Here is a 144,179-nt window from a genome sequence, read left to right on the forward strand (position 1 = left end):
TTATGATGAAACCTTTGCACCAGTGGTTAAACATACCACAGTAAGGACTCTGTTAAGTATTGCTGCTAGCAAAGGAATGCATGTTGAGCACCTAGACGTGAAAACTGCATTCTTGCATGGTGAACTGGAAGAGGACATTTACATGCAACAACCACCAGGTTTCGTACAGGAAGGCAAAGAGGACTATGTATGCAAACTGCAAAAGAGCATTTATGGTTTAAAACAAGCTGCCAGAGCATGGAATATAAAACTGAATGATATGCTGCTTCAAGCAAACTTCAAAAGAAGTGAAGCTGATCCCTGCCTGTACACGAGATGCAGAGATGGGAAATGGACTTACATTTTGGCGTATGTTGATGATTTGATTTTTGCCTATGAAAATCCAGATGACAGCAAGGAAATAATGGATCATCTGAACAAAGAAGTGGAAGTCAAGCAACTTGGCAACATTGCACACTACTTGGGCATTCAAGTACAAAGAGAGAAAGATGGAAGTTTCCTGATCAACCAAGAACAGAAAATTAAAGACTTGATAAACTTGCTCAGACTGGAAAATGCAAATCCTACACCAACTCCAATGGAAGTGAACTACATAAAGCAAGAAGATCAAACTGAGCCACTATCTGACAACCATAGATATCGTGAAGCATTGGGTAAGCTTTTATACATTAGTACACTCACTAGGCCAGATATTAGTACAGCAGTTGGTTTACTTTGTAGAAAGACTGCATCACCAACAGTCAAGGACTGGAATGCAATGAAAAGACTTGTTAGGTACCTAAAGGGTACTGCACACTTTAAGCTCAAGCTGCCAGCTAATAGTGAACCAAAACTAGAAGCATACGTAGATGCAGACTGGGGTGGAGATATAACAGACAGGAAATCCACCAGTGGTCACATAATTTTCTATGGAGATGGAGCGATAAGCTGGTCAAGCAGAAAACAAGACATAGTAGCATCATCAACCACTGAAGCGGAATATGTATCAGCTGCACAGGGCTGTCACGAGATACAATGGCTGTGTCAACTACTGAAGGACCTAGGTACAGATGTACCACAGCCCATACCAGTGTATGAAGACAACCAAAGCTGCATTCAACTCTCCAAACAAGAAGATGTAAAGAGGAGTACCAGACATATTGATGTGAAGTACCATGTAGTGAGAAGTCTGCAGAAAGATGGACTAATCAAGTTGCTCTACTGCCCGACAAATGAAATGCTCGCAGACTTACTCACTAAGCCACTACCAAGACCCTGCTTTGAAAAGCTGAGAGAGAAAATGAATATTGTGAACTGAGTCACGAGACAACGAGAGGGGGTGTTGGAAGGAAAGGACTTTGCGCTGTCTCTTTGCCTCAGACAGTGGAGGACAGACTAGTAAGTCAGAGGGCTAGAAGGTCAAAGACATTTGGTCATCACTTCCTGCTGCTCTGATGCTATCCCTTTGAAATGTAGATTGCTAATCTTAGGGGATTCAACTTCCTTCCTCCTTCTCTCTCTTCCTACCTGGCTGTTGACCTTGCAACATGGCAAGTCTCTTGCCCTGCACCATATGTGCAGAGAAGATGGTGAATCCATCTGCATCCATTTAGATAGATAGATTAGAGATCCTAAATCCTCACTTTCCTATCTAGAATGGAGTTCCTTAATAAATACCTTTTATATTGATTTGAAACAAGCAATTGGCTCCAAGTTACTTTACTCTTAGCACACATGCATGCATAACTAAATCCGCTGTGTTTGTGCCTCTGTGCACTCTGCTATATTGAAAAAGGGATTCTCTCACCACAGAGAATTTCCAACATCTGTATCTATATTTCTCTTAAACGTACCCATCACTAATCCCACGTGTGGCAGCTCTTGTGAGAGTTTGTGAGCAGCTGCCGGATAGCAACATGGGCGGTCGGACAGTGGCCCGTTCGGACAGCGGGGAGGGAAAGAGGCAGCCAGGCTGGCCAGCGAGCAGTGAGGGGAAGCTGTGGCCAGGCCAGCTGGCTGGAGGGTTGTGAGGGAAAGCGGACTGGGGGGTGAGTGAGAGAAAGTGGACTGAGAGGGGGAGAATGGACTGTCCCCCATGAATGTATCTAAGCCCTTCTTAAAGCCATCCAGGCTGCTGACAGTCACAGCATCCTGTGACAGAGAATTCCACAAGCTGATTATACGTTGTGTGAAAAAGTACTTCCTTTTGCTGGTCCTAAGTTTCTTGGCAATCAGTTTCATTGGATGACCCCTGGTGCTAGTATTATGAGAGGGGGAGAAAAATTTCTCTCTCTCCACATAATTTAATAGATCTCTATTATGTCTCCCCTCAGTCGTCTTTTTTCTAAACTAAAAAGCCCCAGATGTTGTAGCCTTGCCTGGTAAAGAAGGTGCTCCATGCCCCTGATTATCTTGGTTGTCCTCTTCTGCACTTTTCCCAGCTCTATAATGTCATTTTTGAGGAATGGTGACCAGAACTCTACACAGTACTCCAAATGTGGCCACACCATAGATTTGTATAAAGGCATTATGATATTAGCAGTTTTATTTTCAGTCCCCTTCTTAATGATTCCAAGCATGGAATTGGCCTTTTCCACAGCTGCCATACATTAAGACATGCCGTGCATTGGGACATTCTTTAGATGACATCAGGGCAGGTGTGGTCATGTGCGTCACATGTTAGGAAGTTGTTCGTGAACTGGTCCAATGTAACCTATTTGGGTCATGTAACATTCAAGGGAATCAAGCACTTCTATACATTTCTAAATAGAACATACTCTTGGAGAGCTATTTCTCATGAATGTGAGATAGTAGTACCGTAGTAGTAACTTTTATTTGGGTCACTGACCAGCAAAATAAATAAAAGGAAAAAATAAAAATACATAAAATTCCTTAAAATTCCTAGAAACATTTAAATATATGGGGGTGGGGGACACCAACATTTGTAGGAAGGCAAGAAGAGAAAAACCAGCTCAGTTTATAACTATCCTCAGTAGATAGTGATACTTGGTTGTTCAGCTACATTGCATGGGCTTATGAATTCTGCTGGCAATTAGGCAGAACCTGGCATCTGCCTAAGAAATCTTGTCATGATCTGATAAAAGGTAGCATATGTAGAAATCATCAGAGCAGCCTAGAAAATTTAATAAATATGGAATAATGTGCATCTTATGAGTCACTTAATGGAGCAGTGGGGAAATGACTCGATTGTTAAGCCAGAGGTTGCCGGTTCGAATCCCCGCTTGTATGTCTCCCAGACTATAGGAAACACCTATATCGGGCAACAGCGATTTAAGAAGATGCTAAAAGGCATCATCTCATACCGCACGGGAGATGGCAATGGTAAACCCCTCCTGTATTCTATCAAAGACAACCACAGGGCTCTGTGGTCGCCAGGAGTAGAAACCGACTTGATGGCACACTTTACCTTTAATGTGAATATTACGAATGTCCCTATAAAAATTACAAAATATAGTAGAACATGTGCTGTTGATTCTATAGCTCCTGAATTGCAGGGACAAAAGCACTCTGCAAACGGGACTTTGTTAAATCTGCCTTCAAGCACTGCAGTGCGCAGAATATTGAACCGTGCTTGGGTAAACGCCCTGCAATACTTAGCCAATGTAATCTGGTTAGGATATCTAGCAGGGCATGTGTTCAGGATTTGATTTCCCAGCACTACACCCTTGGGATAAAACTTTAGTCTGTCTAACATTCAACATCTAAGATTCTTTGGGTAACCAACCTGGCCCGGTCATAGCCCATCATTGTTAGTATTTGCGATGACAGGCCATAAGTAAGCAGCTTCTATTCAAATAAGCATTCCCATTTGGAAGTGAATTTGCCCACCAGCATCAGCGGAGTCAGGCCCAGAGGATAGGGATTTAGCTTGAGCCAAAACTTAAAAACAGAAAGCCAGAGCTTGGACTCTACCTTGGGAAGACCAGCCTCCAGCCGAAAAACAGAAGTGGGGACACCATAATATGTTTGAAATAACATCCTGAGGAATCTGGATTGTAAATGTGAGATATTTCTGTCCTCATGAAGAAACTGGAGCACTATGGAAATTATAATATGGAGATGGAGAAGAAGATTTATCATGTAAATGCATTCTTTACATGCAAATTATTTCAGAAGTCCATTAACTGATTATGGAAAAGAGCATGAGGTAGGGACACAGACAAGATGGAAGCCCAGCTTGTCAGCAGACATGTCACAGTTGCACTTTGCTTTAGAGAGCAAACCCAACTAACGTGAGATGATGAACCACACAGTTGGCTTCTCTAGATTCTGCTCCCACTAATTGTGATTCTCTCTCTCTTTCTCTTTCCAACATGGAGAGCCCCAGAATAATCTGTGAGCCCCACTACCCAAGATCTTTGGAGGCTGTGCCCTCAATCCCATGCTGGAACCAGTTTATACTTAATAGAAGAAGGCTGAGAGCACCAATATAGGTATCCCCACCCCAATCCAGGTATATTCAGTCAGCATGGCTATGCCTATCCTTCCATCTTCTGACTATTGAGTGTGGACAATTATCACACTTTTGTTGCTGCCATGCAGGATTATCCCACAATGGATCAAATGTGGTTGCAGCATACTTCAATCATATGAAAAAGTCCTGAGTGAAACACCTTCCTGGCAGATATACCAAACTTGGATGTACAAACACAAGATTCATTGAATTTAATTGAACTAAAAGCCTTATTTTATTGTGTTGAAAAATAAGGGGGGGAATCCATATTTTAAAACCATAATGACTGGGAAATGAAGGAATTTCAATTTTGTATACTGATGCCTTAAATATGGTTTCAAATTATTGAATTGTTTATGAAACTGGAGGAGTGGGAGCTTCTTAAAAGGTCATAGAGCAAATACAAATCGTTTCCATACAGAAATTTCTTCAGTTTCACAATCATTATCAACCAACCATAATTCTGGAATCTTAAATGGAACATATCTTCCGATCTCTAGACACGTCCTTAATCAAACACCATATTATACTTGTGGTGACTTATTAGAGTCCCAAGAATAAACTACAAAATATCCATTATATTTTAAAAGAGAGTTAATTATCACCCTTGGTTTCAAAAATAACTGTAGACAAGGAAAAGTACTAAGGAATGTTGTATAGAAGCCAAATAAAGCTACCAGGGAAACCTTTATAATAAACTCTGTGGGGCTCCAAAGACGTGCTCAGCAAAATAATCCATTATCAATGACACTTTGTGAAAATAATATACTTTACTTTACAGAATTTTCTCTCTCTCCAGGAAAAAAATATTTAATTAACTTGGCTTCTTATAGCAGTTCAGATCGTCTAACTACAAGTCATAACAATCATACTACTACACAATAAATCAACCTGGTGGTAGTTCCCAAGGATCAGACACTGATAGCTGGACATTTTTAATGATCTCAGTATTTGAACCTTTACCGTGGGTCTCAAGGCAAGACATATATATATCTTTTTAGAAGGGACAAAAAGCCAAATGTTGACCAAATGCTCAACATAATTGTAATCCATTTTTTTCTCAGAAGCATATGGGTGGCCACTGGGTTAGGGAGACCTTTGGTCTGATCCCGCAGAGCTCTTAACTTGTGTTCATAGCAAACACTGTAGCAAAATAAGCAACCAATCTGTTGATTTCAGCTTTAACTCTGATTTGAGAGCTCTTGGTAGAAATGTAAAAAAACCTTCCCCCCCAAATCAGATCTGTACACATATACTTACAAATAAAATCTTTTTCAAATTGAGAAAGAAAGCTTTTGTACATCGTGTTATAATTTGGTATTGGCTTGTTTTATGAAATGATTTATTTTGCAGGTTTAGAGCAGCAAAATCAAAGTTTTGGACAAAACAGCAATTATAATATTAGGTCTAATTCTGATAACGAAAATAATCACTGATAAATCAGTATGTTGGAGAGCCATATCACTTGGAGTACATTCAAATTAGACATACTGAGTAATTGACCTTTAATCTTATGATTTGTCTCAGAGTGTTTATACAATGTTATTCTGGTAAGTACTGGAAGCCAAAATGCTGTGTAAACAGAGTACTATGACATGGCAAACTAACCTGGAACAAAGAGTGTCAAGATAAACTTCTCATCTAAACAGGCTCCATAGTGAGGAGAGCAGCAATAAGAGATTACTAGCTGGGCCAGGCACAGAGCATCTATGCCTCCATCGGCTTGCTTATCCGCCCCCCCGCCCCGCTTCTCCCTCCCCCCGCTTCTCCCCCCACCTCGGCCAGGCGCTTTCTGGCTGGCGGGCCAGCTGGGCCGCCACCACCTCCCGCCCACCAATTCCCAGAGGCCTCCTGCTCTCGGCGGCTGAGCCAGGCCAGCCCGCCGCCTCCTGTTCCTGGCAACACCCACCGCATCCTCCTGTTCCCAGCACGGCTGGCCTGGCCCACCACCACCACTGTCTCCTCGTCCCTGTCGCTATCCCACAGGCAGCTGCTCTTGTGAGAGCTGCCACACATGGGGTTAGTGACGGGTACACCTAGGAGAAATAAATATATAGATGGGCTCTGCAAACAGGATGCTTTCCAGATTAGACCCTGCAATGGGGTCACCAAGTATCTCTGCAGTGTGCTTCCACACTTCCTGTGTTGTGACACCACAGTCCCTATGCTGACAGCAGGGTGCCGTTCACATTTCTGACGCCTTGTTTGGGATTTAGTCGCTGTGATTTATTGCTATAATGTTGTATGTCTGGTGTAAAAAGGTTACTGTGTTTTCTGGTTGTTAGTTTTTGCGCGACTGCTCCCCCGCTGGGCACTTTGCTATTATGTTTTGAATGTGATTTGCCCAAACGGAAGCATTTTGCTGCTGTTGAGGAGGTAACATGGAAAGTGTCCAGGTTCATATGTTAGAATACATTTAAAGTGGATGAGGTAGACCTAGTTCTCACTGAGGTGATACACCTGTGTCAGGGCTTTAGAACTACAAACAGAAGGTGGGGCAAAATGCTCCTCCATTCAAACGATACACTCAACACAGAAACATGGTTGTCAGGGAGAATGTTTCTAGCTTAGTGCTCTCTCTAATGTGCTAGTTTTCTAATTAAGGAAATATTTCTGTGAATAGTTTCATAGTTTAGTTACAAAATCCAGGTATTATGAGTAAGAGTCAAACTAGATGAGAAGGCAACAGCCACATTTTAAATGCACTTGTCTGACTTGTTCATATATAAAGTGTGTGTGTAGGGGGTGTTAATTTGTTTTTACATCAAAAGGGGTACTTTAGTGAAAGGGGGTTTGACTCTTCTCTTCCCTCCTTACATCCCTATGCTTCATTGTCGCAGACACTTTTGTCTCAGCCTCGCTCTGAGGTGAGCTGAGCTAGTTTGGATTGGTGCCAAACCAGAGCACGCACCTCAGTTCCTGCACATCCCTCCTTCATCCCAGCCAATGTTTAGCCGTGCTGTGAAGGCATCACCTATTTGTTTTTTTAAAAGAAAATGACTAGGAAAAACAATTACCAAGTTAAGTCCTCAGTGCACAGCTTTTCCTGTCTGCAACAAGGTAGCTGCCCCCACAGCTGTCAGAGACATGAAACTGTACTGCTCACCTGCAGCAAATTTACACTGTTTTAGAGATATCATTAGTGGTGGCAATTTTTGTTGGGAGGGGGGAGTTCTCACTTGCCACCACTACTGTCAGTTTAGTCAGGCTCAGAGAAGTGCTTTATTAAAACCAAGTCAGATCTATTTTTCTGGAGCAACAGTGGCATCCTGTGGCCAGTTAGCATAAATCACAGCATCAATTCCCAAAGAAGTGAAGGGAAACCATGTCCTTATTATGTCATTATTTATAGGACTCTCCATCTCTCTCAGCCTCTGAACTTTAAAATGAGGGGAAACAAACTTTATGTATAGACTGAAATGAAGTTATATTTTATGGAAAGCAGTAGTGAGACAGGTTATCTTCAGAAGGAGTGAAAGTTTGTAGGAATCATGTGTGTCTAAATGCACCCTGGTCTCAGATCTGGGGGCACATGACCTTGCTGAAGCTAAGCAGGTTTCAGTCTAGTCAGGGACTGGATGAGAGACCACCTAGGACTCCCATGTATGCAATGCGTATGAAGGTAGGCAGGATATAAACAAGTAAGTAAGTAAGTAAGTAAGTAAGTAAATGAAATATTAGGAACCACTTAGTCTTAATTTGCAGGCTTTAAGTTAAAGAGTCTGTGTGGCTAATTTGTGTACCTTGGTCTCATTGACTCCTAGCAGTCCCTATGGAAGTAAGAAGAGGTTGCTGGCAGGCTGTTGATTAGCTTACGTTTAGAACTCTTTGACTTCCTGTGCTAAATTCACCTGTTGTGTGTGTTCTTGTTTCTCCTTGTTCTACACCATTATTTCTAATCCTGAATTACTTCTAATCCACTTCTTTCCTTCCTGTTTGCTTGCCCCCAGGGGTGTAGCTATAATTGATCAGAGGGGTTCAAAGAACACACACACCCCTAGCTTCTGAGGGTCCTCCAGGTCCACGCCTCCCTATTTTCTTCATTATTTCCCTGAGGGTCCGGCAAGGAGAGGGGCAAACACGGGCTCCCTCTCCCCTAGCTATACCCCTGTCTTCCCCCTATCTGCCTGCTTTCATTTTCCTAGACTTGATCCTGCCCAAATGTACATTTCAAGCCCTTGATTTAGCTGTGCTACCCACATCCTGGAAACTGGTCCAGTTCATCTATACTCTTTCACATGGTTGTTACTTCCATGTGGTTGGGATTCCATACTACAGCAGTAATGCTGGGAACTGTGTGAGGGTTGGACAGGTGCTGTAGCTACTTCTCGCATAATCACATTGTCCACATCTGGATCCCAGAACCAGACATTTTTTGGATTGGAATTCCAGCCACACGAAACCTTTCTTACGGAACAGAGATGTAATAAAATAACGCAAGACACATTCCCTGACATTCCCTAGAAAGGATCACATAGCTTGAGGTGTCTGAAAATGTCTAACTGTTTGATAGGCATGGGAGTGGTCTCTCTATGAGTCAACTGATGATCAATTGATCTGGGCCCAATTGCCAGTTGCATGTATATTAAAGTAGATCATGATGAAAAAATACATGAATGTGCTTGTCATACAGGTCACAGATGCATTTTCTATGTGTATCTGAGTGCAGAAAGTCAAGGGAGAATTTACTTATTAAATTGCCACAAAAATATATACCGCTAAAGCTTAATGCAATTATTGGGATAAACTAGTTCACACATGAATTATTATGAAAAATAATAAATACATGAGACCCATGTATAATCATCACAGATCGAACTAAAAGTTCATATCATCAAGAGTAATCAGTAGTGGAAAGAAGTCTCTCTCTCTCTCTCTCTCTCTCTCTCTCTCTCTCTCTCTCTCTCGCTATCTATCTATCTATCTATCTATCTATCTATCTATCTATCTATATATTTAAAAGCAGTAATAATGGATTGGATTAAGTGGTAAAGTCATGTTTTTAAAATAAAAGTGTTAGGGCTGAAACATTTAATGTTAGATTAATTTGACTGATCATTATTTTTAGCTAAAATGGGATCCCTAACAAATCAGACTATTTAGATATATATGTTGAGGCCTGCTACAACCCATGCATGCATTATCTGAAAACAAAGTTTATTTCTTGTTTCAGAACTATTGTTTTTATCCCGTATGTTTATTTATGCAAATTTAATTGAGCAATTAACTTAACAAAAACTAATAAATCAAGATTTATTTGATCAGACAATAGCCTTTAAAATATTATAGCCCCAAACATTTTCTCCATATAAAAAGGAGCAGCAAGCAAACCCATAAGAATTAACGTGTAACAGAATGAAACAAAGAACAATCTGATTAAGCCAGCTTGCCACTGGGCTCCTCTGCCTCAAAGCTTTGACACGATACAGATTCCTTGAAGTGTTTTGCACATTAGTACAAAGTTGATCCTCAAAGTTTTCATTAAGCACCTGTCATATCTACTGAAAGACTAAGCAGGCTGATCTGAATGCCTCTTCCCCTCCGCCTTTCCCCCATGCATGTTATCAGTTTATGCCAAAAGCTTCTTCTTTTCAATAGGAAAAGAGTTCTACCGATTGCTTCCAACATCTTCTTATTAGTCACTCTCACTGGACTGGAGCACAGATGAAAATGTCAGAAAAGCAAAATGGGGTATCCTTGCTTCTGGTGAGTCTGGAAAAAAAGCTGGATCATTTGCATCCATCCATCACAGTTAACATTTGTTAGACTCAACAAAAGCAGCAATCCAAATCTTAATTTGATACCGAGTAAAGCGGCAGACACAGCAATCTCATTTCTGCAGGGGGGAAAGGAAATTGATGCAGTTATACATCAGGATCAGGAAGACTAGACAATCCAATCATACTATATGATTTAGAGAATGAGAACGAAACCGTCGCACAAACATATAGATAATTGTACTAGTTATACTCTGTGCAAAAAACCCTCCATCCATATTTCCCTGAAGATGTGTAGTTGATTATTTTGAATGAAACTGACAATTATCCATTGCTCTTATTACATGAAGAATCAGAATTGATATTACTCTTCCTAGTCTGCAAGAGTGATCTGAATTCTAGAATGGAAATATTCCTTACTTCCTACCTAATCCCAATGGTAGGAAATAATCTCAACTGCATTGGAAAAGGTAAGACATCCAAATAAAGCAGCCAAAGATACAACTAGGGTTGCCAACTAGGGACTTCTATAGAGGACATGCAACTGTTTTGGGGACCAAGTAACTTTTTATTTATTTATTTGTTGTGATGTCTGAAGTTCAGGTGGGGGGGCAGCTGGAACACTTTGCTCTCATGAGCAGCTTCTCTTCCTCTGTTTCCTTCCCCTTCCTACTGACCACCCAATGGGGAAGCCAGAGGGGAGGTTCTGCTTCAGTGGCAGGTTGCAGAGTCACGTGGTACAGAGGCACGGATAGGTGAGCCCCGCAGCTTGCTTGCTTAATGTGGTGGCAGTAGTGGTGAGAAGTTAGCAGTTAGCTAACTAACTCTACTCAGGTAGCAGTTACCCCTGCTAACTGAGTAAAAAGGCACCTATTTAGCATGGGGTGAGCAACTGGCCCTATTGTCGTAAATCTGTTAGCTTGGCTAACCCAACAGGATTTACAATCCCCTTCAGCACTCCCCTTGTGAGATAACAGAAAGCAGCAGCGAAACTGCAAGAAGGAAAAATAAAAGGCTCACAAAGAAAATAGTAAATGAATTAAGTCCCCTGAACTGAACTAGGTACCCCCCTCTAACAATAACTGAGTAATAAGTGAAAAGAAAACACAAAGCAAGGAATGAAACAAGCAAAGGACACTAGAACAAGAAGTTAACGGAACAAAGCAGGAAAGCATAAACAAGACAAACTGGAACTCAGAAAAGTTTGGCATTCAAATAGCACACTGTCTGCGGCCAGCGAAAGTTGCAAACAGCATCTGAGCAATTGAGACACTGCTAAATATATATGGCTCAAGAGAACCAGCAGCCAATCAGGCTTCCCTGAGTCAGCACTTCAGCTTCCTCTCTTGTGATCTCCTGCGCCTGTGTGACTCCCACTGAGCTTGCCTCTTGAGACGTCTTCTCAAGACAGGTGAAATCCCAGGCTCCTCCCCATCAGAAATCATACCTGGCAGCTGTTGCGAATCCTCAGCTCCAGAGTCTGGTCTCCCTGCCAAATCCTGTTGCTATGCCTCTGAGCCCTCAGTAGCAGGCGGATCCTCCTGCTCTGACTCTTCTGAGTCAGACGTCTGAGCCATGACACCTATCCAACCCCATCACTGTATCCCTTCAATGGCTGATGCTGGTGTTACCTTGCATTTCCTTTTTTGTTCATGAGTCCTTAGCGACAGGGATGCATCTTATTATTTATCTTTCTATGAAAATCTCTTTGAAACCTTCCATTGAAAAGTGGTATATAACTGTTTGTAGTCATAGGGAATAGCAAGTGAGTGGGAGACTGGGCATGCACTGCTGCACCAGCATGCAAAGAGGCTGGCTCAGTAGCTAGCTAGCTGCCTTGCCTTGAGTCAAGAAGTGAAGTAGCTGGCCTGGTTGGGGAGAACAGGCTGGGTGACCCATGAGGCAGGAGGACAGAGGACTGTGTGTGTGTGGTAAACCTAACCAAGAGATGAATTTACAGTTAAGAAGTAGGGGCCTTGAGAACTCTGCACCTAGGCAGCAGTCTGAGCAGACATAGAGCTCACTTAGTCATCAGCGTAACAGTGGTGAATTGTGTTTATTCTCAAATTATCCAATTTTTATCAAAATATGCATATATAATACCAATAAACATATGCAAATTTTATTCAAAGTGGAGACCTTTTTTTGGCGAAAAGCATCTTCTATTCCCACTCATTTGGCAATGCATATCTTTCTCCCCTTATGAATCCTATGTAATTCTATAGAATTACACAGAAATCAAATTGATTACATTATTGGTGCAAGGAGGTGGAAGACCTCAGTTATAACAGCAAAAACGTGGCCAGGGCTGATTGTGAAACAGATAACAAACTGCTCATTTGCAAGTTCCAAGTCAAGCTAAAGAGGAAAAACAAAGCTATCCAGCTTCCACGATATGATCTTGAGAATGTTCCCACCATTTTCAAACAGAACATCAGGAACCGCTTTGAAGTTCTGAACCTCATTGATAGGGAACCATAGGAACTGTGGAGTGAAATCAAAGAAGTTGTTAAGGACGAATGTGAAAAGAGACTGCCAAAGACCAAGAAACAGAAGAAAGCAAAATGGATGTCAGAACAGACGGTGGGAATTGCCAAGAATAGGAAGGAAGCCAAAGTCAAGAAAGATAAAGACCTCAGGAAGGAACTTAATAGGGAATTTCAGAAAGCTGTTAGAAAAGACAAGGAGCAGTATTACAATGACATCTGTAAAGACCCTGAGGATGGAAATAGACATGGAAAAGGAAAGTTTTCCAAAAGGTCTCTGAACTCAGAAGGAGGTTCCAACCTCAAATTGGTATGTTAAGGGATGCCAAAGGACAGATAGTAACGGATTCAGAGAAGATCAAACAGAGATGGAAGGAGTATTCTGAAAATCTGTACAGCAGGGATGTCAACATCCAAGATACTCTAGAAGATATTTGCTACTTGAAAGAACCTCTAGTATGGGAAGATGAAGTTAGAGCAGCACTCTGGTCATTACCAAGCTGGAAGGCTTCAGGAATTGATGGAATAGCTACAGAAATATGGCAGGCAACAGAAAAAGAAACAGTCAAGGCTCTAACCAAGCTATGCCAGCAAATCTGGAGAACGACACAGTGGCCAACAGATTGGAGGAGGTCAGTCTATATACCCATACCAAAGAAAGGAGACTTAACAGATTGCTCAAACCATCACACAATATATTTAATTTCACATGCTACCAAAATAATGCTCGGGATCATCCAACGCAGATTAGAGCCCTATGTGGAAAGGGAAATGCTGGATGTTCAAGCTGGTTTCAGAAAGGGCCACGGAACAAGAGACATCATTGCTGATGCACGCTGGATAACTGAGAAAGCCAAAGAATACCAAAAAGAAGTCAATATGTGCTTCATTGACTACAGAGAAGCCTTTGATTGGATTGACCATGTCAAGTTGTGGAATATCCTTAGGACATCTCATTGTTCTCATAAGAAACCTATACATAGGACAGAAAGCCACAGTCCAGACGGAACATGGTGAAACAGACCGGTTCCAGATCAGCAAAGAAGTAAGACAAGACTGTATACTTTCTCCTTATTTATTCAACTTATATGCTGAACATATACTGACAGAAGCTGGACTGGAAGAAGATGAGCATGGTTTTAAAGTTGGAAAAGGAAACATCAATAACCTGCATTACTCTGATGAATGCTGATGACAGTACTCTTAGCTTAGAATGCAAATGATCTGCAAGCTCAAGTAATGAAAGTCAAGGAGCACAGTGAAAAAATGGGACTATGACTAAATGTAAAGAAGACTAAACTAATGACAATGGGCACAGCAACCAGCCTCAGAACTGATAATGAAAACACTGAAGTGGTGGATAGCTTCTGCCTTTAGGACTGACCGTCAACAGTAAAGGATCCAGCAGTCAAGAAATACGCCACAGACTGGCACTTGGTCGGGTTTTTAAATTTTATTTATTTATTTATTTTTACATTTCTATACTGCCTTTCGTTAAAAGAAAACCCCAAGGCGTTGCAATGAAGACCTTGGAAAGGATATTTAGATGCTGTGATGTGTCTACACCTACAAAGATTAGAATCGTTCGGACAATGGTTTTCCCCATGACACTCTATGGATGCAAAAGCTGGACTTTGAAGAAGCAAGATAGAAAAAGCATTGAGCCTTTTGAACTTTGGTGCTGGAGAAGACTTTTGAGGATACCATGGACAGCCAGGAAAACAAACAAATGGATCATAAAACAAATCAATCCAGAATTTTCACTTGAGGCACAAATGACCAGGCTCAAACTATCATAGTTCGGACACATTATGCGAAGACCCAGCTCTCTTGAGAAGTCCATAATACTGGGAAAAGTTGAAGGAAAGAGAAAAGGAGGGCGACCAGCAGCAAGGTGGATGGACTTGATTACAACAGCAATGGATGCACCACTGAGAGACTTAAAGGCCAAGTTGAAGGCAGATCATCCTGGCGAGAATCTATCTATGTGGTCGCTAAGAGTCGACACCGACTTGACGGCACTTAAGCAAGCAACCAAGCATATGGCTCTGAATCAGTCAAGCTGATGTTACTACTTGTTTAAACCGACAAGACTTAGACCTATAAGGTTTTCTTCTCAAGACAGAATTATCCTTATTTCTGGTACAGACTTCTCATGAACAAAGTGATAAAAATGTCACATTGGGCTTAGAAAGCATCACAATAAGTCCAGGTTGCAGATATCAGTACAGCTCCTATTAAACAACATCTCCATCAGCATTTATCTGCATCTAATTTCAAGTTCTGAACCACATATTCTCTCAGGTGTTGTTATGGACATAAAATAATTTACTCCAACTGATACAATACTGGTTTATTTAATAATAACTTTCCCCACCATCTTATCTGCACAAAACACTCATAGAAATTAAGAACACAGGCTAAGGCAAGCAACACAAAAAATAATAGGGGAACCTTAATAAAACCAACAAAATATTTGTTAGCGATGTAATATAGATTGGACAGCAGCTACTAGATTAAATTGGTATAGGATGTTATTGGAGATAAGAGAAAATAGCTACTTGAGCATGCCTTTTTAAGAAAACAACGTGGAAGGAAATGATTATTTGTGTCGATGACCTTTTAAAATTCTGTCTCCAATCATTTTAGATAACTAAAGATAATGAACCCAACCAGCCCTGCCCCCTTCCTTCCCAGGTATTACAGAAACTAAGCCCCCACTCCTCTGTGATGCCATGGTGATAGCAACATATGTGTTTATATAGATCAGATTAGACACATAAGCCGTAGATGGAGGAGCGACACAAAAATCAGTGTTAAAAATAGCAGCACAAACTGCACTCAGAGAACAGAACCACCCCAAAGATCTATTTTTACCTTCTTTGACTTTTTTTTTAAAATTTAAACTATGTTCTCATCTTGCTAATGCTAATTTCTATGGCAACAGGAAACAACAACTTTCAGCAAAGTTGTCACAACACTTGCAACATTCACTTTGGGTGAAAGCTGCACCAAACTCTACTGAGGACATCTGAATCAGAATCAGTTTTAATCAGAACTCAGTTCTTCTGCAAAGCCTCAGGGTACATCTAGATGTAAGTAGTCTTGGGAAACCCTGTTTAAACAGGGTTTTGAAGTGCATGTAGAGGAGCGATTCAGATGGACACTCCCCCTCACACGATGATGATGATGATTTATTTATTTATTTGATTTCTATACTGCCCTTCCAAAAATGGCTCAGGGTGGTTTACGCCAGGAAATAATAAATAAATAAGATGGATCCCTGTCCCCAAAGGTCTCACAATCTAAAAAGAAACATCAGATAGACACCAGCAACAGTCACTGGGGGTACTGTGCTGGGGGTGGAGAGGGCCAGTTACTCTCCCCCTGCTAAATAAAGAGAATCATCACGTTAAAAGGTGCCTCTTTGCCAAGTTAGCCGGGGTCAGGGATTAAGGGATGCCCTGACAGCACATCTACGTAGACTAGGGATGTGAACAAAGTGCTTCGTGGACATCCATGGGGGCAGCAAGTGGGTGCATTAAACAGAAGGAGACAGGTCTTACCTGCCCCTCTGGCACTCCTTCTCTGCTCCACTACAGTGCTGTCGCTTCCAAATGGCCACACCGTCTCTGCAAATAAGCCGTGCACGGGCTTCCTGCATGAGAACAGGAGGTTCTCTATTTCAAGCATCCTGTGGGCAGTGGTGTCAGGTAAATGGTGTCCTTGATGTGCAGACACCATCTTGAGTTCTCAGTAACAATTGCTGAGCACTCAAGATGGCATCCGCGCATGCACGGATGCCATTTACGTGATGACACCACCCGCAGGATGCAGGGAACAGGGAACTTCCTGTTCCCATGCAGAAAGCCCGTGGCACGGCTCATTTGCAGAGACAGCACAGCCATTTGGAAGTGACAGCATTGTGGTGGGGCGGTGGAGACCTGCCTCCCTCTGTTTAAAGTACCCGCCTGCCCCTGGCCGAAACGTTTTGGCTGGGGCAACTAAAATCATTACACACCTTGATTAGAGGCACCAAAACAATTTGTGCACATCCCTACCAGAGACGTCAGAGGGGGCACACTCTCGGTGTGAGCTGTCCTGATAACATGTGCCAGTGGGCATCTCATCTGAACCAGGTCATAGCCAGGATTTGTAGCCATTTGCCAAGAGTTTGATTAAGTGCTATATATAGGTTGTATACATAGGCTGTATACATGTGTGGCTCCCTCAGGGCAATTGGGATCCTCAAAAAGGTAGCATTTGGTTCAGATTTCAAATGTACGTGTCGAGGTCAGGAGAGGGAACAATAGGCACGGTTCTAATTCTCTCCATCCCCAATATTAACTGAGTGTCTGGGGATGCTTATACCAACAGCAAGAAATAAAATTCACTCACCTTCCCCTTGTTTCCACAGGTACAACTCGAACTTCCACAAAACAAAGAAGCCCATTACTTCTTCAACAGATGGCTGCATGAAGTGCTAAGTTCAAAGAGAACATGTGCTAATATTTCCTGAAAGAACATGTTGAATGGTTTATGCTAAGCTGGCAGGAGAACTGGGCCTTTGTTCCTTTGTTGAATTCATTCTGAAAGGAGAAGGTAAATAATACATCCACTCTCCTTTTTCTACGGCCATTTATTTCATGGCCTCCTTTTGTCTGTGCACTTCTCTCAATGTGCACTTAAGCCTAATTCCTAATATTTATCAGCTTTCTATTGTTTCTTTAAAGAAGCCAGCCTCAATGGTCCAAAGCTGTGGAGCCACCCAAATCACTGTTGGATCCTCATATGAAGCCCCATCTCATAGCCCCAACCTATGTGAACAAATTCTTGAACAGATACCGCTCAGCCCGAGCGGACACAGCGATGGACACCTAAAGCACCATCTCCTGGGGGAATCCCCCAATGCACCACACACATTGTATGGTCCATTGTGGGATATCCAGAGGCTGGGACACATGGTTCCGACTTCCGGAGCTCTGGACTACGTGGTGCAGTGCAGATCATCTGGGAGCATGAGCCACACTCTTATTTCAGCAGGAAGTGCATCCCAGAGTCTCAGGATGGCAATGGAGAAGGCTGCACAAGTTAGCCCACTTCAGTCTTAACGGTTCACACATCCACCATCTTGAACTGGGATGGACGACATCATCACAAACTATGCCCTTGAGACGTCCCTATTTCTCCCTATAACCTTACCCAATTTGGTTCATATTGGTTGAGGCATTGCGAAGTTGATAATGTCGGGGGGCGCAGACACACACACAGGATACCGGGTGATCTCCTAAGCTAACTTTCCTTAAGGAAAGTAGACTAATAAAAATGAATTAATTAATAAGTAATAGCATTGGCCCATGAATGAAAGGGGCACTGCACTCATGCAAAGGGTTCCTTACAGGGCACTAAGTCTGGATGTCACCCAGTAATAATAATAATAATAATAGAGCCCTTTAGTTTCAGAATGGACTCCTAAGACCTTGATTCTCTATAGAGATAGACACATGCAGAGAAGCCTTTCATGTCATAGTGGGGCTATGGATGGGCTCAGGGAAATGGTGGGATCCATGCAACTAGGAATGCCAATAAAGTTTGCCAAATATGCATAGCTGCAGAGATCTGTAGCATCAAACTCATGCTTAATCTCAAAGGATGAAACTACAAAGGGCACTGGACAGAAATGGCCATATGTTGCAGCATACTTTTCAAAGCAACAAAGGCACGGCTCACAATATGAATATCTACAGTGAAATGATAGCAATTTCCAGGATAGATCCCTACAGTCCAAAGCCTTGCTGGATACTACTCATCTCTGTGTGATCATTCTGCCACAGATGTGGAGGAGGACTGACGATGCCTTTCCTCACTTACTGTTTATCCAAGCAATAAATGCCAGGCAAATGTCCTCCCCCTCAGAAGTGGGAAATTTCAGCCTCACAACATTTTTCATCGTCATCCAAATGTTCTGAATCACTACTCTGGATTGAGATTCCTGTCACCTCTCAGCCATGCATAATTTTCATACAGACGCCATGCTATTAATAACCGCACATTGACAAAGGGGTATACATTCCCCTTGAGATAGCTTGGCCTATTTGTCTGAAAATAGTATTCAATAGCTATTTTTAGACAAATAATTCCAAATTGAGAGTCCCACTTCCAATGCCAGCCCAAGACATTTTGACACCTGGACATTGAAATAATTGGATGTTCTGCCCTTAAATGGCACCCAAATACTACTTCACTCTGCTTCATAGTGTGATTAATAAACCTGAGAAATCCAACTCCTGATTATTATTATCTTTTAACTCCAAGGAGTCTAAAGTTAAGGATTCATTTTTGGATGATATTAAAGGCTTCCTCTCATTCCCAATTGCCGCAGATCTCAGTGCAGATCTTCAGGTTGTACTAAACCAACTCCTTATCTCCTGTGGGGTGGTCCTCACTGACACTAATGCCTCGGCCTCTCCCCCCACCCTATTCTTTTTGAAGGGAGGGTGCAGGTGGCACAGGTCAGATCTTGGGTCCTACAAAAACTCTAGAGATTTCTGCAAATGGACATCCCTGGGGAGGGGTTTTCCATGGTAAGTTGTCACTATGTTTCCTGGGGGTGGATTCACAATCCTGGTTGTGCTCCCGTAAGTGTTCCCCATCAGGTGCACATTTAGAGCATCTTTTCACAATAGTCTTTGACACCATTCAACAAATTGTGAGGTGACTTTTTACCTCCATCCCATGACTTCACCTTTACATAATAAAATCTGGTATATTTTATTTATCATATTTTTTATACCACCTGTTATGTACATCTCTAGGCGGTGTACAAAATTTAAAATATTTAAAAGTCACAAATTAAAACACATGACACAATAAAAAATAGAATAAAATAGTTATTAAAACAAGTTGTTAAAAGTATTAAAATTAATTTTAATCAAAAGCCTGAGAAAACAGGATAGCCTTGAGGTTCTTCCTGAAAATAAACAGAGAAGGAGATGCTCTTATTTCAGCAGGGAGCATATTCCAAAGTCCTGCGGCAGCCACAGAGAAAGCCCAGTCCTCTGTCGCCACCATACGAGCCGGTGGCAACCATAAATGGACCTCTCCAAAAGACTGTGACAGTTGGCAGGGTTTATGACAAAGGAGGCGCTCTCTTAAATAGCCTGGACCCAAGCTGTTAAGGGCTTTATAGATAATAATCAGCACTTTGTATTTCACCCAGAAACATATTGGCAGCCAGTGCAGTTCTTTTAAAACCGGTGTTATGTGGTCCCTTCGTGTTGTCCCAGAGACCAATCTGGCTGCCGCATTCTGTACCAATTGTAGTTTCCAGACTACTTACAATGGCAGTCCCACATAAAGCACATTACAGTAGTCAAGCCTGGAAGTTACCAACATACAGGTGAAACTCGGAAAATTAGAATATCGTGCAAAAGTCCATTAATTTCAGTAATGCAAATTAAAAGGTGAAACTGATATATGAGACAGACGCATTACATGCAAAGCAAGATAAGTCAAGCCTTAATTTGTTATAATTGTGATGATCATGGCGTACAGCTCATGAAAACCCCAAATCCACAATCTCAGAAAATTAGAATATTACATGGAACCAAGAAGACAAGGATTGAAGAATAGAACAATATCGGACCTCTGAAAAGTATACAGTGTACTGTGCTTGATTGGCCAGCAAACTCGCCTGACCTGACCCCATAGAGAATCTATGGGGCATTGCCAAGAGAAGGATGAGAGACATGAGACCAAACAATGCAGAATTGCTGAAGGCCGCTAATGAAGCATTCTGGTCTTCCATAATACCTCATCAGTGCCACAGGCTGATAGCATCCATGCCACGCCGCATTGAGGCAGTAATTGCTGCAAAAGGGGCCCAAACCAAGTACTGAATACATATGCATGCTTATACTTTTCAGAGGTCCGATATTGTTCTATTCTTCAATCCTTGTCTTCTTGGTTCCATGTAATATTCTAATTTTCTGAGATTGTGGATTTGGGGTTTTCATGAGCTGTACGCCATGATCATCACAATTATAACAAATTAAGGCTTGACTTATCTCGCTTTGCATGTAATGAGTCTGTCTCATATACATCAGTTTCACCTTTTAATTTGCATTACTGAAATTAATGGACTTTTGCACGATATTCTAATTTTCCGAGTTTCACCTGTATATGCCACCATTTTAAGGTCATTTGTCTCCAGAAATGGATGTATCTGGCGTATCAGCCGAAGCTGATAAAAAGCGCTCCTGGCCACCGCCTCAACCTGAGAAATCAGGGAGACCTTTGGGATATATCATATCAGGGAGAGTGAGGAATACTAAATGTCTCCCTGATGTAGCATACCATAATGCTGCATTCCAAAGGAAAATTCATCTGGGTGCTTTCCAGACGGCAACTTAAAATTACTTTGCTACCTATAGGCTTGGTCTGTGTTTGAACGATCCTGGTTTCGAAGCCGTTCACACAGCCACAGCCTGTCTTTGGATCTTATCTTGATGTTTCAGGTTTAAAGGGTTGTATGCAGTGTTCCCTCTAAGGCGTGCACATGTGTGTGCGCTCACACATTTTTTGATGTCCGCTCAGTTAATTTTAGATCCCACTCAGCCTGAATCAGGAAGGCCCCACTCTGAATGCTTGTGCACACAGACTGCCTTGATACTGCCGCCCAGAACATAATTCATTCCATACACCAATGGAAAAAATATAGAGAGAACACTGGTTGGATGTGTGTGAGGAGACAGTAGCTGGTTTTCTTAGTACTGAGAACAGTTTGCAGGCTTGCTCCATTTTTTTCCAAGGTGCCATGTGGAGGGGCTCATCAGTGAATATATCTTAATCAGCTTTTCAAAATTCTTTTCCTTTCAGCTTTTGAAATCAGTCTTTAAAAAAACAACACCACGATGTCCTTGCACAAAGCAACCAGGCTCTGCAATCAGCTTTTAAAAAAATAATTCCCCGGTGCTGCTCTTGTGCAACAGTACCAGCCGTACCTCCTTCGGTTGCAACTGGCCCAGTATTCTTGAATAAATTCACCGGGGAGGGGCAGAAAGGAGGAGAGGGAAAGCCATCAAGTCACCTGCCCCCTCCTCCTCTTCTCTCTCCCCGCACCCTCTGTGTGTGTGTGTGTGTGTGTGTGTGCGTGTGTGCTTCCTCTCCTCTTCCTTTCTCTCTCTTTCTCCCCTCAAAGCCTCAGCCTAGGAGGAAGTGGTATAAAATCCAATGGCTAACTCTAACTGGCTTCAAAACATGACATGCTTGGAAGCCAGCCATCAGATTTAACACCACTCCCTCCCACGCTCAGGCTTACAGTCTAGAAACTGCAAGAAAGCACCCCAGGGAGAATTACTGGGAAATGTCACCTCGTAGTGAGTTTTCCACTTCCAGTGAGAACCAGGTCTTGTTAATAACTATTGTATATCCTGCGTATTTGTCCATTTTTTATAAACACTGCCATACAGTTGGCCATTATGAGTTATGGCTTTTTATCATGCTGTTATGTGGAACTGCCAAAACTCACAAAATGTTCTCCAGTGTCCCCTGGTACAGGGATCAGCTGTCAGACTACAACTCTTAGAGCTAATGCAATTCCAAAAGGCTGTTCTTTGGAATCCCTAATAGTGCTAATGGGCCTAATGAAACAAGGCTCTCAAAAGGCTCCATTTACACCGTCACTGAAAACTAAATTGTGCTTCAGAACATATTGCTGGGGATAGTTCTCTACTGCAGGAGTGGAGAGGAAGGGGTAATGAATAGAATAGATGGTAGTGGGTATTTAGATGAATAAATAACTTTTTGATATATATTGTTTGTAGTCCTTATGTACTATCATCCAAAATAAATTTGGTTTGCCCCGCACCTTCTTTTTGCTGAGCTACATTCCAATGCTCAAAATGCTGAAAAAATAGTTGCCCAAATTTAGCAATTCCTTATAGGCTCTGCAGCACACATGGAACTCCCCCAACTGCAGAGGATTGCCCAGTTTATTCCCAAGACTTGCGTTTTGGGCGGTATACAAATGTGTTAGTTAAATAAATAAATAGATAAATAAATAAATATTCCGGAGGAGAGAATCATTCTATGCACACAAAGGGATACGTGTGAAGCCAGTCTCTCCTTTGAAAAGAATAGCCGATCTTCCCCTTTGAAGTCAACTTCCAGGCACTATACAGAGCTCTGAATTGGGGTCAGACTGGAATCTGTGCAGTGTTTAAGGAGATGGCCAGACATAAGAAATAATCATTTGAATTGTTGATCTCAGACTGAGGGCCAGTTTACACAGTCATCTGCTAGACTCTAATGCATAGAGTCTAGCATTAACCCCTGCTAACTTGGCAAAGAGGCACCTTTTAACGTGGTGATTCTCTTTTATTTAGCAGGGGGAGAGTAACTGGCCCCTATCCACCCCCAGCACAGGACCTCCAGTGACTGTTGCTGGTGTCTATCTTATGTTTCTTTTTAGACTGTGAACCCTTTGGGGACAGGGAGCCATCTTATCTAACTATCTATCATTTCTCTGTGTAAACCTCTGTTGCCAGATTTGGCTTTTTAAAGCCAAATTTTGGGTTATGGCCCATTTGACTCACGAGTATCCCCCTTAGGTTCTGGCCAAACCACCCTGAGCCATTTTTGGCAGGGTGCTATAGAAATTGAATAAATAATAGTGGGGAATCAGGATGTGTGTGGTGCTCACTGCTTATTTGCTGTACATTTTGACCCAGGGTGCCTGAGCACATGCCTCAGCTTTCAGAGCCAAAGTAGATGTGTTGGAAAACATGCAGCTCTTACCAAAAAAACCAAAACAAAAAACCGACAAACCACACATGTTGTGGAGAATTCATTTCTGTTTAGTGTTAATGAGATCAATGTATAGTTTTAGTCTGTGAGAGTTCCCCTCAAGAACTCTTGGGTGTCTGAGGAGAGACAGGATATGATTGACAGGTTTGATACATTGGGCTGGACCAGTCACTCAAACAAGGAGCGGAGATATAATCTGTTCCCAGCATTTTATCAAGGGTGATTGAAAAGCTGTCATACCCAGCTCCCAGATGAACCCTCTCCCCATTTCCTATCTTGATTTTGAATCCACAGAACTGCTGACTGAGAGTGTGCACAGATCTCCAATCCTGGCTGGGTGCTCCCCCAGCCCTGCTGAGGGTTGTGTAGATATTGGATAAGCCTACACTTTACCAACCTGCTTTTTGGAGGGTTTAACGATTCTGTCCTGAGGTGAGGAGGGTGGAGGACAGAGAGATAGATAGTGATTAGAAACTAAATGGGTTGTTTTCTTATATTCCACAAGAGGATAGGAAATGACCTATTCAGCCCAGCATAGCATCTCTTTTTAGACTGGCAGCATCTTGGAGACAGGGAACCATTTTCTAATTCCTTTTGTTCTGTAAACTACTTCGTGAACTATTATGTATATAAATACCCATAATAATAACAACAGTAACTTTTAAAAACCTGTTTGACAGATGAAAAACCAACAATGGGGTTTCTCAGTATTTTGTTCAAGGTAATAGAGACATCTAGTGGCAATGACTGGAATAGAATCCAGGAACAAGTGGTTTATTTCCTAAATTACAAGATTCCACCAAGAGTCAAGAGTCAAAATACTTAAGTCACGAGTTTTGTCTATATAGACATGTTAAACTAGTTCTGGCATTTCCAAAAATGCCAGCTTTATGAGTAGCTGCTGGGGCGTTTAGGGCATGGCAGCCTCCTAAAACCCCTTTTTGGGGCCAATAGATGCTCTGGTTTTATTATTCCCTTAGTGGTCTAAGTGATTATTTATTCCCTAAAAAAACTACCAAGGCTCTTTTCAAATTATGGAAATACTTAACCAGACATGAAGTGCAATTATATATATATTCAAAAATATATTGTTCTATCTCTCAACATGCCAAAAATACAAAAGAAAAATAAGTAAAGCAATACCAAGAAAGCTCTGATTTCCATGGGGAATGTGCCTGTGACCCTCAGGGACATATTTTTTTAAGGAGGAACAGTGAGCTTTTAGAAGGAAGGGGAGATTGGTGATAACTGCCCTGCCCTCATAGCATTAGCTCAACGTTAATCAAAATGTCAGCCACCATTATTTTTATTTTTAAAAGTTTTATCCCACCCTTCTTCCAAGGAATTTAGGGTGGCCTACATGTTCCCCTCCATTTTATCCTCACAACTATCCCGTTACATAGGTTAGGCTGAGAGTGACTGGCCCAAGGTCACCCACTTCATGGCTGAATAGGGATTTGAACAAATTTGACACTCTAACCACTACACCAATCTCCCCTGCAATGTTCAGACACAGGGCAGCGTTGTTCTAGCACTCCCCACTCAAATAGGGTAATGGTGAGGAGGCCTAGCAGCAGGGGCAGCCCTTCTGTGGAGTAGTTGCCTCAGGCAGCATATTGGGGTGCCAGTGAGGCAGCAAATTGCCCTATTGGTCTCCCTTTTTAAAGAAAAGCGGATGTGGGGGATGAAGATGCATGCATGGAAAGTGACATTGGGCACCCGCCAAATTCAGGTGCACAGAGGTCTTGAGCCACCGCTGCTTAGCAAGCTTGGTAACGGTTGGACATGGCCCCCATATATTGAGTGTGTGCCCTAATATCCTCTTTAGAGTTCAGAGGGGAGGGGCCTCATAAGGCAAACCATTAGGGAAAAAGTTCCTTGAAAGTAGACATTTTTGAAAACAACGGTCTTATAAAATGCCCCCACGTGTATGTGTGTGCACGCGCATGCGTGTGTCCCTGTCAACTTCATAATACCTGGATCAATATGAACCAAATTGGGTACAATTGTAGGGATACATAGGGACATCTTAACTGTGTAGTTTGTAATGATGTCCTCCACCCTGATCCAAGATGGGGGATGTGTGAACATTTGAGGTACAAATGGGCTAACATGTAGATTGCCTAACTGATTTGGACCAAATTTAGTCCAGTTGCAGGGATAGTGAAAAGAAAGTAGGCAGATTAGTTCTTACTAGAAGAACTTGTTTTAAAAACAACAACAAAAATGTTGGTAGACATAGGATCAGAATGGGGGCAGCAAAAAGAAAGTGGTTGGGGCCTTCACAGCAAAGGCTCTCCTCCATATTTGCTTGATGGTTACACACGAAACCTCAACAAGCAACATGCACATATTCAGTGCAATTCACTGGAGAATTCTTGGGTCTTGCACAATCTCTATTGAAATGAATGGTAGCACACTAGGTTGTAATAGGTGCCTATCAGTGCTCATGCATACCCCCTATTCTTCACAGTGAGGTTTGAATAGGACAGAACAGGAAAGCCTGTGCACTCTAGTAGTTTGTGTGTCGGAATAGCAGCAGGGTGACCCAGATTCAAATCTCTACTCAGCCATGAAACTCTTCCGGTGAACTAGGCCAGTCAGTCACTATCTCTCAGCTAAATCTGCTTCACAGGGGTGTTGTGAGGATAAAATGAAGGAAGAACCTTGTAGCTGTCCTGAGCTCCTTGAAGGACACTAACTAATAATCCAAGTGGATTATACCGTTTCACTATTCCTTTTAAAAAAATAAAATCAGGTTTATTATTTAGGCATGGAAAACCTAGAATCAGGATATTTCCACTTTAAGTGTATTCAGCAAGACCCAAGTAATAACAATTTGTTATAAGGTAAACACAGTGGAGTAGAATCATGAAGGGATAAAAGGGTAAAAATAATGCATCCTGAAAACAACAGACAACATGGATGTTTCCAGGCAGATTAATACCTTGTGTACTTGACAGCTGAGCATGTTTTGAAATTTAAAGATGTAGCTAAGAGGATAACGTGCACACCATGTAAACAGTTCAGAAGCTAAAGGTTTCAAAAATGTTCTTGTGTTTTTTTTCTCCTATAAACTAAGAGGACCACACTCAGCTTTGCTAAACCGAGTAGAAAGCAAACTTTATCCAGAGTGCTTGAAGTATCCACATTCAGACATAGGGAGAAGTGTCTACTGGTTAGTCATCTCCTTAAGAAGGTAATGAGTTTATGGTGGTTGAATATTAGATACTGACCTTAAATGACCATCTTTATAAATATTTATACAATGACACTGACTCCATTGCTATTGCACAGGGATATGAGTAACAAAGGGGGGAGGGGAACACTTCCCTCCTCTGCAGATTCTGTAGAAAGAGGCTCAGTGAGGGTGAGGGATAGACATTTAATAAAGTTCACTCTGACATCTGTAAAAGACAGTAAGGTCATTCACACAACTTGTGAGTCGGGCGGGGATGGGGGGGGGCTGAATCATACCTACCTCCCCCGCCCCCCATTTCTTGTTTTGGCTGTGCAGCTCGCATGCCCACACAACTGGTGGTGCCGGGATCCGCGGAGCCATCTGGAGGCCAGGGAAATGCAGCCCAGTCTCCAGAAATCCCATAATGCACCATGCAAGAAGTGCAGTGCATTGGGGGATTTACCCACAATGCACTGCAGGCAGCCCAAGCAGACACATGACTCGGTACTAGGGTATAAGAGTTTGCTCGCGCCCTTTTACCTCAGCAATAGCCCAAGGCAAAACCCCAGGCTACCTGGCAGGGCAGCGCCAGGATCAGCCTTGATCCCATTGCCCCACACAGCAGCCCTACCCAGGCAGGGCTGTGCAGGTCTGGGTTGGACTGCTTGTGTGAGCAGCCTCAGTATCTACAATCAATGAGGCTATTCACAGGATTGAAGAAAATCAGGCTAGCCTCTGCCAGCCCGATTTTCTTCAATCGTGAGAACCACCGGGCTCAGCTGCGAGCCCAGTGGTTCTTGAGCGGCTAACCCGCTCAAGTAGCCCGCCCCTTAGCGGGCGCTCTGCAAACCCAGGCTATTGGATCGTGAGTAGCCACGGCGCTGCTCTGCGCCACGGCTACTCATGAGGAGACCCCTGGAGGGGAAGTGAAAAGCTGCCTCCCGGCTCCGGGGGTCTCGCCAGCATGCCCTGTGCACTCACGCAGGCATGCTGGAGCTTGCGTGGGCCTATCGGCCCCTGCTACCCCCAGCCCCCGCCAGCTCCGTCACGGAGCCGGCAATCACGTGGGCGGCCGATCTGGCTGTCCAGGGCTCCCTCACCTTCCAAACCGGGTCTCACTGATCGTGAGACCCAGCTCAATGTCTCTAATTAGCTCACTAGGCATCTTATTTATAATAAGCTAGACATTACTTCTTGTGTCAGGGAAAAGTACACCTTTCCAGGTGGTTTCTTCTGCAAGTGTGTTTAAGACCAATGCGGAACAATTGCCACTGGTACTATTTTCTACTGGACTTGTGGGTATAGAAAATCACCTTGTACACAGACAGTAATAAATCACCATCATCCTCTCCAGGGTTCTCTGCAGGACAGCAAACAAGATTTTAAAAACCAGGAAAAAAAACGACAAATCTAAGACCAACTGTCTTTATGGAAAATATAATTGTTTAAATACCATGATCTGTCCAGTCAAACCCCCTACCAAGGAGTTTACAGTGGCCCATTTGCAAAGCACAAGGGAAAACAGAAGGGATGTGAAGGAACAATTAAATTTCAAGCCCCCCCCCCCACCTTTTTAAAGGAAAAGTCTAGCCCTTTAGACATAGGCAGAGCTGTGTGAAGACCTACAGTGTGTACTCCAAAGAGAACATTCTGTGACCAATGACTAGCAAGGAGACATGTCTCACTGGCCTCCCCTGAGTGAACACAAATACTTCCCTTTATTTCACTGTTCATCAGAGCAGGTTTTTTTCCTCTCTCTTCTACAAAGACCTACATTTCCCCCCTGCAAGCAAGAAACAAAAGGATTTCTTCCCACGTCCATTTGGATTCCTTAACAGATCCCCTCACTCTGCTGACAGAGTTGGTATCAGACCTGATTTGGAGAACTCCAAAGAGGGTTGATCACAGGCACCTGGTTCAGTCTGCCTTCTTGAACAGAAGAGTAACACAATCAATTGACATCAAAGCTCCTTTACCACTGCTTCAGGGTAAATTGCACCTTCTCTTGATGACGCACTGAAGGCCTTAAAGTACCACAACCAACCATCTGAGTGCACATTAGTGATGAATGAACTTCTCCAGCTCAGAACTGGCCTCAGCTAGCTGAGCTACTGTTTTATTCTATCCAGTAATCTTATATGTTTTGCTGTTTAGAAGTTTGTCCCAGTGGGGATCCTGTAGAGGCGGGTGGGTGGGTGGGAGGAGAACCTTGAGTTGTTTCTGAATAAACTCTTAGTTAAATCTATATAAGATTCCTTTGTGTTTGTGAGGGAAGCAGCTATAAAACAGTGACTTAAAAAACAACCTACCCACCAGAAAATAGTTTAGTTGCTGCCAAGCCTAGTTCCAAACTCCAGAAGTTTTGTTGCAATACTGATGACATCATTGGGACTATAACTGGGGTTCATATGCTACCACAAGCCCATGATCCTTCCCCACAAATCTTTGAACACCCTCTTTCCTACTTACCCGGTGGTACCATCAACAGCGGCAATGCCATCAGCAGCAGGGAGAAGAAACCTTTCTGGGATGCCTCCCACTACCCAGCCTGGAATTTTAACATGTCAGGCACCAGGGATCATGGGAGATGTAGTTTTTCCAGGGTCCCTGTGTCCAGGGGACTTCATTCTAAACCCGAAAAGAACTCTGGGGAGAATGATGCTTGGTTTGGATTACAGACACATTACAACCTGGGCAAATTCTTGTAACAAACAGCTCCCATTGCCCTTCATTTCTGCAACATCATTAGTGAAAATAATAGAAAACTCATGCTGGATTTCACTGAGCACACCATGCAGTATTTTCTGATGGGGTGGTCTGAAGTCACGACAGCAACAAACAGGGTTTCTTTCCCACAACCACTGACTGAGTCAGAGACATCTCATCCAGCAGTATTGTTCCAGATGGGGAGTGGCCAGTTAGAAGCCGGCTTATCCTACCCAGAAATTGAGTTATGTATATTATCATGGGATTTCTTTAGTATTATTATTTTGTGCATCACTTTGAATTTTTAGACAATAGTATTCTTTAACATTTATACAGCACTTCCATGTTATTTATTTGTTCGATTTGTTTTCACACTGTTTCACATACATTATTTAAATAATTCTTTAATCAGATCTGGAGTAGAATAGGCCATTACAGTGGATGAGAAGACAATATGTTGATGACTGCTGTATGGAAAATGTACTCTTATGCATTTCCCCCAGTGTAGCATTTTCAGGGTCAATGCTCCAAGGTTTTGATTTCCTTTGGATGAGAGAGAGCACTAGAGACTTAAGGTGTCTTTTGTAATAGTAGTTTAACTTACAAATATACAAGCAGAGTCTATCGCAAATAAGCAGACTCCTAAAAACAGGAAGCTGATTCCCAGAGAGAGCAAGAGAATGAAAGACTGAGAGAGCACCATTAAACTCCAGGATGATTTGCTTTCGGCTAACTCCCAGACAGTTCTCCACAACCTCTCTGGGTGCAGACAACTGTTTGTTAAGAAAAGGCTTGCAACCCTGTGTATATGCTTTGAGCTCTTGGCTTCATGTATATGTGGCTGTATCAGCAAACAGATAATACTAGTAGGTGGGGCCCGTTATTTACTAGGCAAAGTCATTTGCATAAATTACACTTATAGGAAAGTTCAAGTAAATATATGTAATAGAATTTTGTATTAATATGTCTGCAAAAGGGAAGTAAAAGAAGAGTTCAAAATGTGTAGTACTTCAACTTCAAACATCATTAACCTTATATAGTAAATTTGAATCATAGTAAATTTGAATCTGAGAAAGATTTTGTGCTTCTCTTGGGCATGATGTTGTTTTGGAATTAAGGATCTGATTATTTATTAAACATCTGTTGAGAACAACAACAGTTAAAGTATGATTATAATTATTTCTTCTTTAAAATAAAAAATTTTAAGTGCCCCCCCCCATCATGTTCCAGTGTAAAAGTAGTGAATTCAGCTACTTTAAGTGGTAGAATTGTTCATGCAAAATTTTGTAGCTGTAGGTAATCGGGAAGTGTGATATTCAGCATTTCTTCTAAAAAATTTTTTAAATCAAACCTTTCAGCGAGCATCCTAGTGTAAAAAGCGGTGCATTCTGCTAATTTCAGTGGCGCACTTGTGTATGTAAAAGTTGGTATCTGTGTAGGTCAATGGGAAGTATGACTTTATTTTGCACCAACCAACCGACTGACCAACAAATTAATCAAAATATAGAATAGATACTTTGCCTGCTGAGGCCACAGCCTCCTCCTGTCTCAGGTACATGGCCAAGGGTCGATAGGCACAGCGTGTGTTTTCTCCTTCTGTTAGTTCCACTCTCTAACCACTGTCTCTCTAACCAACCACACTGGTTCATGATATGGCCCTAGTGAATGTGCCACAATGTATGTTATACGGAAGTGCAAAGAAGTTTGACAGTGGGGCCCAGGGCCCTGCCCTAAGGACAGCCCTGCAGTGCTGTATGTATTCTAGCAGAATATACATCATTCTTTATTGTCAGTGAAGCCAGGGGTATAACTACCATTAGGCAAGGGGAGGCAGTCATCTTGGGGCCCCACTGCCTCGAGGGCCCCCCGAGAAGCGCATCACATGACTCCCCACCCACCCATGTTGCACCCCCTATGGATTATGTTGAGTCTCTTGGAGATCGGCAGGAGCAGAGAGTAAAAAACTAGATTCAATGTGAACCAGATATTCACCGTATTCATAATGGGGATGTGAGTATGAGTGCACTATTTATATTGTGTGTGTGTATATATCAGCGAGGGGCCCATTTTTAAATCTTGTCTCTGAGCCCCCTCCAACCTTGCTACGCCCCTGAGTGAAGCAACAAGGATAACCAAGGTATTACAATTGCACACAAGTAAAACTGGTCCGGTAAGTAGATTGGATTGCCTTTTTGGAAAGCTTACCTCTGCTTCCTGTTACTTGTCTGTAGAATGGCAGAAACCCTAATGGGTCTATTGTATGCAGGATGTGATTAATAGCCAGGCATAATGTCCGTAGGCGTGTGGTACAGGCAGAAGCATGCCGTGAGTTCCAAACTGTGTCTTCTCAACAATGATGTAAATTCAAGCATGAACCAAATCCTGCTGCTTTCCAAAGCATCAAGTAACTGAACAGAGAGACTATTTGCTTTTGGTCATTTATTTTCACTTAATGAAGACATTGAATTCATGCATAGATTTCCCACAGAGATCAAGCACACAAATCAAGCAGGGAGGGGCTGTAGGACCAAAAATACATGAGCTTTGCTTTGCATTGTATGCAGATGATGAATATCTTTGGGAGCTGGTTCACTTCTGGAATGGTATATTATTAAAAATTCATGCTAGAAGGGGGGAAAGTAGCCTAGTTTCCTAACAACAATGGTGTATACAAAAGCATAGGCACCAAGGTACACTGATTACACAAAAGTAGGCATCAACCCCACCAGTCAGTTGCAGACCGAGTATAAATCACTGGAAACAAAAAACAAAACTCATTGCTAGACATTGTTCTTAACAATGCTTATTGAGAAACAAGTCCCATAGATTTCAATGGGATTTAGTTCCAAGTATGCATTTCTGCTATTGCAGCCTAGAACAGAGATGGCCAACTTCTCTTTAGACCCACTCTTTTGTCCATAGTGGTTGAAAGAACCACACTGTAGACCTCAAAAGTATAGTACAATTTAGTTTGTTTTAAAAAAATTCACAATATACACAAAAGTATATTTATTCTATAATATTTTTATTTATCTATCAGATTTGTAGATCACCCCAAACTTCCATCTCAGGGTGGTTTACAACATAAAACAAATTAAGACAAAAATGAAAGCCTTAAAAATGAAAACCTTAAAACAATTTAAAACCACAGTCAAATTAAAAAGCTTGGGTGAAAAAACAAGTCTTTAAGGACTTTTCAAAAGTTGTCAGAGATGGGGAGGCTCTTATTTCAGCAGGGAGTGCATTCCAGAGTCTCGGGGCAGCAACAAAGAAGGCCCGGCCCTGTGTAGCCACCAGACAAGCTCTTCTTTCTGGCCACAGGCAACTCAACCATCAGGTTTACCATCCCATCCCATCATCTGCATTCTTTGGTGTGGAAGTTACAAATCTAACACCACCTCATCTTATGTAAATTAATCTGTTTTCATTTAAAATTTTAAAAAAATACCTATGGTGATTTCTGCAAACACTGGACTCACAGCCTGTGGAAGAATTTTCTCTCTAACAATTATGGGGTTTTCACCACATATCCAGACTGAACTTATTGGTTTGCCTGGTCTAAACAGTGGCACACCTATGTGATTTTGGCACCTGGTCCAGAAGGCTTCAGAGCCCTTCCCCAGCCACAAGGCCCTCCCCCCCCTTAGAATTTTTTTAGAAGAAACCTGCATTTGGGGGACCTCCAAATGTGGCTTCCTGAGTCCAAGGGGGCTCCAAATGTCCTGGGAGGGCTCCTGCCACCACCCCACGCCCGCCCCACCACTGTCCCACTGTGCCGAAACGCCAAGCTCGTTAGCTATTCTAGGCTAGCCACCATATGCGTGGCCGGGAGGTGGGAGGTGAGCAGGCTGGCTCACCCACCCCCAGCAAGCACACTGGAGCGTTTCACACTTCAGCAATTCAGTGCCACATGGCAGAGCACAGGGCAGTGGCAGGGCAGGCTCAGGTGGTGGCAGGAGCCCCCCCCCCCCAGACTCAGGAGGCCATGGACTGGCACCCCAAGGTCCGGAGACGAAAGCGCCTCTGGTCTAAATATGCTGAAAAATGAGGCAGGAGAGTGGGCTGTACCACTTCAGAGTGTAGGTGAAAGATAGTCTTGCACCTGCACTCTGAAGTGGTACAGTCCACTCTCCTGTCTAATAGGATACCATTTCTGAATGTTCCCGATAGGGAAGAAGAAGAAAAACAACCCTGCATGTCAAACACTACAAGGAGAAAGGATGTTGTTGCTCAATCTATTCCTTCCTATGGTCTTTTTCTACTTCCAAGGATTTCTTTTATACAGGAAAACATTAAAATGATTCCTCCCTCTCTTTGTAATCCAAAGTGGTACAGTGGGTTTTTCCACCAGAGGACTTTACCACTTCATTTTGCTACAGATATAATTCAGCTTAAATAGGTAGCATATGAAAGGTTCTCCTGCACTAATATTCTTTGCCAACTGTAGATAATCCTTGTCTACATTGCCGCATGGGGGTAGATTCAAATGAAAGGCTGAGCTGGTGAGGGCCTTCATTTGAATGCTCTGTCCAATCCTAGCTCACCCACTTCCTGAATATCCTTGAGAAGTAGGAGGAGCCAGAAGGCGGTGAGCTGTGATTTTGCCAAGTTGGTATGACAGAACAGAGTGTTCAGTCAAAGGGTTACCAATTTTAGATTAAGATCTCCCACCAGGCCACCAGAGCAGCCTGTTCTGAGTCCACCAAAAAATACAGTATGGTAAAAGTATAACTTTTTTAATGCATAACATGTTCTCATTTTTAATCTTTTACACTTACCTTTTTAGAGGTCATACATGCATTCAAGATTGCGAGTCAGATTTATATAGGGAAATATATATATTTAGATTCTGGAGCTAATAAAAGGTTATGCAACTGCTTACACTGGGAGTCAGCAAGTCATTCTGTTTACAAATATAGAACCATTCACTTTGCTGCCATGAATAGAACAAACAGAGTTCCCTGGTTTGAAGTTCCATGAAGCAACGTCCTCAGATGGCAAGATGTTATAAACAGAAGAGTTTTCTGCTGATGCCTCGTTTAAAAGATGCTACGCTACAAAGGCTACTCAGGAGGTGGGGAGAAAGAGCAGTAAGTAGAAGGGAGAGTATTAGGAAGACAGGGAGCTCCCCTAGGCAGTTCCCATTCAAAATGCAAAACCCATCAACAGTGGCTGACATACCGAGGAAAATTCCTCTGAGTCGTTCCAGTGAAATTCAAAGGACAAGTTAAGGATTTCAGTACACCAGCCACACATTTTTGCTTAACCACACATTTACAAGATGTACCATGTTGCTAAAGGGGGAAAGTGCTTCAAGGTTTGTTATAGGAGCCCTTGTCCTATAGAAACACGATAGAAATGTTCTTCACGGTAAGGCCTGGTGGCCATGGCGACCCTCATAAACTCTTAAGTGCGGCTCCCTCACTAATGGTTGATTGGGCCTGTGTGACGCTTTGGCCACAGCTGGATGCTCAGCCCAGTCACCCTGCCACTATGCGGAGATGACTGTTCTCAGCATGCTGGGCTGCACTTTGCCTCGCACTGGGGAGCAGGGCTCCTCCCAATGAACAGAGCCATCTTGACTCCTGCACTAACTTGGAAGGTGTGCACAGAGTGCTAGCTTTTCCCAGTTCGTTCCTCATAGAGCTTTTAAGAGAGGGCTCTGTCTTTCTTAACAGGTCCCTCCAAGGGCGGTGCTATAATTGGACAGACACATCTCAAAAACAGGCACCGTCCTGCCTCCACAGGCACCTGGCTTTCCTCTCTTCCAGGGGTGCAGCTATAATTGAGCAGATGACGAGTTCAAGGAACCCAGGTCTCCAGCTCCTGAGGGGCCCCCAGCTCCACCCCTCCCTATTCTTTTCATTATCTCCCTCACATTGAGGGCTGCCGGGGACAGGGGCGAATACAGGCCCCCCTCCCCTAGGTATGCCCCTGTTCCCCTCCCCTGCCAGCCAGGCACTCCTTCTGCTGCGGCGCTCTACTGTGCTCTTGCTGCCCATCACCATGTTCCCACCAGCTTTCTCCTCTGCAGTGTGCCACGCTGCCCACCCCAAGTGCTGTGCTGTGCTCCTGAGGCCCCCTGCCACTTCCCAGCCACTTGAGATTCTGACCCTGAGGTGACTGGGATTGAGGAAACCTGTGCACTCTGTGTCATCAAGGCACATGCATGCTCTTTATTTCCAGCTGCCTCGAGGTCAGGGCGGACAGTAAGCGCATGCTGCCGTCACAGTCGCCATATGGGAGAGGCTGCCGGTGCCGGAAGGAGGAGTACACCACCACTGTAGCTGGGGTAGGGAGCAAGCCATCACTGCTGCCGCCACAGGGGGCTGCATGTGAGAACATGGGCCACCTTTGCCCTTGATATGCCTCTGGGATCCTCCCAGCACTAAGTGTAGTAGTATGCAGAGGTCAGCACAGCACAGTGGGAAATGGCTCTTGACTAGTACAGAGGATGCAGTGGATTTAAAACTGTATAGGGTGGTAGTTATGCCTTTATCAAACTTTGATACCCCCCCCCAAAAAACCCTCTAAGAGGCCCCCACTTGAAAAATAATGAAGATTTCCTGTTCTGCTGTAGAAAACTTTAGTTTAGTACTGTACTGTTAAGCTCAACTGGCAGTGGTTCTCCAAAGACAGAGGTAGTGTTCACATTATTGGGTGGGTGGGGGGAGGTAGAATAGCCTTTTATGAAATTTACAAGCCCCACCCCTGACTACTCCCCAATTTAGCCAAATTATGCCCCCTGTAACTGTAGCTAAGGGGGCTACCCCCCACCCCTAGAATTTGAGCACTGGGCAGGTCTTTGCCATTCCTGCTCAACAAAAATGCTTTTTAACTGGAAAGGAACCTGGAATCTTAAGCATTGCAAGCTTGTGCTACTATCACTAGTTTATGGATTGCTTTTAAAAATCATCTATGTGTGGGACATACCTGATTTTCAAAACTGATCAACTGCAAGAAGACAAATTGAAAGAAAACACAAGCAGGCACCCCAATATGATTTGAATTTGAATTCCCATTTGCATTTTTCTCTTTGTATTCCTTGCCTTAATTTCCTAACATGTTATTAGCAATTTAAAAATTGCATCCCACTTTTCTTTCCAAAAGAAAATGCAAAGTGCTAGTATAACATTAAACAATAAGCAACCACCAAAACATCAAAAAAAAAAAATCCATCCCAAACAATGTTGATATAGGACAATCTATTGTAATTAGAGTACATAGCATTTTCTTTGGGAAGCAAACGATTTGGGGAAAACTGCAAGGCCAATCCTAGAGTTCAGGAGAAGCATACATGATCTTCTGATCCAGGAAACAACATTGTACTCTCACTGATAAATTAATCTATGCAGTGTACTCAAACCAATTAACTTGCTGGAAGGACCTATCACAGGGTTTTGACAAATGATGTAGTTGCACTGAGGAAAGTGGAAAGTCATCTTGGCTGGATGAACGATATACAACATCAGACACAGAAGGGACAGGTTCTTATAAGGAAGGGAGGCCGGGGTAGACTCAGTAATCTGTGCAGCAGTCAGGGGAGTGGGTAGCAAGAAAGGCAACAAGTGCTTAACCCATATCAGTTCAAAATATTGGACCAAGCATTTGGTTGTGGTTTCTAGTAAATTCTTGACTAAATTATAGAATTGACTCCTGGGGAAAGGAATGGCTTGTTCTTGATCAAAGAGTGTGCAACAAAGCTTCTGTTGTCTCTTTTAAAAAAGGTATTTTTGCTGAGCAATGGTTGAAGAAGCCAGCTATGAAAACACTTTTTAAAAATGCACAGTTGAACAATCTATTAACAAACAAGGTGTGTTCTTCTAAATAAAAGATTCGTTAGCTCCTCAATACAAACTATGGCTAAGAGTGCCTCACTTTTGCAACAAAATCTTTAGCATGTTGATTCCCGATTCTGCCCTCAAAGTTGTCCACCAAAAAACTGCTGCAAATAGTGGATATTTTTACCCTGGATACTAATCAGGCTACACTCTTACACGCAGTGAAAAACCTGAATTGTGGGTGAAGTCTGCCCCCATAGCTCACGGGGACTTTGGGGTAAATCTAACCGAAATGTGAACTCACCCCCTCCATTCCGGAGGAGATACGCATTACAGGGCTTCAAAAGTCCCATGTGAAAAGGTTCCCAAGGAAGCATTTAGATCAGGAAAATTACACACACACCTCCCTAGCACCACTTCTCTGATCAAATTCAGGACCCCCTGCAGTTTTATTAAAGTTAAAATAAAACTCTTAAGAGATCCAATCAGAATTTAGGAGTTTTCTCAAGTGCGTGTAGGATTTCAGCCAGCCATACTTCACTATTCCAATTTATAAACAAATTCCACTGATTTCAATGGAGCTCGCACAGGACTGCAGTCAAAGTTTCCTCCAATGTGAATACTCCCTCTTCCTCGCTTCCCTTAAATCTTTGACTCCAGCTACTGTGCCCCCTTGACCAAACTGTGAAACCAACTTCACTACAAACAAATATTAATATGTTCGTTCATATTTGTCCCCTAGCCTCTGTGCCTCTATGAGAATATTTGTAGCTGATTATGCCTTGCTGTTTTTATCAGGCTAGGACTCGATTGTCCCTGGGTAGAACTTATATCCTTGCTTAAATTTGGCTTGCCCAATAGTGAGAAAACTCTCCTTTGGAATAGTAGGTCTATCCCCAAGCTCTGGAGAATTGTACCTTGTTAGGCCTGGCCTTGATCATCTTTCCTTCTCCTCTCCTCTCCACTACTTCATTCAATCCCATATTTACCATCTTCTTATAGTTAAGTGTTTATTTTGCTGCCCAAGTCGTTTGCTGTTCTAGCTGTCTTTTCAATAAAACTGCACATTCATCATCTAAATCTGTGGGACTAGATGCAAATTTAGTTAACTGGATAGACATGCAGCTTAATGAGTGTTGAGGCCGGAATGCCATCAACATCCTGACTTGTTTAAACCATGGTTTCACAACTCATGCAAGTCAGGGATCTGTGATTCTCTGGTTAATTAACTCTGGTTAATAAACCAAACTGTGAAACCAACTTCAAACTCTGGTTTCACATCTCTGCTTGCTAACCAGGGTTAAACCACAATTCTTGGCTTTCCATGAGTTGTGATTTAAACAAGCCATGATTCCTGCTTTTGTGAACAGAGGGGGTGAAAAGAATAGGCCTGTGCAATCCGGAAAATTGGGAATTCCGCTATCCTAATTCCTGAACCCCAGCAGGAGGCATTAGAAGGTGGGACAAGTGCCCTGGGTAGCCCGCTGGTGGTGGAGGCCCTTTAACTGGCCATCCAGCATGGCGCAGGGGTGGCTAGGTGGCGCAGCAAAGTTCAGAAGTTTAGAGGGCGGGGGGAGGGAGAGACAAACTTCTCCCTGGGAAACCTGCATGGCTGCTGGGAGGACGCATGCGCTTCTGGGGATTGTAGTCCCATTCAGAACTTCCCAAATGGGCCTTGATTGTATTTTGCTTATTACTGCTTTAATTCTGTAGGTTCTTAAGCATTGTTCAAGTATTATTGCACCTAGAAAGAGGAGAAAACAGGAGCATGGTAGCGAGCCTTGCCCCCACGCTGGTGCATGTTGTAGCCACGCCCCCTCCCCGCCTCTCTCCAAATACAGCATTTGTCTGCAAAGGCAAATGCTGTACCCAGGGATTGTTTCTTCCTATGATCTAGAAGGCCGGATTAGAGCATAACAACACTTCAACAGAGCTTGAGTGTACACAACATTGAATTTTAATTGTTTGTATCATATTTTCGTCAGCCTGCTGTAAGTCACTCTGAGGATTTGAGGGGTGGGGGACAGAAAATAGCATATACATTTAAATATTAATAAGCACACATAGGAAGTTTTGTGGAAATATAAAACACCAAATTGATAGTGTGCTATCAATTCAAGTTTGCAATTTAAAAAAAGAAAAAAGCTCTAGCTAAAGCAAATACAACTCTTGCTCAGTAACTATCCCTCTAGGACACAAAAGTTTTTCTGAAATAGCACTTGGGGGTCTAGAACATTTCTATAACAGCTTCAGGATAGCAATAGTAATATGCAGCAATCAGTGGCTGTGTGGAGGGAGGCAGCCTTGAGGAACAGCAGCAGAAAATTGAAACAGCAGCTATATTGGGATCCTTTGTAGTAGTAGAAGTTCTACAGTGTTAAGTAACTTCTGTTCGCTGCACCCTTCTAGGTTGTAGCAGCCAATATTATACAGCAGGAATTCCCAACCTTGGGTTCCCAGGTGATGTTGAACTACATCATTACCAGCCACAGTGGCTGAGCGATTGTGGCTGGGGATGATGGGAGTTGAATGAATGAATGAATCAGTTTATTACAGCCATAGGCCATACGATAATGGGAGTTGAAGTCCAACAAAATCTGAGGATCCAAGATTGGGAAACCCCAGCTATATGGTGTCAGAAGAGAAACTGGAAGCAAAACAGAACGCGGACAAGCTAAAGCCTCTATAAAAAGTATTTGAAAGAGTCACTACAGAGAACTGGAGGGAGTGGAAGCCAGCATTGGAGATGTACTGCTGCACTGAACAGATAAGAAAGAGGAGATGATCCATGCAGCACTGTTTAGTTAGCAGGTGGAGAACCAGAAGAAGAGATATTCATTATTTTTCTGTTTGATGATAATGCTGATAAGGAAAAACATGCAATTTTTGAATAATAAATCTGTAGCATACAATGAACCCAGAAGAAATGTTTCACATGCAAGACACAAGTACTTCACTAGAGCTCAGATGAAAGAGAAAGCATCTATTCATGCAAGGCTGCTTTAAAGCTGCTAGTACTATGATGTATATAGCAAAGTGAAGAATGTATTAAAGAGCACATTGGGTGTGCCATAAAGTCAGTGTCTACCTTAGAGCAAATCGAGGAAATGGCTACAAATCAACTAAGGGGATGAAAGGAAACAGAAATACAAGTGGATGTTGTACAGTACAAAAGTACTTCTAAACACCACAGCCAGCTGGACTCAGACCACAGGATGCCTAGCACCAACAACAAATCCAGACAAAAGGTTGTCCCCAAGAGGTATGGAGAAGAGACAAAGGTCTACTAGGAAGAGTATGGCATCAGCCATAGCATCATAAGCAATAATGCAAGAAGTACAATATATTTCATCATTTTGTTGAAATTTATAAAACTAAACAATCTTAAGGCAAAGATGGCTTTACACTGGCAGAAAGACAATACTTCACATGGATTTATCTGGTACACCAGAATGCAACAAATCCCAGGAACCATGAAGCCATGGTGTCTAGAAATCAAAGCGTGGCACCTAGACAAGAATATTCAGAGGTAGAATTATTTGATAAAAATTGTATTTGTCCCAAGCAGCCCTTTTTCTATTTAAGTATGTTACTTGTAAAAGGAATAAAGAGAAGCCTATTTACCCTCCCCCTCCACAATGTCCACTAATTTTGTCAAGTGTCCATTGACTGACTCCTACGTTTTTGAGCTGGCTCCGAGATCCTAATAAAATTTGTCAAGGCCTGTGGTACACTAATTTCTTCGAGCCTGGCAGACAAGTAGTGTGTGCATTTTCTCATAAATGATTCATGATGGGGCAATCCCTTCCCACAAGTATCTGGGCTTGAAAATTTGGTATATTATGAGTTCAATTATGATGTAAATCAGATGCTGTCATGCCCCCAATTTTGTCTTCAGGAATGTGACAGGATGCTACCCTTCCATCAACCCCTCTGGTGACACTCTAAGCCTCTTCCACATCCCCACAAGTCTCCTTCCTCAATTTCAGTGGCAGCTGGCCTCTCCTCCCCGCCCCATTCTGCCCACTCTGGCATCTGTTATGTGACACAGTGAGGTCATTCACACAATCAAAAACTGTGTTCTACCCAGGTTTGAGAGCTGTGTATGCTCCCAATTTTCAGTTGTGTGGAAGCAAGGTAGGAGGAAAGCCTTGGTTGCTTTTCCTCTTGTCTTGCTTCCACGCAAGCACTTCTACCCAAGTTTTCCTCCTACCTTCTTCCACACAACTGAAAATTGAGAGCACTCACAGCTCCCAAACCCAGGTAGAACACAGTTTTTGATTGTATGAATGACCTCAATATGCCAGGCACAAATGTTTCTGGGAATAAAGTTTTCCCATAAGTCCAATTGAGAGAGCTGTGGACAAGGCTCTGCACAGGCACAGATACCACAGATGTGGCTGCACAGAGACCATGAAGAGGAACCAGCTAAGAAAAGAGTGACAGTAACATAAAGCATAGAGGGAGCCAAACAGCAGAGGGTGATCAGCAGGGTCCAAAGCAGCACAGAGGTCAATGAGGACAAGGACAGAGTCAAGACCTTTGGATTTTGGCAGTGAGAAGATCATTAGTGATGCAAAGGCATTTTTAGTGGAGTGTAGATTATAAGGGGTCAAGAGTGGAGGACAGAAAGTCAAGGCACCAGAAGTAAATCACATGCTTCAGGAGTTCGGAGATAAAAGGAAGATGTGAGATTGCCTGGTAGCTAGAGGGAGAGCATAGGTCAAGGCAATATTTTGAGCATGGTGTGGTTGAATGCAGAAGGGACGAAGCCTGAAGAGAAATGTGGTGGAGGGAGAGAGATGGTAGGACAGAATGGGATCACAGAGGCACATGAAAGAGTCAGATGAGGACACAGCAGAGTTGTCATCCTCTTAAGCAACCTAGGCCATTTCTGGTCTTAACTACATTAAGTAGAAGCCAATGATATAACTAATAGAGCAGCAGTAAGTCTTTCTACAAATATGCTCAATTAGGGTTGGTTTGTTTTTTTGGCAAAGGATGGAGTTTCACTTTTGAGCACTGTTTGCACAATTCCATGCAGCCATCAACTCAAAACACAAGATTATGGATTGGGCAATGAATTGTGCATCACAAAAGATCCATCATTACTTTAAGATATGAATATTTTACTTATCACCAATTGTCCCTAGGAAGACCAATATCAAATTCGATGCAGATCTCAATAGCATGTGCCCAAGTGCTGCTTTTCCAGCAACTATCATTGCAGAAATACTTGAACACATAGGTGACCACTTGCATTCTATGTGTCTGATTGCAAGCCGAATGGATTAAATTACCCTGAGAAAGAAAGATAGCATTTTCACAACTTGCTTTACGTCTGCCTATGTATGCACCAGGTCCAGTCTGGTTTTGTTTTGGGGTTGTTGTTTTTTTTGCTCATTTGTCCTGTTTTTAATATGGGGAACAGACGTGAGGAGAAAGTGCATCTCTCTCCCAGCATAATTTTATTTTGCTAGCCCTCAGTATTCAAATACATAATTTAAAACATGCATAACTTTGAATAAATTAGCAAATGCAAAAAGAAAGTATTTCCTCAGCCCTTGGGATGTAGAAAATCTCCATATGGGTTAGCTGAAAGCACTCTGGTCCCAAGTCCCAATATTGCTCAATTCCAGTGTCTGAAGGTGGTCCCCCAAACAATGAGGTACCCAAACTCAGATACATAGGAATGTAGGAACATAGGAAGCTGCCATATACTGAGTCAGACCATTGGTCTATCTAGCTCAGTTTTGTCTTCACAGACTGGCAGCGGCTTCTCCAAGGTTGCAGGCAGGAATCTCTCTCAACTCTATCTTGGAGATGCCAGGGAGGGAACTTGAAACCTTCTGCTCTTCTCATAATGGCTCCATCCCCTGAGAGGAATATCTTATAGTGCTCACACTTCTAGTCTTCCATTCAAATACAACCAGGGTGGACCCTGCTTAGCTAAGGGGACATGTCATGCTTGCTACCACAAGACCAGCTCTCTAAAGCACTTATTTAAGGCATTGGACCATCACACCAAGCATACCCCCAATCTCTCACACAGTCCACAGGTGATAAAACCACTTAAGAAGTACAGTGTGAAAGTTATTCTACGTGCATTAATTAGGATTTTTTAAAGTGAAATAATATTATGTACAATCTCATGCCTTTGAAGAAATATTTCCAGAGTTCCATCACTAAACTAGGATTAAATCCATAAACCACAAATGAATATATATTATTGTTTATGTTTTTCATCATACCACTTAATATTTTAAATTCATACTTTTTAAAAGCCCAGACTTTTAGAAGCTCGATTGAATAACCAAACTTCCAAAGTTCTTGTGCTAAGCAAAGTAGACATGGGCTTATAATGGCTGTAAAAGAAGACTAGAGGCTTAAAAACAAGGCCATCAATCCACACACAGACTCCTTCAGCTACAGAGGTAGGAGTATTATTAAGAGCAACAGTTCTATCCCTACTAACAAGCCACAGAAGATACAAATGCACAGAACAGCTTGTTATTAGAAGGCCAATTGAGTGCTTATTTCATGCATGCCCTTAATTTATTTTACAAGAGCATTGCTTGCTCACTCCCCTTTGGAAAGGAAGGTGGCACACTTAGAAACCATTACATCGACTTCATATGAAGAATCAAACATAAGCAGGACACATTTTGGCCCCAACTGTCTCTCTTATGCCTGACAAAAATATCTTTATCATAATGCTAAATTGAAGAGCATTGTTACTGCACCACTTAGGAAATTAGACAGCCTATTCCTATATATGTATACTCAGAAGCAGGTCCCACTGAGTTCCTTAGGCAGCAATCAAGCCCCAGTGGGCAGAATATACTTACTGTACTTCAAAGTAAACACACATAGGCTCAAGCTGCAGCCCTGGCCTAGTTCTTACCAAAGTGATCGACTTCAGACTGCAGCTCACATCACTGAATATTCCTCCATACAAAAAAAGAAAAGAAAAAAAGCACTTGCATCCCAAGAGACACCTATTCCGTCAAGGAGAAGGCTAGGCTAGGACTCCTGTCCCTGACACACTAGTTCTTTGTGTGGAAGGATATGTATGTATGTATGTATGTATGTATGTATGTATGTATGTGCATTCAGTCATGTGAGGACTCTTCCCAGACTCTGAAATGATAGAGCCCAGACACAGGTTTACGACCTCAGTGGCAACTAGGCCTCTGAAGAAAGAAGATTCCACAGTGTTGCTTATATTGTGTTTACAAGCTTAAAAGAAACATGATAGGATAAGCTCACACTTTATGTTCCTTCTCATCCCTTCCAGTACATTTTTTTTCTGTCCCGTAATGATTTATAAGACTGTCCGATTTGGGTTTTGGTACAGAAAGCAATATTCTTCTGCAGTTTCAAGGCTCACTGGCTCCAGCTGGTTCTGAGCTCATTCCACTCTCCCTTCCACTGCAATCCACATCTGTGTAGTGGGGGCGGGGAGGGAAGCTCATGTGTTTTCTTTGCCACTGATAGTCCCTTGGCTAATACCATTTTCCATGTATTGGCTAGAAGAATCTATGCTCCTGTTGAGCACTGCAGAGGGAATCCTGGAAGACCGCTGCTCCTGGTTTTTCTCTTCTGAAGAACAGCAGAGCATGCGCCTCATAGTACTCGACATCTCCTCATCTCTGTAAGAATAAATGATGGGATTCATAACAGAGTTCAGCAAGGCCAGGAGAAGGAACCACCTTTTCACATTCTGAACCTCACACTGAGTGCAATTCAAGCCGTCGAGAAGCAGAACTACAAGACCCGGAGTCCAGCACACCACAAAGGCACCTATCAAAGAGAGAAGAGAAAAACAAAGCACAACTGAAATACTATATCTGGGTAACCTTTAACCATCCTCTGCAATTGTAAACATCATGAAATGTGTGGGCTTAAGACTGTCAAAGAGAATTACTACTTCATACAAAGCAAAATTCACCTATGGAATTTCTTGCCACAGGATGTTCTGGCCTCAATTATAAATGGCTTTACTCCTGCTCTACACTTCCTCAGTTTTAAAAGAGTACACTCTGGCACCATGGCTGAAGAGCTTTGCCACAGGTCTGTAGATGCTGGAACAGCATCCCACTAGCCCTTGTTCACAACTACTAATCCCCAAAATAGTGAGGAAGGATCTCAGCTTGTTTTTCCTCCCTCCCTCCCTCAAAATTCTGTCCCCAAAGTGGCTTTTAACACCATCTCTCGTAGGGTTGCCATATTCTGGCTCTCCAAATCCAAGTACCCAATTTGCATATTATGTAAACTGGCTTGCAAATAATTTGCATATGCAAAATAGCAGCTGTACTTTCCAGTTGACTTGTATTTGCTTTGGATATCTACCAACAGTAGTTGGGGAAGAGATCTTCGCCTGACCATTTTCCTTGACATATTAATAACAGAACAACAACAACAACAACAACAACAGCACAGCTTTTAAATTAAGGCTGCAATTCTGTAAACACTTATTTGAGAGACAATCTGACTGAAACCAATGGTGCTTATTTCTAAGTAGGTATGCATTGAATGCAAAGCCAAGGAAGTCCTTAAACATTACAATATACAGCCTGGTAGGCAGGTAGTGATTCACATCAAAAGCAAGCTATACTCTCAACTGCCCGATAGAGATACCCTGGTGATAACAAACAAGGCAACAGTCCTCAGGGGATTACTGTACTTGTGAAAGTGAAACCCTCCCAGCTAGCCTCCTGTGCACTTCCTCTCTTAATCCAAGTCCAGCGGTTGAGCAGAATAGTGACTGCATGTTTTGCTCCTAACTCTGCTTCTACAAGGGCTAGATATTAGCTTTAAAAGAAAGAAAAGAAAGCAAGCTGAAATCCGGGTGAAAATGGGTGGGTTAAGCAATTCGAGTGAGATGCTTAAAATCCAGGTGATACTCGGAATTCCGGTGGGCATGGCAACCCTAATCTCTTGGAGCATTCACTTAACAAAATGTCCACTATTGCACAGAGGTGCAGGGGAAGTTTGAGGAGCAGCTCCTCACTTAATATTTCTTTGGGGTGGGGCAAGGGGCAACAGAGGAAAGATACATTGGTGGGGGGGGAGAAAAATATGTTTTGGGACTGAAGATGTGAGTTATTAGCTTTTGTTGTGGGGGAGTTCAGTAAAATGGGGGGGGCTTCTCAGATGCTTAGGAGGAATCTGCACCCCTGCTTCATTTACTTACTCGATGTATAGACTTTCTTGCAGCAATAACAGCTCTCAAGGCAGTTCACAATAAATGGAAATCATAACAATGTGAGTCATGGGTGTTGCTCTGTGATGACACAACAAGAAAAAAAAGATGCCCTCCGCCGCCCCCAGTCGCTTCTCCAGGGTCCTGCTGCCTACCATTTCCAACAGGATGCTCTCAAGACAGGGTCTAGTGGCACTTGCCACATCATGCAAAGTCAAAAACAGACAGAAAGGAAAAGCAAACAGAAGGCAGTGGAGAAGGTAAAGAAGAAGATAAGGAGGAGAGAAAACAGCAGCCAGGTACATCTCCTTGCTACCTATAATGCACAGCTTCAAGCAAGAGAGGCCAATTTAATGGTTCTTTCTAGGAAAGCTACTTCAGCCGTAGGTCCTGCTGAGCAGATTCTATCTGCCACAGGTGAGCAAGATGGGAGGACTATGCTGTGTATCGCCCTCATTCCAGTGCCCACAGTGCCAGTTTGTCAGTCTGTGCTTCTCAGTCCATAAAGACAAAGAGAGAAGCACTACGCACAAACCAACACAAGCTTAGCCCAAGCCACAATTGCTGCCTAGTCTACAAAAATAGTAAAATTACAGCTCTGCACAAAAAAAGCAGGCTGTAGATGACACACAGAGGAAATGCTGCTCTTTTCCCCCCAAGTCAAAGCTTACAATTTGGGAATGGTTTCCCCTCCCCCAAAAGTATGCAAATAAATAAGCATTTCAGCAATTATGCCTATGAAAATAAGGAAGCACTCCCCTGGTAATCTGGGTAACCCTAGACCAGACCAGATTTTAAAAGAATGAATCAAGCATGACCCCAAAATGCAGTTTTCTAGTATATAAGTCACGTCAATACTAAATAATATTGTGGCCAATGGAAGGTTTTTGGGCAGGGATCAGTTCAAATTCCATTTCAGCTGTAACCTTGTTATGCAGTTCTGGCAAAGCCCGTCAGGTCCCTATTGGCAAAATGGGAACAATGAAAGTTGTCCAGGTTATGAATGAAAGATGAAAGATCAAAGCTATGCAAAACAAGTCCCAAATGCTTACATTACCTGCTACATTAGCACAGAATTTGATATTTGGCATTAAACTCAGCAACAGACATCCACACTAAGGAAGCACTAATGCTACCTGAGAAGCAGTGGCTCTTCTGATGGCTTGCTGTGGGGAAGGAGACAAAATTCAACTACTTCCCCTTGCCCTGGAAGCACTCTGTGCCACATGAAAATATGTCCCTGAGGGTCACGCAGTCCTCAAGGAAATATTTTTGTGTGGTACAGAGCACTTCTGAAGCAAGGGGAGATAGCTGAAATTCACATCTTCCAAGCAAGCGCCAGTGCTGCATAACTCAGGAAACCATTGGATGTGCGGCCATTTCCCCTGAAGCACTGGTGCTTCCTTAGTCTGGATAGTCAGAGTCCAGAACATTTTCATTTTAAGGGGCTTATCTGGATGAGTCAAAATGTGCCCCATTTTAGACTTTGTGAAATGTTCCCATAAAAGGACAACTACAGGTACACTGTATGTAGTCCATGCTAAAGAATGGAGGTACGTTACCTATGGGATGGGGACTAGAGGATAGTCTCAAATAAAGGGTCACATGAACTGTTTTGTTGAATTGCCAACTGTGTGCTGCAGCCTTGGTGTGCAGGAAATACATAGAAGCTCTTCTCACGATCCGTGAGAAGAGCTTCTGTTGGGCTTGCGGGGAGAGCAGGCTTAGCCCACGGTCCCCGCAGATGAGCAGCTGCTCGTAGCTGGGCAGCCAGATTGGCCACCCTCACAGCTGCCGGCTCCGTCATGGAGCCAGCGGGGGCTGTGGGGATCGGGGGCCGCGTGGCCCCCTAAGTTCCAGGATGCCCTGCGCAAGTGTGTGAGGCATCCTGGAGAGACCCCCCAAGCCCAAGAGGCTGCTTGCAGCCTCCCAGTTGGGGACCTACTTGTGTGTTGCCACGTGCTGCGGCGACACAAGAGCAAAACAAAAAATGAGGTTAAAAGAGCGCTCACTCCGTTAACCTTGTTTAAGGGGAGGAGGAATTAGGTGGGCTAGCCGACTTGGGAGCACCAGGCTCGCCTGCAAGCCCGGTGGTTCCCACAGTTCCTGGAAAGTGGGCTAAGGGAGCTTAGCCCGCTTTCCAGGGATCGTGGGAATAGCCTCATAGTCTGCTAGCAACAGGAGAGGCAAAGAGAGCCAGTCTGAAGTAGTGGTTATGGTGCCCAGCTAGAAAAGCAGGAAGACCTGATTTTAAGTCCCCACTCATCCATGAAACTCACTGGGTAGCCTTGGGCCAGTCAAAATATCTAAGCCTAACTTACCTTACAGGGTTATTGTGAGGAAACGTGGGGGTAGGAGAACCATGTATGCTGCTCTCAACTCCTCTGAGGAAGGACAGGATGAAAAAGTAATTGATTAATACAGACTTCCTGAAATGGCACCCAGTGCTGTGCAGCTCCTACAGGAGACTAGCCTTGTTGGTTTTTGCAATGGCATGAGTGCTTGTGTGCTTTGTATTATAACAAATGATATAAATAAACACAGTGTGGTTTTCTTTAAGTCCCCACAATGGTCTGTGGCTTACATAGCCAGTGATGTCACAGACATGGTCCAATAGGCATCTACGACACTCACATAGGATACTGTTTAAGAGAATGGGTACAAGTAACTCTGATCTGTAGTACCAGTTATTTACTAACAGAGTGGTCTGCAAGACAGCTCATTTTTCTCAGAGCACAATGATTCAGTTTTATTACTCTCAGAGAACCTGACTGAATTGGGAGCTTGGAAGAAAGTAAACCACCAGAGGGTTCACCCTGAAAAGACACGGGATTTTGTCAGGCTGAAGGCTGTTGAGGAGGAAGCTGCAGTGCAGAAGAGCTATTGACTGGAAAAGCAGTTGAGATATTGATGCTGTCAGATCACAAATACATTAGCTGTGCAGATATGAGAGATTTTACAGCTGAATTGCACATAGATTTCCCTAGTCTATATCATTCCTACTAGGCCACCAAACTCTGTTTGAAAGATCCACAGTTTTAGTTTCTGTATCTTTTTACCAATGAGTTCTTCAGACCAAATAATCAGTTCTCAGTTGCCTCATTTAGAGCAACTACATTTTAATAACTTCCTCAAGAGCCACCCAAATAATTTGTACTCTATCAAACTGTCTTTGTACACTATGCAGATTTATTTGAAAAGAGTGTTTTGATTTAAAGTCACATTTCTGCTCAAATAAAGGCATGTTTGGACAGACCTCTAAGCACAGTTCACCTTAGCAAATTGAAAATCCTGTGCTGGCATGCCTGGAATTCATATCCTTCAAACCACCCCCCCCCTTTCCTTTTCAAAAGGTTGATTTGCATTTTTAGCCTGCTGCAAGAGCATGGAAGCCTCTCTGACATTAAACACTATCTTGCTGGATCAGATCATCTAGCCTAGCACTCTGTTTCCATCAGGAGCCAACCAGATGCCTCTTGAAAAAGGGCATGAAAGTGAGAACTATCACTGTTTAGTCCCCATTATCTTGGTTTTCAGAAGAATTATTATGCTTCCTCTGTTACCCACTTCCCCAAGCGATGGAAGGTTCCAGGAGGTTGTAGTACATCTTGGATTCTGGTTTTTCTTGGAAAGAGAGTCACTGCAGACTCTTTGTAAGATTTGGTTTGTTTACAGAATACACAGATTGAGCATTGGATGGAGTTGTAGAATAGCAGAGCATTCCAAGAAGTCAGCAACAGGTTACATCAGAGAGCCAAGACTCTGCATCCTAAGATGCCTCCCCTGCCTGCTTGGCTCATCTAGACCCTTAAAAATCCTCTCTCTCTCTCTCTCTCTCTCTCTGCCTCTGCTAGAAACTACCTGGAATTTCTTTCAGTGACACACATACCTCCAGGGGAGAGGGAAAAGGGGATGAGGCTCATCTTCCCATGAGCTTCAGCCATCAGGTGGGAGAAATGTGACACTTGCAAGATTCCAAATGACTTGCTTTTGAAATTCAAGAACATGCTCTGCACCATCAAGCAGTGATGCTATCCAGCTGATCTGCCATTGTAACGGTATATCGCTTCTGTCACAATAAGTTTTAATTTGGCTCTGATAACTTAACTAGGACATTTCCTCCATGAATTTATCTATCAACAACTAATTCAGTTTTAAAATCAGCTAGATTGGGGACATCATTACCACATAATTGAGTAGTGAATGTCATGTGTTAATAAGCACTTCATTTTCTCAGCCCTGAATCTACTTAAATAACCTTGAATTCTACTATTATAAGGGGAGGGGGGGAATCTATTTTATAAACCTCTACCATATCCCCATTTGCTTTAACCTTTCTTCATTCTTTGTAGGAAATGAATGTGGAGAGAAAGAGAGAGAGAGAGAATATTTTAAACTAGATAAGTTTAATAACTAGAGTTATTTTTGACACTAAAACAAGATATACTTTTTCCACATACACACCCCAGAGCAAGCATAGCACTTCCTATGTAAATCGGCTGTTCACCTTTAGTACTTTCCTGGCTTTAACAAAACCTTCAAATTTAGACCTTAAAAAAAAAAAAAGCATAACTCTTAAACCAAATTTTAGCTTTCTAAAACAGCTTGCATACCCAGCAGAAAATTAAATTGACCTGCAGAAAGCATATAATGATGACAAACAAGACACAGGAGACCATGAAATCACTTAATATGAACTTCTCACAAGCTAGCTCAGGTTTGTTATTTCCACACACACTATGCAATTACTCTTCTTGGAATGAATCAGTGCTATAAACTTTGGGGGAAGTAGAGGCGCGGGTGGGGAGAGGATCAAAGAGGGAGAGTGGGGCAGGAAACAGCAAAAACCACAATAATAGAAGCTCAGTTGGAATGTATACCAAGCAGGAGGAAAAGTGCCACCAAGTTCAGGAGGACACCAGCATGGCTAACAAGCAGAGTCAGGGAAGCTATAAAAGGGAAACAGAATTTCTTCAGAAAATGGAAGTCCTGCCGAAATGAGGAGAACAGAAAGGAACATAAACTCTGGCAAAAGAAATACAAGCAGACAAAAGAAAGGATGCAAAAAGAGAATTTGAGGAGCATATAGCTAGAAATGCCAAGGAGAATAATAAAAATGTTTTTAAATATTTCAGAAGCAGAAAACCTGCCAAGGAGGCGGTAGGGATGTGACAGGAACAGGTCCAGAGGCCATGATAGAGCTTTCCATCCTACAAAACTTTGAATGAGACAGAGGTTTGGAAGGCTGTTTTAGTAAGCACAGCCTTAAAAAATACAAAAGTCTACCTGGTGGCAGCAGTGAAGCTTAGGATCACAGGTCTGGTTGAGACCGGGCCGTGACATGTAGTGGCAGCACAGTGGGATCAGTGACAACAGGTCTATCAATGGCTACTAGATGGTGGCTATAGGCCACCTCCAGCCTCAGAGTAAAGATGCCTCTAAATACCAGTTGCAGGGGAGCAACAGGAGAGAGGACAAGCCCTCAGTTCTTGCCTGTGGGCTTCTCAGAGGCACCAGGACGTCTTTCACACTTGGTTTTTAGCTCGCATTTCCTTTGGAATGGAGATGTGCATCCACATATCAGCCAAATTTACCCCAAAGTCCCTGCCAGCTATCAGAGAGCACTTCACACACAATTTGGGTTTTCCATCACACTTTAGAGTGTAGCCCGATTTATATTTGGATTTAAAAATCTGCTTTTTGAGTTGGTTTTGGGGGGCAACTTCAAACTCGCAGTAAAGCCACGCAGAAAACCTGCAGTAAAGCCTGACATCTGGGAAAGCTCCTGCTGGACCACTGTGTGAAACAGGATGCTGGACTAGATAGGCCTTGGGCCTGATCTAGCAGAGCTCTCCTTATGCTCTTATGTAAATGGAAAGAAGAAGTGGGCCATTGGACTCTCGCTCTTCTTACAAAAGCATCTGTTCACATGGCAGGTCACTAGGACTGGGGAGACCTGAGTTCAAATCCCCATTCAGCCATGAAACTCACTGGGTGACTCTGGGTCAGTCACTTATCTCTCAGCCTAACCTACTTCACAGGGTTGTTGAGAAGATAAACACTGCTCTGGGCTCCTTGGAAGAAGAGCGAGATATAAATGTAAAATAAAAATTAAAAATAAATGTCAGAATAGTAACATTGACATACAGATCAATGGGACTGCCACCGCAAATAATTTCTGTCCAGCATTAACTAAATTTCTCCACTATTTACTGCCTCTCTTGAGTATACCTCCTGGAAAAGATCTGTATTTTTCTAAAGAAATAAGGAAAGATGATAATTTTCAGTGGCATAAATGGCCGGGGGGGGGCACTAGCGGGTAAATAAAAGGAATGCTTCTAATTGTTAGCCCTTCAACAGAAGATAAAGAAGTGGGGAAACTGGTAAAAATTTGGAGTCATTTCTAATCATGTCTCCCAGGAAGCTGGAAGGGAAATATGGAGTGAATTTTTGTAGAAGCCACCACAAACAAATGGGTGACAACTGGAAAACAAAAGCTGTTTGGAATAAATTGAAGGTATTGGACCACTTGGAATAAGCTGAAGGCACTGTAAATTTCAGCCACAAAAATACGTAGACAGTTCAGTCATTTAAAACACACCGCTAGATTTTAATCTCCAAACATAATAGGAGAAGGAATCAGAAACATCTGAGAGGCAATTGGGATGACGTCTAACCTGAATGAAAATGCTGGTCTCCTGAACACATCAATAGGTTATAACTTATTGCTAATGAAGTCTTTATCTGACTCTGCCGATACTATGTTGCAATCAGTTGCGATACAAGCTGGATGAAGCCATGGCAGTGTTATGGGTTTCTTTAAAATAAGCATTAAATACTATTAAATCCTTATTTTCCCACCCAGAGGCAGTAAAACATGCTTGGAACTGTACAAATATGTGCATTAGGGCTTTTCTCCAGAGACATTTGTAATTATGGTTAGCAGTGCTTATTTGAGCAAGGCTGTGCTCATCAGGTATTCATTCTACTTGCTCTTCTACTCAGGTGTATTAAAAACCAAGCAACAAAAACCAAACTGGCCTTAGCTGAAATCAAGTTTTCAAAACTGGGCGAGAGACCTCCCCCACCCCTAGCAAATCTCCTGTCCTGATGGCTGCAGAAATTCAACAACAGAAGCTCTCTTTATCACTGCATAGCTGTGCCAGGGAAATAGAAGATGTTTACTTGTTGAATTTCTGCCTGATGCGACAGGCAATAGCCTTGCCAGGGAGTTATTCGCACGTTGCTTCATGCTGCGGGGTAAATGTTGAGCAAAGCCACTTCAAATTACCCTTGTGGAACTGAGAGAAGTGCCACAAGGGTACTCTTGTGGGTCCCTCTGCTCTCAGGTTTTGTTTTGATGCAAGTTCACATGGCATGCCTACTTCAGGGTAAGTTTGGCTGGTGTGTGAATGCACACACTCTCTTCCGAAGGAGATTTGGTGTAACAGCCCTGTCTGTAAAGCCTCTAGGCAGAAAAAGAAAGTGGCAAGCTTATCCACACTCCAAACGCTCAGGGCAGGATTTTAGGATTTTATTATTATAGATGTTTAAAACAAAAACAGGTTTCCAAGCCTCTGTAACACTCTGTCACACCAGGAATGAATACAATGAATATTTATATATGAATATTTATATACTGCTTTTCAACAAAAGTTCCCAAAGCAGTTTATATATTAAATAAATAAATAAATAAATGGTTCCCTGTCCCCAAAGGGCTCACATTTTTTTCTTTTTTTTTAAGGAACTTGAATGTGACTCGAAGGGTAATTGACCTCGGAGTGACAGGGACTACCTCAATTAAAATATTCACAGAAGCTCAGATTTTGAAGCGAGTCTCACGATCAGTGAGACTCGCCAAAATGAGGTCTGCGGGGGGAGAGGGCTTAGCGCACTCTCCCTGCAGACGATTGCCCGCAGAGCCCTGGGTGGCCGGATTGGCCGCCCACACGACTGCCGACTCCATCATGGAGCCGGCGGGGGCTGCAGGGATCGGAGGCCACACGGCCCCCAGAAGTTGCAGGCTGCCCCGCACAAGTGCATGGGGCATCCTGGAGAGACTCCTGAGCCCAGGAGGCTGCTTGCAGCCTTCCGGTTGGGGGTCTACTCGTGTGTCACCGCACCCCGTGGTGACACACTATCAGAAAGATGAGGTATTGTACAAGTGTTCAGGTATACATGTGTTTGTGTGAACGTTTTAAAAGTGAGCCTGGGAACAGACCCTCTCAACTACAGGTGCAGGTAGAAACTGTATTGCTGTATGTGCATTCAACATGAGTGAATAATTGTATGTGTGTACAGATCTGTATGTGAATTGAACATAATGTCTGACCAGGGCTACACCATTCAGTACTCAGCAATAAGAAGTGTGGTGATTTATGGTGGTTTACTCAGCCGCAAAGGAAAGGTACCTTTACTATCATTTCAGCATTCCAACCATGGAAAACAAGTTCCAGGGCTAGGCCGTAGTAACTCAAATTACACCTTGACACTAAAAATTTAAGATGCCTTAAATATGACAAGCAAGTTGACAAATAGTTAGCAAAACTTTGGCTGGGATTATGCTGGTTCTGGCACCCCACAGCACATCTCCTAATATGTCCTAATAATCCAGAGGCAGGGGAGAGGAAATATATATAAGGAATAAACAGATTCAATTTGGAAATAATTTGATCTTCTGAAGCGGACATGCACACGCGCACACACACACGCACGCACACACACACACACACAGAGTAATTTTGCTTTAGCTTCTCAACCATGCTGTTATCTAACCAAGGCAGCAGTTATGAATATTAGGTCTGTGCAAATTCAGATTCAAAAAATTGGATTTTATCTGAAATTGTTCTAAATCAGTAAAATCCAAATATGATTTTTTAAAAAATCCTTGGATCAGTAAAGTCAGAATTAATTCTAAAATATCAAAATTAATTTTGGGAATACTTCAGAATTTTTGAATTAGCAAAATGGAATAGGATCCCACCCCACCAGAAATGAATGTGGAAACTGGCGGGGGGATTCATTAAAAATCATCGCTTGGTCCTAGAGTCTTGAAACTTGCCACACGTGGGAAAGGGGGCGACTTTGAAGACAATTGGTCAATTATCTGATTTTTGGTGAATTTTTGCTGGTTTTGTAAAAATAGCTAAAAATTAGGGATGTGCATGAATCAGTTTTTGCGGTTTGATTTGAATTTGAATTGAATCAGCCTGATTCGATTTGAGCTCAAATCTGTTGCCCTTGAATCTGGGTCAATTCGATTTGGATTCAATTCAATTCAATTCAAATTTGAATCAAGGATGAATCAATTTTACCTCGAATCTGGTAAACATCCTCAAGAGTGTTTTGATTTAAGGATGACTCACTCAAATCACCTAGATTCGAGTTGCATCGATTTGGCGACAAATCAATTCGCACATCCATACTAAAAATGGCGAAATCTAGTTTGTTTCATGTCAGAACTTTACAAAAACTGATAAAACTAAAGACTCTCCTTGAACCATCATCCCATCAGCATCCTGAGGAATCTGCCCATTGCCATCATCAAAAGGGGTAACAGCATGCCCCTTTTGCTCCCCGCTTTTATATTTATGGAACGGATGGGCATACAGTTAAGAAATCTGGTACACATCAAGTCCACATTGGATGGGCTCTGTGTACCCACCCCCACCCCGCAAAGTTATGGGTCAATCCACTGATTTTTGGTGAATTTTTGAATTTTTTATTTTAAAAAGACGTACGTTTTGGGTGGTATAAAAATATGTTAATAAAATAAAATGGCTAAAAATGGTAAAATTTCACTTGTTTCAAGCCAGAACTTCTGAAACTGAAGAATGTCCTTGGACCATCATTCCACCAGCATGTAGAGGAATCTGCCTTTTGCCTTCATCAAAAGGGGTAATATCATGCCCCCTTTACTCCCCCTTTTATATCTCCTGAATGGATAGGCATACAGTTATGAAATCAGGCACACATGAAGTCCACGTTGGCAGGACTCTGTTGTTTTTTTCAAGACTATAGATAACTCCTTTAATTTTGGGAGGGGGAGATTAAAAATAGAAAAAAATGGATTAAAATGGCTTCTTTAAAGCCAGAACTTTGTACCTGAAATTGCATCTGAAGCCCTTCCTAGGATTATAATTCCATCCTCATGTGGAGGAAAAAGGACACTCCTTTTAAAATATATATATTAATTGTTGTCTTCCCCATTGCAGAAGCACACAGTAAAAGTGAAAGTACTTCGAATGTTTCTGTTTTTGAAGTTTGTGGCTTTGAGACTGAGGTGTTTTTCAAGTTTGTTTTTAGTTTCCCCCCCTCTCCTTCAATGTTACTTAGGCTTTTTTTAATATATATATATATATATATATATATATATATATATATATCTGGTGCCACCAATGATGAAGCCTATGTAACTCTTGTGGTTTCTTTTAGGGATGTGCATGGAATGCCATTTGTGTTCCGTTCTGAGCTTGAAAAAAGAATTACACAGAATCCATCCAATGTGAACTGTTAAGTTGGAATTCAAATTCAGATTCTGAATCCAATCTGATATCCAACATCACCAGAGCCCATAGAATCCAAATCCAATATTGTCACATTTGGATTGGGTCTAATCAAAATCCAAATTTTCTGAATGCGCACAGGTCTAATGAACATACAAATCTGACTTTTACTGAAACAGTCCAGTGGTTTGCTTAGTGCAGTGCTGTCTACTCTGACCTTGCAGCAGCTCTCCAAGATCTCAAGCAAACGTCTTACCCAGCCCTGCTACCCAATAAGGCCATGCACATGACTGCTGGGCAGACAGTGGGGAAGGATCTGCGAAACCTTTGTTTGTTTGTTGGAGTAATAGTTTGTCCTATCCTAAAACCTTGGTGCAGATAACAGAATAATAATTACCCCACCGTACCCCTGGCCTTCAAAAGTCAGTTTGAACAAAAACACTTTATGTCATTTTAGAAGACTGCATAAAGCTTTGTTAAATCTCTAGAGAAGGAGAATTCCAAACCTGAACAGCTACCAAGAGCACTTATCTGTGTACTCTTGTGGATATGAACTTGTATTTAGTGAACATGGTCAGAGGGACATAAGAGAGCCTTTTCAGTTGATTTCAAAGGTTGTAGTGGACTATAGGGATGGACACAATTCTTAGAGCATGCTGGGGCTAGGATGTTTAGGGTGTAACCTTCAATTGGGCCCTAAAGATCTGGCCAGCACCACTACCTTGGTAACATCCAGACTAAACCACTATAATATGCTCTACAGTGAGCTGTCTTTGAACAGTGTTTGGAAATCACAGCTAGTTCAGAATGTGGCAGCAAGAGTGTTCAGTGGGGCATATTACTCTAATTTTGTCAGTCCCACTGGCTTTCAGTTGGATTTTCAGTTTCAAGGGTTCTCAGCCTTGAGTCTCCAGATGTTGATGAACTACTACTCCCATCAACCCAATAGCCTTTAGCCATGGTGACTAGGGATGATGGATGTAACCCAGCCACATCTGGGGACCCTAACCCAAGGTGAGAACCCTTGCCCTAAATGGACTGAGGTCAGGATACATTAAGAACAGCTTTCTGCCTCATGAAACTACCTGTTCACTTCTGGAGCCCTGTTCCATACCCCACCACCACCTGATGTTTGATGGATAACTACATGAGATAGGGCCTTTTTACTGGTGCTGCCAAAATTGTGGAACTCTTCCAAGGAAGACTTATTTAGCTTCCTCACTAAAGGAACTGAAACGACAGGTTAGAGAGTTTATTATTTAGGAGAGCATTTAGTACAGAAGGCAGTTAAGACACAAGGACAACCATGTGGCTTTGCTGGCTTTTTCTTTTTACTGCTGTGGATGTTATGTTTTATTATGGTGTTGTGGTTTTTTTTGGGGGGGGGTTAAATGATGGTAATGGTGATGTTGATTGTTAAGCCATCTTATGGACATGTGAGGAGGAAAAGTGGGTTATACCTATTTTAAATAATAAACAAGCAAACAAATTCAATTGACCAGGAAGAAACCAGTGCAACATGCTCCCGCTGAACCATCCTCTTCAGAAGGTGGGCCACAATGTTTTGCATCAGCTAAAGCCTCCAAATGGTCACCAAGACAACCCTACATAAGGATCATTATAGTAGATTAATCATGAACTGGCTGATCTGGAGAAGAGCATCTGCGCCCCAGTCCTTCCACCCCTACCACTTTTTTGCTTGCCACCCCCACCACATTCTTCCCAGCCACCCCTCTTCTTCTCCCCCCGCCCACAGCTTCTGCGTCCACCTGCCTGCCAGGCACTTTTGCCATTTGCAACCGCTTCAACCAGCTGCCATTTCGCAGCCGCACGTCAGCTGGGCCCACTCGCCAGTCAAGGCCACTGCAGCCACTCTGGCCACTCGCTTGCAGGGCCTGCCCACCAGTTGCAGCCGCTCTGACCAGCCACGGTTGCCCACCTGCCAGACCCACCTGCCGTTTGTGGACGCCCATCTGCTGCGCCCGCTCACCGGCCGCGGCCGCTCACCTGTCTACCAGCCGCCCGTCTTCTCCCTGCTCCCCCCAGTGGCTGACTATCCACCAGGCCGCCACTTCCCCCCACAGCCGGCTATTCACCAGGCTGCCACTTCTCTCCGCCCCCCCCCCCGCCCCGCGGTCCCCCGGTACTAATCAGCAGCTCTCTTGTGAGAGCTGCCACGCATGGGATTAGTAATGGGTGCACCTAAGAGAATTAAATATATAGATGTATGGAAGATTGTCTGCACATGTAAGAGACTGAAGTTAGTACTACCACTGCAACCTGGGTATCCAGGCTCAGTAACGAATCCAAGAGCATCCCAAGGCTGTGAACCTGAGTGATAAGAGGGGACTGAAAGTCATTGGTGATGAGAATCTGGAGCCACCACAAAGTTACATAGTCTGTCAATAGTCATTATTTCAGTCTCATCTGGTTTTAGTTTCTGTCCCCAACAGCAGTCAAGCCACAGAGAGGACACCAGACATACAGTGTGAGAAAAGGATGGAAAGGAGAGGGTTGGGTATCATCAGTGTGCTATCACTTTGGAGATCATAGTCCTCATGCTCCTGTCCATGTGCTCATTCGATGCAAGGAGCACATGAACCTGAGTGGCACCCAGGACCTGGTGCATGAAGTCAGTATCATGGACCATTTAGGGAACAGTGACCATGGTACGATCAAATTCAACAAAGATGCGGGGAGAGAATCACAGAAGAAGTCTAACACAGACACTTTGAATTTCAGAAGAGGAAACTTCTATAAAATGAGGAGTTTGGTGAAAATAAAACTGAAAGGGAAAATCAGGAGAGTCACTTCGCTCCAGAATGCATGGAGTTTATTTTAAACCACAATATTAGAAGCACAGTTAGAATGTATACTAAAAGGAGGAAAGGTACCACCAAGTCCAGAAGGATGCTAGCATGGCTAACAGGTAAAGTCAAAAAAGCTATAAAGGGAAAGAAGACTTCCTTCAAAATTTGGAAGGCCTGCCCAAATGAGAAGAACAGAAAGGAGCATAAACTCTAGCAAAAGAAAAGCAAGGTGACAATAAGGGAGGCGAAAAGAGCAAATTGCCAGGGCCAGACAGCATCCATCTAAGAGACCTTAAATAACTTAAATGCAAAATTGCTGACCTCCTTGCAAAAATATATAACTTATCCCTACAATCAGGCTCTGTACAGGAGAACTGGAAAGTAGCCAATGCAACATTGATTTTTTAAAAGGGATCAAGGGGTGATCTGGGAAATTACAGGCTGGTTAGCTCAAAATCTGCTCCAGGCAAATTGATGGAAAGCATTCTGAAGGATAAAATCGTTAAGCACACAGAATAACAGGCCCTGCTGGGGGATAATCAGCATGGATTCTGCAAAGGTAAATCTTGCCTCACCAATCTTTTGGACTTCTTTAAGAGTGTCAACAGGTGTGTAGATAAAGGTGGTCCATTTGATATAGTATACCTGGACTTCCATAAAGTTTTCAACAAAGTTTCTCATCAAAGACTCTTGAGAAAACCTATCAGTCATGGGATAAAGGGACAAGTATACGTGTGGATTAGTAACTGGTTGAAGGACAGGAAACAGAGGGTAGGTATATATGCAGAGTTTTCACAAGGGAGGGAGGTAAGAAGTGGGGTCCCCAAAGGATCTGTACTGGGACTGGTGCTTTTTAATTTATTCATAAATGATCTAGAAATTGGGGTAAGCAGCGAGGTGGCCAAATATGTAGATGAAACCAAACTATTTAAGATAGTGAAATCCCAAACAGATACTGAGGAGCTCCAAAAGGATTCCTCCATTCTGAGGGCATGGGCGACAAAATGGCAAATGCAGTACAATGCTATAGGCAACCTTCAGTCTCAGAGGCAGGATGCCTGTGAATACCAGTTGAAGGGGAGTAACAGTAGGAGAGAGGGCATGCCCTCAGCTCCTGCCTGTGGTGGGCCATTGTGTGAAACAGGATGCTGGACTAGATGGGTCTTGGGCCTGATCCAGCAGGGTTGTTCTTATGTAAGGAGGAGAGCAGTGTTGCACCACCTGGCCCTTCACAATGAATGAAATGTCGCAATAGGCCCTAGGTGCACACAACTGGACTATTTGCCACTGGAAACTCTGGAACAAACATGGTTCCCAATTGCATATACCAGCCCTACACATTTACAATTGTAAATCTGTATGGCCTGTTCTTACATTTTGCCCAGCCCATGGAAGCTCTTGGACAAAGCCAATAGCTTTATAATCTTCAGTGCACAGCTAGCACAGTCCTACTAGCTAGCACAGTCCTACTCCCCTCTATGCACTGATTAAGGGGAAGTATGAGGGAAGGAGTCATTCCTCCATATAATTTCATCAAGCAGCCTCAAATGTACATTAAAGGGGGGAGAAGGGAATGGATGGACAGAATGGCAACTGACAGAACCCAACAAGGAACATCCCAGGGTGGTGGGATTAGATAAGTCCAGTGGGTTAACAGCTTGATTCACGAGCTCCTGACCCAACCTGAGCTTCCCCCCACCCCTTCCTGAGCATGCCTTCCAGGGGCTTACCTCCCCACAGAGGGAGAAAAAGATCTCGCAAGAGCCCTACCAACAAGACTCTGGCCAATGGTAATGGAAGATACATTGGAAAGAAGAAGCAAATCAAGAGCAATACTTTCCTCCGCCTCTCAGAGGCAACAGAGGGAGATGCATATGCTGTGAGTACCAAGAACAGATTTACGGCTCTGGGCACGGAGACCCCTTCCCCTTCAGGCAAGGAGGATGCTTCATGCAAGCCAGCTATTAAACAAAGTGCACCCAAGCCATCTTGGAGGACCACTTTGAGTAGCTCTTCATATCAGAGAGATAGAGGCCCGACACTTTCCAGCTATGCATCTTGCCCCTCATTTGATCTAATCACTCAACAACTTAGTGATATCTGCATTATCTCAGCAGAATCCCCGATCGCTATTCTCGGACGGATAAATATTATTACTAAAAAAAAACCCTGGACAGTCTGAGGCAGGCTTTGACCAATTTAGAGCCCAGGACCACCAAGGGGTTAAAAACTAATCAGACTGTGTTGCCACTAACCCCGACCAGCCCCTCCCTTCACATCTGTCTCTGCTTCTTCACGTAAGATGTCACCAGGCTTCTTGGGAATTAATAGCCCAAACTAACTTGACTTGTCCCTAAGCAGGGTCCACCCTGGTTGTATATGAATGGGAGACTTGATGTGTGAGCACTGTAAGATATTCCCCCTAGGGGATGGAGCTGCTCTGGGAAGAGCACAAGGTTCCAAGTTCCCTCCCTGGCATCTCCAAGATAGGGCTGAGTGACTCTTGCCTGCAACCTTGGAGTAGCCGCTGCCAGTCTGTGTAGACAATACTGAACTAGATGGACCTATGGTCTGACTCAGTATATGGCAGCTTACTATGCTCCTATGTAACTTTTGTCGTGTACTTCAAAATAATCAGAGTGTCCTTGAAATTCCTTGTAGTGCTTGTCATAGATGGACAAACCAGAAGGAGATTACTCGCTCTCTGTCCTACCTCTCAAACTCACAACCAGAAAACATTGGCTGAGTCTCGTATTTCTTTCTGCCTGCTCGTCCACATTTCAGAAGGCTATTTCTAACCTTTCAAAATGCAGCACTGGTGACAAAATTGACAAACCAGCCAGGTTGCTTGCTCTGTTATGGCTACAAACTTATTAGTGTTTTTGCAGATCCTGTTATTAGAGATCTTATCTCTGGTCAAGAGATTAATTGCCCTACCATTAAACCAATTAGACCCAAGGACAATAAATCTCCTAGTTGTGGCAAGGCAAAGCAATCCACCACCAATCTGACTAGGGAATTCCAACTCCATACAGCCATTCAGGATGAACTGCATCACCTAAAAAATCAACTGCTTAAAGTTACAGAGGCAGATGGGCTCCCTCTTATCCACCTCTCAAAGGACCAGAAGTCAAATTATGCAGGTCTCTGCCTAATGACCACCAGACTTAACCTTTTCATTTTGAATGGCTCCCTTGAAAATGACCATCCCACCGAGTTCACCTACAGTATCTGGCCAGCTCCAGAATGAGCCTGATTGACTACTTTATCACCTCAGGGAACCTGCTCCCTCTGGTGGAGAGATTTGAGGTTACCCCCAAATTTGACAGTGATCATCTCCCAGTTCTGCTCCTTTTAAAGCCTTTCATTCACCAGTCCCACACAGAGAATCATTATAATCCCCCCCATCTCCTTGGCAGGAGGAGCATATTGCCGTGCTAAAGGGTCCCCACAACTGGATCAAGCACTAAGTGAGCTACTTGCCTCTGACCAACTGCAGTGTATTCAATCATCCCTGCTAACTAATGACCCTGCTGGTGCGCTCTTGGGAGTCCTACAATGCCCTAGTCCAGGAACTACAGCAGTTCCTCTCGTTAGAACTGTGAACCACATGTACAGCATCAGCAGGCCTCCAAGCAGTGGTTTGACAAGGACTGTGTTAACGCCCAAAAAGCCCTTGCCACTACCTATCAAGTCTATAAATCTGGTGCTGGACTGTTGGCCACACAGAATCTCCTTCAGCAGGAAAGACAGTAAAAACTGCTGGCTCGCAAGAAAAGAGGTGCCACAAAAGATTTATTTATTTATTTCATTTATATCCTGCTCTTCCTCCAAGGCGCCCAGAGCGGTGTATTGCATACTTAAGTTTCTCCTCACAACAACCCTGTGAAGTAGGTTAGGCTGAGAGAGAAGTGACTGGCCCAGAGTCACCCAGCTAGTTTCACGGCTGAATGGGGATTTGAACACAGGTCTCCCCGGTCCTAGTCCAGCACTCTAACCACTACACCATGCTGGCTCACAGATGCCTGGATGGGTCTCATTCAGGCCGTTAGATCCAAAGATTCTACCATGTTTTCACATCTTACAAAGCACTCTTCCAGCTACGGTCTAAACCACTTGGATTGCCACATTCACCCAGGTATCTGAGAGAAATACTTTCATGACCTTTACAAAGACCCTGCTGCTGTTTGTGGAAGCCCCGCTTGTGTCATTGAGGATACTCCAGCATGGGCTCCAGTATCAACTTCAAAGATCCACAGTCTAGTCACCCAATTAAAACCAGGGAAGGCTCCAGGGGAGAACCTTATTCTGCCAGAGGCTGTTAAAAATAATCTGGACTGGTGGACCCCTGTTCTGGCATTGCTCCTCACATTCATTCATTCATTCATTCATTTAAAGATTAAATATACCACCTAATCCACAGGGTGGTGTACAAACAAGAACAGCATCTGAGATTATTATTATTATTATAATTAAAGGGCAAACGCCTGGTGGAAAAGAAATGTCTTCAATAAGGTTTTAAAGGCTGAACGGGAGGAGGCAGACTGAATCTGAGAGGGTAGAAAATTCCAAAGTGAAGGGGCAGCAACAGAGAAAGCCCTTCCATGGGTCCTAGTACTATGGACCTCTAAGAGACCAGAGACCAAAAGAAGGGCAACCTGGGAAGATCTCACAGGATGGGACAGGACTGGCCGAGAGAGGCGGTCCTAAAGATAAGCAGGTACTAAGCCCTGAAGGGTTTTAAAGGTGAGAACCAGTAGTTTGAATTGGACCCAGAAACAAATAGGTAACCAGTGCAGCGACCGCAAGTGAGGTGCCACACTATCATATCTCCTAGTGCCCATAAGTAGGTGGGCCGCCACATTCTGGACCAACTGAAGCATCCAGGTCATCATCAAAGGCAACCCCAGGTATTGTGCATTACAGTAATCCAGACGAGAGATGATGAGGGCATAAGTTATCATTGCCAGAGTCTGCTGGTCAAGATAGGGCCGCAACTGGCGGACCAGCAGAGGACTCCCAAGTCGTGGACCACCTCCTTCAGGGGCAGCACAACCCCATCCAGGGGTTTGACAAGATGGCCAAATTCCCAAGGACTGGGGGGGGGGGGGGAAGCGATCATTGTCCCTATATTTAAAAAGGTCAAAAGGATGACCCCACCAATTACAGACCCATTAGTTTGCTCAACACCATTAGTAAGCTTTATGCGAGACACCTATATGGGAAACTTAGGGATTGGCTGGAGCAGGAAAATCTTCTTGCTGAGGAACAAGCGGGACTCAGGGAAGGGTGCTTCACTATCGATCAGTGCCTAGTTCTACAGCACCTTATCGGGAAATACTTTTCCTGAAGGGTGACCTCTCTTTATGCCGCCTTCATTGATCTTAAGGCAACATTCGATTCCATCTTACGGGTCAAATTATGGGAGAAGTTGGAAGCCTTCTCCATTGACTGGTGCCTGCTATATCTTCTTCACACCTTGCATGCAGACACATCACTCAAGGTGAGATGTAGCCTCCAAGGCCACCTCACAAGAGCTGTTACAACTCAGAAAGACGTCAAGCAAGGATGCATTCTGGCCCCACTTCTCTTCAACTTCTACATTAACTCTATGGTGAGCCAGCTCAACAACCCAGATTTCCACCCTCCAAAGCTCGCTGGGAGACACATTGCCATCCTGTTATATGTGGATGATGCAGCTCTCCTCTCAAGGACCCCACATTGGCCTTAGAAGAGAACTGAGGGTCCTGATGCTGTTGGTTTACAGGCAGGGAGGACTGCCTGTAAACCAACTGTCACAAATCTAAAATTATAGCCTTCACCAGGAGACCCAAAATCCATCTTGGCAGATTGAGGGGCATAAGATCGAGAAAGTTGCACGCTTCAAATACTTGGGAGTAGTTTTTTATTCTAGCGGCTCTAGGAAAGCTCATGGAGAACATGTGGCTTTAAATGCCCAGAGAAGTTCCTCTGCCATTCTCAAATTCCTGTGGACAAGAGGAGGCCATTATGTACTCACAGCTCTTGAACTGTTCACAGCAGAGTTGATAGACCAGCTCCTCTATGGTGCTCAACTGGGCCCCTTCCACTACTTTGCAACTCTGGAACTTGTACAATCTAAATTCCTGCGGACAGCGCTCCAAGTACCAAGATGTGTCTCGAATGCCACTCTATGCCTGGAGACAGGCCTGATCAAGCTGGAGGCTAGGGTGTGGGTGGCCATCCTCTGTTATTGGCTCAGACTATCCTTTTGCCCAATTTGTCTTGCCCCCCTAACCCTACACAATGATTACCAATCTAGCTGGATTCGGACCACTGAGACAAAAATAGCTACCCTGGGTCTTTCCTTCCTCCTTCAGCATGGGTTATGACCAGGCGAAAGCAACCATCAAACAGTGCATTATAGACACTGAATGCCAAACCGATCTCAGCAGAGTCCCAAATTTTCATATCAGTGACGGGCTTAGATATTCTGCCTCTCCAGCAGCATACCTCACCCAACTGGAGATTCCAAAGCACAGAAGGGTGCTCACTCTGGCTCGCTGTCCTGAACTCCCTTCAGCAGTGCTAGAAGTCTGTTATAGAAGGATTCCATCTGCAGAGCAACTATGCCCTTGTGGCTCAGATCAAAACTACTGAGCATGTTCTCCCCTACTGTTTGTTCTATAGAGACATCCGCGCCTCCCTCATCCTTCCATTGCTAAGCAAGTATCCAGGTCATATGAGCCAATTCTACAGCTCTTTGCTGCTCTCTGACTCTAAGCCTGCCATCACATAAAGCATTGCCAGGTACTGTGTGGCTGCGATCAGCATTTGTCGGCAGATGGTAGGCAGTGAATCCTATCAGCCTCAATCTGACCCTCGGTGACTCAGGGCGGGCTCTACAATTGCTCACTCAGTACTGATTCAATAGAAAGACTTATGCTCCTCCCTTTTTTTACTGCTCCTTATAGTCTTTAGTCTGGCTGTTATCCAGTTTTATTTCTCAGGCTTTTATGTATTGCTGTCTTCTCATGTCTTTTAATCTTTTATGCCCCCCTCCTTTTATGCCTTTTATGCATTTTTATGACTCATTACTTTTCAGGCTTTTATGCCCTCATGCTTCTGGTGTATTATCTACTATTTTTAGTATTAATATGTACCATTCTATCACTTTCTATCTACTCTCACTTCTAACATGTAATCACTTTATGTTGGTCTATGGCTGTAATAAAGATTGATTGATTGATTGGTCCAATGTTTGGGGATGGAGCCATAGTTCAGTTATAGAGCAGCTGCTTAGTAGGCAGAAGGTCCCAAGTTCAATCTCTGGCATTGTTATGTAGGGCTGCAAAAGACCCCTTTGAAAACCGTGGAGACAGTGTTCCCTGTAAAAGGGATTACCAGACGTTGATGACTACAACTCCCAGCATCCCCAGCTGTGATGGCCGTTGGCTGGGGATTATGGGAGTTGTAGTCAACAACATCTGGGAATCCCTCTTACAGGGAACACTGCTTGGAGAGCATGGCTATTTTACTAATCAAACTAGATGAACCATGGTCTACTCAGTAGAAGACAGCTTCCTATATACATGTACATTTCTTTTCTATCCTGATAATGCTTTAAAAGCAATTGTACATAGTTTTAAACTAGGCATAAAACTGGTTGGTAAATGAAACTGTGAGATGGAATCCAAAGAAAGATTCTTTACAACCCTCTCACTTACTTTGAGCAAGGAAAAGTCACACAATTTATTTGAAGAGCTGGATACCTTTTTCTTTGGACACAATCCACTGAAAGGAGTACAAGTATGCTTTCAAAATTTGTTTTAGCTGATAGCGAACTAGGGTGTTGTTGTTTTTAAAGAAGGAGCCAATTGTTCATGCAGCAGCTAGCAAAAAAAAAAAAAAGCAAAATGCAACAGCTTTGTAATAACTTTAGTCAGGATGAAGACAGACACAATGCCCTTTATAATTCCTCTGAAGTAACAAGACTCAAAATCAGATGTCCTTTAAGTATGGTTCTTTTGTCCTTTCATGGCATTTTTTTTTTAATGACATCCCCAACTACCTAATTAAGGGTGAGCACATGTCAGTTTTTGCTATACAAATGATATAGATACATGGGGGGAAATGCAGAGTATGACTTCAAATAGAGACTGGAAGTCTGCATTCTGCAAAATGACAGTGCTCCTAATCCAGCTAGTTTTTTAAACTCTCAAGTTCACTATTGAAGAACACTTTCGAGACCAGTCACAATCTGGAAGATTGCAGTCATTGTGCACAATAACAGAAAAGGCCAAGCAAAGATGAAAACATTGACTAATTATTTCAAGATAATCAGCCCAACGCTCCATGGGCACTCTGAAGGACACCCAGAAATCCTGGCAGTCTTGTACCTTCAACAGAGAGGCATATGCCTCCCTTTTTGCAGCAAAGAGCAAAAAACGGTGAGTGTGCGTCACAACTCTCACACAAGCTCAAGAAGCCTCAGGCTTGTAGATCACTTTACTCTCCAAAAAGAAACTAAAACTACATTTTAAAACATTTAATTGGCACATTTTTAAATTTGATTTTTACCCCAACTTTTGATCCAGAAAAATTCTTAGGCAACATACATAAAATGACCAAACAATTAAACTGGGGCTGCTTCCATCTGCTTCAATTAATAGCATTGCTGTGGTGATTGGTCAGCTCTTCATAAATCCACAATTCTCATTAGGCCAGCTGCTTGCTCTCAATCTCAGTCCCTTGTCTGAATTAGGAAGATAATCGTACCAGCTTTCCTTACATAGTTGTTGTAAGGAGAGTTTAAGATAATGATGAGAAACACTTTGGAAAAATACTATGCAAGTACTATTTGCTTAATAAGAAAACACCTTTTTCTTGAATTCATCTTCTAGAACTCAGTTACAAACTTGGATAGACAGAAACATTAGAATGTAAAAAAAAAAATAGGATTAAGAATAGTATATGCTGCTTTTCAGCAAGAGGTACAGAAGAAAATATGTGGTTTCAAGTTCCCTCCCTGGCTTCTCCAAGATAGGGCTGAGAGAGATTCCTGCCTGCAACCTTGGAGAAGCCGCTGCCAGTCTGTGAAGACAATACTGAGCTAGATAGACCAATGGTCTGACTCAGTATATGGCAGTTTCCTATGTTCCGGACAGCCAGAAAGCCAGGCTGCCACCTCCTCTCTCCCGCCTGCCAGCCAATTCCTGGCGGCCGGCCCACCGTTGCCACCTGCTCCTACCGACTGGCCGCTGGTGGAAGCAGCCCACTTCTGCCCACCACCACCCAAAGCTTTCTGAAGCTTTCCGGCTGCAGAAAGCGGGCCCACCACCTCCTCCCACGCGCCTGCTCGCCAATTCCCAGTGGCTGGCCCAGCCCTCTGCCACCTGCTGCCCCCAGAGGCCAGGCCAGCCCACCATCTGCTTCTGTCGGCCGGCCACCCATTGGCGGCTGACATCCCTATTTTCTCCCAGTCCAGTTACTAATCGGCAGCCGCTCACAGACTCACGCAAGAGCTGCCATGCATGGGATTAGCGATGGTATGCCTAAGAGAAATAAATATATAGATTAGATTTTAATTCTGTGCAGCACCTAGAGATTTCTATATTAGGTGGTATATAAATTCTATTGATAGACAGGCAGATAAATAGTAGATAGATAGATAGATAGATAGATAGATAGATAGATAGATAGATAGATAGATAGAACATGTGAATTTGTCCACAATTTTTGGTAGAGTTCAAGAATAATACTTACTGAATACAGAAAGTGAAGCATGTAGTAGAAATAACAAGCTACCGTATACTTTACCTTTCAATCTGCTAACTCTTCCATTTTGCAATAGAATAATTGATTATCTCTCTGTTGACCACTGCCAGATTGATGATTAGAAAAGAACTGGGAAAATGTCACAGCTCCAATCTTGTCAGATTGGTTACATAAAATTCAGAATTTGGTGAAGGTGTGTAGACAACTAGATGATGAGTTTATACACAAATAGTTTATTTCTTTTTGGAACAACATACAACAAAGCACAGCCATTTGTCTTTTTTTAGGCACAATTTAGGTTTAATTCAGGAACAAACTAAGTGTTACTGTTGTAACTCTCTATTGTGATTTTCCTTGTTTTGGTTGTATTTCTGCTATAAGAGCAGCATCACTTTCTGAGTTGATAAATAAAAATAAAAAGCTAGCATTTCACCCCTCCCCTCCAACACACACACACACACACACACACACACACACACACACACACACGTACGTACGTCAGCTACAGGTGGATTCATGTTACAACAGGCTTGGGTCAGCATAACAATGAAGTCTCTCACAATGGGAAAAACTACATTCTAGAGGGCTAGCTCTATTTTTAATGCATTGTGTCAACCAAATAAAATGTACTTAGATTGAAAGATTGAATAGTTGGGTTTACCCTCCTTCCTTTGAGTGACTGCTGCCAAAAAAACAACAACAACACACACACACACTGGGCCTGCCAGAGAAAGTCAGATGCCAGACTGAAGAAACTTTGTCCTTGGGCACAGCATAAGATAAGTATACTAAGTTTGCAAACTTCTGAAATATATAGAGGCATCCCCCATATTACTGGTGCCTCAAAATGTTATAATGTGGACTGGAATGTGGTCTCCCACAAGACAGAGCATGTCCTTCTTTTGTTATCTCCTGTTAAGAAAAAGGCACTGCAAAGTATACTACAATATTTATAGTTATGAAGGAAGCTATTCAGTTTCCAATGATGGGTGAGAAGCAGTCACAGGATGCTCAGGGTCACCCCATCTCACTTAGCATTTCTAAACACTTGTTCGACAGCTTGTGTCCAAGACTCTCCATATTCTTCTGAAGAGCTTGCATTTTATCACTAGTTTACCAGTCAAGTAGGGATATAAATCTGGCACTTAATTTGGTAAAGTAGTGCCATCCTGTATAGAAATTATCTAAATTCCCTGAAGAGGCATCCTGTATCATCCCCTAGATTAGATTTTGGAGGAACAAACTCTAGGAAGAGTGGAAATGAAAGCCGAACACGCTAACATTGACATCACCAACTTATTGTAGGGCCAATAATAACCAGAGATCACCAGGACAGTCTTTAGTTTTAATGGATATTTTTTGTAAAATGGGGGTGGATTCCTACAATCCCCCTCTTTTTGTTATTCAAGGCCCATCTTAATATCTTAGCCACCCTTGCAGTGCACAAAAATTACCTGCCTATAGACGTTTATACTAATACCCAGCAGGGTGGATTTGATTTAAATCAAACTGATTTAAATCACGATTTAAATCACGATTTAAATCACTAGCAGGTTGGATAAAAATCAAAAAAATCCGATTTAAATCATTTTTTGATTTAAATCGGATTTTTTTTTTTATCCACCCTGCTAGTGATTTAAATCGTGATTTAAATCAGTTTGATTTAAATCAAATCCACCCTGATACCCAGTCACATATATATCTAGGCTAGTCATGTCTGGCTTATCAGCAGCCTGACAGACGGAATGGATGAACAAGCTCCGCTCCACTTTCCAAAAGCTTCTCTGCCTGAAGGCCATTCTCATCATAGGTGATTGACTGGTTAAATGCCTTCTACACACTTTTTCACCCTTGAGACCTTTTATTCTAAGTGATAAATTGCTTGCCAAGAGAGAGAATACACCAAAGTGGTAAGTGCCACTATTGTAACCAGGAATTGGGGGGGGGGTTTTGCCCATGTTTTGCTGTTATGTTTGTGCCAAGTCAGTGCATCCAACAGCTGTGCGTGACCATCAATGATCCCAAAGTTGCCCATTCAGTGGAAGGGAAGAGCTGAATGACAGAGCTGGCAAAAAGAAAGAATGCCCAAACCTCATTCAACATGATGCATTTGGGGAGAGTGGTTACCATGTTCCACATTTTCACTTTTGCACCAAGTTGGGAATGAGATAAGATCCTTAGATATGGCCTCTGTCTGTTGTTTGAATGGCTTTAACTAATGAGATACTCATAAATTAAAACTGGTTGTAACTCACAAGAAGCCTAATGAGCAGATGTCCAAAGGCAAGAATCAGGTTAATGGGGAACCTGTTCTGCGCACAGCATTTGAAACATAGCTGAAAATGCAAGGATGACATACAGTAATAGCACGGCAATGCAACTGAGAATATGCATGAGTGTATCCTGTGGGGTGGGTATCTTTTTCTATAGCATGGAACAAGAAGTTTCCATTCCATAAAGTATCAGAAGAGGGTTGGTTGGATCCTTATCACCTGAAGAGTGCCATAGCAAATAAAAATGGAAACTATATATCATAGAACACTCCGCCAAAATATAGCAGTCCTCTTAAACCAGATGATAGTACATAAACACATCTGTCCATATCCTCTTACCTAACACAGCCATGACTGTCTTCATAAGCTTCATTGGAGTCCTCCTGCGGCTGATGGAACCACTAGTGTGCGGGGATAAAACATTTGTTTTCCTCTTGACATACATGTAGATTCTTATGTACACCACCACCATGATAAAGAAAACCCCCAGGTTGGAGACTGTCCAGAATATCAAGTAACTCCTGCTATAAATAGGAGCTAGGGAAGAGCAGGTTGAAATATCACAGAGGCAGTTCCAGCCCAGTGTAGGCACAGCACCCATGAAGATAGCTATGGCCCATATCAACAAAATGAAAAAGGTGACTCTCTTCTTTGTAATATTACTGTGAAGCCTCATCCGCACCACAGACATGTGCCTCTCAACAGCAATTACCAATAAGTTAGCCAGAGAAGCTGTCAGGCTGGTGTCCAGAAGTCCCTGGCGCAAAAACCACCTGTTCACACTTAACGTTTTGGACACTGGGCCAGTGTTGAACATCAAGAACACGTAAGCGATTCCAGCAAAAAAATCTGCAGCAGCGAGGTTGGCTAGCAAGTAGTAGAAAGGAAAGTGAAACTTCTTGTTTTTAACCACAGCCGCTATGACCAGCGAATTGGAAAGAAAAATGAAGAGACAAAAAAAGGTCCCAAAGCATGAAACAATGACAAGAGTTGTTCCTGACCATTCATCTGCAGTGGCTGTATTGCTCCTGTTATAAAAGAAGTCCATGTGTTTATCATAGTGGCATTGATTCATCCTGGACTAGAGTATTACATCCTAGGAGAAAAGATGAAAATGGGAGTTAGAACTGGTGGGGTCTGGGGATATAGCAGCAATCGCCATGAAAGGAAGTCTTCTTTAAGAGTCAATGTTTACATTAAAAAAACCTTCAAAAATCAAATTACGGGACTACTCATTATGTGAAACATGCAACTTTAGCAAATTTATGCAAATATTATCAGTTTATCCCAGTTGCAGAACTCTGGGTATTTTAAAGGCAGAAGTACGTAAGCATGCCATGTGACAAACCCCTAATCCAATCACACTTCAGCTCTTCCCCCTCCCCAAAATGGTGCCCTTACTTATGGCTAGACAAAATGGAGGCTGCCATTCAGCCAGAGACAACGGGAAAGTCAAACCTATAGCCTTTTGTGATATAGTCAAGTGGCGAGTCTGCCCTTAATGGTCTTAAGCAGGTCCACTTTACTAAGTTAATTCTTTTCAACAGTTATCACAAGGTAATCACCATCTATGCCATTTTTATATACTGATAGACAAAGAGATTGAACCCCCTAATCCCAGATCTCAAAGCAAATCAGTTCTGATCACAATAGCAAACAGATCAGACCTGGAGCAATGAGCATCACAGAGGCACTCAGGCTTTTTCTAAACCACTCTCCTTGCTTTTTCTGCCTCATACTTTTAGAGCCCAAAGGCCTCACTGATGGAGCTCTTCAAGCAATAGAAACCAGTAAGGGCCTACTCCTTGGGGAAAGCTTTATTACCACACAGTGTTAATTCCTGTAACTTCAAAATAGCTATTACCATCTCTGCCAGCAAAACAGAATAATTATATTTACACACTCAGCTGGGCAAAAGAGAAAACAGCCAATATTTACTGAGGGTGCCAACCTTTGAACTGAAGAGGTTTCTGTACTTTTAAAGACACCTCAAGCCTGTGGAATGGGGTAATCTCCTCCCACATAAGAACAGCCCTGCTGAATCAGGCCCAGGGCCCATCTAGTCCATCATTCTGTTTCCCATAGTGGCCCACCAGATGCCTCTGGGAAGCCCACAGGCAAGAGGAGAAGACATGCCCTCTCTCCTCCTGTTGCTACTCTGAAACTGGTATTCAGAGGTATCCTGCCTCTGAGGCTCAAGGTGGCCTATAGTCATCAAGATTAGTAGCCACTGATAGACCTGTCTTCCATGAATTTTCTAAAGCCCTTTTAAAGCCATCCAAGCTGGTGACCATCACCATATCCTGTGGTAGAGAATTCCATCAGTTAATTATGTGCTGTGTGAAAAAGTACTTCCTTTTGTCAGTTCTAAATTCCCTGGTTATCATTTTCATGGGATGACCCCTGGTTCTGGTATTGTGCGAGAGGGAGAAAAAATTTTCTCTGTCCACTCTCTCCACACCATGCATAGTTTTATAGACCTCTATCATCAGTCACCTTTAAAAACAAAAAAACTACCAAAAAAAAAACCCAACTCCACAAGCATCAAGTTTGTAGCAAATAGAAACAGGAAGCTGTGTGAAGTTGATGCGTCTCCATCAATTTTCAGAGGTATTAGATGGGATGGGAAACCTTTTGTTTCATTCAAAAACCACTCTGCTTGCATTCATGCACTTCAGAAGTACTGAAGCTGTGAGCTCACTAAATCTCAGAGTGCAAACGGAAATGCAAGAGGCATTTTGAAATACCACTAAAGCACATCTATGGGCCTTCAAAACATCACTCATTCATAAAATGGCAAAAATTGAGCTGGGAATACTGCCAAGAAGAAAAGCTTCTGTTCATATTGCTTTTCTACTTTCAGAATTTTACAGGAAACATTTGCAAATCTGTTTTTTAAAAACTAACAAGTTAATAAATGATGGGGGAGAAAAGAAGTCTGCCAATATCTGAAACACAACTTTTGAGTTACATTTGCTATGTATATTTGCAAGGAAAAAAACTGGGGTTCACCGAATAGGAGAGGGAAGAAAATGCAAGACCCGTGAACAAAAAAAGAATGAATAACCAGCTCTCAACACATGTAAAAATAATCAAACACATCTGTATGACACATATGAAAATACATGTAAAAATACATATGAAAATACAATAACAAAATACCAAGTAGAATTACAGAATACAATGAGAAAATGAGAAACCAGTATATGCAGCTGTCCACACACAGTCCGAGATGTCTTCGAAATGGGAAACTGAAGAGTACATGCAGTACAAGTAAGGAGTCCTCAAATCCAAAGAGAGGAAACGATGTACTCAGTGTGATGTGAAAATGCATGTAGATCAAATCATAAATCCGCCAGAAGCTTCATCAGGGGCTGGTTCCCATTAGAACAAGACAAAAGAACAGCATTTCTTATACAATCAAATGTCTCCAAGCATGTTAAAGCCTCAGGGTTCACCCTAACCCTAACCCTCAGGTGAACCCTGAAGCTTTCTAACCCCTGATGAAGCTCCTGGCAAAACAGCTCCATATCCCAGGTTGACTGTCGTGATTTTCCCTGTTGTACCTTGTCTTTCACCAACAATTATTATTAGCCATTACAGAGCAGGTTGCTTGCTTTCTTCGCATGAAGGATTTATGATTTGATCTACATGCATTTTCACATCTCACTGAGTACATCATTTCCTCTCTTTGGATTTGAGGACTCCTTACTTGTACTGCATGTACTCTTCAGTTTCCCATTTCGAAGACATCTCGGACTGTGTGTGGACACCTGCATATACTGGTTTCTCATTTTCTCATTGTAGTCCATAATTCTACTTGGTATTTTGTTATTGTATTTTTATATGTATTTTCATATGTGTCATACAGATGTGTTTATTTTTACATGTGTTGAGAGCTGGTTATATTTGCATACATTTTATACAAGCTGCATGTGAGGGAATAATCATTTCTCTTCTAAATTACTAGCCTTTTTTATATACAAAAGGCAGCATACATATGCCACTTGCAATTTCTAATATAAATCTGTACACTATGCTAATTAGAACATCCTCTTTTCTATCCCTCCCACCTTACTCTGCAAGCATTATGAACTTACACTTATGTTAAAATCTTGCCACAAGGGTCTTGACATCCTCCTGCTTTCAAAGACAAGGCAGGTGATGACCCAGATAGGGCCTTTTCAGTGGTTGCACCACTGCTTTAGAATGCCCTCTTCAGAGAAACTCACCTGAAATCCAATGTCATATTAGTGTTGGCTGAACTTTATTTGCAAAGGCCTTTTAAATGCTTGTATTAATCGGATATGGCTCTGGTTCTATTTTGTATTAACATGTATTCTTCTGTTCTAAATACATTTTAATGAGGTTTGTTTAATTATGGTTTCAATTATTGTCAGCCAGAACTGCTTATGACATTGAGTGGGATAAAAATATTAAAATAAAATAAATATAAATATTATGGTTAGTGAAGTGATAATGTTGCTTCAGACCTAAACAGAAATTTTAGAAAGATCAGTAAAAAATGTAACGCTTCATTACAAATTGTTTGTAAATTAACCTGAATTTAAATGTAAAGTTTCATAAGATTGCACTATATTACTAAACTTGAAGGCATCATCTTCAAGTAAGGAAAGTCAGTCCTTCAAACAGCAGTAAACTTGTCACCAAAAACACAACTAAGGCCTCTCTTATCCCTACACCAAACCACACCTGTAAACCACAGACCTCATCGTTTTCCTCCCTGGTTGCTATAGCTACACAAATAGCATATATATGTGTTGCTCATTCTCTGCCAGTCTGGTCCTGTCTTCTACTTGTTGCTGTCAACAGTATGCTGGCAAGCACATGAAGAAACAAGTTTCCCGTTAGTGAATCTAAGAATGTGAGGATTAAAAAATGAAGACATCTAAGAACAGCCAATTACTTAAACAATGAAATACAGAATCTGGGGTGGAGGGAAAGGGAGAGGGAGAGAGAGGGCGAGGGCCTTACCAAACCAAGCAATTCAATTAACAAGTTCTACTAAGTGGACAGAGAAAGGCTGCATCATCCATGAGAATTATATGATTTGCCTACTTTTTGTGGATTTGTCAAAAGCCGTCTTGGATCAGTTCACATAAACATTTTTGCCATTCTCCTGAGCAAAGGCTACTAAAGTACACAGCCAGGGAAGTGAAATCTAAATTGACTAGCTCAGTTTCTTAACCTTGGGTCCCCGATGTTGTTGGACTACAACTCATGTCTCGACAACATAGCTTGTTCGATCTAGCAGGGAGGTTGTTGTAAACAACAACATGGCTTGTTCGATCTAGCAGGGAGGCTGTTGTAAACAGCCTCGTGGAAATCATAAATGCTTCTCTGAGGGAGGGTAGGATGCCTCCTAGTCTTAAGGAGGCAATCATTAGACCTCTTCTAAAGAAGCCTGCATTAGATCCCTCAGAGTTGAGCAATTATAGGCCTGTTTCCAACCTCCCATGGCTGGGCAAAGTAATTGAGAGGGTGGTGGCCTCTCAACTCCAGGCGGTCTTGGAGGAAACTGATTATCTAGACCCATTTCAAACTGGTTTTCGGGCAGGCTATGGGGTGGAGACTGCCTTGGTTGGCCTGATGGATGATCTCCAATTGGGAATTGACAGAGGAAGTGTGACTCTGTTGGTCCTTTTGGATCTCTCGGCGGCTTTCGATACTATCAACCATAGTATCCTTCTGGAACGTCTAAGAATGTTGGGGGTGGGAGGCACTGTTTTATAGTGGTTCTGCTCCTACCTCTCGGATAGATTCCAGATGGTGTCGATTGGAGACTGTTGCTCTTCAAAATCTGAGCTTAAGTATGGTGTCATAGGAAACATAGGAAACATAGGAAACTGCCATATACTGAGTCAGACCACTGGTCCATCTAGCTCAGTATTGTCTTCACAGACTGGCAGCGGCTTCTCCAAGGTTGCAGGCAGGAATCTCTCTCAGCCCTATCTTGGAGCAGCCAGGGAGGGAACTTGAAACCTTCTGCTCTTCCCAGAGCGGCTTCATCCCCTGAGGGGAATACCTCGCAGTGCTCACACATCAAGTCTCCCATTCAGATGCAACCAGGGCAGACCCTGCTTAGCTATGAGGACAAGTCATGCTTGCTGCCACAAGACCAGCTCTCCTCTCCTAGAAAGAGAGAACATCGTACTTTCTCCAATGCTTTTTAACATCTACATGAAACCGCTGGGAGAGATCATCAGGGGATTTGGAGCTGGGTGTTACCAGTACGCTGATGACACCCAGATCTACTTCTCCATGTCAACTTCTTCAGGAGTTGGCATATCCTCCCTAAATGCCTGCTTGGAAGCAGTAATGGGCTGGATGAGGGAGAATAAACTGAAGCTGAATCCAGATAAGACGGAGGTATTTATTGTGCGCGGTCAGAACTCCAGAGACGATATTGATCTCTCTGTCCTAGATGGGGTCACACTTCCCCAAAAGGAACAGGTTTGCAGTCTGGGAGTACTTCTGGATTCACAACTCTCCCTGGTTTCTCAGGTTGAGGTGGTGGCCAGGAGTGCTTTCTATAAGCTCCGGCTGATACTCCAGCTGCGCCCGTTTCTCGCGATCAGTGACCTCAAAACTGTGGTACATCTGTTGGCAACCTCCAGACTTGACTTTTGTAATGCACTCTACATGGGGCTGCCTTTGTATGTAGTCCGGAAACTTCAGTTGGTTCAGAATGCGGCAGCCAGGTTGGTCGCTGGGTCGTCTGGGAGAGACCATGTTACTCCTTTACTTATGGAGTTACACTGGCTGCCAATAGGTTCCCGGACAAAATACAAAGTGCTAGTTATAACTTACAAAGCCCTAAACGGCTTAGGCCCTGGGTATCTAAGAGAGCGTCTTCTTCATTATGAGCCATACTGCCCATTGAGGTCATCTGAGGTGGTCCATCTCCAGTTACCGCCAACTTGTTTGGTGGCTACACAGAGACGGGCCTTCTCGGTCGCTGCCCCGAGATTGTGGAATGTGCTCCCTGATGAGATACAATTCTCCTCATATCTGGCAATTTTCAAAAAACACCTGAAAACCCATCTTTTCACCCAAGCTTTCTCAGCTTCCTAAATTTTGGGGGTTTTAATATCTGGTTTATTTTAAAATTCAAAACCTGATTTCGGGGTTTTTAATCACTGTAATTGTTTAATTGTTGTTTATAATGTTTTTAAATTGTTAATTGCTATATTGTTTTTTAATTTCTTTTAGCTCTTTACTGTTTTAGTGGTTTGTTTTAATTGTAAACCACCCTGAGCCATTTTGGAAGGGCGGTATATAAATCAAATAAATCATCATCATCATCATCCCCAGACATGGCCTTTGTGGCTGAGGATGATGGGAGTTGTAGTCCAATAACATCTGGGGGCCCAAGGTTAAGAAACCCTGGACTAGCTGTCTCTTTGCCGGCTTCTGACTGTGACTTTATCTCAACAGTGTGACATGTGCCCTAATTTCATTATAGTCATATTGTGAATAGGTTGTGCATGGCCTTCACAAATGTAGGAAGACTCAAATGGCTGGTGAAGAGCATAATCCCATTCAGAGTTCCATGCAAAGTGGCCACCTCAGTTTCACTTCATTGCAGATTTATCCATTGTTCCCTTATCCTTTCAACCAAACTGCCTGCTTGGACCCAGTCATATCCCATCTTCAATTCACTAGCAACAGCAGTTGGTTTTTGGTTTTGCTTAATGTGACTGGGGGCTTGTTTAGGATTTCAGGATGATAAGCTGATGTTGCATTTGGACCAATATTTTCACCAGCGTGTCTCTTTGAGACATCCAACTCCATAATAAGTATTTAACTTGTATATTCGTAGAACAGATTATTAGAAAGGTATTGGATTTCCATGTCTCTCTCCTCCAAAGAAAACTCACTCAGGTGAAAGCTACTCTGAACTCCCAAATACTTAGGAAAGTGCAAGCAACATACAATATACCCATAACAAAAAACATTCATGCACAGACACCCTTAGAAATCAAAGGTTTAGTACAATATTTGCTCAAATAAGGCTGACACAATTTTTTTGTTGCCCTTTTTCAGTTAAACAGCAAATATTCCTATTGCCAAATGCATTTGAAAGCATAATCCTACCACAATATTATCTTTGTTTAAATCATTGCCGAGGCTGAAGATTTGCTCATATGCAAAGCAGGCAATAGTCTATTTTTTGACTCTCAGTAATGCACATTATACTGTATGCATTATACTGTTTGTGATAACTTGCAGTATATTGTGTCTTGTCTATTGCCGTCAAGCTGGTTACAGTTCCTGCTATCTAGAGGGTAGAACAAAAGATCTCAAGATGTTCACATCACAAGGTGATTATAAGCCATAGGACAGGCTGCATGACAGGTTAATCTGCACTAGGATGTACAAATATTACTTGAATTTTCAGGAGAATAAGCACTCTTATACTGCGTCACTGTTTGTCCTTGATGCAATCAAATTACCTCTGTTTCTGTCAACAGGACCATCAGTGTAAAGTAGGCCTGCTCAACTTAGGCCCCCCCAGCTGTTTTGGCCTACAACTCCCATAATCCACAGACACAGTGGCCAACAGCCAGGGATTATGGGAGTTGTAGGCCAACATCTTCAGGAGGGCCAAAGTTGAGCAGCCCTGGTGTAAAGATATAAGTCCACATTACATCAAAAGGTTCTATGCAGAATATTGTTAGTGAAGCTGTGCATTGTATATAGTTTATATATTCATTCTTTTATTCATCATATTTATATACCGCCTGATATGTGCATCTCTAGGCAGTGTACACAATTTAAAACACAACAAATATAAAATGGAGTAAGAACAGTTAAAACAGCTTTACAGAATAAAAAGTTAAAACAACCTCATGAGATAAAACTAAATTAAACAGTTTAAAATTCTGTTGCTGTATTTTTATTTATTGGCATTTTTATTTTTAATTGGGGAAACATTTTTAGTGCTCTGCTACTTGACAGGATTTTCTGGAAGATTTGGCTGCAGATCTAACAGCAGTGGTTTTCTTTCCTAAAAGAAAACCTTCAAGTCATGTTTCAGTTAATGTTTTAAATAAATAAATGTATGCTTATGTAGCAAATGCAGCTCCACAGAGCTTATATCATCACAAGGCATCTATCAACGGCTATAGTCTTAATGGATATAGGTGCCTCCAGACTCAGAGACAGGATACCTCTAAATACCAGTTGCAGGCGAGCAATCGCAGGAAAGGGGGCATGCCTTCATCTCTTGCCTGTGGCCTTCCCAAAGGCATCTGGTGGGCCACTGTGGAAAACAGGGTGCTGGACTGGATAGGCAATGGCCTAATCCAGCAGGGCTGTTCTAATGTTATGTTCATCAGCATAAAATCTTAACATGTATTTAAGCAAACACATGACAATAATTTCCCTGAACTGCTACCACTATTAAAAACAACTAAGCACTCTTGCATAATTACATGTAATTACACACACACACACACACACACACACACACAGAGTAGAGATGTATTTAAAGAATGTATACCCCATGTTTCACAAACCCCTCAAGGCAACTAACAGAGTCAAAAAGATAAGGCAACAATAAAACAATACAGCAGTAAACAAGACCATAAGTACAATGAGTCAGTAAATAACAGCCTTAGAACCAATCATCCAATTAAAAGGGAGTCTGGATAGCCTAAAAGACTAAATACCATTTAAAATAGGTACAGACTTCACCTGGTGCCCCAGTAATGGCATACATGGCATACATGTCTTGAAGGGATGCCACTAGGAAGGTCACGGAGAAGAATGTCCAATGAAGCTCTTAACTGACTTGCAAGTCCATGTGGGAGAAGACGACTTTCACTACTCAGTCTCAGCTTAGGGCTCTAAAAGTTAAAACCAGTACCTTGAATTGATTCCAGAAATGAACTGGCAGTTAATAGTGAAGGTCTATTAACACTGGCATGGTGCGTTCACAGCAGTCACTCCCAGTTAACGCCCTAGCCATCACATTGAGAACCAGATATTAAAAAGCAGCCTCATGTACAACATATTACAACAATCCAACTTGGATGTTACTAGAGCATGGATAATTATGGGAAGATCATAATTCTCCAGGAAGGAAGGCAGCTAGTGTACCAACTGAAGCTAGAAATAGGTACTATGAGTCACTAATGCTACTTGAACATCCAAACAGCAGCAAGACTAGAAGGCTGTTTTCACAAGCAGCCAAACCTAGGCTTAAGGAGCACTGACACAGAGATGGGGGCTAGAGCACCCATCCCCTAGGGGAATCCCCCAGTGTGCCATGCTCAGTGCACTGTGAGATACCCAGAGACCAGGATAATAGGCTCCGAGTGATTCACCCTGCTCCATACTGCATGGAGCAGCATGGATCGTGTGGGAGCGTAAATACAGGATGATCGTCTGTGGGGGAAGGCAAGGTTTGCGAAGCCTTCCCCACACCTGCCCAGTAGGTCGTGTGAATGGCCCCTAGATCTAGCAACATTAACAAGCTGCAGATCTGATCCTTAAGGGGCAGTGCAGCCAGAACAGGCCGAACAGCACTTTCCTGAACCCGTAACCATTAACCAACAACACCCCATCCTATCTGGGCTGAGTTTCAGTTTGTTAGCCCTAATCCAGTCCATTACTTGCTACATCTGTTTAGGGTGTTCAGCTACACCTGGATCTGATGAAAAGAAGAATCGGAGTTGGGTGTCATCCACATACTGAAGACATCAAGACATTCAACTCAAAAAAATCAGTATTTTGGTCTCATGCATTTTGGTTTCATGTATCTGTCAAAGAAGCACAGGAGACACTATCTAATCTTATCAAATACCACAACATAAATCCTATGGCACCAAACAATTGTCTCCCAGCACCACTTTCTGGAATTGATTTATCAGGTAAGAACAGACTTACTTCAAAGCAGTGCCCCTAGAATGACAATCTAGAACAATTCAGGGTTATCAAATGTCATTGAGAGGTCCAAGAGAAGCAACAGGGATTCCTCTGCCACTCTAGCTCGTATAGCAGAATGACCAAAAGCTGTTGCCGTCCCAATATTGGGCAGGAATCTAAACTGAAATGGATCTAGAAGATCACTATTATCCAGGAATGCTTGGGGCTGGACAGCTGTTATCAGTTCAAACATCTTGCCCTAGAAAGGGAGACTTATTACCGGCTATAATTAGCTAAATCATCAGGGTCCAAGGAGGGCTTCTTCGAAGGGACCTCCCAACAATCTGCTTCAAGGTAGCAGGAATAACCCCCATCAAGGAACCATTCATTACTTCCTGGACTTAACCAGATACTTCCTTTCACGTAGGTCTTATAAGCCATAATAGGCAAGTGTTAAGCAGACTTATGGCAAACTGAACCTCTCCAAGTACCCAGTCTGTATTCAGGGACTGTAGTAACTGAAATCCATTAATAGAATATGGACCAGACAAAGCTCTAAGAACAGTCTAGGACAATCTAGATCAGGGGTTTCCAACATGGGGCACTGGTACCCCTAAGGGTACTTGAAAGGCTTCCAGGGGGTACCCAGAACCCTCCTGCCTCCTCACACTGCAGCTGTGCTATTCTCCTCCCCCTACATTTGAGGATTGCTGGCTTGAAGCTGATGCGTCCTCAGTGATGTGTTCATGGCAGAAGGGGAGGGAAGAGAGTGAAGACCTGCCTCCTCTGCTCCTGATTGACTATGTGCTAATTATAATCAGTTTAAAATTCTGTTGCTGTGTTATTGTTTATTGGCATTTTTATTTTTAATTGGGGGACTTGTGCTCTCTACTTGACAGGATTTTTAGGAAGATTTGGCCGTAGATCTAACAGTGATTTTGTTGGTGTTGCGCCCTACTCGCAGAGTCCAGTTCCAGTACCCCAGTGGAAATGTAAGAATACTCCAACACACAGGCAAGGGTTTAAACTGAAGAATATATTGTAGAAAAGGCACTCACATGATATTGCAGCTCAGTAAGTCCATTACACATAAATATGTATATACATCAGGCACATGGATACAGTGTTCACATATTTCAGCCAGGCGGACCACAGTGTAGCAGCATCTGCCACTGTGGACACTTTGCTCTTCTCTGAGCCTCCTTCTTATACTGGCCTTGGCCAATCACTGCAGATCATTACTCAGCAACCTTGTAATTGGCCTCACATGTTGCTAGTCACTAATCACAGTAAATACAGTGACTTGCAGTTTTCACCTGAAGGCATGTTACTACAACATCTAACAGGGATATATCCTGACAGATTTTCTTTCCTAAAAGAAAACCACTGCTGTTAGATCTGCGGCCAAACCTTCAAACCTCTCCCCTCATCCTGACTGACAGGCTTCAGAAATTAGCACTGATTATTTCCATTGAAATTAATGGAACTATAATAGGAAGTAAACTTATCCCATTAATTACCATAAGACTAAATAACTTAGTCTGTATGTGAGCCAGAAGCCCATTTCCCTAACTGTAATACTTAAATTTGTATTTTTATGTACACACACACACACACACACACACACACTGCAGTTATGAGATGGCTACTCCAGTCATTGGCTTACATCCAGACTAAGTTAAGCAGTTTTGTTAAAATTAATGGGACTATCCTATCCTATTAATTTCAATAGGAGTACCTTATGAGTAACTTACTTTGGATGTAAGCCAGTGACTGGAGTAGCCCATCTCATAACTGTAACATTTAGGGTTTTCTGCATAAAAACACACACAAATACTCTGTGGGGTAACTGAAGATTTTCTACAGAAGGGGTGCACTTGTTTTAAAAGGTTGGGAACCCCTAACCTAGACCGTTAGAGCAGGTAAATAATGTTTATCTGCAAAACAGCTAGCAAGAGAATCACAACAGGCCTTCAAGGACTCAGCAGAGTCAATCTGAAGTGCCTGATAAAAGGCTTTGGAAAAGCTCCACTGGACAGTATTTTACAGGTGTGATGATACAGAGAAGAAGGACTGCCACCATCAAAGAGGCCTTCAAATGGACTCTAGCCAGTGTTCTATCAGTCCCGTTACAGGTTTTCCTCCATTTGTGTTTTAGTTATCATCCCAACTGTTGCCTTACCCCCAGCAAACCAGGGGGCTGATTTCGCTCTAACGAGGGAGAGAATATCTAGTAGTGATTACTCAGGTCCACTCCAAATTCTAGGTAGCCTTGCGTTACTAATGCAAGGCTACAATCTTAAAGGTCAGGAAAATTTTCAGACACAGTGGAAGTCAGCTGTTAAAGAAAAGCTCGCCTCTTGTGGCTTTTCCCCTCAAGTGCTGCAATCCATGGGCTATGAACAAGCAAAAAAGGCTGCTAAACAAAGAATATTGGACATGGAATAGCAACAGGAGTTAAGCAAGGCCCCAAAACGACTTAAATTGTGGAGACATGCATTTAGCACCAAGCCAACTGATTACTGTCAAGCTCAAATAGTTTCCAAATAACACAGAGCATTTGCGTTGGCCCGCTTTGCTGTGTTGCCCTCAGCAGTGCTATATGGCAGATACGGTGGGACTCCCTACTCTGAACGATACTGCCCCTGTAGTACACAGGCCATAGAGGATGTGGGTCATGTTTTATTATATTGTAACTTTTACAGGGATTCACGTGAATCATGAATTTTACCCTTGATTAAGGATGTATCAAGTAGAGGAGATGAAGCATACGTTTTATTTCTTTTATCAGATCATCAAGCCCACGTTACCCATAATGTGGCTAAATTTTGTTTAATAGCAATGAATATACGACAACAACTAATGACCACTGTAGTGGAATAATTTATCACGCCACTGTATATTTGTAAAGCTATGCTGTTGTTATACTATACGTGTGTGACACTGTGCTTTTTCTTCATACTTCTGTACTGGTCAAAGACTGCAATAAAGTTTATCTATCAGTCTTAGCTGGGGAACAATGGGTGCCAGGCCTTGGGACTCATTGTGCCCATGCCTTGGGCACAGCTCAAAAATTATTATTTGGCCCCACTGAAATCTTGGCAGGTGCTGGATTCATCACTTGTTCATGGATCTAGGTCATTTCTGGTGTTTAAAGCCTCATGGCATATATGGAAAATTTTGGCTTCTAGATACCTTGGAGAAGCCGCTGCCTGTCTGTGAAGACCATACTGAGCTAGATACACCAATGGTCTGACTCAGTATATGACAGCTTCCTATGTTCCTATGATATGGTTTCGATCCTTTCCACCATGAAAAGCTTACATTGTGGGAGAATCCTTGTTTGAAGACTACTCTTAGATCTTTTTATTGGGCTAACTTCCCACAACATTTTTACACTAGATCAATTGACCTCTTCTGAAGCTGTTTTTAACTCTTTTGACACTTTGAGTTGAGTATGATTTATCTTTAAATGCTAGCTGGCAGTTTATTCAACTAAAACATTTACTATCACAGCTCTTTGGTCCTGATACGATTGCAGCTTCTGAAACTCCATTTCTGTTATTAGACCTGGAAAATCTAATGGATGCACCTAAGCCTGTGACCTTGCTCTATCAGAAGCTCAAAGATATTGATAAGATTGATATTGATTACAGTGGTCCCTCTACTTACGAAATTAATCCATTCCGAATGCACATTTGTAAGTTGAAAAGTTTGTAAGTCGAAAAGCGGTTTCCCATAGGAATGCATTGGGAACGGATTAATGCGTTCCGGAGCCTAGAAAAAAGACCCAGACCCCCAGTAAGGCTTGCAAACTACACAGGAACATTTCTTTTCAAGAATAAACAGGCAGTAAACAGGCAGGCAAGTCAAGGAAACCGCATGTAAAATTCGTAAGTCGAGGAAACCCCATCTAAAAATTTGTAAGTCGAAAAAACCGCATCTAAAACCGGATCTAAAACTGCCGTTTGTAACTCGAAAAATACTTATGTCGAGTAGTTCGTAAGTCGAGGGACCACTGTATATCCGAGATCTTTGGAACAATAATCTTGAATACCCTTTTTAAATCAATGGTGGGTTGCTTTGAATGCAGTGAAACATGCCTCTCTGGATTTCAAAATGAGGCTAATACTCCAGAAACATTTATTCTGTGTTTATTGGACACCTCTGAGAATGTTTAACAAGGGATAGTTGCAGACTTCTAGATGTTGGAGACATCTAGTCTGTATGAGGGTACACTTACACACACACATATGGTTTGGTCCTGACCAGTTATTGCACCATTTTGGCTTGAAATTCATAAGATTGTTAACATGACATTTCAGCAATCATTGTCTGTCAAGGACATTCATGTTTTGTTGGGGTACATCCTCAGCACATGAAAGCTTAAGCATTACATCAAAAAGCTAACATGTGTTCCTTGTCAGCATTTGAACTGGGGGGTTTTCTGACAGAATGGAAAAGAAGAGGAATTTTCAGCTATTTGGTTGAATTTTAATAAATTATTTGTTCTATGAAAAAATACATACACACACCCTTAGAAAAAGGTGTCGTCCCCCCCGCCGCACTTCCTTTTGTTTCCTAGGTAGGTTGTATCTTATTATGTAAAGGTTATGTTTAAGGGATCTTTCTTTTCTTTTTTTCAGTTATACTCACATATATTATTGCTATCCTTGAATATGTTATATGCACTGTTGTAATCTTATTGTAATAAGATGGTAAAATGGCAATGAAATACGCATTCTCCAAAAGAACACAAACTTTTTTCAAGACTTCTTTAATGCTCAAGTTAAAAAAAAAAACATAAAACAGATGTTAAAAGTAGCAAATGTTTTGATGTCACACACCAGCTTCAGTGCTATAGCGGGGTGGCTGAAACATTTCAGAGCAAGTTTCAGCCACCGCTGTATAGCACAGAAGCTGATGTGTGACATCGAACGTTTGCTACTTTTAACATCTGTTTTATGTTTTATTTTACTTGCGCATTTAAAATGTCTTGGAAAAAGCTTGTTGTAATAAAATAAAAAGTTAAATCAGAATAGTGGGATCTATATAAACCTGAAAAATTTAGCTAAAATAATTTTTTGGCTTTCCAACTAGAAGTCTGTGCAAAAAGGGTTACTGAATGCCAACACTGGTAAGCAGTTTAAAAGGCAAATTCCCCCACTGCCGCATGTAAATTAGTAACAGATGGAGTTTAGCCCATTATTACAGAGGAGAGCATAAGCAATCATTGTCTCAACTTCTTTTCAGTGCTCCAGGTAATTCCATAAATAATGCCTTGCTAAATCCTTCCCATGGCAGAGGGATCTTGCTTGCATTGTTAATCACAGTTTTAAAAAAAAAGAACATGCTGCTTGTTCTACACAGACACAGTGTACTTACTTTCTACCTTGCCTCCTCTATAGTGTGACAAAACACACACCGAAATTTCTATTGTATGGTGTGGGCTTTGGGTTCTCCCAACCCCATCAAAATCCTGAAGTGGATAATTGGTCATTATACCCGGTTAGAGTTCCTAAGGGCACATCCAATCACCTCTAAGGGCTGGTGAGCATGTTATGTAAAGTTGGAAGCTACTTCAAAAGTCATTCCACATTGTTATTCCTTGACCAATGTACAATTTACTCTACACTAATGCCCTACTGAATCACAGTTGACAGTGACTAGCTTGGGCTCAGTGAGACTTGTATAGCCTGCATTGCTGGTTTTGCACAATGAGTGTGGGGTGTCTTGGGCAAAAAAAGTACATTCCTAACACCAGGCACTCCCGTTTGTGTGCCACACTGTAGAACCAGGAGTATGCTGTTTGCCTAACTCCCATGCCTGAAATATCCTTAGAATGCTTACTGTGAATAAATAAGTCTGAATCAATCTATCAGTGCCTTTGAAGAGGCTCTGCACAGCATGGATCTGACACAACTAGATATATGCACACTGTGTCCATTCCAACAGTACATTTTCAGACATTGACAGCATGATTTGTGCTCCTGCGAGCACTCCCAGGAGTGAAAATTGTGAGGTGAGAATTGGGCATTAGTCGACATTCATACACAGCTTTGGGATTAGTGCATCTACCTTTTCAAGTGCACATGAAATAGCATGGGTGTGATTGTATCTATAAGCCAAGAGGTACTGCAAAGAAAACAAGAAGCAGCGTGAAGCAAAAGGAGCTAAGAATGTTGAGAAACAATAATATAAACATGAAATGTAAAGTCAAACATTTTGATGGGGGCAGGATTATGTTCTTGTTAAATTAATCTGGCCATCTACATATGTAACCATGAATCATTAACTGTCCACTTAGTGCAACAATACAAAATGCAATTGGATTTGTAGAGAAAAGGTTTGCAACTGGATCTGTCTTGCAGAGTGCTGGTTTGCAAAAATAATGTTCTATTTTTTTGGCACTGGAACATGCAGGCTTACTCAAAAGTATCTCTCAAGGGCCAGAGGAAAAGAAAAGAAAGGCTTTCATGTGTTGGAATTGGCAAGATTTCCGTATCTCTGGTTAAAAGTGAAGACCCCAAAGCATTTCTGGATTCCCTGTATTTTAAACAATATTTTTAATGTTTCAAAGAAATAGAACTATCTATCTATTTGGATGTGCCAAATGTTTTTTCTTTTTTAATCAGAGCATTTGGTAAAAATCCAATCACACAATAAATTGGAAGATTCAATGCATTTAGCAGTCATTAATCATCGTGGATTTAGAAGTTTCTGATGCATCTTTAATAATGTCTGGCTTCATTGTTTAATGCTACTGATCCGGAAAAATCCCAAGCAGCACAAGTTAGGTCAGTATGATGAGGTTCACTGGGAACTGAACTAAGACTGACCTGGGTTCAAATTGCTGCTCAGTCATTACCTGGCCCAGTTGTTCTCTCTCTCTCTCCCTCTCCCAGCCTAACCTGGGAATAAAATCGGGAATAGGGATATGTATGCTGCCCCAAGCTCCTTGATGACAAACAGGTTTATCATGTAAGTAAGAAAGTAAGTAAATAAATAAATAAAAGACAACTTCTTAATAGGTGTCCATTATGTAAACACCACAAATCTGAGGGGGTGAGGCTAGCATGAACAGCTGTTCCTTCAAGCAATAAACATTTCACAGCTCCATTCCTATCAGACTAGAGTCTTTCATAAGAAACAAGAGTTTGGAATCAGCTTCAATTACATACAACTGAATTCTGTTAATGTTCCATGCTTGCCAACAAGTAATAGGCCTTATGAGCAGGGTTCCATCGTGTTATTTTCTTAAAATGTAACTGCCACATACAACATATATTCATAGTGCAAATTGCTTTTCCTGAAGCAATTTCCCTATATTCTTCTGGAAAGTAAGATTTGTTATTATTTAATAAGTGCTTGTGCTCTGTGTCCAAAGAAAGCAGCAATAACTAAGATTTGGATTTTATTTTTCAATACTTGAATCTCACTGCATTCAAAGAGCCTGTTCATATCTGTTTCTTTCTTCTCAGCCGTGAGCTATTATGAAAAGCCAACAGCAGCAGCTAAGGGGTGGGTGGGGGTTGAATTTTCATCCAGACCATACCATACCTTGGTCCAAAATAGATCAAGGAGGCATGCGGGGATGGCAGGGTGGGGTTATCAGCATAGATGTTGATTCTGCTTGGTTCTGCTCAACCTCACAATAGTTTTCAGCACCATTGACCATGGTATTCTTCAGGGGCATCTGAAGGGGTTGGGGTGGGATTGTCTAGTCTTGGACTAGTTCTGGTACTACCTCGAAGGGAGGATCCAGAGGTGTCACTGGGGCACTATTGCTCAGTCCTATGACCTTGGTTTTTGGAGTCCAGCAGAGGTCAAAATTGTCCCCCATGTTGTTCAATATCTACATTAAACTTCTAGAGGAGAGTGTCCATAGATTTGGGCAGCAGTGTCACCAGTATGCAGATGACACCCTGCTCTGTCTCACTATGTCATCAGATCTGAAGGAGACAATGGATATCTTAAATTAGGGGTTGTGGCTGTGATGAGCTGGATGTAAGCTAAGAAGGTGAGACTTTATCCAGACAAGATAGAGGTGTTGATCAACAGAAAACTTGATCAGGGACAGTGATTACAGGCTATTCTGGATTGGGCTGCACTCCCTCTGAAGGGACAGGTAGCAGTCTAGGGGTTCTCCTGAACCTGGCTTTGCTCCTGGAAGGTCATGTGGTGGCTGTGGCTAAGAGTGCCTTTGCACAACTTTAGCTAATGTACCAGCTGCAGTGTTTTTTTGAGACAGCAGATCTGGCCGCAGTTATCCATACCTTGGTCACATCCCAATTGGATTACTTCAGTGTGTACTGTGTGGGCTTTCCTTGAAATGTATTTGGAAACTACAGAATGTGGTGGTGAGACTGATTGTGACTACTCACTGTACACACATCACACCTGTTCCAAAGGATCTGCACTGGCTGTTGATCCATTTCCAGGTGAAATTCAGAGTGCTGTTTATTACCTTTAAAGCCCTAAATGGCTTGGACCCCAATTACTTTAAGGACTACTTTATCCAAAGTGAATCTACCCACGCGACAAGGTATGTTGGGAGGGCTTTCTTTCACTTGCCAACACCTGCTGAGGCTCAATTGTCACACAGACCGGGACAGGGCCTTCTCTGCAATTGCCCCAAGGTTATAGAACTTGTCCTAGAAGAGCTCTGCACAGTATTCTCCAGCCCAGTCTTTCATAAACAGCAAAAGTCTGTTTACTTCTGCCAGGAAGTACAGAATTTCATCCTGCTCTTAATTCTGGTTCTTTTATTATGTGCTTGGTTACAGGGTTTTTTTTAACTAGTTATTGTTTTATGAGATTTTATTGTTGTAATGGTTTGATTTGTTGTATATCACTCTGGTTTTTGTTTTTTTAAATAAAGGGTGGTTTAAACATGTAACAAACAAGCAAACTCTCCTCTCTCATGCCACCATTATAGTACATAAGCATCCCCCACAGGAGCTATTTAAAATACAAAAATGGAAGGGCAATGATATCTTTAAAGCCCATCTACTTTGACCCATAAAAAGGCAATATTATGCAAATAAGTATGGTGTTATATGCCATTTTGTACTCTACTCCTCTGGTTTAAGCCATCACATCCATGCCAAAATCTGTGAAGGGCAGACACTCAGTTCATCTCTAGTTACCACAAATTTAGACTCTAGAGGCTTTCATAATTTAAGATCTTCTGAAATTACGGTTTAGGAAGTCTATATATGGAGTTCAAACTAAAAACGTCATGCAAAGCTCTCATTTAGAGACTCCTAGAGTAGCTCAAAAGGAAGTTGGCAGCTCAGCCTGTAATGTGGACTCAGTCTCAGCATTTAAAATATTATAAAACCCTTTGCATCATTTTTAGATTTTTCTGCATCATGTTTTACTAAATATCTGTACTCATCTGCTTTCGTCATCACCATTTGATGCTTTCCTTCTTAATCTTCAGAAGAACTTTTCTCCTCTACATGGCTAGTTCATACAGAGAGAAGTAGTGCAAGCCAATGTGGATTAGTGAATAGTCTGGAGTTGGATGACTGGGTGTTTTGATACTTTTTGAGCCAATTGAACAATGTACAAACGTAGACAAAAATCACAGTTTCTCAGTCTATAAAACCAACACAGGGTTTCTTACAGAGATGTCACTATAACTGGTTTAGATTAGGGAAAGGAAAGCCTGTATACAGTGGAAATATAATGCAAACAAATAATAAGTTAAATTACTTTTTTTATTCCCTGAAGCAGCATAATTTCTAATAATCAGAAATGTAGAACAGCAGGTTTCTTAATTCACAACAGTGAAAGTATAAATACCAGGATCCAAAAAAGAGTCCATATGCAGAAGTAAAGTTACACACACACGGATCATCCTTGTTGGGAGTGCAAGTAGCTGCCGCATGTACAGCAGCTGGGGTGCACATGGGAGATTCCTGAAGCACATACCCCAGTGCTTGAATTACTGCGTGGAAGAAAGGGCGGTTTCAATATGTCCCAACTCACCCCAATTTCAGTACAATTATGGTAGCCTAGGGAGCCATCACAAAAGGAAAGAGAATCAGGGCCACTCTGATCCCCCTGTAATTTGAACACTAACATTCTTACAACATTTCTCATCTATGGCAGGGTAGCACCCAACTTAACTAGGCACCCCTCTAAGTTCCTCCCTCCTACTCACATGTTGTCAGAACAGTACTGCTAATCCATTTGGCATATGTAGGAGAGGAACAGGCTTTGAAAGCGAAGAAGGGATTTGAGGATCAAATTGCTGAAGATACAAAATAATAATAAAACTGTTCTTCAAATGTACTGTATGCTTTGGTAGTTTGTTGGTTCAATAAAAAAAATCTTGTCCTAATACTGTTATAGTGCAATTCGATGCATGTTTACTCAGAAGTATGTCCCACTGTCTCCAGTGGGGCTTACTCTCTAGTAAGTGTATTTTGGATTGTATGCTTAGATTATAAAGGGCATGGGGGATGTAAATGAATTATTTGCATCAGTGTTTATTGCACAGCATGTTGGAGTGATGCCCATATCTCAGCCAATACTTATAGGCAGTGCCTTTGAAGAACTCTGTCATAAAGAATGTCAGGGATGATGTTTTAGAACTGATTGACAAAATCAAAAACTAACAAGTTACTGGACTCAAACAGCATTCACAGAGTTCTTACTAACTGAAAAAGGAAAACTGTTGGGTTTTTTTCACACATTCATACATAGCTTATAAATAAAAATCAGTCTCCCAACCAAAGAATTGGAAGATAGTCAATGTAACATTGATTTTAAATATGTAATCCAGAGAGCACCCAGGAAATTACAACCTAATTTCCATCTTACATAACTTTTGTGGAAAGCATTATCAAGGCTTGGATTGTTAAATATATAGGAAGCATTAGCATGGTTCTCGCAAAGAAAAGTGTTTTAGAATTATGTGAGAATGTCAACAAACATGTAGATAGATAGGGATGATTCATCATAAACTGCAGGCAGGGTTGAACAGCAAGATAGCCATGTAAATTGTTGAGGATGGAGTAATCCCAAGAACGCTATAAGGAGCTTCAAAAAGAAGTCTCCAGACTAAGGAATCGGGCAACAGAAAGATAGATGTGATTCAGTGCTAAGTGCAAAGCGATGCACACTGAGATCAAAAAGTGGAAACTTTACATGTAGGCTAATGTGACCTTGGAGATTAATTAAAAATGTGTGAAATAGCTACTTCAGTCACTATGAATAACTGCAAGGGCAGTGTACCGTAAAAAGATGTATTCCACATTAATCTGTTCAAAGTGATCTTGCAAATCCTTTCTTGGTTTGCTTGTATGCTCTAATCAGGAACCAGGAAAATGGACAGGCGTGAAGCTTCTATATACTGAATAAATATACTTGGGGAGGGCATTTGAGGAAGGCCTTGGTGGTAGAAAAGGAAAATATTGTGTCGTCGAGTCAATGTTGACTCCTGGCAACCACAGAGCCATGTGGTTTTCTTGGTAGAATACAGGAGTGGTTTACCATCACCTTTCTCCCACGCAGTATGAGATGATACCTTTGCCGTTGTCAATGAAGTGAGCATCCATCTCCAGCACCTTCCTATATCGCTGCTGCCCGATATAGGTGACCACAAATATATATTTACTAGGCAGAGTTTGGGAAGCACACTGGCAGGGATTTGAACTAACAGCCTCTTGTTCCCAAGGAAGATCCCAGGTTCAGTCCCTGACATCTTCAGGTAGGGCTGGAAAAGACCCTTGTTGAAACCCTGGAGAGCCACTGCTGACTTACTGAATTAGATGGACCAATGGTCTGACTCGGTACAAGGCAGCATCATACATGCATAGATCCTTACTGCTTCTACTTTAACTGGCAGCAGCTCTCCTCCTTTCCCTTCCCCATTATCTAAGAGCCTTTTAACTGAAGATGCTGGGGGACTGAACCTGTGCCCTAACATGCACAAAGAAAATGTTGCTATACTGAGCTGTGGCCCCTCCCCAAATGCCAGACACAGACACAATGGGGCCAGGTTTCACCCACTACACAAGTTTGTGTGTGGATGTATGCAAGGGCCAGTACTAAGAGTCATATTAACAATGTTAGCATACCCTGTTTGCATTCTCAAAGCAGAAAAAGATCCAAGTGTTTTGTGATCTAAGAAGCCACGAGCAGGCACCCTCAAGGTTCCTGACGTTTCTTAATTACAGTGCACTTAAAATAAATTCGAGTCCAACCTAGAGACATCTAGGATTTGCATCCTACGACAGGGTGTATTTTTATGTTGCTTTCCGGTAAAACCCATATAAAGAAAAGACGAAAATACCCAAATTCTACGGTGGTTGCTATCAATAGACATCAAGTCCTAAGCAGTATATTAAGTATGCCCTCCTCTACTTCACCCATTGTATTAAATGCATGAAATGAGAGGACTAGCAGTATGCCCCAAAACCTGTGTTTCACACTTCCCTGTGCATTGGGGAATAGAGCACCTAGCACAAACTTCAGGAGATTGCCAGAGGTTGGGCTGCTCCTTGCCAAAAGGCGTTCCTTTGTTCCTTCATTGTAGGTTCCTCCTACAATTTCCTGGTTCCACCTCATTTTTCTGGAGGCTAAATAATAATTCGGACATACTTAAAAGATCAATTATCAATGGAATGCAATAACCAAAAAAGCTAATTTGTGCCGACACCACATTAAAAACTGTCATGCTGAGCGGCTCTCGTGGTGGTGGAATAGTTTTCTACCATTGAAAGCCATCTTTACACATATGCAAACCTTTTGCTGCCATCAATAAAAAGGGGCATGTATCTGGCCATGAGATCTGTGCTAACACAGGTTAATGGTATCAGTAATACTTTATTAGAATTAGTGGCTGACATGTAGATTAACCGTGGATATGCAAGGTTTTTCTGTTGCACAAAATGGGAGGGCGATTTACCCGTTCATTCTATAGCTGCTTATACCTCTCTAAACTGTTCCTGAGAGTAGGGAGACCCTCAGGAAGATAATTTTGGGAGGCACAGATGGCTACAGAGGGAAAGTGGGAAATATATACACACACACACACACACCCAGAAAAACCTGGCAAATTTATGAAAGGTTAGTCTGGCTATCACCCACTGTATATATGGTCTTAATATGAAGAGAGAATTGGAGGGCAAGTAATTTTTTTTTAATACTTAAAGCTGATTGACCAAGGAACTACTTTTGGACTGGGCAATTTAAATAACTGGGGTCTGTATGAACCTATTTGTGCCACTGCCTGAATCCAATGATGCCTCCCAGGGCTACAAATTAGATACACTGGAACACAGATCATTTCCATGCATGCAGGAAGGAGGGAGGGGTCGAAATCTGTTGAACAGCAAAAAAGGGCACATGGCCGAGGAGTTCTGAACCCCACCACTGCCTGCTCTTACTTCCCCACAGCCCCTCTCTCCAAGCACTTTTCTGCCAGCTGAGCACACTTCTGGTACCAGAGTTCAGCTGGGGAAAAGAATGCCGCAGGTGACAGACGGCAGATAGGAGAACTTGCAGATAGGAGAAGAATTTTCCACTCCCTAGCTGCACACCCTGTTTGCTGTTAAAAACCCAGTTTCCCTATGTGATTGGGGAAGATCTATATTTAAACATATGGATTGGCCACCATCATCATACGCAACCTGACCCTCCAAACAAGTGGATCTCATGTTCAACCCACTAAAGAGGTAATTTCCAGCTATTCCCAGTAATGAGCCTTCTTCTACATTTCAGAATGTGCATACAGTGCAGGGCAAGGTGGGAGGGCACATCTCATGCAGCCTCATTAGCATACCTACAACATACCTACATGTCTACAAGTGTAGATGCAGGCGACTCCTGTACATGAAGTTCCAATCACATGAAGTACATGCACTTCTGCCCTATGTGAATTCACTGAATGGACACACGGCAGCCCAGGCATATAAAAAGGGCTACTGACAGGAAGAGGCTGAAAGGCATCATCTCAGACTGCACAGGAGGAGGCAATGGTAAACCCCTCCACCGTTCACTCTAAGGCGTGCGCACATGTGTGCGCTCACAAGTTTTTGGATGTCAGCTCAGTTCATTTTAGATTCCACTCAGGTTGAATCAGGAAGGCCCCATTCTGAATGCACATGCACACACACTGCCTTGATACTGCCGCCCAGAAAAAAACTCATTACACACAGAGATGAAAAAAAAATCAGAGGAACCACTGAACCCCTCCTGTATTCTACCAAAGACAACCACAGGGCTCTGTGGTTGCCAGGAGTCGACACTGACTCAACGGCACACTTTACCTTTTACTGACACAGTATTCTAGTAAAAAGCTGCCACACAGCTTTCTAGCGACATGATACAACTGCAAGTGTTTTACTAAAAAATTATAGGTCTAGCTTACCCATGTACATACACTATGGGGTAGACATCATGCAGACTGTATGACAGACACAAAAAGGCATACATGCAGACTCTAGTAACAAATGCATGAATGAATCCACTCTGGGCCAGTCCTGCGGTCCTGGCTATACTTGATAGTGGTAAACACATTACTACTATCAAGTTGAGCAGTGGTGGCACCAAGTGGATTTAATCCCCACTTGGTGCCACTCAGTTTCATGTATCAAATAGTCAACCATTTGTCCTGCAATATCTATTTGCCTACAAGGCTCAGTGACTTTAAACTCTGGCTATTAATCGGTCGCCTTCACAATCAGCAGTAAATGGACCAGATTACAGTAAATTCATTGATATTTCTTTAAAAAGTGTTACATACTTGTATCTTAATTCTACATGTATATTATATATGCACATTATATATAGACTGGTTTATATTCTATCATATTAAAATATATAGATAGATAGATATAGATATATAGATATAGATATATATAGGCTAGATGAGCAAAGTTGTTTGAATGTCTTTTGTATAATGTTTACATGCTGGGAAGAAATCTATCCCAGGGAGCTAGATCTTGAAAGAGCTGCTCTCCATTTTGTCACAAGGGAGCCCTGAGATAAGAGTAGAAGCCAACCCTTCACATCTTATCTGCAAGCCTGATAATACACTGAGAAACCCAGCTCAGTTGCAGTCTGTGATTACAGTTGATTAGATTTTAGCCTTGCAAGTTACTCAGGATTTGAACTGGATCCTTATTTAAATAGTGCTTGCTTTATTTATTTATTTATTTATTTATTTATTTATTTATTCGATTTCTATACCACTCTTTCAAAATGGCTCAGGGCAGTTTACATAGAGAAATAATAAATAAATAAGATGGATCCCTGTCCCCAAAGGGCTCACAATCTAAAAAGAAACAAATGATAGACACCAGCAACAATCACTGGAGGTACTGTGCTGGTGGTGGATAGGGCCAGTTACTCTCCCCCTGCTAAATAAAAGAGAATCACCAGTTAAAGGTGCCTCTTTGCCAAGTTAGCACGGGTTATGCCAAGTTAGCAGGGGTTGCAGCAGGCACTTCAGCAAAAATTGCATCCCTCACTAGAGGAATCCAACATGCATCCCCATGACCATAATACAGTACTACCTACCAGGGTTGGAAGAGTTGTGTTGTCAGATTTTTCAGCTCCTGTATAGCCAGAGTCTTTTCCAGTTCTGCTGCCTTATGAAACTGCAGGCGTTTACTCCTTCAGGGCATCCTGTATATCTAAACTGAGCACCACAAGAAGACAAAAGTTTCAGTATGCAGCACGATCTATTTATCCAGCAGTAAACCCCATGACATTCAATAGGATTTTTTCTCAAGTAAATGTGGATAGGAGAGACCTGTAACCAAGGACCAACTTGTAACCTAAGTTGCATACAGCTGATGGGCAAGAACTAGCACATGAAAAGGCAACAAGTCTTGCCGAAGTTTGGAAACATTTTTGCGCCCTCCAACGTTTCCAAACGTCGTATTCTAGCGAATGGATGCTCTCTCCTACACACACACCATTGTTGTCGGGGGCGGGCGGGGGACACTATGGCTAATCCAAAAGTAAGGATTACTCCAGAGCAGCTACATCGTAACTAAGCCAGAGTTCCAAAAATAAGCGAGCTATGTGGAACATAAGTTAGAATACAAATTTAAAAGATCCTTGCCTCCCAGAAGCGGTTTAATCCGAAGCAGAAGTCACACGAAGAGCAAACTTTTGCCGAGCCGCGCCGGAGTCAAGCGTTCAGACGCAAGAACAAACGGACCAACAGTAGGTAGCGACAATCGGACTGGGCGATTGACCGCGGGCACCACCGCTTGACTCAATCGAATCTTCGAGACAAACTACAGGTCCCCCCCCCCGCCTTCTTTCGGAAGCAGTGATTTGAAAAGGGCCCCCCAGATCGCTTGCCTTGCCCTCTGTGGGAATGAAGGATCCCTCCCGCCTGCACCCCACTTCCCGTCTCTCCCTGCGCTGGAAAAAGCGAAAGGAGCGCGCAAGTAACTGCCTGCAGGGACAGCGGTGACAGCCAGACTAACTCGTCAGTAGCTCCACTGAAGTGAGTGGAGAACACGTTTGTCATGACTCACTTGGCCTATTAATGGCAATGGGACTTCTCGTGAGTATTGCGTCTGGCTGTCAGCCCCTGTCCTTCGCCCGGCCACCCGCTCCCTCCTTCCCTCCCGGGAGTGTCCAAGGAAAGGGCTCCCGCCACTCACTCACTCACCGCAGGAGCCCGCAGCTCAGCCGCCTTCCCCGCAAGCGGGACATCCGCCCTGCTGCAGCCACGCGGCTCTGCAGGAGCCCCTTCCCAAAACACTGGGCGGTGCAAGGATGAGCCGGGCAAAGCAATTGGAGTGTGTGGCCACCCCAGCGCCGCCGGCTAAGTCGCGAACGTGGGCGTAAAATGGGCTTCTCCGGCACAAGGGGGAGGGAAGAAAGACACACTAACCCTTGCCAGTCTGAGGCGCTGCCGCCGCCCAGCGCTCCTTAAAGGAGGACTCTCTGGAGGAGCGGCAGCCTCCTACTTGGGGTTCGTTCGTTGTCGAGGAGGTACAGGTACCGGGGCGCGAGCGGGACGCTAGGGGGCAACGTTTACAGTTTTGATGCGTCTATTATTATTTAGTTATGTCTCGTCGCCTTTATAGCTGGACTCGCCCTGCTGCTGCTGCCGCCTCCAAGGAGCTCACAGCACCTTACATGGGGAGTAATAGCCCTTCGTTATCGCCCACAAGAAGCCTGTTTAAGTAGATTAGGCAGAGAGAGAGAGAGAGAGACTGAGACTGACTAGCCCAGGGTCACATCATAAGATCAGAGGCGCATCTAGGGAAAATAGCTCCTAGGGCAAGCACTGAAATTGCGCCCTTGTCCAAACAGGAATGATGGGACTTGTAGTCAACAATATCTGGAAATCCTTGTTAAAAGGAACACTGTACCATCTAGACATGGTTGTTGATCAAAACATGAAAACATGAGCCATCTCTGTAAAAGACTTAGAACAACAGTCAGGAGTTATGTGAGGATTCCAAATGTCATTTTCTCTGTCTCATATCATGCTTTTTTAAAAAACATGACTTTGTCCTAGACTAGAGGATCACCTGCCCAAATAGCCACTAGTAAAATAGGGGAAGAAGAAGGTGGTGGGGTGTGTGTGTGTGTGTGTGTGTGTGTGTGTGTGTCTATAAACCAGTGAATGATTCCTGCCAGCCTTTGTCTTATGATTACTGTTGGCTCATGATGGGGTATATGTGCATTCACCACACTAGTGCTTACTTTGACACCAGGAGGGAGGAGGATGCATTAGTTTGCCACACTAGAATTTTCAACAGGAGCAGACAGCCAGGTTCTGCCAGGGCCAAAACAAGCCCCTGCCCGAGTAAGAAATCATTGTAATTTGCCCCTTCCCATCACAAGCAGTGTGCTGTTCTTTTATTATTGATTCTAAATCTCAGATATCCCAGTCATGGATGGAAAATTCAAGGTCAGTTTACAAGATACACATTTTCTACATGGAAGTTTCTTCTGTGCAGGTGTTGTGCAGAAACCCATGTGTAGTGACTGCCAGGGGCATAGCAAGGTTGGAATGGGCCAAGATGAGATTTTAAAATGGGCCACCAGCCCCTCAATGTCCAGGGCCTCCACGCACCCCAGGCCCCCAAGGATTTAAGTCTGATATTTCAAAATAAGTATGCTGCCTGGAAATACATTTCACTGAATACACACACAGACACTTCATAATATATAGTGATATACATTGAGTACTATATATTTGTGCTACTTTTAATGCCTAGAACACACCAGAAACACTAATTATTAAAATGGCCTCCTCGCTGCAGATTAGCAAAGGAGACTTTCAACCATGCAGGGTGAGCCTATGTTTGTTTTCTCAGAATTCTTGAACAAATTTAGTAAAGTTTGATTCCAGGAGGTTTTTCACATGAGGCTTTTAAAGCCCTTTAACACACATCTCCTCTGGAATGGAGGTTCTGCATTCACATGTTGGCCAGATGTACCCTGAAGTCCTGTGAGTTATTGGAGAGCAGTTCACACACAAGAAAAATAAAATAAAAGCACAACACATGCTTCACAGTTCTCACTCAGACCTTCTGGGTTGCAAAACAACTTGAATATAAGTGCATTTATACATGAATGAATGAATATAATATTGCTTGTTCCAGAAGTTTTTGTAATTTTCTGCCATGAAACAAGTAACAGGCCTTTTTAGATAGTAAAAAGCCAGAAATTTAAAGCCAGAAATTTTTCAATCTGTTTTAAATTAAATATTCAGAGGCTTCTCAGTCTCCCCCCCACCCCATATCAAAGCCCTATGGCAAGCAGATCCCTATATACCTGGGGTGGGGGGAGGGTAACCACAAAAAGGAATTCACAGTCTACCTTGCAAAAGCTGTGTTGGATGGTCTGGGCAGAGAGTCTGCTGCAGAGAACTCTTCCATCCTGCCTCCTTCCTGGCTTGTGGGGGAATGCCAAGTTCAGGCTTCAGGGAGGCCTACACGGAGGCCTCTCTGGAAGCCCCGCCCACCTGCCAATCAGCTGAGAGGCGGGGAGAGAAGAAGAGCTCTCTGCAGTTTGCAGGCCGCTCGGATCCTAGGCCAAGAGCCGGAGGGCAAGGCAAGCAGGATGGCAAGTGGCTGAGGGGCCCTGGGACTGGGCCAGTGGGCAATGGGGTGGGGGGTAGCAGGAACCGGTGTGGTGCCCCCTCCTCAGTGGCGCCTAGGGCACGTGCCCTGGCTGCCCCCCCCGCAAGTTCCACCCTTGAATGCAGGTGGTGTGCCTTTCTCTTGACAAGATGCATCCTTTCTTTCCTCGTTGCAGGTACTGTCATGGTTAGGTGTGCAGTGGCTTGTGATATCCATGTTGAGATCTGATTTGGCAATTTTGCTGAGCCAAGGCAAAGGGATGTGTATTAGTTGCTAGGCAACAGCAAGGGACTTTCAGCTGCTGTTTTGTTGGCTCCCCGACCCCTGGGCCAAATATCCCATTTATTTTTGGAGTTGGCCCTGGGCTGGCATATATTGATACAGATATGAACTATTCTCTATCAGAAGAAAAGAGAGAGAGAGAGAGAGAGAAACTATTTGCTAAATGTGCTTTCAAAATTCAGCCATCTGGTCTTGTCAAAATAAGGAAATTCTATAAAAGTAGTTCCATTTTTATTAAGGGGCATCCAAAACAGTCATATCTCCTGGAGCTGTTTATTTCTCTTAAGTTAAAACAATTAGTAGACTAAATGTTGGTCACTCTGGCCAGGAAATTGAATCGTTTTAAGAAAATCAGTGTATGACCATCCAGTTAGCATAATGTTAATAAAATGTAATAATGGTGTCAGGATTACAGAAACTCTCTCTTCACTTTTAAAAGGAAACTGACATTGACGTTTGGATGATATTCCTGAATCATTGCCAGAGTATCAAGCTTGTTGCCTAGAGCTGTCTGAATCAGGCGCACCATTTGTCTGAAACATCACCTCTTTGCATTACTGCATTCATGGGCACAGCACTCCCATGGTGATGTGTTGTTCTAGGTGCAAACACTCAGCCCAATGTATCCCATTAAGAAGGCATCTTCTGTTGATTCTAATGATTCTTCTCAGTGCATGCACAATGAGCCTCAAGAGCAAACATATTCTTGTCCTTACACTTGACCATCTTTAAGGGCTGTTAGAGATGGTCAACGACAGGCATTCGACCACTGAGTTCTGTAGCTAATGCAGTGGTCCCTGCATTGCTGTCTTATTTCATTGTCATATCAAATCTAACATCTGCAGTGACAAGTGCTCTCTTTCAGGCTTTCCTTCTTCTCTCTTCTCCGGCAGAAAAACAGCCTGGAGGCTAAAGGTCTAATCTCATTGCTGATCCTGCATTTGGGAGGAGGCCTGCTGTGTAGGGGGCCTCTTCATTCTCTTTCCCTGAAGTATCAGCAGGGATGGATTGCCCTGGGTGGAGGTCTGATACAGAGCTCTCATGATATAAAGGTGGTCTCCTTGGGTTCTTCTGCCAGAGGACAAGCAAGGCTGGAAGGTCCTGGGAGGTGGCATGATATGGAGGCTGCCTTTTTTTGTTTTTTCCTGTCATGATCTACAGAGAGCCACCCCCACGGCTTTTCTTCCTGCAAAGGAAATGGAAGTGCCACCTCCTAGCTGTTCCCCCAGGGCCAAATCAGTCACTCTCAGTTTGACTCCGCCTGGATCTAAGCCTCCAGCTGCTGCTTTGGCTCTTGGTGGAAAATAAGAGGGCTGGAGAATAACATTTGGCCTCGAACTTGGGCCTTCCAGCTGTTGTTTGATTACAGCTCCCATAGTCCCCAGTAGTTGCAGTAGCCAATAGTCAGGGTTGATGGGAACTGTAGCCAAACAGCAACTGGAGGGCTGGAGTTGTGCAGCCCTGCCCTAAATCAAGCTTCCTCTTCCACATCACCATTCCATCCTCTTCCACACAGGGCAGATCCCTCTTGAGGGCCAAAATCCAGCCTCCTAGCCATACATGTTGGGGCAGACAGGCTCTGTATGAGCCTCCTGGCAAGGAACTGTCTATCTTGAGCTACATCTTGAACCTCTCAAACATCTCTTGGCCCTGAGTGGACTGGCCAAGAGAGTCTTTTCTGTAGCTGAGTTTGACCCAAAGACCTTTTTACCCAACTCTACCCAAAGAATATTCAAAGCAAGACAAATGTATTTTCTTTAAAATAAAACATTTTATTTTTTTAAACAATAAATATGCAAGTTTTATTGCTGTTCTATCTCTACATCCTATTAAAACAAATATTTAATTTTTAAAAAATATATACACAGCATTTTATTGCTACTTATGTAAATAGTAGCACAGTTGTCTCTTTTAATTTGCCTTCCCCTTCTTCCTCAGCAACGTCCAGCTCCCTTGGAGGAACCATGATCCCCATAGTGGCTTCTACCCTGGCCAGTCTGTTCCTTAGCTGCCTCAATTGTCCCCTCAGTGCCTTGAAGCTTTGTAAGCATTCCTGGCAGCTGTGGAGGTCTCTTTGGCCTTGAAGGAGAGAAAACAAACAGGGTGAAGGGGCCTGTCCTCCACCATGTCAGTCCCTGCACGGACTTCTAGTTCCCTTCCATGCCCAGCACAGACTTCTCCTCTCTGTCTTGAAAACCCTCCATGGCTATGTACACACACACACCCCAGGTGAATTTGCACCTCGTCAGGTTGATTTTTGCTCTTCCAGCTTCTCTGTCTTCAGGAGCCACCTGAAGGTCTCCCGCTCACTAAAACAACTCTTTCTCTTCCCTCTCGCTGACCCTTGGGTCTGGAACAGCCACTCAGATGTGGCCCCTCGTCTCTCTCCTATCCCTCCAATGATACCTGAAAACCCACCTCCACTGCGCAGCTTTTGGCGTAATGCCTCAGTAGAGGCAGCTCCATCGGCTTGAATTGAATGCCCCTTATGCTTTCCTCTCCCATTCCTCCTCTTCCTCACTTGTCTCTCCAAAGCCAAAGTTTAGACTGTATGCTCCTGGTGGCAGGGAACTTTTGCCCATGTACATTGATGACACTATAAGGAGGATTTGCAATATGCACAATTGTATATCATCCTCCTTGGTTTCCTGTTTCATCTCAACTTAAACTCAAAAGGGCTGATATTTGTTTTCCTTTTAGCATTCATATTCTGCTCTTCCTCAAGCAGCTCAGGGAGGTTTATACATGGTTATTTTTTTCCTCACAATAACCCTAAGAGGTAAGTTAGGCTGTGGGACAAGTGACTGGCCCAAAGTCACCCAGAGAGTTTCATGACTGGATGAGAATTCAAACCTGGGTCTCCCTGGTCCTAAGGAGGTGCAGCTGAAATACATACACATCTTTCCCCCACTTGCCCCCACCTCAGCTTCCCTCTACTTCTTCTATTGTATCCCTGCCTCTGTTTTTAGACTATAAGTTTTTTAGATTGTAAAATCACAATGAGGATGGAAAAGGTAGAGGTTATGGAGTGCTGCCTCTGTGAGACTTACGGTCACGCAGCTGATGGACCTGTATCTCTACCAAACTCTGCAGAGTTTCTTTCACATTGCTGAGGTCCGGCTCCAGAGGAGGTGGGGAAGGAGGAGGTGGTGGAGAGGGATGCAGGAGGAGGGAAGAGGTGGAGGTGGAGGGTGGGATGGAGGCAACCTCAAGGGAGGCAGAGGACAATGATGAATCAGACCCAGAGGGCTGGAGAAGTGCAGCAGGGCCTGCAGGAACATCTGCAAGAGAGAAGAAGAAGCAGGAGGTCAGCTGCAAAGGCTGACATCCTACCACACCCACCATCACTTGCCCTCACTGCTCACTCTGTGAAGCTGTTGGATTACAGGCACTGGAGCTTGGACACATGAAAGACAGAAAATGAAGGAACACTTCAGCAAGCACTGACAACCCACACAGAGGCCTCCCCCCTGAAACCTTAGATGCTGACTCAAATCAAGCATTTCAACATGAAATAAACAAAAGAGCCATTCTTAGCCCAGCAGCAATTTCAGGGGCATGCTGTGAACATACCTTCCCTTTCCCACCGCTGCAGCCGAACTTCACTGCGGATGAGCCTTGTCCGCATGTGTCCAATTTGCAGGTTGATGGCCCGGAGAGAACGAGGGAACTGTTGGGAAATGCGGCGAACCCTCAGTTCTGCAACAAAGAGAACAAAAATGAACAAATGTTGTATGTGCTGACCAGGCTGAGTGCTGGTGACTTGCAAAAAGGGCAGTGTTAGGGCTTAGTCCATCATCTGGGCTGGGTATCAAAACTGCAGCTGATCTTTGTGCTGGGTGTATATGGAAAAGGTTTCCGGGGTGTCGCAATACTTACGCTGCTGGACATAGTCATGCTGTAACCGTTTGAGGAGTTCTACTTCTTGCTGAAGATAATTATCAGCAATGGAAGGCTCTAGTAAGGGCTCTGAAACAGAAGCTGCTTCCTTTGGAGTGTCTGTGAGGATGGAAGGACCTGGCACTGAGGTATCCTCAATAAGCACTTTCCCCAGTAGGTCATTGGTGATACAAAGTGTTGGAAGGGGCCCTGGCATCAAGGTTTCCTCAATGAGCAATTCACCCAGGATGTCGTTGGTGATGCAAGGTGCTGGAAGGGGTTCTGGCATGGAGGGTTCCTCAATGAGCGCTTCCCCCAGGATGTTGGTGATGTGAGGTGCTGGACGGGGTGCTGGCATGGAGGATTCCTCAGTGAGCTCTTCCCCCAGAATGTCATTGGTGATACGAGGTGCTGGAAGGGGTTCTGGCATGGAGCGTTCCTCAATGAGCGCTTCCCCCAGGATGTCATTGGTCATGCGAGGTGCTAGAGGGGGTTCTGGCATGGAGGGTTCCTCAGTGAGCTCTTCGCCAAGGATGTCGTTGGTGATACGAGGTGCTGGAAGTGGTTCTGGCATGAAGGGTTCCTCAGTGAGCTCTTCCCCCAGGATGTTGTTGGTGAGACGAGGTGCTGGAAGAGGTTCTGGCATGGAGGATTCCTCAGTGAGCGCTTCCCCCAGGATGTCATTGGTCATGCAAGGTGCTGGAGGGGGTTCTGGCATGGAGGGTTCCTCAGTGAGCTCTTCCCCCAGGATGTCATTGGTCATGCGAGGTGCTGGAGGGGGTTCTGGCATGGAGGGTTCCTCAGTGAGCTCTTCCCCCAGGATGTCGTTGGTGATGCGAGGTGCTGGAAGTGGTTCTGGCATGGAGGATCCCTCAATGAGCGCTTCCCCCAGGATGTCATTGGTCATGTGAGGTACTGGAAGAGGTTCTGGCATGGAGGGTTCCTCAATGAGCGCTTCCCCCAGGATGTCATTGGTCATGCGTGGTGCTGGAAGGGGTTCTGTCATGGAGGGTTCCTCATTGAGCTCTTCCCCCAGGATGTCCTCGGTGATGTGAGTTGCTGGAAGTGGTTTTGGCATGGAAGGTTCCTCAGTGAGCTCTTCCCCCAGGATGCCATTTGTGATGTGAGTTGCTGGAAGAGGTTCTGGCATGTAGGGTTCCTCAGTGAGCTCTTCCTTCAGGATGTCATTTGTGATGTGAGTTCCTGGAAGAGGTTCTGGCATGGAGGATTCCTCAGTGAGCGCTTCCCCCAGGATGTCTTTGATGATGTGAGTTGCTGGAAGAGTTTCTGGCACGGAGGGTTTCTCAGTGAGCTCTTCCCCCAGGATGTCATTGGTGATGTGAGTTGCTGGAAGGGGTTCTGGCATGGAGGGTTCCTCAGTGAGCTCTTCCCCCAGGATGTTGTTGGTGATGCGAGGTGCTGGAAGGGATTCTGGCACGGAGGGTTCCTCAATGAGCACTTCCCCCAGGATGTCATTGGTCATGCGAGGTTCTGGAAGGGGTTCTGTCACAGAGGGTTCCTCAGTGAGCTCTTCCCCCAGGATGTTGTTGGTGATGCGAGGCGCTGGAAGGGGTTCTGGCATGGAGGGTTCCTCAATGAGCTTTTTCCCCTTAGTGTCCCCCAAAACATTGGGGAGTCCCCCAGAAAATGGTGCAACATGGGTTGGGTTTCTGGGATGACCTGAAAGAGAGGAAATAAAGCAGGAATCAGGAAATGATCGTGGCTTGTAGGCCTGATAGAAATCGCCTCCTTTTTCTTCCTAGGTTAGCCAGCTGGGAAGTAGCCTGGGATTGTGGGTGAGGTGGGCCACCCAAGGAAACAACCAAGGAATGAAGAGGAGTACATTGCATAGCATGACTGGCAAGACAGCCCTCACCAAGTACACTTCAGAAGGGAGTGCAATGGCCAGGCTCTGTCTGCTGTACATACAAGTGCAGCTGCCTTCTGCCAAGTCATACTCTTGGCTCTCTTTGCCCTACTCTGGCTGGCAGCCACTCTTGGGCAGAGGCTTTTTCCTAGCTAGCTAAGATCCTTTAACAGAAGATGATGAAGTCTCAACAGGAGACCTTGTGCATGCAAAGCAATTGTTCCACTACTGGGCTATGGGCTCTCCCTTCTGTGTGAGGAAAGAAGCTTCTCCTTTGAGCAGAATGGGAGCTGATGGTTGACATGGACTATCTCTGGTTCACGAACCATCCCCCAGTTACAGCCTCTTGGCCTAGTGGGGTGGGGGTTCTTGAAAATCTGCCTGGATGCCATAAGCAGGAAGCATAGCTGTGATCTCAGGAATGCGGGCCTGGCTCCTAAAGGTAGAAAACTGTGGTCAGAGAAAGAAAGAGTCTCTTTGGACCAAGCTCAGAGCACATTGGCCAGGAAATGTTGCCCTTGTTTTCAGGTGATCCTCCAATTCCATCTTGACCCATGTAATTGTCAAAAAATGAGATACTTTGGAAATAATTAGCTTCCTCTTCTTGAAGGCAGGGAGAAAAAGACCCAGAGGATGTTTTGGGGCTGGGTGTGGGCAAAGCGTTCTCGCAGGACTTTTTCAAAAGTGCACAACCTCTAAAGGAGAATGACCAAACCTACCTGCCTGCTGCCACAGCCCTTTCCCCATCTCCTCCTCGAATGGAGGATAGCTAGATGTGACTCACAGACACACACACACCCCAGTCTCCTCTAACACTTTCGGCTGCATCAACAGCAGAGGTGGCTGAACCTGCCCTCCTGCTATCCATCCATCAGATGGGTGTCTGCCCATCTCTCTCCATTGTCTAAGAGAAACAGTTCTCCAAGGAGGCTTTCCCTGGGGGGCTGGGGAGCCCTGAGGAGAAGCAGGCACTCTCATCATCCACTTACCTGTCAGTGCCCCCTCTTCATCCCTGCAGAGATAAGGAGAAATATTCTTAGTAGCAAATCACAGGAAAGAGAGGGTCTCCTCCCCCAGTAATACTAGGGGTATTGCTAGTATTACTAGGGGTATTACTAGTATGTGCCCTCCCTCTAATTTTAATTCACATGCAGCCAAGTATGTCCTCTCCCCTAATCCTTCTAGCTGGCCCTGCTAATTTTGGATGATTCCATAGTTGGGAGCAGTGAATGTAATTGCTGTTGAATGTCACTCACTGCATTTTGCTCAGAGTATTTTTCATTGAGGATTGACTGGTTGTGGCGGGGCAGGGGGTGGGCCTGCTCTCGTAGTTCACAGTCATGAAGCCAGCTTTCCCACCCCTCTCCAGTGTAGTTTCCCCACTTTTTAAAAAGCCCCCCCCCCCCGCAAAGGGACACATATATGCTGTTTTGTTTTTTAAATAGGAGGGAGGCAGCCTGCCAAAGGTATCAAGGGGACAGTTGATGAAATTGGCATTTGATTCAGCAGCCAATTACTGGCATTCTGAACATGGAAAGGAGATGGGCTCACCTTGATGAGGCAATATATGCCACACCTGGGTTTGGGCTATGTCTAAACACCTCCCCCTCATCACTCCCCCCCCCATCCCTTCAGCTGGCCACACCAGAGCCAAAAGCATTAAGAGGAGTCAAGGGTAGAGAAGAAAGCAACTCACTTTGGTTCTGCCTCTGGGTGAGACCTATGGGAACATGAAAGAAGAAAAGGTTAGGCATGTTCTTGGAAATAACATGGGGGTGCTGGGGGGCAGCTTTTGAAGTCAGCTTCAACTGGTGGGCAAGATTTCCCCACAACCCCCCAAGTGGGCCCACAGGAGCCAGCCAGTAGCTACTGAGTGATACAGCTTCATCGGTCTAGGACCTCCAAGCTTAAGAAACACAGTGGAAATCAGCCAAGCAGGTGACCTTTGAGGGCTGCCTTCATTTCAAGGAAAAGCTGTGTGGTGTGAATAGTGGTGGTGAACTTGTGACCACTGAAGTTCCCACAGGGAGCACAAACACGTGTGAACACAGCAGGCTGGGCTTCAGTTCTCTGCCCAGACAGGCTAAAACAACGGAAGGGCATCTTTAAAAACTAAGTCCACACCGCCATTAGATTTTGTTTCACCCACCATGCCAGAGACTTACCTGCAGGCCACACATGACCAACAGCCACCCATCTTGACAACTAAGCTGATAAGCTGCTGATAAACTGACAGCCGAAGACAGCCAATTTATCGAAGATGCTTCAGCTAATCTAAAACGCTGCCAAGTGAGCCTGCTGCAGAATCTTCACAGGTTTCCAAGGGGAACCATGATGGCAGAATTCTGTGGCTGACTGTGAAGTCACAAGTTACTGTTACTGGTCATGCTGGCTCTGGTTTGAATCCAAACACTGTCTTGGGGGTGCAGCTCAAAGTGTCAGAGCACCAGGGGCGAGTCATCCCAGTCCTGCCCTCCCTGCTCCCCACATGTCACTTTCTATTCATTTGACTTTCCCCTTCTGTTAACAAATTCTGAAGGAAGGGGATGCTTCTGGATAGGGGTGGGCTGCAGCTGCTGCTTGTACAGTTGGACACAAAGTTTATAATAAGCCTTGCACGAGTCCTCTGTAACATGTAAGAGCGCAAAGGCAACAGCCACATCCATTGCATGTCCCCAGCTAATTTCCCACCTAATCACTTAGATTAGATTTCCACCTAATCACTTGCTGAAGTCCTTTAGCTAGGAAATTCCTCTAAATCACATTCAGCACTGAGGCCTGTCTCTGTTCAGAATACACAAAAAGAAAGCCAATTAACTTGTGGAACTCATCACCTCTAGATGCGGTGATGACCACTGGCTTAGATGGGCTTGAAAGGGGGTTATAAACATTCACAGAGGAGGAGAGATCCCTCTGTGGCTATTAGTCATGATGGCTATAGAGAACCTCCAGGTGCACAGGCAGAATCCCAGATGCTGGGGACATGCAGTGGGTGCGGCTGTTGCCTTTGCATTCTTACATGTTACAGAGGAAGCATGCAGGTTTATTATAAACTTTGTGTCCAACCGCACAAGCAGCTGCTGCAGCCCACCCCTACCCACAAGCATCCCCTTCCTTCAGAATTTGCTTACAGAAGGAAAAAGGCGAATGAATCGAAAGTGACCGAGAGGGAGGGAGGGGAAATAAGAAGGACAAAGAAAGAGGGGAAGCACAAAAAATGAAGATGGCCCACAAAGAATGAGAGGGCGCAACAGAAGGCTGTAATGTACTTTTTGTATAAGGTTATGACAATGAAAGCAAACAATTATCCCCGCCCCCCTCTGTTTCTTCTTAGGAAACAACCCACATCCTTATTAAACTCAATAGGCCCAACTGTACAAAATCTTAGTTTCTGCTGCATATAGTTTGATGTACTGCACATTAAAATGAACATTGGACAAAGGGACCTCCTCTCTGTCCTCTCAAAAGACCCACCATGGTAGCTCATGGCCCCACAGGGGATGGATGAATCCCACTAAGGATGCTGCTCTTACATTTTTAGGCATTCTAGCGATTGCCTTCTTACAGCTATTATTTCTGCCATTATAGTTAAACCACATGTTGTTGTTGGAAGTGCTTTTGCTTAATGTTTTGTTGACATTCTGTCAGCTGGTATGTATCCCTCACTTCCTGCCCCTCTGGCTGCTGCCGCCACCAACAGCACTGCAATTACTCTCCAGTATATTATTTTATCAGGAAGCAAAAAGGTGTCACATAGAAATATGGAAGCACTCAGTTGCTGTTGAAAGTCACTTTGCTCAGAGTGTTTTTTGCTCAGAATGTTTTTCCTTGAGGATTGACTGGTCGGTGGGGGGGGGGGGGGACAGAGGCGCTCTTACCCCCAGACATTGGGGCCCTGGTCCATGGCCTCCAGGGGCAGACTCCAAATGGTCGGGGGGGGGGGCTCCTGCAACCACCTGTGCCTGCCTCACCACACCGTACGTCCGGTGTTTTTGTTTTGTATAATTTAAGCGAGGAGTGGCAGCTGGAGAGTGAGCTTAGCAAGACTTGCCTACCTGCTCCCCCGGTGTTGTCCGAAGTGACCGCTGGGCTTGTCTATTCAGCCCAGTGGCTCTTGATAACTGCGAGGCGCTCCAGCGCGTGGCATCATGGGCTTGTGGCAATCTATTTTAACTGCACCGGTGTGCTGTAGCACCTCGCAGTAAACAAGAGCCTCTGGGCTGAATGGACAGGCCGAGTGGTCACTCCGGTCACCACCACCAGGGGGTGGGAGGCAAGTTCTGCTCAGCTCAACCACCCACCCCCCCGGCCCACCCCTCAGCCACACACATGCCATGGTGGCTTGAATTATGCAAAAACAAAAAAACAAAAAACAGAGGCATGGCGTGGCGGGCGCAGGGTGGCTGTTGGAGGCACCCCAGTTGCCTAGGTACATCCCTGGCACGGGGAAGGGCGGACCTGCTCTCATAGTTTACAGTCATGAGGCCAACTTTCCCACCCCTCTCCACAGAAGTTTTTCAACTTTTTAAAGAGTCCCCCCCACAAAAAATAAATAAAAATAAAGGACATGTTTCAGGTGAACGAATGGCAACAAAAAGAAGAATGACCTAGGTGAGTCCAATAGAAACTCTATATTGCACCACAAGAACCCACCCACACAAAACCTTTGCTGTATGCAATATTAAATAAATCTGTAAAAAGACATTAAGGGGACACATTCAACTGCAACCTAATATTGTAAGGATTTTTCTCAAAACATACCAAAAGATGAAAGTTGCTGGATATTTAATATATACTGTTTTAGAATTACCCACATATATACTCAAATCAATACATAAATCCTTAAAATCATCAAAATTCACATATACATACACATTAAAATAACCAATAATACCCATTATGTTAATATTTCATATGGGCTAATACATAAAATCTAAAAGCACCCAACTATTCTTTCAATAATCCCTTCGTTTTATAGCTTCATGAGTTCCAAACTTCCAAAAGGTGCACAAATGCAAAGAAGAGGTCACAAAACTCTATATGGACTTCTTGTACCATATGTGCTGATGTTTTAAAATCCATATCCATAAGTAGCTTCCTCTGTCTCGAAAAGGTGGTAAAACCAGCTCCACATTCTACAATGCATGTGTAAGCACTCCTTTCTGTACTGAGCTGAAAATGCCATCAGATAAATTCTGATTTTATTTATTTACCCTATTCAGATGTTAGATTATGTTCAGATGTTACAGATGCTACACATGTACACATTTTCTGTGAATGCTTGTACATGGATTCATTTAAAAGGTGGACCTGAGTACAGGCCCCTCAAACACAGGCTACAGATATGAAGTGTACCATTGTTCGTGCATTGAACGTAACTTGTGAATAGGGCTTATTTGTACACATAATATGCTTTCAAGGACACTGATTCCTTTTCAAGGACACTTGATTTGCTTACATGGCAGTCCAAGGAGCACACTTCAATTTCCTTAAAAGGAAACAGCACTAGCATTTTTTGCTGTTTTTGTAATATCTTTTATTGACCGACCAATCAATCAAACTATATCAGGGGCTATCAATGGCCAGTTATGGAGAAGATGGCATGATTCTGTCATGAATACAATGTAGCAACACATGTATTTTGCCATAGGAATGTTTACAAAATATATAATGCATAAAGGTGGCATAAAGACACTGGTTGATACCAATGCTAACAAGGCACATGTGAATCCATGTCAGCATCCAGACTGCTGCTGCTCCATTGCACTCATGGGAGCAGGGACGTATCTAAGGTGGGGCAGGCAGGGTACGTGCCCTGGGCGCCACTTGAAGGGGGGCACCATTTTTAATTTTTTTTTTTTTAAAAATGGCCACCAAAAACAAAATGGCCACTGTGCATGCTAAAATGGCCTCTGTGAGTCCCTAGGCCATGCCAGGCCTCGCAGAGGCCATTTGAGCATGCGTGGAGGCCATTTTGTTTTCAGCCATTTTTAAAAACAAATATTTTTAAAATGGCCACTGCACATGCTCAAATGGTCCCTGCGAGGCCCTAGAGACCAGAGGGGGGAGGGGAACCTTTGCAGACCCCCTCATGGCCTTTAGGAAGCCCCTCGAAGGGGCTACAGGTGAATTGTTTTTTTAAAAAAATATATAATATAAGTCACTGTACACATATTCAGATTGGCACTATGTACAGAGAATCAGGGCTTGTGAATACTGAGCTGAAGCTTATGAGCTAGGATTGTATTCATTTGCTCTTACTTTGCTTCTTGTGATAAGTGAGTTAAATATGATGTCTTAATAATATGGCTATTAATGGTGAGTTTGTCTTTGAATCAGTGTGAAATCCTTAGTTTTAAGGCCCACTGGGAGTTTCTTTCTCACTTTCTCTCATTTTAACTGTCTGAAATACTAGAATATATTCCAAGCAGTGACGCAGTTTACTCTGCATATCCTTTAATTATTTTCAGAGTATCTGGGAAAAGTCAAATTCTCCATTTATTTTTAAAACTTATGTAATAGTGATGCTACAGTGCATAGTAGAGAATGAGACAGGCACTTCTGTTTAGTTTTCCAAGTACACCTCCACATAGTATTTGGGTATTTCATGAGCCTCAGCATACTGAAATTTGTAGTTTTCCATAATTTTTTGGTCTGGCTATGTCCACTGCTAAATAGTTTTTGAAATAATAAAAGATTAATGAGCTTGACTTGTATTTTTGAGCTGATACTATGGTGAAGTTATCTGAAAGATGGGTGTCAGATGTTTGGACGGGGGTACAGTTTCAGTGATTGCCCTAGGCACTATTTTCCCTAGATAAAAAGTAAATAGCTGTTTCGATTCCCCTGTGGCATCCTGCAGTGGAACAACAGACTTTGCTTAACACTCTGTTCAAAAGGCATCAAAGCATGGATGCTGTACAGAGGTATGGTGCCAATGGAAGGGCCCACTCCAATGTTTTCAATCTCTCCCTAGTACACTGTTTGTCTCTGCAGGCAACCACTGTATGCATGGAGAGTGGGGCATAGGCTACAGAGTGCATCAGCATCGGGGCAGGTCTTGCTGGCATATTCCTATGACTGCTGCAGCTGGGTGTATTGTCTGTGGTTTTCATAACAAGTGAACATGCAGCAAAGAAACAGAACCAAGGATGGGTTTCTGAATCAGATAGGAAACTACTTTTTCACAACAGATAGTGCTGCGTTTTAAGGAAGAAAGCAGACAACTAAGAGTAAGCCAGACTTGCCTCTAGCCTCAAATATTGGAGCCACCTGGGAAGGTACAGTTTTAGTCCTCACCCTAATGTTGGTGGCACCCCTTTACTTTCTCCCACATGGGAGTGAATGGTGATCATTCACTTATGGTGAAAAGTAAAGCACAACACATGGGGACAACTTTGCAATGGGCAAGTCAAACTCACTTGGCACCCATCACACTGCATATCCCAACCTCTACTGAGCAGGACTCTGTAGAGGGAAGTGCAAGGTGTTTCTGTGCAGTATACAAGGTCTCTCCACAATTACTTTGCCTTTCTTAATTATTGCATTTTGCTAGTATCTAATATTGAACTCCACATTTCTGTGCTTTTAAGACTTACTATATAAATGAATAAACTACTGCACCTGTCACATCAAAGGCACCCTGCTTCATGATGTCAAAACAAGTTAAGTCTAATATTCACATCCATCCAGAACATACTATTTAATGTACATGAAAAACAAAACATCAGTAAGACACTTTGTACAGGCCCAGTAGATGAAGGTATTTTGGTTCTTCTGTTGCTCTTTTTGCATACTTCTATCCTTTATTGGTTTATAAAGGTAAAGTGTGCCATTGAGTCGATGTCAACTCCTGGCGCCCACAGAACCCAGTGGTTGTCTTTGGCAGAATACAGGAGCGGTTTACCATTGCCATCTCCCATGTAGTATGAGATGATGCCTTTCAGCATCTTTCCTATATCGCTGCTGCCCAATATAGGTGTTTCCCATAGTCTGGGAAACATACCAGCGGGGATTCGAACTGGCAACCTCTGGCTTGCTAGTCAAGCCATTTCCCTGCTGCGCCAGTAGTTGGAGTCTGGTTTTCCTAAGGACATGATCCCGAAGCAAGTTCTGTTTCAAAGCCCCATTGAAATGAATGCCATTTCAGTGGGGCACAACAGTAATACTGTGGTAGTTTACAGCTTCCATTCATTTTGATGGCTTGGGCAGGAGAACCTCTCAGTTATTGTAGCTTAGGATTTTGCTTCCTTCTCTTCTCACCCTTCACAATGGCAGGGCTCAATTCAAGAACATGTGAAATAATAAAAATGAGAGTTTACGTGAAACATGTTTTTTCTCTTATCACCGAATAACACACCCAACCTCCATACATGAGGATTATTTATATAGGACTGTCATTGTACAGCAGAGGTGTTAGAGTGTTTTGACTCCCATTTGTTTAATAAAAGCTACAAAATGTTTTCTTCTTCCTAAATTAGGCTGTTAGAATCACTGTTCTGCAGTAACTCAGCTATGGTATGTATGTATGTATGTATGTATGGCTATAGGGCGCAGCAAGTAATTAGCTCCACATTCTGAGTAGGGTTGCCATGCCCCCCGGAATTCTGGGTATCAGCTGGATTTTAAGCATCTCACCTGGATTGCTTAGCCCACCTGGATTCACACGGTTTTCAGCTTTTATTTTGTGTGTTTTTTTTTAAACTAAGCTCTAGCCCATGTAGAACCAGAGTTATGGAGCAAAATGTGCAATCGTTATTCTCAACCGCTGGACTTGGATTAAGAGAGGAAGCACACAGGAAGCTAGCTGGGAGGGTTTCACTTTCACAAGTACAGTAATCCCCTGAGGAATGTTGCCCAGGGTATCTCTATCGGGCAGTTGAGAGGGTAGCTTGCTTTTGATGTGAATCACTACCAGGCTGTGTATTGTAATGTTTAAGGACTTTCTTGGCTTTACATCCAATGCATATCTGCTTAGAAGTAAGCACCATTGGTTTCAATCAGATCTTCTCTCAAATAAGTGTGTACAGAATTGCAGCCATAATTATAAAGCTGTGCTTTTTGTTGTTCTATTTTCTATTATTGCTGTTAATATGTCAAGGGAAATGGTCAGGCAAAGATATCTTCCCCAATTAAACTATTGTTGGTAGATATCCAGAGCAAATACAAATCAACTGGAAAGTGCAGCTTCTATTTTACATATGCAAATTATTTGCAAGCCAGTTTACATAATATGCAAATTGGGTACCCAGATTTGGAGAGCCAAAATATGGCAACCCTACCTCTGAGCCACTATTTTGAAGCTGGCTTTGGCTGGTGGACCTCTGGGATCTAGTTAAAGACAGAGAGATTTGCAAGGAGCTTATTTTTTGGAATTGAAAGCATGGAATCCGTTTAGCACTTTGGATGCTAATTTGGAGGAAAGAATATTGGATGTCTTTGACAGAATTTTTTTAACTTACCAGCATACAGGTTGAGCAGGCATTACAGGAAGTACATAATCAAGCACACAGACAGTACAGACAATATTCTCCCCAACTCAATCAATACCATACAATCCAAATGGATGCTTTGCCAGCCAACACCATTCTAAGACCAGAAGTAAGTCCCACTGAAAGAAAAGTCGGAAAAACACATAGGAGGATGGTTCAGTACCCCTTTCATCCTACTGCCTTTCCAACTTCTTTGCTTCTCCAAAACCAACATCCACCTATACATTTTGCACAACCTTGTTGTCAGCAAAGCTTTTCTGCTGGCTCCCAGGAGCCCCCTCATTTGTGTTTGAGTCTCCAGGCTTGATGTTCTCGCTCTTATATGCTCAGGAGCCTCACAGCATCGTGAGCTTTCTGTTTATACACATGAGGACAGGTCACTTAGTGACAGTGGGCCAGTTGCCCCTAGATTTGGCTCCTAACAAGCAAGTTGTAAAGGGGATCAGATGCACACCCTCCCTAATCCTAAATAGACCCCAGAAGTTAACTAAAGCAGGTTAACTCTCTGCCAAGGTCACTTTGCACTCAGGGTGAATGGCCTTGACTTTCTCTTCCTTTTGCAAAAAGGATAGCAGCCAGCTAATGTGCCAATTAGTTCCACAGGAAAGAACACAGATAAGGCTTGTAAAGGTAAATCTCCCCTCTTACCAAAGAGGTTGAGCAAGCAATACGAACCTAAGAGATGCACCCATTAAAAATATTGATTGGATTACTGGACTTTTCTGTCTATGCAGATTCCCCTTCTCACGTCTATGCACTCTGTTTTCATGACAAAAGCCTTGGCATACCTCGGCAATTCCCACATTGTTACACTCAGGAAGAAAGATTAGCAACAATTGGATCCCCGCTGGTCCCTACCAACACATCTGTCAGATAGCAACGGTCAATTGGGATTTGCCTCCAGGATATGATTTTGGGTATAAGGAGTCCCAATTTCATGATCCAGTGTGCTCCCTGGGATTTGTGTGCTCTCTTGTACGCTTCACTTGGGACTCCATTGCATGCTCTTTGTGATCTGTGTGCTCTCTACGCACCAGCTACCTTGGAGTTGCCATGAATTTTGTGGGCGATTTACTGGCCACTACGCAAGGCGGTGTTCAGTAATTTGTGCCACTCTCCATATCAGCTTTCGTGCCCAGCCTGATCTGCCCAGTCTTCCTCACTAACCTGGAAAGCTGGGTCCAAGGAGGAAGCACCATCCTCGAATCACCTCTACCAACTAACCTCTCCAACCTTCCTGCACCTGCCTTGGCCCAACCTGTTCCTGAGGAATGAAGTTCATCAGTAGTCTCCAGAGCCCTCCACCCAGACCAGGTGATATGAGCCTTTGCCCCTCCTTTGGCCCAAATTCTATCTCTACCCTCCTTTCTTAAATCCACCTGTCACCTCCTCTAAAAGCCTCTTTCTCTTGCCCACCTGGGAACGTACACAATTAGAACTCTAAGCTAAAACGCCTTATTACAGTTATATATATATTTTTAATAGTAATATTGCTTTAACCACACACTTCTCTCTTCTGTACCCCCTCCCTATAATAAATATCTTCTTTTTATTTTGAAACTTAAATCCTGTCTCAATTCAGTCATTTCTTGAGTCCACAACTTTGTGCAAATTAAAACTTACATGAGACTGTTCCTTTCTGAACTAATTTCTCCACGTGAGCCCAAAAGGTAGATTTGAGGGTGTTCACCAATCACCCTGGAGCAGTGTCACTAACAACCTGCATTCTAAGCCTGGGTTGTGCCACCTTTACACCTAGTTAGATGCGGAGATAAAGCTTTAGCTTACACTATGGCTCATTTTAATGTGTTGCCATCAGCCCTCTTGGTAGGGAGATAGTCAGGAATCCCATATTCACAACATGTTTGCCCCTGCCAATTGGGCATTATTAAAACCATAGAACATGTGTTTTATTGTCAGTATTATAAGGATATTCATTTGTCATTAATAATGCCAATTATAACAAATTTCCCCGGCAGGCTACGTGATTTTTATACTTCCCTTCTCCTTTCGGATTTTAATATTGAAATAATGATTATAGTTGCAAAACATTGTGATATGGCTTGTGTTAGAAAACAGATTATTTTTTAATCTAAATGTAGTGAGCGGGTAGACTGCTGTATCATTATATTAGATAGAGGTTTTTTGAAATATATTGGTATTTCTGTATTTTTATTTATCTACATTTGTTTGAATCCTGGTCCTGGTTCACAATAAATTAATTTGAGATAAAGTTTTTCACATATATATCAAGCAGGAAGAAAGAGTAATATCTAAATGTGAACTGTTAATTAAAGATATAAGTACATCCTACACTTAAACATTTTAGTTACATTGAATGCATAGACAATGTTAATGAACTCACTGGCTTCATTTGCTGACAGGGATATAGATGTTTAGTTGTTTATAGAGACATGGGATGGGGGATCTTGTAAAGAAGATTAGACAAATTCATGGAGGGAGGTATGTCAGTGACTGTTAGCTGCGATGGAAATGTCCAAGGTTCTGTACAGCTGAGTACCAAATGCTAGGGCCAGATGATCACTTTTCTCTAACATCTCTATTTGTGATCCCTTCAGAGGTACCTGGCTGGTCACTGTTGGAAACAGGTTTATCAGCTACCTGGACAATGGACTGATCTAGTACAAAATGATTCTTGTATTCTTAAATTATTAGTCCTAAAATCACTGATAAAATATTGAATTGCAGATGACGACAATCGTGACAACAAGAAAAGTATACGTAAATGTTAAAGACACACCTTCCGTTATCATATGTGTTGAAAATATTGGCAATAGAACCAAATTTTCTATGTTGCCCTGGCTTCTCCTCACACACCTGTTCCATGCAGCCTTCCCCCTGTCCCTTTTCATGTTTTTTATGTTCCCCCAAACCCTCTTCTGTTCTGTTTTCTAACTCTTTTTCCACTTCTTTCCCTCTGACAGAAGTATTTGGTCCCAAGGTAAATTAAATCATTTCCCCCATACTGAATAAATGAAGTGAAATGAGTGCTTATTCTCAGAATACATTGTAAGTAGTCATATTGATGTCTCCCTCCATTACAGGACAGCTCTCAGCATCAGTTAGTCAGATGCCTTACTGTTTCTTGTCATGGACAGAATTAAAGAGTTGATGTGAGTGCCAGACATCTTCCCTTTCTATCTCCAGAAAACAAAAAAGCTGACACTGACTTTTTGTAGCATAGCTCTCAATGTTCTTTTCATTTTAAGACAGATGGCAAAAAGCATCAAAGTGTTTTCGGTAAATATTAATTTCCAGCTCTTAGACAATATAGCTCAAACATTAATCTTGCCAATACACAGCAAATACAATAAAATAAAATAGTTTTGTCATCACATTACAGAAATTCACTTACAGAGCACTGAAAGAAGTGGTCAGACTCTCAGATTTTTAGGCTGATATATCCATGCGCTGGCATTTGAAAACAAATATTTATTGGACTAGGGCTCTGCAAAAATAATAATAATAATAATAATAATAATAATAATAATAATAATAATAATAATAATAATAAATAATTAATACCCCCAGTGAGGCACTACCTTGGCATGGTTGTGGGGCTTGCATGCTCTGAGGAAGGTGAGAGCTATGCCAGAGGTCCAACCATACTGGACAGGTCTCACCAGAGGAGCAAGACAAAGTGTGCCTCTCCCATCAACAATGAAGAAAGAAACAGAGGGTTTGAAGAAAGAAACAGAGGGTTTGAAGAAAGAAACAGAGGGTTTAATACTGGCTGCACAAGAACAGGCACTAAGAACAAATGCAATAAGAGCAAAAGTCGAGAAGTCAACAACAAACAGCAAGTGCCGCCTTTGTAAAGAAGCAGATGAAACAGTGGACCACCTAATCAGCTGTTGTAAAAAGATCGCACAGACTGGCTACAAACAAAGGCATGACAAAGTAGCAAGGATGATACACTGGAACATCTGCAAAAAATACAAGCTACCTGTAGCCAAAAATTGGTGGGACCATAAAATCAAAAAAGTTGTAGAAAATGAAGATGTGTAAATATTATGGGACTTCCGACTACAAACAGACAAACATCTGCCACACAATACACCAGATATAACTGTAGTCGAGAAGAAAGAAAAACAAGTTAAAATAATCGACATAGCAATACCCGGGGATAGCAGAATAGAAGAAAAAGAAATAGAAAAAATCACAAAATACAAAGATCTACAAACTGAAATTGAAAGGCTGTGGCAGAAAAAGACCAAAATAATCCCAGTGGTAACTGGCGCCCTAGGTGCAATTCCAAAACAACTTGAAGAGTACCTCAACACCATAGGGGCCACAGAAATCACCATCAGCCTATTACAAAAAGCAGCTTTACTGGGAACAGCCTATATTCTGTGATGATATCTCTAATAACAGCAACAACATTGATAATAAAATCCAGCCATCCCCGGTCCTTGGGAAGGACTCGATGTCTGGATAAAACAAACCAGTTAATAACACCTTTCTGACTGTGTAAATAATAATAATAATATTTCTGCAACTGTATATTTTCAACGTTGAGTTTGTTCGTCCAGTAGCTTTACAGTCTCCAGCCCTGGTTGCTCAGCTGAAGATCCTGAGTCCTGTAACCCATTTTTAGATAAGTGCCCAGGGACTCTAGTACTCAACACAGCCCTTGTTGACCCAGGCGAGTGATGACTAATCATGTATAGAATATGTTTTTCTTGTTCTCACCATGGTTATGGGATTAGGCACATTTATTCTGGCTTCTCAGCAGAGGCCTGTCCGGTTTGGTTCCACTGGAACTTTTGCATGAATTACAAATTGCCAGCAAGCAAGAATTGGTAGAATCATCCAGTTGAGGTCACAGAGACAAAAATCCTTTGGTATTTTTGAATACAAACTGATAGACATTTAGCACACAACACACCTGATTATTATTTTTATTATTATTATTATTATTTATTATTATTACAACATTTATATCCCACTCTTCCTCCAAGGAGCCCAGAGCAGTGTACTACATACTTGAGTTTCTCTTTCACAACAACCCTGTGAAGTAGGTTAGGCTGAGAGAGAAGTGACTGGCCCAGAGTCGCCCAGCTGGTTTCATGGCTGAATGGGGATTTGAACTCAGGTTTTCCCGGTCCTAGTCCAGCACTCTAACCACTACACCACGCTGGCTCATTGATGACTGATCTGACAGTCATCAAAAAGAATTGAGTTCTGATAATTCATATTGCAATCCTAGGGGACAGATGAGGTGATCAAAAACAACTGGAGAAAATAACTAAATACAAGGACCTTCAGACTGAAATTGAGCGGCTCTGGAAAAGGAAAACAATAGTGGTGCCAATAGTTGTGGGTGCCCTTGGTGTAATATCAAAAGAACTTGAACACCATCTTGACACCTTGGGCATCAATAAAATTACAACACATCAACTACAGAAGGCCACACTACTCGGGACAGCATGAATACTACAACGATATCATTAATTCTTCTTTAGTTATCCTAGACCATTGGAACGGGCCCATTAACTAAATTACCAAATCCAGTCAATAACATCTGGTAGACCGTGTGTAAACAGCATAAAAATAAATCATCATCATCATCATCATCCAATAGATTTCTGGGCAAAATACAAAGTGCTAGTTATAACTTTAAAAGCCCTAAACGGATTAGGCCCGCCCTGGGTATCTAAGAGAGCGTCTTCTTCACTATGAGCCACACCACCCATTGAGGTCATCTGAGGAGGTCCATCTCCAGTTACCACCAACTCGTCTGGTGGCTACACAGAGACGGGCCTTCTTGGTCGCTGCTCCGAGATTGTGGAATGCGCTCCCTGCTGAGATACGATCCTCCCCATCTCTGGCAATTTTCAAAAAACACCTGAAAACCCATCTTTTCACCCAAGCTTTCCCAGCTTTCTAAAACTGTCTGTTTTTAATTTTATGGCTGTTTTTAATTTGTTACATTGTTTTAACTTTTATATGTGTTTTAATTGTTTTTATGTTGACTGCCCAGAGACAAAAGTTTGGACGGTACAGAAGTTTAATAAATAAATAAATAAATTTAGATTTGGTGCTTTATTTGGGAAAGTGCTTCATTTTGTTGCTTTATGAGCACATGCTGCTTCCTTTCATTCCCTCTTCACAGGGTCACTCTGTTTTGTAAATGGAGCTTTGTTTCCAATTCCATTGATTTAAATAGGAAAATCAAGTTGTGTCTATAAACTTAAATTTGTTTAACAGAACTGATTAAAATTTCAGGAAGTAGCTCCTGCTGAGAGGATGTAGCTCCTGCTGAGGGGATGAAAGCTTCCAGGTTTCTAGCAAATAGGTCCAGGGATTTTTGTGCTAGGCACCATTGAAGTTGGAGCATTTTTGGAAAGGTTTCTGTTCCCTCCCCACCTCTGCCTGGTTGTGTTTTTTGTGGGAGTCAGGGAGCTAATTATTTGCATCAGATTCACAGGGAATATAATAAAGGGCCCATTTGTAAGATCCCTACAGATAAAAATCACACCATTGGAAAAGGAACAGGACATTCACGAAGTATGAGCAGAGCAAGTAACAGGAGCCTTTAGAACTGCAACTCTGCTGGAAATGTCAAGCATAATTCTATTCACAGAGCTGCCAATTACAGTGCTGGCTTACTGTCAGTCATCCTTTGCCCTCTCTGTGTCTTTCTTATAAAGTTTTAGAATCAGTTGGGAATTGTTACAAAGCTAGGCACATAGGCAAGAAAAAACAGTTTCTAGAATGCAAACAAAGCTTTTGTAGTGACCAGTCTCCCCACCCTCTAAATATTTAACAGGAAATGAAGCCTTGTCTTGACTGACAGTCTGGTGAACCCCAGGGCTCAACCAATCAGTCGACCAGGTGGGTGGGACATAAGAGCTGCAGGGGGAATTCTGGGAAGAAGAAAGGAAGTCTGTGCTGGGAGCATGGAGGGCATGCAGCAATAGAGTTTGCTGCGGCAGGATGCCTGTAGATCCTTGTAAGGCAGGATTGCAGGAGGCTTGATTCTCATCAGGAGTTTGATGAATTCAAGGACAGGAAGCCAGGGCTTGGGCTTTGGGAATTTTGCATAGGAAGAGTGTTTAGTCAGACTTCACATCAGGAATTTATATTTATTTGTGTGTGTGCTTTGCATTTTTCTAAATACCTGTTCTTTGCAACTGAGTAACTAAGATTTCAAAGTGTGCCATTGCAGAACCATCTGGGCGTTTTTAAGTATTCTTGTAACCAACTAAGTATTTTTAAGTGTTTATAAAAAAAGCTAAAAGCCTCAGACGGAACTAGTCTGTAGTAATTTTAATAAAAAGTATTTTCCAGTTCTTTATCTTTTACAAGCCTCCAAGGGTTGGTTATTAAGCCAGTAGGAGAAAGTGGGGACAGAAGTGGGATTTCTCTGGTGTAAACATCTCTCAAAAAAGCTTGGGCAACTAAGAATTAACAATTAGCTCCACGTGTACTTCTAGGTTGACCAGAATCTTTTTATTAGCTTTCTGGCTTTTGATAGTTAAGGATTTTTAATCGTTCGTAGGCAGCTTCTCTGAGCACACTGCAAAAATGACTCATCACTGATAGAAGTCATTTTTGAGCTAGTTGACTGAGAAGGCTGCTAAGAGCTGGTTAAAACTGGTTCAGCCAATTTATTCATTAACTGACCTGAATCAGGAAAGGAAATTTCCACACACGAATTCGCTTCAGCTTTGTTAAAACTGCCAGAGCTGCTTGGGCTGAGGCTGAGAATCTTGCATACCACTCTGCATACCACTACCCCATGTGGCAGACCACTAATGTACCACAGCTTTACCATCACATGAGTTCTCAGGTCCTAGATTCACTCCCTGCCTAGTCCAGCTTGCCATTGGATCCTCAGGGTATAAAGATTGTGAGTAAGACATTGCCTCAGATGATGATCTTCCTGATGTGCAGTGCTCTGCAGTCCCTATTGGATGCTCAACTTTGTCTTCAGTTTTTGGCTTGTTTTCTGATCCTTGACTTCTGCTATTAGCTTCAACACTCACTCTATTTCCTAATTCTGATTAATCTGCTTGACACTCCCAAGTCCAGACCACACTGTCTAGCAGTCAGGGGCGTATCTAGGGTGGGGCAGGCAGGGCACATGCCCCGGGCGCCACTTGAAGGGGGGGCCATTTCTTAAAATTATTTTAAATTTTTTTTTAAAAGCCTGCCAAAAACAAAATGGCCACCGTGCATGCTCAAATGGCCTCTGTGAGGCCCTAGGCCATACCAGGCCTCACAGAGGCCACTTGAGCATGCATGCTGGCCATTTTGTTTTCAGCTGCCATTTTTTTTTAAAAAAAAATTTTTTTTAATGGCCCCTGCACATGCTCAAATGGTCCCTGTGAGGCCCTAGAGGCCAGCAGGGGGGAGGGGGGACCTTTGCAGACCCCTAGCCACAGCCTTTAGGAAGCCCCCCAAAGGGGCTACAGGTAATTATATGTGTGTGTGTGTGTGTGTGTGTGTGTGTGTGTGTGTGTGACTGTACACATATTCAGATATGTGACTTGTATGTGACCTTCAGACTTGTATTTTTCAGCTGATATTATGGTAAAGTTATCTGAAAGATGCGTGTCAGATGTTTGGACAGGGGGCGCAATTTCAATGCTTGCCCTATGCGCTATTTTCCCTAGATACGCCTCTGCTAGCAGTGATTACACTTTCTAGCAGTCTACCATAGTCCAATTCAAAAAGCAATGAAGCTTCATTTTCCAAGCACTTACTTTCCAGTTACTTCATCTCTGCTTTGTTTGCCTCCCGCTTCATTTTAAAATTACTACGAAGCAGCCTTGATTCATTCAGGATCCAATCACACAGCCCTTCTAGACTGCCTATCAGCATGTAGCAGCCAGTTGGAGATGGAGTCCCAGTGCATCAACCTTTTGCACCAACTATCCTAATGAGCACTAGGGGCATTGGGAGTAGAGATAGTGAGTAAGGGTCTCCCTAGCTAGTCTACCTGTCTCTCTGCTCTAGGACCCCTGATTAGACTCTTCCGGTATTTCCTGTGAGAGTCAGATTCCCTTCCTTTCCTCTTAGAGAGCAGATGGAAACATCTCCCTCTCCCCCTACCTATTCATTATGTAGTTCTTTAGATTAGGATTAGGTCTTTCCTATCTAAAGTGTACTTCACCAATAAATTATTAGTATTTAGTTCTACAAGAATCTCCATGTGTGTTTAAATAACTGCAATAACTAAACCTTGCATTCTGCTCTGTAACTGGAGTGCCTAGCTTCCTTAGTGCTCTGCTAATTAATCTGGGGGTAAAAATTACAAACCCTCAACACAGCCTACTACTAAGTGACAGCCAAAGCCTATGCATGTGTGCACTCAGATATCATTCTCATTGTGTACACATGGGTGTAGTCTTAGACATCTCTCAAGTATGAACATTGCGGAAACATACAAGCCTCTTCTGTAAAACAGTAACTCCTAGAAAGGCATGCAGCCTTTCTTCTTAAGGTGTGGATGTTAGAGGTTATTAATTTTTACCCCAATGGGTAAAATAGCACAACATTGAGGAATGGGCACACACTCCAGTTACAGTGTGAGTAGCAAAGGATGGTTTAGTTGTTGCAGCTATTTAGAGAAAACACATGGAGATCCTTATAGAACTAAATACTAAGTATTTACTGGTTAAGTACACTTGGATAGGAAAGACCTGAAACTAATCTAAAGGACTACATAATGAATAGGTAAGGATAGAGAGAGAGATGTTTCCATCTGCTCTCTAGGAGGAAGGGAAGGATTGTGACTCAGCACAGGAAGTGCTGAAGAGACAGTCCTGGGGTCATAGAGTAGAGACAGGTAAGGAGACCCCCATTCACTACCTCTACTCCCAATGCCCCTAGTGGTTATTAGGATAGATGGTGGAAAAAGGTCAATGCAATGAAACTCCATCTCCAGCAGTGGAGGAGGCCTTCCTTGAGCTGAGTCAGTAGGATTTACACCAGGTCAGTGAAAGGAGGCAGCACTCCTGTTAAAAGTTTTTTATTAGTCCTTACATCAGAAGAGGGGAAGAGTGGCTCAACATCTTATTCCTATCCCTTCTTCTGGTTGTTCCCATAATGGGAGGGTTCCTTGCTGCTTTACCAACCTGTCCTTTGGCCTGCTGCTGCTGCTGCTTAATGCCTGGTCAGTCCAGAATAAGATCTCTATTATCCATGATTTAGTTGTAGAAGAGGGAGCTGACCTGGTTTGTATTACACAGACCTGGGTGGGGGAGCTGGGAGAGATTTGTCTTTCGCAGCTGTGTGCACCTGGATATTTAGTGCCTGTCCAAGTGAGTGCCAGTTCAGAGTGCTTGTACCTGGTGTCAGGCTCTTGGGACAGAGTGGGGATTCTATTGGATGGGCAGTACACTCATCCCACTGCCCAGCTGTCTCCCTGCCTGAACTCACAGAGGTAGTCTCGGATGAGGACTCCCAAAATGATTCTTCTGGGTGACTTCAACTTCCATTCTGAAGCTGCCTTATCTTGGGCGGCTCAGGATTTCATGGCTGTCATGACAAACATGGGGCTGTCCCAACATGTTGTTGGCCCAATGCATGAATTGGGGCACACTCTGGATTTTTCCCCCCTGACTGGACAGGAGGATGGTGATTTGAAAGTGGGGGAATATGTCATTCATGCCCTTGTCATGGTCGGATCACTTCCTTCTGAGGTTTAGAGTCTTAGTGGCTACACCTCTCTGCAAGGGTGGGGGACCTATAAAAGTGGTGGACACATGGACTCCAATTGATTCTTGAGGGCTCTGGGGGATTTTCCAGCTGACATGGCAGGTGCTCCCGTCGAAGCTCTAGTTGCTCTCTGGAATGGAAAAATGGCTTGGGCGGTTGACACAATCACTCCTAAGTGCCCTCTCCCGCAAAGCAGAGCCTGTGAAGCACCTTGTATACACCTGAGCTGAGGGCAATGAAGCAAGCTGAGAGTCAGCTGGAATTTAAATGGAGAAAATCTCAGAGTTATTCTGAGTGAAAACAGGTTAGGGCTCATTATCGAGCCTACTCTGTGGCGGTAATGGAACAGAAGAAATGCTTTTTTTCCCATCCACCATTGCATCCTCTCAGTGTTGTCCAGTGGGGCTCTTCCAGGTCGTGCAGAACCTTTTGAAATCTGGCCCTGGGCAGGATTCATTAGAACCCTTGGTAGCACCCTGTGATGCATCTGCAGAGCACTTTGAGGGTAAAGTTGCTCACATTTGCCATGAGGTGGACACTATTGCTGATGCAGGATCATTGGGAGAGGTGCCCAGATTTGCTGGCCTAGTTTTGCTAGAGAAGTTTCAATTATTGGTTCCTGAGACTGTGGACAATGTGTTTGGCCAACCACGTGCATGCTTGACCCTTGCACTTCATGGCTTATTAAATCTAGTAAGGAGGGAATTTTTAGCTGGGACCAGCAGGTTCCCATTGAGAGAGGGAATGGCCTCACTGAGAGAGGGAGTGGCCTCAGTTTCATTGAAGCAAGCTATTATTTGACCACTCCTAAAGTAACCCAGTCTGGACCCAGAGGATATAAACAACTATAGGCCTAAGGCCAATATTCCCTTCCTGGGCAAGGTGCTTCAGCATGTCGTGGCTGACCAGCTCCAGATACTTTAGGAGGAAACGGACTATCTAGATCCATTTCAATCAGGCTTCAGGCCTAGCTTTGGAACAGAAACTGCTTGGTCACCCAGTGGGATGACCTATGTAGAGAGACAGACAGTGGGAGTGCAACCCTGTTAACTATCTTGGTTTATCTCAGTGGCTTTCGATACCAATGAACATGATATCCTTTTGGCTGGCTGAGTTGGGTGTGGGAGGCACTGTTTGGAGGTGGTTCTACTTCTACCTTGAGGCCTGTTCCCAAATGTTGGTGCTGAGGAATAACCCCTTGACAGTTACGCTATGGGGTTCTGCAAGGTTCCATTATTTCCCGTATGCTGTTTAACATCAACATGGAGCCATTGGGAGAGGTCATCAGGAGATTTGGCTTGAGGTGTCATCGGTATGCAGATAACACTCAGTTGTATCTCTCCTTGTCATCAGATCAGGTGAAGTTGTGACTGTCCTGAACTGGTGCTTGGATGCAGTAATGGACTGCTTGAGGGTGAATAAGCTGAGACTCAATCCAGATAAAACAAATACTGCTGCTCAGTGGTTTGTCTGCCCGGGTGAATGATGTTCCGCCTGTTCTAGATGGGGTTGCACTCCCTCAAAGGACCGGATTCGCAATATGGGGGTGCTCATTGATCCAGCATTGTCACTAGAAGCTCAAGTTGCCTCTGTGGCTCAGAGTACCTTTTATCAGCTTCGGCTGATATGCCAACTGTGACCTTACCTGGACAGAGATAGCTTGGCCACAGTTACTCATGCTCTGGTAACCTCTCACTTACATTAGTGCAATGCATTGCATGTGCATAACCAGGGTGGGGCAGGCAGGGCACGTGCCCTAGGTGCAGCTGAAGGGGGGCGCAAAGAATTATTAAAAAAAAAAAAATTCAAGTCCGGGGCAGTGGCGGCACCACCGTCCCTCCCCCCGCTTGGTGCAGGCACACCGTGCAACTCACCAGTCATGAGATCTGTTTGGGTGGGGCAGGCGCTCTCCCATTGGCTCCTGGCAAGCGGAGCAGCACAGTGTGCTGCCCTCATTTAGTGTGTGTGCTGCTGCCTGTGGCTGTGCGGCTGCTCCAGACCGAAGAGACAGAATGGGGTTGCCTGGGAGGTGCCTGAGTGGCCGCCCGCTCCGATGGGAGCTTGTGGGGAGGATCTGTGCTCAGGGGCAGAGAGAGAAGAGCATTAGGCTTGGCGAGGATTAGTCTTTGTTACTTGTTGCTTCCTTTTGACTGCAAATGGCCCCTGCATCTTTAAATAATTCATAGCGCTGTCTTTGCCTCTGCCTCCTGCATGGACTGGGGGAGGAGACAGGCAGCAACAGTGCAAGGGTGTCAACAGCCACTTGCTCCCAGCCAGAAAGACACAGAGGAAGAGAGAAACTGTTGGGAATCCCCTAGGATCCTCCTCCTCCTCCTCCCAGCCCAATCTCCTCCCCATGGACCCCACCCCATCCTTTGGAGAAGCCTCCTTTGCCAGGTAAGGGATATCTGTTGCATGGATTGCATGGGGGTAGTGTGTGGGTGCGTGTGGGGAACCCCAGGTCAGGTGATCCCATCGAGCTGATCAGATCTGATCCAGCCTGGGACTCCTTGCTTCTGTTCACCATAGGAGGCTTTCCCTCTACTTCCTCTGCCCGCAGCAGCTGCTGTTTGGAGTCTCTTGGGTCACAAAGGCAGAAATATTCTGGGCAGTTTCTATCTTTCATGACACTCTTCTCTGAAAGGAGAGAGGGACGGTCTGACAGATCTGGTGGCATGACTGGGGAGCGGGAGTGCTACATCAAGTCCCACCACCCACCTTACAGAAAGGGAATTCAAGTTGGACGGTGCTCCTGTGAACCTAGGACTTCTTGGGGGTTTTGTTTCTTGACTTGTTTGGAGTTTGTTTTTGGTCATTGGGTTGGCTGTTTCTTGCAACCCAATCCCAAACCAGCAAACAAATTGACCTTAAAATAGTAAATTCAGATTAAATCTGGAAAAGTAGTTAGAATCGAAGTGCTGATGAGTTACAAGGAATGATCTCTGGGAATCCAGAACAGAAGATGTGATATGGGGGTGGCTAGACCAACTTGCAAGAACGGCTGGGTAATTCTGTTAAAAGGACACCGTGCACCACGGGAGCCCCTGCCCCACTTTCTTTTGGCTCCTCTCTTGACTGTTCCTTCCTTTGCTTATCACTGTGGTCCATTAGAAATCTGACCTGAATATATATAATTCATGACTGAGGAAGCAGATTGTGCTGCAACTGAAGAGCCAGTAAGTCTGTGTGGGGCTGGAACAGAACTCTAATGAGGCGTTGGATGGGAGGGAGAGTTACTGGAGAACTAAGAGTAGGGGTGGTGAGAAGACAGCAGAGTGCTGGGAAGTCTATGACTTTTAATCGCTCTGGGGGATGATGTATGTGGGGCTGCACTCTCTGTCACCACACCTTTCTCTTCCATTTTTACTGGAGTGGACCAAGGGTAAGAACTGCTGCTCTTCTTTGCTTGTCTTGCAGCCTGGCTCTGGCAGGAACAAGTACTCTCCCACACACAGTGTTTTGTGGAGGAGTTTGCTGCGCCTCCAGCATTGGCATCACTCCTCTTCACCTTTTCGCAAACTTTCCCGTCTCTCTCCCTCCTTCCCTCCCGCCTTCTGCTCCTGCTCTCGTCCTCGGCACCTGTCCCCAACACAAGAACTCAACGTTTCTTGTCTCAGCCGCAGATGACTCTCTGATAGTAGGAGTCCTGGGGCAGGGCTGACGAGCCTCTCCTCCCCTGCCTGGCCCCAATGAAGTTTGAATCTGAAAGCTGTGTTTCTCTGCTTGGATGCTTCTAGCTGTTTTCAGTTGAACTTCTCAGTGTTTTATATCCTCCTTACATGCTACAACAACAGATGGCACCTTTGTTTTGGATTAGTTATCTGGCATTACCCATGTAACCAGCTTCTATATCATATGGTTATATTGTGCAAATGTTGACCATGCAGTGGCTTATTTTTCCATTTTTCTGCTCGGTTCTTGACTTGTTCTTTCTTGTAGGCCTGCTTTGTTTCATTGGGATTGAATAGTTTCTCGTTATTGACCATTTGAAGTGCATCTTCTTCACTGTCCTTGATATATTCTTCAAGGCCTCTTTTCTACTCCTGTACTGTTTGATGGACTTGCAGCATTCCTCTTCCACCTGAGCTGCGAGGGAGGTATAGCCTATCTACATCACTGCAGGGGTGCAGAGCATGATTGATGGTCATTCTTTTCCCAGTCTTACGATCTAGTGTCTCTAGCTCTGCCTGGGTCCAGTCTATTATTCCTGCACTGTATCTGATAGTTATAGCCCAGGTGTTTATTGTGTGTATGGTGTTCCTGCCATTGAGTTTGGATTTTAGAATTTTCCTAACTCTACTGCTGTATTCACTTCCAATTTTTCTTCTCACTTCAGTGTGTGCAATATTATCAGCCTAGAGAATGCCCAAGTATATGTAATATTCTTTCTCTTCCAGGTTCTTGATGTTGCTTCCATTGGGCAGTTCTATTCCTTCTGTTTTTGTTATTTTGACTCTATTCATTATTAATACAGCACACTTGTCTAGTCCAAACTCCATTGTTATATCGCTGCTGAATATACGGACAGTGTTTAGAAGTGATTCAGTTTCTGATTGGGACTTTCCATACAACTTCAAATTGTCCATGTAACAGCAGATGGTTGATTTTACTTGATGTTTTAGATGTTTGGTTTCCGAGGCCTGTTTTGTTTAGTATTTGTGAAAGTGGAGTCATGGCGATTACAAACAACAGAAGGGATAGTGAGTCCCCTTGGAAAATGCCTGTTTGAATGCTAACCTGTCCAAGTGTCTCGCCACTGATTGTTAACTGTGTACTCCACATGCTCATTGCTTCTTTTTATAAATATCTGAATGTTTTTGCTGACACCAGTTGTTTCTAAACATTTTAGTATCCATGTATGAGGCAATGAGTCGAAGGTCTTCTTGTAGTCAATCCATGCATCATTTAGATTTGTTTTTCTTCTCTTGCAATTTTCTAAAATCATTTTGTCAATCAGCAGCTGGTCTTTTGTGCCTCTGGAGCTAGGGCGATTTCCTTTCTGTTCTACTGGAAGCTGTTTATTAGTGCTGGACTAGGACCGGGGAGACCCAAGTTCAAATCCCCATTCAGCCATGAAAACTAGCTGGGTGACTCTGGGCCAGTCATTTCTCTCTCAGCAGGGGTGTATCTAGGGTGGGGCTGGCAGGGCACGTGCCCCGGGCACCACTTGAAGAGGGGCATCATTTTTAAAAAGAATTTTTTTAAATGGCCATCAAAAACAAAATGGCCACCATGCATGCTCAAATGGCCTCTGCAAGGCCCTAGGCCTTGCCAGGCCTCTCAGAGGCCATTTGAGTATGTGTGGCAGCCTCCAAAATGGCCACCAGACCGATCTTTGCAGGCCCAAACAGGCCCAAAAATCAGCCCGTGATGGGCTGTGGTGGTGAATTAAGAGGCTGGCAGGGGGAGGGGGAACCTTTGCAGACCACCCCCCAGCCTTTAGGAAGCCCCCCAAAGGGGCTACAGGTACATTTTTTAAAAATTTAATATAATATAAGTCACTGTACACATTCAGTTTGGCACTCTGTACAGAGAATTAGGGCTTGTGAATACTGAGCTGAAGGTCATGAACTAGGATTGTATTCATTTGCTCTTACTTTGCTTCTTGTGATAAGTGAGTTAAATGTGATGTCTTAATAATATGGCTATTAATGGTGAGTTTGTTTTTGAATCAGTGTGAAATCCTTAGTATTAAGGCCACTGGGAGTTTCTTGCTCTCTTTCTCTTGTTTTAACTGTCTTTCTGAAATGCTAGAATATATTCCAAAAAGTGACACAGTTTACTCTGCATATCCTTTAATTATTTTCAGAGTATCTGGAAAAGCCAAATTCTCCATTTATTTTAAAAACGTATGTAATAGTGATGCTACAATGCACAGTAGAGAATTAGACAGGCACTTCTGTTTAGTTTTCCAAGTACACCTCCACATAGTATTTTGGTATTTCATGAGCCTCAGCATGCTGAAATTTGTAGTTTTCCAGCATTTTTTGGTCTGGCTACGTCCACTGCTAAATAGTTTTTGAAATAATAAAAGATTAATGAGCTTGACTTGTATTTTTGAGCTGATACTATGGTGAAGTTATCTGAAAGATGGGTGTCAGATGTTTGGATAGGGGTACAGTTTCAGTGATTGCCCTAGGCACTATTTTCCCTAAATACACCTCTGTCTCTCAGCCTAACCTACTTCACTGGGTTGTTGTGTGGAGAATGTAGTACACCACTCTGGGCTCCTTGGAGGAAGAGCGGGATATAAAATGTCAAAAATAAATAAAATAAAATAGTTAATAAGTGTTGCATTATTTCATCTGTTATTATTCCAGTTAATAATTTGAACATGGTTGGCAGGCAAGATATTGGTCTATAATTACTTAGAACTGTACCTTTTGCTGGGTCTTTCATTATGAGATTAGTTTTGCCAGTTGTTAACCATTGTTCAATATCACTTCCTTGCAAAATGTGATTGAACTGTTTTGATAGTTGTTTATGAAGGCTTGTTAGGTGTTTAAGGCAGAAGCCATGCAGTTCATCATTGCCTGGTACAGTCCAATTTTTAATTTTCTTTGCTCTTTCACTTATTGGTTCTGTTGTTATTATTAGATCTTGCATTTGTTGGTTACATTTTTCGACCTCTTTTACCCACCCTGCTTTTTTATTATAATCTATTGGATTATCCCATAATTTTTCCAAGAATTGCACTGTTTCTTCTTTAGTTGGTGTTACTATGTTTCTTGCAGTTTCTCCTTCTATGCTTTGGTAGAAACATTTCTGATTCAACTGAAATAGGAGATTCTGCCTGTGTTGTGTAATTCTGGCTTCGTATCTGCCAATCTTCTTGACACTGCTTTTATTTGCTGCTTTATTATTTTCAGGACTTTTCTAATTTTCCTTGAATCTAGATGGTATTTTTGGATCCGATACTGTTTGGTTTTTTCATTCGTCAGCTTCTTGTCTTTCATATCTTTCAATTTACTGGCATCTGATCTAAGCCTGGCGATTTTATTTTCTAATCTAATCTTCTATTTAGGTGATGTACTACTTTCTTTTTTTACAGGTCCACTAATCTTATATACGAGCCCTTGTGTTGTTGTTGTTGCCTCACTGTACATTAGTTGGTTTGTTTCTTGCAAATTATTGGTTGTTATTTCTGCAAGTGCAGCATTTACATCTTTTAATGCCTGAGCAAGTTGGTTTTTGGCAACTATTTTTAGAGCTGGAAGTCGAACCCTGGTGTGTGTTTGGTTCATGTGCTCAATTATTTTTTGCTTTAGTTCTTGTTGCTTTTCTGTTAAATGGCATTCAGGTTTTTTAGGTGAAAGCAAAGGGGAGGCTGTCTGGTTTTGAATTTGAAACAGTTCAGTGACACCTTCTCCACCTGTGCCTGAGCAACTTCAATTGGTGGTCATTCTTCTAACATATCTTGAGCCTGTGTTGCTCTTTGCAGTTCTTCCAGCTCAACTTCTGTGAATACTTTATTGCTTCTTATGAATGTTCTCTGGTCTGCTAGCCTTTGTTCTGTTCTTTCTGTATCTGGATGCTTCTCTTTCCAAATTTGGTACATTCTTTTTAAATAACTTCTTCTAATTGGACTAGACTTGTAATAGCAAATCATTATTTCCTTGTTGGTGTTTTTCATATTTTTTTCAGTTAAGCAACATTTATTTATTTTATTATTATTATTATTATTATTATTATTACTACTACTACTACTACTACTTCTTTCACACTGTTGCACACAGGATCTCCGCACACATGCAATCACTGAACAGATGGTAAGCATTAGGTCCTCACAAATTAATTTCAGCAACATATACTTATCCTAACTACAGTTCATTCCAACATTGTGGATACCAAGGCCAGTTTGGGGCCTATAAAATAAGCAAATGCAGGGCAAGATCACTATTAGATATAACGAAGTAGTTGTGTTCACTCTAGATTTTTATAGAACACCATGCAAGTAGTAGTTTGTTTTATGAATGCTGCGGTTTAACCAAAACTAGACATGATGGGGAAGCCATGTTTCTTTAAACTGTGTGCCTGACCTGGTTGCATATGTGTGCATATACTTAATTTTTAACATCAAAGAGAAGAATGCTGGAGCGGGGAGCTGAATCCTCCCTCTCCTTTCCCTTCTCATCCTGGCATTTTTCTTTCAACCTGCCTCATTTCCACTGTTTACATCAAGCTGGGGGGAATGGAAGTTAGATAATTTTAGGGCAAAGGTTACACTCCTCTCCCTTCCATGACCACTTTGATGTTAGAATTAGAACCCTGTCCACTTTATATGTGAATGGGTCACATCATTTTGACCCTTTTGTATAACAAAACTGATGTCCAGAGGCAGTGGCAAAAGTGAAGCTGGGCTGATTGTTGACATGCAAAAGCATACGGAACATATACAAGCACCACAGGCTCATTATTTATTTATTATTTAAAAATTTATACCTCCCTTCCAAAAGGCTCAGGGCGGTTTACATTAAAACACCTTTAAAATCAATTAACAAAACAAAAATTATAAACTACATAAAATAATAATTAACAATTAAAACATCATAAAACACCAATTAAATAGCCAAAACAGGTTAAAAACAAGTTTTAAAAAGCTGAGAAAGCTTGGTTAAAGAGATGCGTTTTCAGTCGTTTCTTAAAAATTGCCAGAGATGGGGAGGCTCATATCTTATTAGGGAGCGCATTCCACGATCTTGGGGCAGCAGCTGAGAAGGCCCGTCTCTGTGTAGCCACCAAACGAGTTGGCGGCAACTGGAGACGGATGTCCTCAGATGACCTCAATGGGCAGTGGGGTTCATAATGAAGAAGACGCTCTCTTAAATACCCAGGGCCTTAGCCATTTAGGGCTTTGTAAGTTATAACTAGCACTTTGTATTTTGTCCGGATTCCTATTGGCAGCCAGTGTAGCTCCATCAACAGAGGAGTAACATGGTCTCTCCGGGATGACCCAGAGACCAACCTGGCTGCCGCATTCTGAACCAACTGAAGTTTCCGGACTACATACAAAGGCAGCCCCACGTAGAGTGCAGTACAGAAGTCCAGTCTGGAGGTTACCAACAAATGTACCACTGTTTTGATGTCATTGATCTCAAGAAATGGGCGCAGCTGGCGTATCAGCCGAAGCTGATAGAAAGCACCCCTGGCCACCACCTCAACCTGAGAAACCAGGGAGAGGTGTGAATCCAGAAGTACTCCCAGAATGCGAACCTGATCCTTTTGGGGAAGTGTGACCCCATCTAGAACAGGCAGATCAATATCGTCTCTGGAGTTCTGACCTTGCACAATAAGTACCTCCGTCTTATCTGGATTCAGTTTCAGTTTATTCTCCCTCATCCAGCCCATTACTGCTTCCAGGCAAGCATTTAGGGAAGTTATGCCATCTCCTGAAGAAGTTGACATGGAGAAGTAGATTCAGTTGTAAATGAAACAATACAATTGGTTTCATATTGTAGGTGAAATCAAAGCAGAGCTCAAACTGACAAACAGCTGCAGGTAAACATTTCTTCTAACAAGTGTACCAGCCTTCCACTGTAGTTGTAAAAATAATGTGTCACTGAATATTACTAGCTTTATTTGAAATTTGGCCATCGTCAAGGACAGAGTGCCAGAATAGCCAGAAGACCCTCCTGTGACTGTACTGGAAATAAGCACACTGCTCCTCATTATGAGCTCCGAGAAGAGATATGTTCCATATACCAGTGAGCAATAACCAAGACAGTTCAAAGCATTTGGAGGACATAAGGTTGAGCTGGAGAAGAAATTCATTTTGACTGCTGCTTGGATGGATATCAGACAGAAGAAAGTAGCAAAATACAGGAGTGGAAAGAAACAGAAATTCATCCATGATGCCGAGATAAGTGTATAAAGGGGTTCCCTCTTATACCCAGAAATTGGAATGGGATATACACCAAATGGGAATACACAACTGAATACTAGCTCTTTATAAGAATCCAGTATTTACACTAAACCTCAAATCAAGAGGACTATTGCCCTCATAAAACTGTGAACTGTGCAGGATACAGCTGATCCATTACACATTTATAACAGTAGCAGATCGTTCTAGTCACTAAGATGGAGAGGCCGAGAAGACAGCTTTGCTGCCAAGATTTGTTCAGCTTTCGAATATATATAAATAATTGTCACTGAAAGCATAGTGGAATTTCAGAAAAAGAAAGAAGCCAAAACATAGGCCATTCCAATCAGCTCAATTTACAGACATGAACTTCACTATAGTATTTGGCTCAAGTTTTAAAAATTAATCTAAACATTTCTTATGCCAAAAAATAAATAAAATGCTTAAGTCTCTCTGCTCCATATTAAAGAACCAAAGACCTTCCTTCACAAAAGAATCTATCGTGGGGAAAACACAACTGCACAAGATTTGCCAGGGTTCATTTTCATGCAGAATTCATACTTCTATTTGCCATCACATTTTCAAAGTGCCAAATAATTTGAAACAAATGTGTAAATAAGCCTAGCTTTTCTCCATTATTAAGCTCTGAGCAAGTTTAAGATTAGAAACAAGGAGGTATGGAAACCTAACTGTGTGAGATTATCTTCTCTCTCTCTCTCTCTCTCTCTCTCTCTATCTATAATTCTCTAAGGCGTACCCGTGGCTAATCCGGTGCGTGGCAGCTCTCGCGAGTTTGAGAGCAGAAGCACCTGACTGGGCAGTGAGGATTCCATATGCAGATAGGAAGGAGTAGCCTGTGAGAGCAGAAGCACCATGATGATTGGGCAGTGGGGATTCCATGTGCAGATGGGGGGAGGAGCCTTTGATGGTTAAAGTCAGTTTGAATGCAACTGTTATTGGTCAGAAGATGTTCTTGATTGCAGAGGAGATAAATTTATAGATAGATAGATAGATAGATAGATAGATAGATAGATAGATAGATAGATAGTGGGCAGGGGTCTGCAAAGAGAGGGGTGGTGAGAGAGGAAAGAGCCCCTTCAGGAGAAGGAGGCTGACGTTGTGCATATTAGATAAGGAAACAAGATCTGTTAACTCAGGGAGAGAGAGGGAGAGAGAGAGAGAGGGAAAGGAAGGGTGAAGGATGGGCCTGAGCCTGTCAGAGACCTGAGGAGAATGAGTGGCCATAGTAGTGGCGGCAGCAAGGAAGGGCCCAGTCAACCACTGCTGCTGTTTGGGGCTACCGAGGCCATTGGCAGAGGGAAGCAAGCAGGCAAGGGACAGGCCTGGGCCTGTCAGTGGCCTGAGGGGAATGAGAGGCCATGGCAATGGTGGCAGTGAAGAAGGACCCGGTCAACCACTGCTGCTGCTGCTCCTGTGGGGAGGAGTAGGAGCGGGGTAAGTGTGGGGAGGTCTTTGGGGACAGGGGGCTGCAACTTGGCCAACAGGCACCAGCAACATTGCAGCCGCAACCAAGAGGGGTGAGGGGGATGGAGGAGTGACCGAGAGAGGTGAGAGACATGAAAACAACCAGATAGGGGAGGAGGAGCAGGAGGAGGGTGGAGAGAACTCTGAGGTGAGGGGGGGGCTGTGGCAGGGGGTGAGGGGAGCAATCAAGTACTAGATCGCTCTGTGCGGGTTACGCTAATTATTATTCCACATGGCAGCAAGAGGATGGTTATTTTGTTGTTTCTTTGCATTTTAAAATTTTATTGGTTTTTACCATATCTTAACAATCCAATTACATTTAATTAAGTAAAATGTTGACTTCCCGCTTACCCATCTGCATGGTTCATATTAGCTATACAAATCTACCATTGCTAAAATAATTCAAAAACACATATACTCCACATTGCAAACTCAGTTATTTTGCTGTTTCAAACAAAGAGCAGTTGTCCATTCAAGTATTGACAAGGTGCTCAAGTATTTAAAAGTATTAGTTTATTTCTCTTCACATTTATATTTGTGTTATTTCCCCCATACCCAAGTGAAACAATAGTAGGTAATGAACTCATCCATTAACTGATATCCCAGCCTTACTACACTCCTTTAATTAGATTTCCTCTTCTCTCAAAGGACTAATTAAAGTTGTCACATTTGAGAGTAATGATTTTTGTGTATAGGTATTATAGACTGTGCCAATATCCATCAGCTGTAATTTGGTAGCTAATGAAAGTGATATGCAAACTTATCCTATTACTTGTGAATGGAGTGCAGCTTCATTCATGAGCTTATTACGAGCAAGCTATGCCCAGATTTTCCATCTATTTGCACACCAATGCTGTGTTCATAAGACACTCCTGGAGTACTTTTGGTTGAAAAACATGAGAGGATCAAACAGCTCTCTGAGAAGCTACAGCTATCTCAACAAAGAGAACAAGAGAGATGCCTCACTGAAGGCCTTAAATGGGGCAGGTGAGTGGGTGGGTAGGGAGAGTCTTAAGTGCCAACGTGCTACCTGTTCATCATGACCTTGGTCCAGATTCTCTGGGCCAGTCATTTCTCGCTCAGCCTAACCTACTTCACAGAGTTGTTGTGAGGAGAAACTTAAGTATGTAGTGCACCACTCTGGGCTCCTTGGAGGAAGAGCGGGATAGAAAATGTAATAAATAAATAAATAAATACTCCACCTCCTCCAATTTTTTTTTTGTTGTTTTTTTTGTATCCTACTTTTCCTCCAAGAAGCTCAGTGTCATTTCAGCCTGACGGTCAAAAGATAGCCTCGCCCTAGACTGAGAAAGTGACTTGTCAAAGGCCACACACTAATAAACCACAACCACCAGGCTAGATTATTCTGGCCAACATTTATTTGCTGTGAAGCAGTAATGGGACAGGAAGAGCCGATTAGTTGGCAGGGGGAGTGGGAGACAAAGGGATGTTTACATTTTGCATATCGCTTTCCTCCTCCATCCAGTCATGTTTCCTAGTCATGTATTTGTTGTGTCATGTAGAACAAAATAGGTGGGGAGGGGGTTTGCAACAGAAAAGCAGCAGATGGGAGGAGATGTTAAAGCAGCATCCACCTCCTACTTCTCCCCTGCAAATTATACCCCTCCCCTATTTCATTTGCAGAAGAGGAGTGGCTGCTCAGGTTCCCAGATGCCCAACTGCCAGCTCAGAGCAACATTCTCAAAAGCACAAGCAACATTCTCAAAAGCCTGGTCATATCTAAGCCTTATGCTTCTACAGATAGGTGTAGCTGTAACTGAGCAGATGGGTTCAAGGAACCCAGGACCCCAGCTCCTGAGAGCCACCCAGCTTGGCCTCTCCCTATTTTCTTCATGATCTCACTCACTCCAAGGGGCCGCCAGAGGGGGGACAAACACAGGCCCCCTCTTCCCCTAGCTATGCCCCGGCTTCTACACTAGTATTTTTCTCCGGTATTGATACAACGTGTATACTTTTTTTGTTTCTCCCAAACTGCAACATTATTCTCAGACTCCAGTCCCACTAGGGTTTTATTTGTTTATTTATACGGGGTGGTGATTTTGGGCAATTTCATCACAACCTTTCATGTGTGATCTCATATAGTGCTGTTACAGTACCTGGATCAGTAGTATGGTTTATGATAGGCTTGCCAATGTTGAGTAACTCTACCCTCCATTAGTTGAATCCCTTCCACCATTACCTGTTCTAAAATGTGCTCCATCATGCGATGCAGTCCCAGATTCTCCAGCTAAGGGGTACTTCAAGTTGTTGCAACATCACTGTCCCTCCCCCTGCGAGCTGAGCAAAGAGACCCCTTTTCAAGTGGTGATTCTCTTATATTTAGCAGGGGGAGAGCAACAACCCCAGCGGCTGTTGCTGGTGTTTTCCTTATGTTTCTTTTTTAGATTGTGAGTCCTTTGAGTACAGGGGGCCCTCTTATTTATGTATTTGCTTTTCTATGTGAACTGCTTTGAGAACTTTGGTTGAAGAGCGGTATATAAATATCCATAGTAGTAGTATGGATACTATGGTTAAAACTGAAGCAAATTAGTAGTTATAGAGCATTAGAATTGTTTTTGTTTTGAAGCACTCAGAGATCCAGTGTGGTTTAGTAACTTTTGCAAGTCACTTACAGCAGCAATTTGCTCTGCACTAACCTCCCCTCACCCCAGTTTTCACAGTAAGGAGCTTTACCACTGTTGAAGCATGGGAGGAGAGCTGGTCTTGTGCTAGCAAGCATGCCTTTTCTCCTTTGCTAAGCAGGGTCCACCCTGGTTTGCATTTGAATGGGAGACTAGAAGTGTGAGGATTGTAATGGCTGCTCTGGGAAGAGCAACTGGATGCACAAGTTTCCAAGTTCTGTCCCTCCCTATCTCCAAGATAGTATATGGCATACTAAAATATACCTTATTGATATAAGGCAGCTTTGTATGTTGCATTGCTTCCCCCCATTCATCTGCTATTCTACATTACATATAAATATGGTCCTTAACATAGCACTATAATCCCCATTTCCCTGTGTCTTTTCCCGGCGGGTAGACCAGGCCTCCGGCGATCAAGTCCTTTGCGGTGCGCGCATGCGCGCGCGCAAAGCCTCAGTAGCCTACAGGACTTGGAAGAGAGAGGAGCTCTGTTTGGTAGCTCCTCTCTTTGTTGCCAGCAGCATGGTTGAGGACTCGGGCGGGCGGCTGGGAGGGAGGGCGGGCTGGCGGGCAGCGGCGGCGGCAGTGTTAGTTTTGGGCTTAATCTGCTCGCGGCGGGTGGGGGGGCAGCGGCTGGTTTCCAGCGCCCGTTACTCTGTGGAATACGGGCGCTGGAGGGGGCAAAGAGGCGGGAGGGGTAAGCAAGCCCTCCTGCCCTTAAAGAAACACCCCCCACCCGGACCCGAACCAGCCAGGTCCGAACCAGTCCGGCAGTTCGGCCATTCTTTAGAATGGCCTCCGGACCGGTTCGGACACACCCCTATTAAGGGCTGATTCAGGAATGCTCAAGGTGATCAGGAAGCAACTAATTAAAAATGGGCTGAATCGGAGCAGCAGGAGTAGGCAGCCTTGGCTCTCTGGCTGTTGCTGGACCGGCCCTGGATTAACCATAAGGCAAAACAAGCACATGCTTAGGGCATCAAGGGAAGGGGGGCACCACAGAGTTTCCCCCCAGCTATCATGTCCTTAACTCTTTCACTGAACATAACAACCCTGCTGGATCAGGCCCAAGGCCCCTCTAATCCAGCATCCTGTTTCACACAGTAGCCCACCAGATGCCACTGGGAGCAACAGGCAGGAGTTGAGACCGTGCCCTCTCTCTTGCTGTTACCCCCCCCCCCTCGTAACTGGAACTCAGAGGCATCCTGCCTTTGAGGCTGGAGGTGGCATACAGCCCTCCACCTAGTAACCCATGATAGACCTCTCCTCCATGAAGTTATCCAAACCCCTCTTAAAGCCATCCAGGTTGTTGGCTATCCCCACATCTCATGGCAGAGAATTCCACAAGTTGATTATGCATTGTGTGGGAAAGTACTTCCATTTGTTGGTCCTAGATTTCCTGGCAATCAATTTCATGGGATGACCCCTGGTTCTAGTGTTATGTGAGAGGGAGAATAATTTCTTTCTATCCACTTTCTCCACACCATGCATCATTTTATAGACCTCTATCATGTCTCCCCGCAGTCATCTTTTTTCTAAACGAAATAGCCCCAGGTGTTGTAGCCTTGCCTCATAAGGAAGGTGCTCTAGGCCTCTGATCAACTTGGTTGCCTTCTTCTGAAGCTTTTCCAGTTCTACAATGTCTTTTTTTAGATGTGGTGACCAGAATTGCAAGCAGTACTCTAGGTGTGGCCGCACCATCATTGCATTTCACTGCCACACTCAACTTTAGTCGATTTTTTTGTAATTGTTTTTATCTGCCATGTTCTGGCATTGTTAAACTCTGCATTGTTAAAAAAAATTTCTTTGGTTTGGTGAGTGACTAAAGTTTCGAGAAACTACTAAACTATGTATCTGAAGTAGAGTCATTGATTTGCGAAAAGATTACTGTAAAGAGCAGTACAAAATATTCACATAAAAGATGGCCGTCTGTTATGATACTTGACCTTGAAGATGAAATATTTTTCTCAATCATTCCTTCTGTTGCGGCTATTTATATGAAATTATAGGCAGTGGAACAGTTTTGTTTTACTTTAAAAATCTATAAGAAAACTTAAAAAATTAAATAAATATTAAGGTATCTATCTATCTAATTCTCCTGGGTGTGCCTTGGAATGTGCATCCCAGCACCCAGCTGATTGGTTGGGTGGCGGACGCTCCTGATTGGATGAGGTGCACTGTTGAGGACGGTCCACGTTGAGGTGGACCGTCCTCAACAGCACGCAGGAGGATTGGTCGCCATGGTGGCGGCAGGCCCAGCCACAGAGGCAAGGCCCAGGAGGGGGGAAAGAAAGGGGGGGCAGAAGTGGCGGTGGGGAGGAGAGGCGGCTGGGC

General features: G+C 43.1%; 2 protein-coding genes and 1 long non-coding RNA gene across 5 annotated transcripts; all 3 read right to left on the reverse strand.

Annotated features, from left to right (window-relative positions):
- Window positions 1–9,629: 9,629 nt before the first annotated feature.
- On the reverse strand, window positions 9,630–28,796 carry LOC128323500 (uncharacterized). The gene is made up of 3 exons (XR_008306295.1): window positions 28,517–28,796; window positions 17,055–17,245; window positions 9,630–10,289 (listed from the first exon to the last, which is right to left on the reverse strand). It is a non-coding gene; the product is annotated as an uncharacterized LOC128323500 (long non-coding RNA).
- An 11,680-nt stretch (window positions 28,797–40,476) lies between these two features.
- On the reverse strand, window positions 40,477–101,498 carry LPAR3 (lysophosphatidic acid receptor 3). 3 transcript variants are annotated; one of them, XM_053242804.1, is made up of 4 exons: window positions 101,389–101,498; window positions 98,110–98,230; window positions 72,019–72,775; window positions 40,477–44,933 (listed from the first exon to the last, which is right to left on the reverse strand). In XM_053242804.1, the coding sequence occupies exons 3-4, from the start codon at window positions 72,752–72,754 to the stop codon at window positions 44,602–44,604; spliced, it is 1,068 nt and encodes a 355-aa protein (XP_053098779.1). In that variant the 5' UTR covers window positions 72,755–72,775; window positions 98,110–98,230; window positions 101,389–101,498; the 3' UTR covers window positions 40,477–44,601. The 3 variants fall into 3 exon arrangements, with proteins under 3 accessions (XP_053098779.1, XP_053098780.1, XP_053098777.1); XM_053242805.1 differs by lacking the exon at window positions 101,389–101,498 and adding an exon at window positions 99,446–99,534; XM_053242802.1 differs by lacking the exon at window positions 101,389–101,498 and adding an exon at window positions 99,221–99,376.
- Window positions 101,499–103,690: 2,192 nt separating this feature from the next.
- Window positions 103,691–109,379, reverse strand: LOC128322082 (uncharacterized). Its single transcript, XM_053242791.1, has 6 exons — window positions 109,376–109,379; window positions 108,669–108,691; window positions 105,813–107,492; window positions 105,507–105,632; window positions 104,984–105,214; window positions 103,691–104,012 (listed from the first exon to the last, which is right to left on the reverse strand). Exons 3-6 carry the CDS (start codon window positions 107,392–107,394, stop codon window positions 103,816–103,818), a joined length of 2,136 nt encoding a protein of 711 aa, XP_053098766.1. The 5' UTR covers window positions 107,395–107,492; window positions 108,669–108,691; window positions 109,376–109,379; the 3' UTR covers window positions 103,691–103,815.
- Between the last annotated feature and the right edge of the window lie 34,800 nt (window positions 109,380–144,179).

The sequence above is a fragment of the Hemicordylus capensis genome, chromosome 4, assembly GCF_027244095.1.
Source record: "Hemicordylus capensis ecotype Gifberg chromosome 4, rHemCap1.1.pri, whole genome shotgun sequence".
NCBI lineage: Eukaryota > Metazoa > Chordata > Lepidosauria > Squamata > Cordylidae > Hemicordylus > Hemicordylus capensis.

Excerpts from the sequence above, each read along its gene's own strand:
- LPAR3 (XM_053242804.1), bottom strand. The coding sequence starts at position 72,754 with ATGAATCAATGCCACTATGATAAACACATGGACTTCTTTTATAACAGG. Across the intron at positions 44,934-72,018 it reads GACAGTCATGGCTGTGTTAG|GTGCCTTTGTGGTGTGCTGG; the intron begins GTAAGAGGATAT and ends TCTCTTTGATAG.
- LOC128322082 (XM_053242791.1), bottom strand. The coding sequence starts at position 107,394 with ATGCCAGAACCCCTTCCAGCGCCTCGCATCACCAACAACATCCTGGGG. Across the intron at positions 105,633-105,812 it reads GCATGACTATGTCCAGCAGC|AACTGAGGGTTCGCCGCATT; the intron begins GTAAGTATTGCG and ends TCTTTGTTGCAG. Across the intron at positions 105,215-105,506 it reads GCAGCGGTGGGAAAGGGAAG|ATGTTCCTGCAGGCCCTGCT; the intron begins GTATGTTCACAG and ends TCTCTCTTGCAG.